This window comes from Pan troglodytes, chromosome 5 (assembly GCF_028858775.2).
Source record: "Pan troglodytes isolate AG18354 chromosome 5, NHGRI_mPanTro3-v2.0_pri, whole genome shotgun sequence".
In the NCBI taxonomy this organism is placed as follows: domain Eukaryota; kingdom Metazoa; phylum Chordata; class Mammalia; order Primates; family Hominidae; genus Pan; species Pan troglodytes.
The window spans coordinates 52,718,636-52,862,814 of NC_072403.2; the positions used below are offsets into that span (position 1 = coordinate 52,718,636).

At 41.1% G+C, this 144,179-nt stretch overlaps 1 protein-coding gene across 6 annotated transcripts; it reads right to left on the minus strand.

Annotated features, from left to right (window-relative positions):
* Positions 1–12,270: 12,270 nt before the first annotated feature.
* On the minus strand, positions 12,271–114,415 carry ADGRF5 (adhesion G protein-coupled receptor F5). Of its 6 annotated transcripts, none has more exons than XM_009451412.5 (23): positions 81,299–81,550; positions 66,244–66,369; positions 59,617–59,671; positions 47,968–48,138; positions 43,722–43,898; positions 43,186–43,292; positions 41,675–41,733; positions 41,081–41,223; positions 39,437–39,658; positions 37,821–38,024; positions 31,498–31,668; positions 28,901–29,020; positions 28,536–28,745; positions 26,582–26,794; positions 24,700–24,855; positions 22,553–22,761; positions 20,384–20,563; positions 17,808–19,202; positions 16,541–16,582; positions 16,392–16,451; positions 15,648–15,732; positions 14,389–14,452; positions 13,199–13,743 (listed from the first exon to the last, which is right to left on the minus strand). In XM_009451412.5, exons 2-22 carry the CDS (start codon positions 66,343–66,345, stop codon positions 14,391–14,393), a joined length of 4,143 nt encoding a protein of 1,380 aa, XP_009449687.1. In that variant the 5' UTR covers positions 66,346–66,369; positions 81,299–81,550; the 3' UTR covers positions 13,199–13,743; positions 14,389–14,390. The 6 variants fall into 6 exon arrangements, with proteins under 6 accessions (XP_009449685.1, XP_009449683.1, XP_003311402.1 ...); XM_009451411.5 differs by having other exon boundaries at positions 14,389–14,455; XM_009451410.5 differs by lacking the exons at positions 14,389–14,452; positions 81,299–81,550 and adding an exon at positions 114,210–114,299 and having other exon boundaries at positions 12,271–13,743.
* Between the last annotated feature and the right edge of the window lie 29,764 nt (positions 114,416–144,179).

Genomic DNA, 144,179 nt, shown 5'->3' on the forward strand with positions numbered 1-144,179 from the left:
CTACACCCAGAGTTTCTGGGTCAGTAGATCTAGGGTGGGATCTAAGAATGTGCATTCTTAAATGTGCCAGAATCTAGCAAGATATAAGAATGTGCCAGAATCTAGTAGGTTTCCAGGCCATGCTGCTACTGCTACTGACTCCCCCACAACCTCCACCTCACAGACACCTTGAGAACCACTGCTGTAGTGGATAGAAAACAGGTCTGGAAGCCAAGCATCCTGGCTGCAGGCTTGGATTGCCCATCCAGCTAGCTGGGTAAATTTTAGTAAGAAATCATTTAAGCTCTTGATCTTAGTTTACTAACTTGTAATGGAAATAATAGCTGACTATCTCCTTCCACATGACTTTACCACTTACAGAGTAGCAGAGTAATACAATGGGATAATGAATATGAACCTATCTTAGAGTTTAATATGTATGAAAATATTACTATTCAATGTTCAGACTAGATAGGAAGCTATCCTGTCACCAGCCCAGTTGTATTATCTCCAAAGACCAGATTGGAAATGGATTTCAGCTTTGTTTCTCGCTGTGCTTCACAGTCCTGCAAACGCTCCACTAACCTCAGAGTTAGGCCTAAAGAAAGCCATGCCCTTAACACTCTGCTCATTATCTGACCTCAGAAGTGAATTCTAGGCTTTGTTGCTGCTGCTGCTGCTGTTATTGTCCTTTTGTTTTATTAAAAGGAGCATGCTATGGTCTGTCACACATGGAAAGGCCCCAAGCCCAAACCAATGACAACATTTCTTAAATACATGAGTTTCTCTCTGGAGGAAGCAGAAGCTAAAATTTCAAAGATAACCTAGTATTTTCATCTAGTACTCCAAATTAAAACTGCTAGGTCAAAATAATGATAGGGAGGTACCAGAATGAGGGTAAAGCATTTTGATATTTATTTCTCTATAGATTCTCAACCAGCACCATGCCTACTATCTATGTTTATCACTTTTGATGATTAATGGAAACCTCTGTTGATTGATTAATGGTCTGGCTCACTGTAAATCTGACATGTTATTCAGCTTTTCTTTGAGCCCAAACCCTCAATAATTCCAGGAGGACTAGCAGATACTTTATTCTTTTAAGATGTTGGGATGGTGATGGCAGAGGGCATGTAGGATGGGGAGTAGGTAGAAATTAAGCATTTCATAATCTCTAGGCAGTGTGGAATTCGGGATTTAGATGAGCAACATGAAAAATGTGGGAAATCCTCCCTGAATCTGAGTGTCTGACTTCTTTAATCTTACATAGTGGGAATAAGTCATAGTGGCTTGAAAATTTGAGAATGTCTCATGCTTCCCCCACCATATCCTCGATACATCCCCATCTGTATCCTTTCCTTCTGTGAACTGACCTGAGCCAATCTGGCCATTCACAAATGTCAGGTTCTTTCAGTAATATCTGGAGCCTCTGATAATTAGAAGTGGATGGGAACTCTAACCCCCTCTCTGATGATGTTAAAATGAATCAAGATTTAAACTAAATTCTGCTACACATTCATATTTGTTAACCATTGTTGCGGGAAGTCAGGGACCTCGAACGGAGGGACCAGCTGGAGCCGCAGCAGAAGAACATAAATTGTGAATATTTCATGGACATTTATCAGTTCCCAAAATTAATACTTTTATAATTTCTTATGCCCGTCTTTACTGCAATCTCTGAACATAAATTGTGAAGATTTCATGGATGTTTATCACTTCCCTAATAATACTCTTATAATTTCTTATGTCTGTCTTTACTTTAATTTCTTAATCCCATTATCTTCATAAGCTGAGAATGTACGTCACCTCAGGACCACTATTGTACAAATAAATTGTAAAACATGTGTGTTTGAACAATAAGAAAATCAGTGCACCTTGAAAAAGAACAGAATAACAGTGATTTTCAGGGAACAAAGGAAGATAACCATAAGGTCTGACTGCCTGTGGGGTCAGGCAGAATAGAGCCATATTTTTCTTCTTGCAGAGAGCATATAAACAAACATGCAAATAGGAGAGATATTGCTGAATTCTTTTCCCAGCAAGGAATACCCTGGGGGAAGGAATGCCTTCCTGGGGGGAGGTCTATAAATGGCTGCTCTGGGAGTGTCTGTCTTATGCGGTTGAGATAAGGACTGAAATATGCCCTGGTCTCCTGCAGTACCCTCAGGCTTACTAGGATTGGGAAATTCCAGCCTGATAAATTTTGGTCAGACTGGTTCTCTGCTCTCAAACCCTGTTTTCTGTTAAGGTGTTTATCAAGACAATACGTGCACAGTGGGACATAGACCCTCATCAGTAATTCTAATTTTGCCTTTGCCTTGTGATCTTTATTGCCCTTTGAAGCATGTGATCTTTGTGACCTACTCCTTGTTCGTATACCCCCTCCCCGTTTAAAATCCCTAATAAATACTTGCTGGTTTTGCAGCTTAGGCGACATAACGGACCTACTGATATGTGATGTTACCCCCAGAGGCCCAGCTGTAAAATTCCTCTTTGTACTCTTTCTCTTTATTTCTCAGACCAGCCAACACTTAGGGAAAATAGAACCTACGTTGAAATACTGGGGTCTAGTTCCCCTGATAAACCATCAAGCCCACAAATAGCCATCCAACCTGTTTTGTAGGTGTAGGGAAGTCTCTGCTCTGTCCTTTTAAGTGCTCCACCACCAAGCCTCTTGGATTAAAGGTTCATTCTAGACACATACAGTCAAATAATCTGAAGGCCAAGATCTGTCAACTCTACCTTAGGGTTTCTGAACCTCAGCCCTGGTAATATTTTGAGCTGGGTATTCTTTTCTGTGAGGGCTGTTCTCTGCATTGTGATATGTTTAGTGGCATCCCTGGCCTCTACTTACTGGATGCTCATAGCACACTTCTCCAGTAGTGACAACCCCAAATCTCTAGGACATTGACAAATGTCCCTCTGAGGGGGCAAAATCATTACTTATTGGGAATCACTGCTCTAGTTGGATCAGCCAATGAAACCTTGTATTAAACGAGGGAAAACTAGGACCAAATAGAGTTCTAGTCTAAGGTTCTACCCCAAAAGTTAGTTCACTGGGCCTGCCAGAGTATTGTACCTCTAGCTGTCTTGATAATTGTATTTAACCAATACAAAAATTATTTTAAGCACCCTTTATACTAATAACAAACCCTCTGGTGTAGCTTGCTATAGAAATATTTAAAGTTTTGCAACAGATATTTTTCCAGTAGAGACTTTTGATAGGATCTTTCAAATACAAACTAGCTGCTATTGGAGTGTGTGTTCCTTTTCAGAATACTTTGCATACTATTTAACCTCCTCCAGGGTGTGGATTATAGTCCCCCTGCAGGCTGTATACAGTGTATTTCCTATATGGAGGCATTCACAAGCAAATTACAGATGGATCTCACACCTTCCCTTCTTGAGCTCTGCCTTTCTCATGAATTATATCATCTGTTTTATGGCTTGATTAAATTTTAGAGATTCTGAAGTCCACCTCTTGTATTTGGGTAAACTGAGGCAATTCTGGAGAGGCTAAGTGCCTTAGGCAGGTCACAGAGCCACTTAATAGCAGAATCTATTATTCTTGTTTGACTACAGAAAACCACAATAAGATTAGAGGTTTGGAAGGTGCTATAAAATATAGGCTAGTCTATATGGAACACTATGTAAAGTTGTTTTTTACTTGGTTTTCTTTATTAGGGATATCAGTTTTATGGATAATTAGTCACCTACTCAAATTTCTATATGTTTATAAATATGGTTAAAACATCTTTCTTATGTCAGTTTTAATATAAATGTGTTTTTCAAAAGTCTCTAAGCAAAGAAAAGTTTGAAAAGATTTATAGTTATCCTGTAGCTGTGAGTGTCATTTAGCAAACTCTTGATAACTCTAATGAATGGGGGATGGGAGATAATGGAGTCAGGTGCCAGTGACCTCTAATGAGTACTGATGTGAAAAAAATATGATAGGAAAGATTTGATATGGGTAGGGCAGCCCAACAGATGTGTGTGTGTGTGTATGTGTGTAAGAGTTGCAGCTAACAGTGATATCAGAGTAAAGACAAGACCCATCTCTCTTTGCCTTCCACAGTTTTACCAAGAACTAGTCCTGGAATCCCAGAATGGATTGAGACATGGGCCTCATCTGGGTCATAGCATACCTTAGGGCCTAGACAAATTTAGGACAAATTGACCCATGTGTGGCTCACCAGCTCAATGAAAATCATTAAAAACATTTAAAGATCCTATCTGGTCAAGAGAATAAAAGGAGAATAGAAAAATGGGGTCATAAGAAAGGCATGAGAAGAGAGCAGGAGGCAGAGGAGATGTTCAGATACCAGCCCCCAACAAAAATGGTCACCAACATCCATTCTTCTTTTCTCAGTAATAGAATCCCCAAACTCCAACTGGTCAAATGGCTACTCAGAGTCTAGTTTACATTCTCCTGCTTCCTTTGCAGGTAGTTGGGTGATATGGTTTGTCTCTATGTCCCCACCCAAATCTCATCTGTAATCCTCATGTGTGGAGGGAGGGAACTGGTGAGAGGTTATTGGATCATGGGGGTGGTTTCCCCCATGCTGTTCTTGTGATAGTAAGTGAGTTCTCATGAGAGCTGATGTTTTTAAAGTGTGGCAAACCTCCTTGCTCTCTCACCTTCAAGTCTTGCTACCATGTAAGACGTGCCTTGCTTCCCCTTTGCCTTCCACTGTGATTGTAAGTTTCCTGAGGCTTCCCCAGCCTTGCAGAACTGCTAGTCAATTAAACCTCTTTCCTTTATAAATTACCCAGTCTCAGGTAGTTCTTTATAGCAGTGTGAAAACAGACTGATACAGTGAGGTAGTGTGATCAAATTCAGGCCAATGGAATGGAAGCAGGAATGTTGCATGTGATCTTCTGGGAACCTTTCCTAAAGGAGTCTTGGTGCACACCTGCAGTCCCTTCCTCTATCCTAATGACTGATAACGGGACATAATGGCCAGAGTGAGAGCTGCCAAATGGGGCCACGTGGTGGCCTTGGGAAAAGCAGGTTAAAAAATAGAAAGTATCTGGATTTCTGAGAACTGCACTGAGCCAGGCTGCCACACCAGTCTTGGGCTGCTTATCTGTGTTAGAGAAATAAACTTCTACTTTAAGTCACCGTTATTTTGAACGTCTGGTACTCACAGAAAACATGATCCTAATGGATATAATTATTTCTACGGGGCCAGCATATGGCTTAGACTAAGCCAATCATGATACCCTGTACTGCCACATACACATGAACATTTGGAGAAGAAAAGGGTTGGTCTTCTTTTTAAATCTCAATCTATGGGTCTGTGGACCTCATAAATTTCTCTCCTTTGAAGATCTACCTTGGAATGAAATAAATACACTAAGAGAGGCAACAACATAAAAGGAAGAGCCAGAACTCTGAGAACACTGTTTGGGCACTTGAATCTAGCTGTACCTGAAGGTGTACCAATCTAGTATCTTTCCCATTATATGGTAAGTGCCCACTTTTGCTTAAATTAGTTTGAATGTGGTTCTGTTACCTTTAACTGAGAAAGCCTTAATTAACACCACTGTTATAGTGCATAATTGGCTAATCTGTAAAGAAAAGAAATAATGAAATTAGTTTGAAAATTAAATAAAATTATGTAATATGTACGATTACCAAAACTGATTTGAAATGCAGACATAGGGAAGTTAACCAGGCTCACAAACTTGTTATGTGAATTAGTCACCCATTCTGGCTTCCTAATGAGCATGATTTAAACTCAAACCTTGATAAAGTTATGATTTAGGATGTCACATACCTTTGACGTTACTCTCAAAAGCTCTTAACCATGAATTAAATGTGAAAATGTAAAAGGCATATGTAGTTTGATTCTGAATAGAACTGGTGTCTAAATCTGAGTTCTACCAAGATCTATCAAGAATTCTGAGTGTTGGATATTATTTAGACACATAGGAAGAAAATATGACTTCTCAGAAATGAAGTGTGATTCTGAGGCTGTGTTTAAATATATCAAGTGGAGAATTGAAACATTTGCCCTAATTTGGCTAAGTCGTGATGTGTGATGTATATATGTGTGTATGATACATATCTACTATAATTTTTATGCACACACAGTATGATGCAAAATAATAAAGGCTAACTTTATTCTGCAATAATTGCATGCCAGATATGATTTTGTAGGCTTTATAAGAATTTTATAACAACCCATGGAGCCTGTACCATTATTATCTCCTTTCACATAGTGTAAATTGAGGCAGAAAGATTTATTTTACCAAAAGTCAAACTAAGAAGTGGTGGACCTCCAATTGAAAAGCACGCAGTTTGGCTCTAGAACCAATGCTCTTAACCACCATACCACATTTACCAAACTGGCTGTCAATCAATGCTGAAGAACAGCCCAATACACCTGTCCATGCAAAATGAAGCAAAGAGTGCAAAGCATTCAAGTAGCAAATCAGCTGCTGTTTCAGTCTGCATATCATAAGGAAAATCATGACTTAGCTAAATGTATTAGGACAAATGTCCCAATTCTCCACTTGATATGTTTAAACATAGCCTCAGAATCACTCTTCATTTCTGGGAAGCCATATTTTCTTCCTACATGTCTAAATGCCATCCAACACTCTGAGAATTCTTGATAGATCCGAGACGAAAATAAAAACAACAACACTGGTGATTGAGACCTTACAAGAAGCTCACTTGAATGAAGACTCAAGCTGGGGGGTTGAGATAGCTAAGTTGAGATCTACTTTCAATAAAGCAACACAGCAGGAATTCTTTGATGTTTCATCAGAGACTTAAAAAGGAAGCAGGCACACTCTGAAGTTTGCCCAGAACATTGGTCATTATGTCCTGGGCTGCCCCAAGGTAGAATTATAAAGTGAGATGAAGCTGGGAGAAGCCTTAACTCCTCCACCCTCTCTGTCACCATTGTTCTCCCCTCTCATTTTGTGCATTTGAAACTTTTCCTGCTATGGAAGCCTACTTTTAAGCAAGTAACTGGCATCAGGTTGCATAGAGAAGCAACATAAGGAGGTGGATACATGCCCATGTTCTAGGTCAGACACTGCACTTAGATCCTGGTTCTACTGGTCCTCAGCTGTGTGACTGTGGACAAGTTATTTACCTCTCTGTGCTTAGTTTTTTCGTCTAAAAATGCAAAGAAAAAGAATATTTAGTTACTTTTGGTTTGCTGTAGAGTTTAAATGAAATTATACACATAAAAATCTTAGAACAGGACCAGGTACACAGCAAGGGCTCAAAAACTGTTGGTTAACATAGTTATATAGTTACCAGCCATTTTCATTCGAGGGTAAATTTAAGTTACTGTGTTTCACCCAGAAGTATCTTTGCATACCTTTTCTCTCCTTGAGATTAACCTGAGATTAACCTTCTTAACCTTATCTGTCCTTGAGATTTCTGTTTTTGTAAAAGGAATGTCCAACATGAGGGAGAAGGTGTGAGAGCTATTCCGAGGGGATAGGAGCAACAGGCCAAGGTGCGTGACATCCCCCCAAACTGGGAAGCTGTTTGCCTTATTACTTAAGGCCATTTCAGCTTGTCCCTCTACTCCAAGGACCAACCCTGCTGGCAGTTGGCCCTGTTGACTTCTCCTGGGTCTTCTCGGATCACACGTTAGCAATGTGTGCTCAGAGGCTAGGGTAGGAACTTGTCATCCAGCCTCAGCTGCTGGCTGGTCTGTCAGATTGCCCTGGGATAGCTGCAGATTCATCTGCAGATTCATCATGGATTGAAAATGAAAATCCAGGCCAGCAGTGGCTTTGAATGGATGAATTAGGAAAGGGAATAGGGCCACCTATGTTAATCCTTTTGCAGCTGCCTTGATAGAAAAAGTATTAGGTTCCCATGAAACATGGAAGGCACCCATTTTTCTTCCTCAAACGACCTTCCAGCAACCTATCTGGAATGGGTGAACCAGATCATTTCTGGGGCTTTCAGTTTTGTTGTTAGTGCCATAAATGAGATTCAGTCAGTGAGGGGGGACAGAGAAAGGAAGGAGCTATCCCAGCGAGTATGCCTCAGAAATGTATGCCTGCCTGCGGATGTGCAATGCACACTTGTAAACCGAACAGTCTCTGAGACAGGTCTCAATCAACTTAGAAGTTTATTTTGCCAAGGTTAAGAACACGACTGGAAGAAAGGAACACAGAATCACAGAGACAGTCTGTGGTCTGTTTTTCTGCAAAGATATTTTGAGGGCTTCAGTATTTAAAGGGGAAAAGTGGAGGCGAAGAGGGAGGGTATGGTCACAATGCATAATCCATGCATTGCAGGAGAAAAGGAGCAGGTAGAGGAATAGTCAGTGATGTATTCATCTCAGTAAATCGGCACTTTACATAAAAGGTGAACCTAGCGTAGCTATCTGTGGAGGTATCTGGCCTTTCATCTGTTAGCTATTCGCTTAGCAACAGACGGAAAAGGCTGTTTCTTGCATGACTCAGCTTCCATCTTAATTTTTTCCTTTTTGCATAGTGAATTGGGGGCCTGAAATTTCCTTTGCCTTTCACACACTGAAACTACATGACTGGGATTTCCCTCCCTCCACAGTCCTACGTTGCTTTCTGACTACCCTTTCCTCTGCAAGGATCATAATATAAAAGTGTTAGGAGGCGGGAGTGAAAGAGATTTTTTTCATTCCTGGTTTCTGTTATCCACTATGCCTTGACCTTCGCTCTGTCCATATGATCAAATTACTTCCTGAACCTAGCCCGTTGGGCGCGTCATCCGCGGGACATGACTCTGCCTCCCACCGGCTTCCTGAGGCCGGACCGCAGCGGGGACGCCTCCTCTCAGGCCCAGCAGGGGGCGCGCGAGCCTCAGGAGACGCCAGCGGTGGTTGCGGAGCTGCGGTGCTGGAGGCCAGCTGTCACTCCAACCCAGCTGGAGATTCCTGTCGGGAATGCTTGGCATAGGACAACTGTGAGGGAGCCCCTGCGGCATGGGAAAACCCTCACAGTTCCAGAAAAAAACAGAAAACGCGTGCACAGTTTTTCTCGGTTAATCAAAGTCAAATTCCTCTTCCCACAACTGCTGGGGTGCCGGCTGGCTGGCAGGATGGAAGACCCAGGATGGTACCAATCAAAATCCGAAAAAGGCAGGGCCCAGAGTCATTCCTGGGTTTTGCTGTTTAATGTCATCGGAAGTGGGCCGTGACAGCAATCTGCCCACCACTTGCCCAGTCAGGTCCTCTTGCCTTTCATGCTGAGAATAAAGCCATTTTTTCCCCCCCAGGCTTCTGGGTTTGTTGTGTTTGGGCCTCAGTAGTCACCGGCATCCTTCACTTGGCTCTGCATGAGAGAATAAAAACCCTGCAGTGGGAACAGGCTCATGTATCTCCTAACCAGGCCCCATGTGTGCAGAGGGACCTGTCATGGACACTGGTGGCCTTTCAACTTCATTTCAAAGTTTGCAGGTAAAAGGGGAAAAATGGGTGTGCATAAAATCATTTAAGAATAGACAGGACGGCTGTGTCTGAATCGTAGGACACCACGACCAAGGCCCCCACGCCCACCCCTAACACATAGAGATGATATTTGGAGATAAGGACTGGTCTGGCACAGAGCGGGCTTCGGGAGTTGGCCCATCTCCCCTCTTTTCTTCTTCTGTCCACTCCACATTCACTAACAGTGGTAAACTTGGTTTCCGTCTAGAATGTGCTAGAGGATAAATAGAGCCCTCACATCCTTTATATTCATCTATAGGACATGAGGGCTCTATTTTCAGCTGTCAATGAAAATTTCGAGTCATCCTCACACAAATGTTGGAACAGGCATCTGTTTATTTGCTAGACATTTGGTTCTGAAACTTTACTTCAAGGACCCTTGTTTAAACCTTCTATAATGTGCTGGATCTTTGCACACGGCTTAGGAGTGCAGATGAGGTGAGGGAAGCCATCAGCCCTGACAGCCAGTTGAGTTCAGCGGCGAGCTGCCGGCCTCCCCCATGCCTGGAAGATAGAAAGGATCGTTCGCTGTTTGGAGAATGGAGGGGCATTCTGGGTGACATGCAGAAGCCTGAGCAGCAGCAGCACCACATTGCAAGAAGGCAGACAATTACTACAAAGACAGCTCACGGTATCTCATTAGATATTTCCTTGTTATGGAATGGAAAGGAAGCACAGCTGCGTACTGGCATACATGATGTGATTTTAAATCCCAAGTCATAATTTTAGAAACCAACAGAACCTAATATTAAAGCTGAACTACCGTCCTCTTGAAATGATGAGACACCATTCCCGTTGCCCTTTTAAAAACACAATCAAAAGGTATGTTCCCTGTAAGTTCCACCTTCGTTTTGAACACTTGAAGAATCAGACTTTTACTGGCCTGGGTCACTGGGTTTTCTCTTTGGGATGAGGAGGACTTATTTGACTTCACCATCACATGGCACAAAATAAATGCATTCCACCTACCTGGCATTTCTAGGACCACCTATTTCTTTTTGTCTTCAAATGATTGTGACTTCCTGCTTCATTCACCTCAATAACTCACCCACACCTCCTTTCTATATTTGCTAATTGCTGTAATCTTTCTCATCTCCATGTAACTTTTTTTTTTTTTTCTGAAGCATTCCAACATGGGTCTCTTTGAAATTCTCTGTACAAACCACAAAAGGCCGTGACTTCCCACAGTCTTTCTTAATTTCTGGCCTTAGCAACCTACATCCTGAAAATCCCACAGACATTTATTTAACCATTTCCCCATGCAAACAATAAGAAATGGGGGAGGAGGATGGCAGACATCTGGCTTACTCAGGAGATGATGTGTTAGTCTGGACCTAGAATATTCCCAGAGAATATTCCTGTAATCTGTATTAACTGCTCATTTGTGAATGTTCTAACCTCACAGACTCTGACGCATTAGGACAAAGCCCTTTGCAAGAAACGGACTTAATGGAAAGCTCCTAATGCAAGAAAGTTTAGGCCCAGGGAATGGTCTTTATACACTGAGAGATGTTAGGAACACAGGGAAGCACTGGGCACCTTACAAACAAAGTAGATCGCACAACTTACTGTGCCTTCATTCTCAGAAATCTGCTACTAATAGCTTTGTAATCATTGCTGATTGAGAGATGGCAACCTCAGGGCCAAGTGAGGCTCCTGCATTCATAAAATTCTCAGCTTCATAACTGCTCTTCTACAATTTTGAATTCTACTGTTGATTTTAGGATTTTCTTGGGAAAGGGTAGTGGCCGGGCTAATGTGTATTGCAGTGGGCAGAAAACCAACAAGTGTTTCTCCAATTATTTGCTTTCATAGCTTTTCTGGAATTTGGACCCAGTGCTGTGGCTTGAAAGGGTGAAGCACATGCATGCATGTATGTGCACATGTGTGCATGTGTGCATGTGTGTATTTGTGTGTGTTGGGGATAAGGAAACATGCCCCAGTTAACGAATGGAGCAGTGGGCCAGATCCACATCCTGTGTAACTCCCACAGGCTCCTGCTATAATGAAAGTTCCCTTCACAGGGTTGAACACAGTAATTCCCCAAGGGATCCTGGCTGAAGTGGGTGGAAGTTCAGCGTTTCTTGTCCCACTGAATTTTTGAACATGACAACCACATCCTGCTCCTGATACTGTGTGCTTTCCTTGATTGGTCATGTCAAGATAGCCCTGCTAGCCTTGTGCTACAAGCCGGGTTCCATTCTTCTTGATATAACTCCAGGAACCAAATCAGTCAAAGGCCTTCTTTCTCTAATTCTAATTCAAGGGATTTCCCTCAATCCAACCTCTGTCTCCATCTTCTTAGTACCAAGCTCTGCCCAAAGTTGATCATTCCTGAAGAACATGGCATGCACTTATACCACAGCAATGATTTCCTTTAGGGACTTTCAGTAATGCACCATTCATTTGGGACTGGGATGTGACAATTCTCAGGCAAATGTGGGAGTAGATGTCTATGTCATTTGTGAATAGGTAGAAATAAAGAGTTCATTTACATTAACTGTCCCACCTCTGTCCCATACCTCTCCTTCCCCATGAAGAAAAGAGAGGCAGAAGTAGAATTTAAGTAGAATTTAAAACTAAAAATAAAAAGAAGATATTTTAAAGAGTTAAAATATTAAAAGAAAACTCCTTTGAACCTCAATAAAGAAATGGCTATTGAATCTCAGCCTCTTTTGCCCCATCTTCCTAACAACTGGACCCATTTATGTTGCCACACAGCCCACACATCCTGAGTAGCCCCACATCTCTATTTTTGTCTCATTCTCCTTTTGGGATCGGACTTTTATTTGCAATGTAGCGTTGCTGTATCAATAGTACATGGTTAACTCTAATATGGATGCAATTTTCATAAATATTTATATTTTTTAATGAAATGCACACCAAAAAAAAGCACACATGCAGATAATTCACAAACAATCAAATCCTTGGGAAAGGCTCTGCCATTTGTTCAACAAGGTCAAGTGTCATTAGGAGCACAGAACAACCGAATGTAAAATTTCTTTCCAGGAGCTTTCCAAGTGGTTGGAATAAACACAACTTAGACCATGCAAAACTCTTAATGTATATTGGTCTGGGAACTTAAAGATGGAAACAGAGAATACATAGGGAGCTATGCAACACACCAAGGGCCATTATCCACAATAATAATAACAGTGACAATGCAATAATAATATACAATGTGATAAGATTATTAAAATCTATTCTATAATGCACAGAGAAGTACCTGCTTGAAGCCATTAAATATATGACAGGGTCTGTCTTCAGTGCAATATATCAAATTTGGCAATTGAAGGGTATATAAAATGTATATTTTTTGCTTTCAAAATGTGGAACAAACTAAAATATAAGGCTTTTCTGATAAACTATAAAAATTTAATCAGCACTTGGATCTAATGACATATCTTTATAATACTTCCTCTGCAGATACATTCACTCAGTTCAAACCTTAACATACAAAGTTAGCCTCAGGAGGATCATATTTCCTTCCATTCATTTCTTATAAATATTGTTATCCACTTGAAGTCGTTCTGATGAAGGAATTTCCTCCCTATTTTTTCAGCCTTTTTTTCCTCCTCTTAGCTAAGAAGACATCAGGAAGATACTGCCCAAAATATTCATTCCCCATGACTTACTTTCAGTTTCCATTTTTGAGCCATTAAAAAAAAATTCTCAATGTTGCACTGAGTGATTATATTAGATCATTAACATGGAAATCTTACAATATGGCCCTTAATGTTGTTTGTCTTTATTTGTTCCTATTTTCATCTTTCTCTTTTTCTTCTTTTTCCCTTTCTCCCTGTTTCCCTCCCTTCTTTCCTTCCTTTCTTCCTTCCTTCCTTCTTAGAATTCACTGAAGTATTTCCTAGGTAGCCTTTTACTTACTACTTTAATCAAAGCTTATCTTTGTGCCCAATGTGTAAAAAGTGAAAATGTCTCTTCGAAATTCTATATTACAATATAGACAGAGAAGTTGGGCCTTGAGGGCTTGAGTTTCACTTAAATACTATACACATGTGGTATCACACAAGGGGGAGGGGGAGGGAACAAACAGAAACATAACAATTATTTTTAATCTGTCTTTACAAAAGAAAGCCTCTTCTCTATGAAAAAGTCTTTTTGGCATCTGCTCCCGGAAACCTGCCCCGAGAACACGTTCCCCATTGCTTTGCAAGGATCTCTTTTTAAAAGTACAGCCACTGTCCCCGGGAGGTCACGTAGGTTGGATTATCCTGTTCTTAGTTGAGCAACGAAGAAGCACTGGATGAGTTTTCCAGGGATGAGCTGGTTGCTTCTGGGGTGGAAACATTATACGTTCCTGAAAAACAGAGCAGCAACTCAGCCTTGAAGACAAGCCATCATGAACTCTGGGGTGTGAACATCTCCTAAGGGACCCAGGGGAGCAGCGGTCCAGGCGCCAGGTAAGCTCCGCCATGCCTGGAAACCAACCCATACCTGCCCTCCTCCCAAGACCCAGAAATGCCAGAGAACTAACAGAGCTGTCGTTCTCATGCATGCATGGCAGCCAACAAGCAGTCACTACTTCACGTCATACCAGCAGCCAGGTTTCTACAGAGGACAGGAAGATCTCAAGGTGGAAAGCCCTGCACATGCCATCACATGCATGGTCTGGGAACATCTGCATGAGGGAATCTCCCTGGTCCTCTTGGGCTGTGGTGACTTGGGGAAGCTCTTGGGAGGGACCTAGAGGCTCTACTGAAGGTGGAGGTTTGTAAAGAGAGAAAAGGGAAAGGAAAGAGAAAATTATAGGGGGAGAAAAAGCAGGACCAGAAAAGAAGCAGGAGTCAGGAATGTCAACAGAACTGCTGAGAATCAGCGCAGCAAGGAAGGCAGCCTCGGAGCAACTGCACAGGCTTGTGTCTGCGGGGAGGTGGGGACTGTGCACAGGGAGCGGGTGGAGAGTGTGTGTCAGTCAAGAAAAGGGTTGAAGTGCCCACCCTACCATCAGATTGCTGAACTGCCACTGCTAACAAGGTTTCCGTCATGGCCTGGGGGGATCTTAGGGGCTGCTGACAACATAAACCAAAGTTACGGTGCTTATGGGGCCCCCAAACATGCCCAGTTGGGACTTTCATAATCAGAAGTGAAGGTCCACCAGTTTCATAAGTAATTCATCAAATTGAAGCAGAAAAAAACCCAAGTCCTGTGGAGTTTTAACAGTTATAGGAATTCACAAAATTTGCTTGTATATGAAAAGCCTTCATCTGGAATGTTGATGCATTTCTCAACTCTGCATTTGTGAGATCTGTTCAGTTCCAAAAAGCTAGAAGAAATCCTGGGGCTTATTTTCCTCTGGGGAAGGGATGATGGCGTGGGGACAGGGGTTTCAATTTGCTAGAATAGCTGAGGTCTGTTGCCCCAAGTTATTAATTCCATTCATTTCATATCTCCAAGGTAGAAATTTAACTGTGAATATTTTTTTTCAGTGAGATACTGTGGCCTTTGCCAATTTAATCAATAATAGCAGGGTTGACTGAAGTATCAGCAGCACCACCACCACTACAACAATCGGCGTCATCATGAATGCTGAGTAATTACTATAATCCATGTGCCATACTAAGCACTTTATGTATATTTGCTTATTTAATTCTTACAACTCTATGAAGTCATAATTATTACCCTATTTTATAAATGAGGAAGCGAGTTCAGAGAGGTAATATTTCTAATAGAATAGCTAACTTGGGTGATCCCTTACGTAATGCATGCACAGTTCTATACACTTCTATGTGTAACACAAGCACACTTTATAGAAAGAACAAAAAAGGAAAACAAACCTACATAGTGAGATCCTGTAGTAAGATTTTCTAAATGTATTCTTTGCTGCCCCATAACCCTGAAACATGACCTATCTACTCTTATTTAACATAATTTGAGAAGAACTCTGTGTTTGACAAGGCCAGCAATTTACAATTCTCATTTTGATGGATGATATTTTGACAGATAGCTCTCCAAATCATTGTCTAGATTCTCCAAATCTTATTCTTTATGAGTTATTATAAGTTGCTTAGCAAAGGCAGCTGCCCTCTGTACCCACTTTTTGGTGATTTGTGAAAATGTAAGTTCCTCTATTTAACCTCTACCCCAAAAGAGGACATTTCAGGTAAACGCCATGAGCGGGGTGAAAGAGTAGGGGTGTTGAGGCTCCCCATTTAAGCAAATGTGTTCTGGACAAGCAGGGAGAAACTAGAGGCCACTACTCACCTGTTTTACCAAACAAATTGTTAAATCTCCTTGATATTGGAGAACTCATAGAAAACACAGGTGTGGATGAACCCAGGGATGTTGACTAGAAGAGAGAAAAAAAGGGACAATCACAAAGCAAATTTGTTGGACCAAAGCTGTTTCCATCTCTAGAAGGATTGATTTTCCACCTTCTAGTGATCACTGCCGGCATCTCTAGTCCCACTCCCAGAGGTCACATTAAAATACTGGAATCTTATCATCTGTATTAGAAAAATAACTGTCAAATACAAGTTTTATTGTTTGTTAGGCTTCTAGCATTTTCTGACACGTGAAAGGCAGTCAGATATATCCAAGGGCAATAGTTGTGTTCCAAAATGAACTACAGAAAATTCTATCCATTATTATTCTTCAACTTGTTTTCTCTAATGCCTTGAATCCCCCCAGAAGATTGCTTCTCATTGAAAGTTTGATTTCAACCTTAAGTTTATATCATATATTATTTTAAACCCTATTTAAATATGTGGAGTAGCATCTCAATGACAGCTCTATGGCTCTATTTAATAGACAGAATGACTTGAGAAGCAAAAACAATGAAATGATCTATGCCAAATACAGCTGTTGAGGGAGACAGGTTTGAGGATGCAATATATTTAGCCTAATTGATCAAAATCTCAAAGAAAAAATTTAGTACTCTGTACTTCAGAATGCTAGTGGAATACATGATGTTATAAAATGAAAAGTCTCAGCAGAGAAAAGGTTTACCTTTGAGTGCTGTGAAGACCATCTTGACAATGAAAACTTATTCAGCAAAGCTTCCTGTACCTGCATTGTTAAAAAGAAGCTATCGTAACTTCAACATGCCACAAGCACTTCAGACTTTTCTAGAAACATGAAACTTTCATTGCTCTTACCTTCAGATCCCAGAGGCATCCAAAGAGTAAAATGAATAATCCCTGAGAAAAAAAAGATTGAAAAGAAGTGCATTTTAATTATAGTCTATTGTCCAGCAAAAGAGGAAGTACTGTTAACCTGGTGTTAAATTTGTACTACTTCTTTTTCCTTCTGAGTTTATGGAATAAGTCCAGTACATGATACTGTTCAAAGAGAGGCATTTGGTCCACACCAAGGGACTCTAAATGTTATGATGTTAGGAAGATATTTTCTATTTTCCAATTTTCTTTTAGTTGAAAACTGGAGGTCCTGTTGGTTATGCTATTAATACACCTCTCGTGTCTACAATATTCCTTACATAGCTGTGATAAGAATCTGGGCTATGGGGTGGGATAACTAGTTCCTTCCAAATGAGGCATATCATGAAGGTCATTACATATGAACTACATAGCTTGGAGACACAGGCCCAGTAGCAGAAATCAAAGTTCATATGTTCTTGGCACAAGCATCCTGAAAGCAGTATCTTGAGTGTGCCTCCAGCCTCTGCCTCTTCACAAGTTTACAGTGGCCTCAATCCTTGGGCAGGTTTTTTTCTATCCTTACCACCTCTCCATTGGGTGAAACAGAATTAACCACTTCCTTCCTTGTACTTTAAAGGCTTGCTATCTATACCTCTGTTATAGTTCTTCTAACAAACTGGCCTGCACTATAGTTAGTTATGTGCTGCAGGAGAGCAAAGAAGATGTTTTTTCATTGTAGTATAATCAAGCAGATTGTCTGGCATTCACAGGACATTCATTCTCCGATTTTTGATGTTTCCAGAGAAGCTGCTATGTGGTACATAGGATTTATTTCATTCAAATGGTTATTGAGAACCTACTCTGTACCAAGGTCTCTATCAGGCATAGAGGTATAGTGATGAACAAGAAAGGGGCATCACTCACAAAATCCTCACAAAGACAGGATTTTCATTTAGGAGATAATAGACTACATCAAGATAATCTTAGACAAATGGGGATTTTCCTTTTACTAGTGTAATCAGTGTATTTAGCAGAGACTGGCAAATGACACTAAATTATAATGTAGGTGATAAAAAGCATGAGGTGCCATAGGATCAGAAGAATGTGTCCTTTCCATCTGATTGAGTTCTCATTATTACTGCTCTTTAGAGCTGAGGCTTCCTCTGGGCTGAAATCCTTCCCCATTCCTACTCTTGTTTGTGTTTCTATCATTAATTTGTCCTACAGGAATAAAATCTTCCTGAAAGCCCCGCACTGTAAAACTCACCTGGAAGACATTGAGGATGGCAAATATGATATGGAACACAAGGTTGGTCCCTGGGAACACAGTGGTGAGACCAAAACCCCAAGTGAGGCCCAAGAGTGGTGTGAGGACCCCAATGCTCTTGCTGATCTGAAACAGGCTGCTCTTCTCCTGCTTGCATGGCTTGTCTCCAATGGAAGGCCTCAGGATCTTGGTGATGACCACAATAGTGATGGTTATGTTCACCACCACAATGATCAGTGCTGGGATGGCGAAAGCCAGCAGGGCCTTGGTGTCCTCCCAGTTGAGCCAACAGACATTCTTCCTCGTATAGACTTCCCGGGGCTGGGTGGCTCCCAGCGTGATGACCGAGATGGCAAGTGGGCAGCCATAGCCAAGACAGAAGGCAATGGCTTTCTGAGTGGACCTGCTTGTTTCGTGCAGAATGAAAACCAGGCGATAGAACAGCATGAGGCCCAGTGTCAGCATCCAGAAGAAGACGCTGAGGTAGAAGAAGTGGATGAAGAAGGTGGCAGCCACACAGGCTGTCTTGCAGAGTATGTAGCGATTGTCCTGGATGGCAGCGACCACAATGAACCAGGTGTTGGCGACCAGAAGGGAGGCAGCGATATTCACTATGCAGGTGTGGCGCATATAGGAAGTCCGGTTCTTGGTCACCGATTTCCACACCACAGCTTCCACAACTAGACAGGCTGCCAAGCTCAAGATGGAAAAGCCCACCCCAACATAAGAAATAATATCCAGGAGTATTCCCAGGAGAGAACTAGGATCTGGGGAGTCAGGGGACATGAGGATGGAGAATGATGTTAGGTGGTCACAGATACAGGTGACATTGTCCCCATCACCTTCTTCGACATAGCACCCACTGCTGTCCCACCCCCCTGTGTTGTTGGCAAGCCTGAAGTTCCAGAAGACACACTTCGTTTCGCCGCCTGAAGGGCTGTTGTTCTTAAAAGTCATTGAAATCCTGAATGGCATAGTCGTATTGTGGCTGACAGTGGTTGTCATCACTAAGCTCTCTGCAAAGTTATTTTCCTGGATATCCTGGGCAAGGATGGCTTGGAGAGTTGGGAAAGCCATGGTGACAACAGACGAATCCGACTGCAAGTTTTCTAGATAGCTCTTGTCAATGACCACATTGCCCCAGAGGTCAAAGTATGGGAAAACAAACCTCTGTTGATAGGTTTTTGGGTGGCTGGACTTGATTACCATGCTGCTCATCTGCACATTAGTTTGGGAGAAGGACAAAGGAGGGCTATCTCCTGACTGTAATGCTTGGGAAAATCTTTCCACTGAATGTAGTAGCTGTGAACTCTGATTGGTCCATTGCTGTTGTAAAACCTTCCAGGTGTTCAAGACGGGCTTGCCAAGGATGACATTAACCGTAGAGAGCACGTGCTGAAAGTGAAATGGTATGGGGTCAAACTAACCAAATTCTTTCAATCATAAAAAAGAAAAAAACAACATCTTCCTAGAAACTGATTGCATAAAGGTAAGAGGAAATGAGAAAACAAAAATGAGACATCACAGGCAGTGGGGATGTATGACCTTCTTATGGCAGAGTTTAGCAAAGGATGGGTCCCCAAGACTGAAAGATGCCAGTAAGCATTTAGCAATGGTGACAGTGAGAGTCACACCCACTACACACCCTACTCTCTAAGGCCAATTCAGCAGGCTGGCAGGGATATTTACTATTTTATTTTATTTTATTTTAAATCTTAAGCCTATATTTTTAGTAGAGATGGGGTTTCACCATGTTGGCCCGGCTGGTCTTGAACTCCTGACCTCAGGTGATCCATCCACCTCGGCCTCCCAAAGTGCCTGTAATCCCAGCTACTTGGGAGGCTGAAGCAGGAGAATTGCTTGGACCTGGGAAGGGGAGATACATCTTTCCTGCTGTCCACTGCTCTCCCTGCTGCAGTCCCCTTTCTCCTGAGCACATGTCTGGTTATAGCTCTGGCTTTCCAAGACCATAGCTCCTGCTGACTGGTCCCGCCTCTAAGTCTTCAGCTCTCACTGGGCTCTGCCCTGTTTCCTCTTTTTCCTAGGGGGTGATAATGGCTTCTAAATGTTGCTGGTCTCTGAGTGCCTCATCACCCCTGGTTTATTTGTTTGTTTGTTAACCCTGTCTTTACCTCTGTAGGTATCCCTTCATTAAAGTCTCTTCATTTGAACTCTTGTAGGTGAATTCTTTATCCTCCCAGAACCTCTATGCTTCCAGAACCTATCCTCCCACGATTCCTTTAAAGTTCACATTTAGTGCTAGACCTTTGAGAATATCATCTTGTATATTCTGGAAACCTTTAATTCCTAGTTTTTCTGGAAAGCAAGTATGAATTTATTCCATTTTAATGAAGAAAATAAAGCAGAGATTCACTAATAAATATTCTTAAGGTCTCAAAATGAATACTGGAAACATTTCCTAATATTCTAAAAGCCATAGCTGGCAGAACTATCCTGAGCACTGCTCTGGAAAAGACAGAGAAGCTGCAATGGGGAGGAATTATGTTTCTTGAATACAAATTCTGAGGGGTGAAAAGGTAAGACCCAAAACTCCTGCAAAGGTTAAGCAAACTCACCGTCATCATTTCTGAATTTACTTGGGTTGGAACTGTTGAGAGCAGATCAAGGATGTTAATAATGGCTCCCAGACTCCCAGGAGAAGAGCTGATTTCATGTTCCGCTTTGTCTATGCTAATAGAAAGATCCTTCAGGTATGTAGGGAGCATCTCATCCTGAGAGGGGCTCTTGATCAAAGCCTAGTAAAACAAAAGCCAACACACAAAAAAATTTACCAGTCAATTCAGCTATCGAATCCAGCTGATCCATTCCTGGCAAAATCTCTCACATCCGTTGTTTCCTTTTTTGCTCCATTTCCATAAATATGTCCCATAAGATGATGTGCTTATCCCTTAAGCACTCCATGCATGCTCTTCAGAACAGAATATGACATAAGGCCACACACAGAAGGGGAACACACATATGTCAACCTGATAGCTAACTGGAACAAAAAAAGGGAAGCTAGATGTGATGGCTAGAGAAGTAGGTTAAAGTTGGGTGCAATGGTCACTTGGATAGTCGGCATGGAAGCACAGTTGCCACTTTTTGGTTTTCCTCATATCACTTACCCTGCCAATCATTAAAGTGACGGACCCTTCCAATTTTCCAGGGACTGTTCTGGTTTATACCTTTTCTCCTTGTGTATTTATTGAGTGCCCTCTTATATTCTCAAAATGTGTCCCGACTTGGATGATAGATTATATGGTCACCCTACCTGTATGATTACACTTCTGCTTTCTAACTCTCTCACTTAATCAAAAAGAATAGCTCAAATTCTGTCTTCTATGAAAAGCATTTGATAGATGTTCCAACCCAGGAAAGTTCCTTCCTCTGAATGCATAAGTATTGGTTTTATATAACATACTTTCATTTGTGGCATCTCCAGTAGTGTCATCTTGTGTTCTAATTTTGATATTGCTCCAATTAAATTATAAGCTCCTTAACAACATGGACCATGTGCTACATTTCTTTACATTCTTCTCATTCCTATAATTCCTAACATAGTACAAGTCATGTAACTCAGCACACAGTAAGTATCCAGTAAGTATATGCTGAATGGATAAATCAAAAGAGGCATGATAGAGCAGCATGATCCTTTTCCATTGAAAATGTATGTAGGTATCTAGAATTGGGACTTGGGCCCACATCGAGTTCAGATTACAATTTCTATCTTTCTTCATTAGGATAATTTATATCCCTCATGCCTAATTCATCAAGGTCCAGCTCAGATGCCTGTTATTTTTTTCAAGCAGATCTTCTTAATTTATCTTAGCCAAATTAATGTGTATGTAACTACCCAATTCGATTATTTTCTTTACCAGAGACAAAGATCTGATTTGGCCCATTTACCTTGACAGCACCTATAATCATGCTTTGCACATAGTAGAGATTTTAATAAATTTGGTGTGAGACAAGAGAAGAGATAGAAGTTAATTAGATGAAACACATATAAGTATTACCCTTTTTTTCAATTATTTTCCCAGTGGTGAGAGGATTTGGAATTGGTTGTCTGAGGATGTCATCATTGGCTATAACCTCACCAGTTGCATCACCAGAATTTTTTAAATGTAATTCATGGAATTTTAGGAGTCTAACAACAAATCAAGTGTGGAGGTCCCATTTTTTTACATTGACAGAAGGAAAGGAACTTCTGCCCTGTTACATAGCAGTAACCTCTATTATAGGTAAGAGAGGCAGGGTAGTTGCTTCTTCAAAAGCACAAGTTACTTCCAAGTAGTCAGAAAATTTCATACCTGTAAGAGCATCAAGCCCAGCTATTTTTTTTTAAAGAAATTGATGAAGCTTGTTTTTTTATATTGTTCCTTTTTCTGAAAGGATTATAGCAATTTTCTTGGTATCAAAATTACTCAAAGGAGAGCAATAAGAGAGAGGATAATACCGCTGCCCCCCGGAGGTATGGAACACATGGTACTGAGAAGTCAAGGTTAAGGTATCTAGTTGGTCTGAGAGCAGAACACATACTTAGTTGTCTTAGTATTTGAATTGAGGCTTTTTTTTTTTTTTTTTTTTGCATTTCTAGGGTTGCATCTCCTTTGGAAATACACAAATAAAAGTAGTTTTGGAGCAACACAAAGCAGCACCAAATCCATTTTCCTAAGTGCTGAGAAATACGATCAGCCAGACAGATCGCCCCACCAAGAGCTCAGAGTGGAAGCTTTAAGGATCACCTTAGCCATCTGGAGCAGACTGTTTATTGGGGCAGAGATGCAGTCATTTCTCTTCTCCTGCCACTGGGAGCCTACACATTTGTAAGTGATGGTCCCGCCAATGGGACTCTCAGGGCTGCTGGGAACGTTTGAGAACCGGCATAGCTTCTGGATGACTTTCCCTGGCTCTCCGACACCTATTACGGGATCCCGGCATGTGATGTTTTCCCCTGTGTTGGAAACATTGAAATAAAAGGGATAATTGCAAGGAAGAGACAATATAGTAGAAATACGGTCAGGCCAAGGTAGAATTTTGATGTTTGAATTCACATTTACCTTTACTTTCAGTCACCTTTTCAGAACTACCCAATTTCTTAATTTTGCCCTTGATTTTCCAAAGCCCCTCTCTGCTTTCCACATGAACCTGACTTCTGTAATCTGAACTTCCTTTTCCTAACAGAATTTTATACCTTCTTCTGGAGATTCCCAACTGTGACATATTAGAATCATCTGGGAAGCTTTTGAAAACACCAGTGTCTGGGCTAAGTTAATCGGAATCGTCAGAGCGGGATTTAGGCATCAGCAGGTTTTTAAGCCTCCCTGGTGATTCCAGTGTGCTGTCAAGGTTGAGAATCACTGCCATAATCCAAAGACATAATTGCTAGTAGGAACTCCAGGTACCCATGACCTGAATATTCTAATCAATATGTTTAAGCATTTGTTCCTTCTGGTTTCCCTTAGAGGTGATTCTATTTCACCTCTTCTCATGACCAGGCCAGGATGGGGAAATGACACTTGCTGTGGAATCTCTCATGTCCAGTGGACCCTGACTCTGATGAGACCCCTCCCTGAGCAACACTTTTCTTTAACATTAAGATCTTAACCACTGTATACAAATCTTAAATAAGTAATGTTCTACTAGGAAAAAGAAGCGAAACCATATTTGGTATAAAGAAAGAGGAGAAGAACAAAGATAAGTGAATAAAATGTGTTGGCTAAGATGAGTGATGGGGAAAAGAAGAGGTGACCTTTGCTGCACCCTGGAGGGGTTGTACTTGTGCATGGAAAGGTCAGGTGAAAGTGACTCTAAATTGTTTCCCGTTTTGGTGTCCAGGGGCTAGTTGCCAACATGTGAGAATGACCACAAACTATTCAGTAAACTCAAACAAGCTTGGTGATAACGATCCTTTGTCTATCACAAGTCCTGTTGCTGGGAAGATTTAAGAGGATGAGGAGTTGCTTATGGTAGAAGCCCAGGGTCATCATTTATCCTTTGCCTTAACATAAGATTCTCCCTTAAGATGACCTTGTATTAGGATGATCTATCCCTCCCTGCTGCTGAGAGGAGCTCCCCAACATGGGCTAGCATAGCAATGACTCTATAAAACATGACCTTTCACCTCAAAGATATTATGTGATGGCAAATTGACTCAGTGGTGGCAAAGGATGGGAAAGGCAGCTGCCTATTCTCGAGATTAATTGTTTTCATGTAGCCCTGTCTCAGAAAAACAGTGCAGTGTGGACACCTTTCATTTGCTAAAACCCCAAAGGACCTCAACCACGTTGATACTGTCCACTTCTAATCACCTGGTGAACTCCTTTAGCAGAGCTAAGCCACCCACAACATTTCTATTTAGCTCTTACTGTATTACATGTAATAATTTTTTTTTTGAGACGGAATCTCTCTGTTGCCCAGGCTGGAGTGCAGTGGCACGATCTTGGCTCACTGCAACCTCCTCCTCCTGGGTTCAAGCAATTCTTCCGTCTCAGCCTCCCGAGCAGCTGGGACCGCAGGTGCATGCTACCACGCCTGGCTAATTTTTTGTAGTTTTAGTAGAGACGAGGTTTCACCGTGTTAGCCAGGATGGTCTTGATCTCCTGACCTCGTGATCTGCCCACCTCGGCCTCCCAAAGTGTTGGGATTACTGGCGTGAGCCACCGCACCCAGCCAATAACATTTTTTTATCACATAGATTTCTTCCCTAGGCTTGAGGCCAGGGGACATGGCTTATTTCTTTTCTTTTAAATACCCCTATGGTGAGCCCAGGGCCTACCACAGTGAGGGTATTTAACATATGTTTATTGAATGGGGATGAATGAGGGAGTGAATAAATAAATAAGTCCCTGCCCTGACTATAACATCTTAAAGTAATTTAAAACGTTCTTACCAGGAACCAGATTCAGCTTCATAGATGGGCTCCAGACTGAATTATTAGCAGCATTGGTAAAGTGACAACACACATCAACAGTTTTTGAACACCAGGAAACTGAGCTTGCATTGAAATTGTGTTTGTAGCACACTTGTTTTTTGTTAACTTCTTTTGCTGAAGACAGAATTATTGAAAGAATTAAGTCACAACATGAGTCTCTAATGCACAAATTGTGTGAAGATAACCTAATATGAATAAACCTGTCCAAGCTTTCCCGAGGAATGTGCCACATTCATTTTTAACAGGTTTTACCTCTGTGTTTTGAAGTATGTAAGCCCACATTTGCATGTGTGCTAGTCAAAACTTCTCCTCTACCATTCATGACTCCAAGTCACACATTTTTGATATTCAGAATGCCTTTTCAGCATTCCACAAATCCTTCTCCCTATGTAAATTTCATCATGCTCTGAGTATTTATCCTATTCTGCCTTTACCATATTGGTATATAGTCACCTATTCATGAGTTTGTCTTCTCTACTAGACCATAAGCTCCTGGAGAGAAAGTACCTTGTCTTATTTATCTTTCCATCTCCTGGTGCTCAGCTCAGTATCTGGCGCATAGAAAGCACTGAATGTATGCATATTAAATACAGAATGTTGAAATGTTGCATATGTCAAAATCCGGATTGGTTATATCCCTCTGCCATGCAGCCTTCTCTAAAGACTACAGTGTTTATTGAGTCCCCACTTTTCTGAACTTCCACTGTTTTTTTAGTCTGTATTATTCTATTTGGATATTTTATATTAAATGCATTGCCTTTCATGGCATGGGCCCTTCTAGATATTAAAATATATGCCCCACTTCTTTTTTCTCCCTTTCATTGCCTACTATGGTGTCTTGCGTTGAGTAAGTCCTCCAGAATAGTTATTGAAAGAATGAATGAGCTTGTAAATCCCTCATGAAGTTGTCTGTGTTTTGAGATTTTGGGTTGTGAGATCATGCTGGTTGACCTTAATCTCTGGGAATCCCTAGGGATCTGGATTAAGGGCACCATCTACCAGAAAGACTTTGATTTTTTTTTCTTTTTTTGCTGGTTGACATAGGGTGCTACCAATGGACAACTTTAAACTTAGGTTGGCACTCCTGAACCACAAAGGAAATATAAATTCAAAGCCCAAACCTGAGTGATGGCAGGACAACTATATTTTTTGGGGGAAACCTTTTGTCCACCTAGAGATGAGGCCAAGGTCTCAACTCTGGCAGATGAATTTTGTTTTCCTACCTTAGTCTCTTACTGAATGTGCCACTTTTTGAAGGTCTTAACATTGTGTCAATGGGGTGTGAGTGCCCCATTGTGTGTTTAGGGAGCACAGTCTTTACTTTTATGCCCTCTGGAGCCTTAAAACCCAAGGTTCTGGGTTTCTGATATTGGCAAAAGCCCATAGGAAAGCTCCAGCATTAGTTAAAGCATCATTTCTATTTTATTTTCCTCTACTTTTTTGGCACTTGTTTATTTCTCATACTTTCTTACATGCTCAATTATGCATTTAAAGGGATTTTCATGGCAGTTTTGTGGCATGCAACTTTATAGCATGGAAGAAAAGATTGTCAGAATATCTAGTCTGCCATATTCCTTAGAAGGTATCTCAATACTTTCTTCAACTTCTCCCAATTAAAAAAAAAGGCTCCACCATTGCAAACTCCCAAGATTGTACCACAAACCAATGAACCACTAGCCACATAGCAAAATAGAAGGTAACAAAGACTCATGGGATTCTACTCTGTTAATTCTATCTCTGATACAGTCCTATGTCTCTTGATCCCTATTTTAAGACTAAATTTTTAGACTCCACATATGTGAAATAATATACCCTAACAATTCAGCAATCAGCATCTTACCAGCAAGAAGGGATGAGGAACCCATATGGAAAGTAACTTTGTAGTCTCCATCCTCCTCTATGCAGCACTTGATGTGATGGTAACCACTGCATGAAACAGTAGCTTCCAAAGGATCAACCATGATGTTCAGCTTTAGAGGCAGCGGGTGAACAATGACGTCTTTGGTTGCAATACTGTATGAATTCTTATATCTAAATATGCAGTGATAGGTTCCTGAGTAGAAGACAGCAAAAATGAGATGGAATGAAATAATCGCCCTTCAAAAGCATCTGCTGGGAAGGTTAAGAAGAGGCTTAATTTTCCCTCTCAAGCTTTAGTAAAGGAATACCACAACTTCCTGGACACTGGAGGAAAAAATGCTTGATTGATTCCTCTCCTGGGTTCTCCATGCACTTGAAGGACTAACCAATGACCTCGTAAATATGCACTTACTTTCAAATAAAATTAAGTGGCTTATTCAAGGCCAAACAGCCTGTTAGTGGCAAAATTGGATTTCAAACCAGGTTTTCAATTTCTACTCTAAGGCTTTTCTACCAACCCAAGGAATAAATGGGAGTTTTGGTGTGCGCAGAAGTGGGGAGTTTTTTGACAATAATTGTTAACCTGATGGAACACTGTGGTGTTATGACGCCCCCATCTCCCATCTCTAAGTGAGCAGGTCTTTGCTCATCATGGCCCCAGAGGACAAGTCATCATTTGGGCAGCTGCCATGGAGACATACAGCAAGATTACAACAGCACCTACAGTTAAGTAAGACCCTTCAATTTTCTTTACATTGCTTCCCTTTGCCCCAGCTCTGGAAATGTCAGAAGCAGCAGCTAACCAGAGGGCGAACGAGGAAAGAAAGGAAACTCCTTTTAATTCCTGCTGGGGGGAAGAGGGAATTTAAATTGAATATAAAATCACAGTGTAGTAGATTTAGATGAGAATATGACTTTTCAATAACTGATTATGGGACTGTTTAATAGATTAATGTGACTGCAAAAGCTAAAATTCTTCCTAGGTTATTGGCTTTTAGTAGGAAAGAGTAATTGGACAGAGCAGGATTGAGGTCAGCCTGGAAGAAAAATACTTCCATTTCCTGACTGTATACTACCAAGTCCAGCCCAAACAATAACTAGCTATTTCTACAATGTTGCCTAGGCCTTATATGAAAATAAAAAGAAGACATGGGACTCACGGAATCTAGACTGATTAATCTCATAGTTAATGAAAGGCTTTAGAGGGGAGTGGCTAAGAGTTGACCACTGGAGCCAGTCAATCTGAGTTTGCATCCTGGCTCTGCCACTTGCCAGATGTATAACCTTGGGTAATTTACTTAACTTTACTGAGTCTCAGTTTCCTCATCTGTAAAATGGGGCTAATAATAACAGTATCCTCTAGGTTTATTGTTTCACATGAATTAATACATTTAAATACTTTGCATAGTGCCTATCACATAGTTAAGGGCTCAATAAATATGAGCTATTATTGTAGCAGTTCTATCTACCAATTTCTCTTTGCTTTCAAAGGCTTGCATTTCCTCACAAAACAAACAATGGATAGAGGTAAACAGGAAATTAAAATGTGTTCCTTTTTTTGGAACCAAGCTTATAAAATCTTTACCTAGCTGTTCTAAAGCACAGTTGGGTCAAACACTCCCGAGTGTCTAGTGAAAGTACTTTTAGAAACAATCCTCATAACTTAATGGCAAGGGCACAGGGTCTGGAATTAGAGACAGTAGTTCCATTCCTGGCTCTACAACTTAAGTTGTTTGAGCATATTTACTTTATCTGTAAATATGGAAATAATGGCATCTTCCCTCAAAGGAATGTTGTGTTAAGTGTGAAGACATATTGAATTTAAAGTGGTTGGCATAGGCATGTCTCAAAGAAGACCCTACATAGATGGTAACTATTATTGCATGTTTCCAAGAGCCCAGGCAGCACAATACGGTGTCCGGCCTTTCACTCACCATTCCACTCCCTGGTCGAGGTCTTGACTGTCAGTACTGATTCTGCTCCATCAGGATACCTCCTCGTGGTATAAAATCTTTGGTATATTTTAATTCCAGCAGAAGTGTTCCAATAAACCTCATCATAGTTACTCACATCACTGATGCATTTTATAGAAAAGTTTTGTCCCTCAGAAACAGAAATTGGGTCTGGGGTTATTGTTAGATTGGCTGAAAAAAGGCAAACAAAACAGACAAAAGAAAACTGACAACAAGTTCAATGTGTAGTATCTCTGGGGACATTAACATATGAGTGAAACTTCAGAGAGGGACAGAAAAAAAAATGAACCATCCTGACTCTACTCATGTCAAGGTAGAATTGGTACCTTGCTGCTCCCGGGCTTTACTCGTTTCTAGGCTGTTCCTGGTGGTGCTCTGCACTGTACTCATTTCCATCACATGCCTTAGGACCTCGTGCACTTCACTTTTGTGGCTGGAATTATCTCCTGATGATCAGCAGGGTAAAAGGTTGCAAACTTAGGGGTGTCGCCTTATCCCATGCTCCCCTCCAACCTCCTCTGTAACACCTCAAGGGAGAACAAATGGCTGGGTTCCTCTAACAATCTCAATCTCTACTCTTTTAAAATACTTTTTAATAATACCACATTGTGTATTATTTTCTCTCTTTTAATATCTCCCCTCCATAAAAATGTGAGCCCTCAAGGGCAGACCTGTAGCCTCTGTGTCTTTGCATCCCCAGTACTCAGCACTGGGTCTAGTACACAGTCAATGCTTAATAAGTGAAAGAGTGAATTCTGGAACTACATTTTAAGTACAAGAATCATAGACTGTATTGCCCAAATATAAGTTGGTTTAAAAGTAATGGCTAAAAGCACAATTACTTTTGCACTAACCTAATAATTACACCTGCACTGTCAGGTAAACTGGGATGTACAGGTACCTTAATTATAACTATATAACTACAGTAATATAAGTATTTATATGTAATTAGTTTCACTACATATATACTCCTCTAAGAAGCTTCTCACAGGTTCGTGAAAAATTACTAATCAAAAATATTAATAAGACTATTACAAATATAAAATATAAATATAAAAGCTTATATGAGCCTCCCACTATTTTTGTCTAACTGTGCACTTCTCTTTGAGTATATCTTTACATGGTTGATATTTCAAAACACCATTCACTTCAGTCTTCTATAAGTGAACAGCTTCATTTTGTGAGCTCACTGATGCTGGCCTACTTACCCAGTCAGTGTGAAATCTTATTATTAATAATATTATTTTTTTTTCTTTTTAGAGACAGGGTCTCATTCTGTCACCCAGGCTGGCACAATCACGGCTCACTGCAGCCTCAATCTTCTGGGCTTAATTGATCCTCCTGCTTCGGCCTCCCAAGAAGCTGGGACTACAGGCACACACCCCCATGCCTGGCTAATTTTATTTTTATTTTTTATTGGTAGAGACAGGGCTTTGCCATGTTGCTGGGGCTAGTCTCAAACTCCTAGGCTTAAGCCATCTGCTCACCTTGGCCTCCCAAAGTGCTGGGATTACAGGCATAAGCCACCATGCCTGGCCTAAAAATCTTATTCTTAATCATAATCCAATGACATCAGGGCTTTTTACAGTTACCATTTAGAAGCTGGGATTCAAATGTTCAGACAGCCCAAAGCCACTCAAAGAAGGTGTAATATGTCCCTGCATTGCCCTCCCCATCCATAGGCATCTTGAGATGGCTCTCTAAGGCTTAGCTATTTCTGTGAGTAAAAAGAAAAAGGCTCATGGAACCATGAATTTGGTCCTCTTGATTGTCTGATGAGATTCCAAACTACCAGACTAGTGATTTTCAGCAAAGGCTTAACATGTCCCTAAGACAGGTCCCAGTTTTGTGGATAGAGGTAAAGTTATGTTAAGTAATTTGGAGAATGATTAGTTTTACCTGAAAGCATTATTTCGCTAGAAGAGCTCATGAGTATTTTGAGCAATTTGCAGTTTTCTGGAGTGAGAACAGTTTTGATTATTTGAACATAACACAACTCTTTGTGTTAAAACTAGGAATGCAAAACTGTTCTACCTGTAGATATATGATTATTATATAGCTATATATTATATATTATAGATATATATTAGATATATAGATAGATTACGCCCACATAAACATAATCTTGATCTTTGTAAAAATGCTAAGTCACAATAGAAGAAAACATGAACAACAGTTAACAAGTGTTGCTTATATCAGTCGTTTCTCTAAACTTGTTCAAAAAAGGGTCTAATGATTAATCTAAATTGTTCATTTTTGTAAGACAGGTGGAAAAACAAGTTTGAATGTCCTCTTTTTACACGTGGGGTGAAATTATAATGCTTTATGATATAGGGAGAAATGACAATTTTAAGAAGCCTAACTAAACAATTAATTGAGAGACTAACAAATCACTCGTTCCAACCATAAGATAACCAGAAAGAATCAGATTATTAAGGCTTTCTGCAGCATTGTCTCTGGAACAGGTGAAATGGGAGAGGAGGAATGAGGAAGGGTGTTGAGGAGTAGTAGGGGAGTGAGCCAGGCTGCTGGAATTCAAGAATGGGAGAATGAAGTAATGAGGGAAAAGGGGAAAATTAGGGCCATTATCCTCATTACACATTCAATGATAATAGGGATAACCTGAGTGGGAAACCCTACTTCCCACTCCACCTCCTGCGTTACTCAGAGAATGCCCCGGGGTTCCTTCCTGGGAACCACTGTGTCCTACCACAACCATCCCCAATTGTTAAAAGACTCCCTCTGAATTTAAATGGCAGAGAGAGAAATCCTTTTCTATCTCCCATTGTGTGATTTGCCCTAACCACACTCCCTGTCTGTCCATTATTTTGCTCATAGATATTTCCATAGCTCATAGATCACTGGCAGCACTTATTTAAGGCGGAACCTATTTATGGCTAAAAATTCTAGGGAGAGTCCTTACCCACAGAGATGAATGTCACTTTTATGTTTGCACTGCCTCTGGCTCCGTAGGCACTGATGAACTCACAAGTGTAGATGACTGTTGTTCCAGACGACCCGCTTGGGCACTGGGTTCCATCAGCCTTGAGGGTGTATCTGCTGCAGCTAGAATCTATGTCTGTCTCAGGGGTTCCTATAATGAGAAGCAAATTGTTGCCATCCCAGCTGGCTAACTCTTTTATTTAGTAGCAAAGAGGTCAAATCATTTTTTTTTTCATAAAAGGAGTTACTATTTAAATAGATTTCTTCTCTGAATGGAGAGGTTGGGTTTATGGTGATTAGGTCTGCAGACTCTGTATCCAGGTTGCCTGGCTTCAGATCCCAAACTCCATCACTTACTAGCAAGATATTGTTGAGACAGTCACTTAACCACCTTGTGCTTCAGTTCTCCAGATGTAAAATGAGGATTAATAATTGCAGTTACTTCCCAGGACCACCGTAATGTTAAATGAGATAATATACATAAACTCTTAGAAAAGTACCTGACTGGGGCCTGCCCCAACAAAGACTATGAGCGATGGTTTTTCGAATGTGAACAATAAAAAAAGAGAAGCAAGCTGTTTGGGTGTGATTTAACTGGAAGAACAGATGTCAGATTATTTAGATTATTATGATTATTAAAAAGGGGAAGAAGCAATACTGGGGCACCTGGTATTCATCTTATCTGAGCATTTTTCACAGCATGTTCCCTGTTTAAATCTCTATGTTTTAGTGAAAACTTCAACTTCACGCATTCTCAGTTACCAGCAGCTTCCCCTTCAAAATAGCTCCCTTTCCATACCTTTCTTTCCTTTCCCAGAAATACCATGCCCTCCATGCCATCTTTCCTCTTGCCTCGGGTTCTACAACACCCTGTGGCTGATTTTTCCTACTCTAGTCCCTTTACTCTCCCTCCTTCCACCTTGCCTGCTGCCATGCACTCCTAAGGGAATCTTCAAACACTATCAATCTTCCGAAAATGAAGGAAAAAGAATAAGCCTTTTGATTAATTCCAACGTAAATGTGTCTTTTTCAGCCGTGGCTGATCAATGATATTTGACATATTTCAATCAACATGTAACTAGCTTTTCTCCCTAGACCCCAGAAAGGTTGTTTGAAACACCAAACTGATTTCCCTCTTTATCTATCTTGACTAAATTACCTCCTAGCTCACAGACATGAGTGTCTGTGCCCATCTCTAAGGCTCACCCCGCCACTTATCTCTTGAAAATCCACTTCTTCTAATTCTTCCAGGACATCCCTTCATCCTTTGCCCTTCCTCACCCTGTGTCTTTAATCTTTCCTCCCAGATTTCCTCCCCTTCAACCCCCAGATACACTCAAGTCTCCCTTCCTGAAATGGTCTTTCCCCAGTCTGAATGCTCCCTAGCCACCACTGCATTTCTTCCTCTCTTCATACCACCATGCTTCTGTGTTTGCCACCTCCAATTTTTCACTCCCGTTTCTCATCAAGTCTTGGCAATTGGCCTTTTTCACCCTCTCCTCTACCGAAAGTGTTCCTTTAAGGCCAACAGTGACCTCCCCTTTCCCGTATCCAGTGGCCTCCCCTCATACTACTTTGACTGCAGCATCCCATTCTCCTGACCACCTTCTCTCTGATTTGGCATGCTTGAGTCCTAGATGTCTCCCGCCCCTCTTTTCTCCTCATCCCTCCTTCTGGGTCTCCCTCTCAGGCTCTTTTCCTTCATCCCCTTCTCAAAGATTGCCCCTTTCCTCATCTTTTTCTCTATTCTCTCTGCAGGCAATCTCATCTATACCTATGGCTTCTAGTATAGCCCAAATTTGGATGACTCCCATTCTATTTCTAAGAGCAACACTCTTGTTGGAAACTTTAGAAGCAAAGTCCCAAGTGTTGCTCTGACATCTTCAGTACCTTCAACTCAATTGGTCCATTTAAGAACTCATCTTTTTTCTCCCCAGATAAAACCTGTACATCTTCCAATGTGTCCTTTCTTTGCACTTGGCATTTCCCCCAAAAAAAATCTTAAATTACTTGCATGCACTCACCTTTTACCCCTAGTCAGTTGTAAGAAACTTTTAGATTACTCTTCTGAAATATCTCACTATTGTCTTATCCACTCCTACCCATGGTAACTTGCTCAGACCCCATTATCTGTTGTCTGCCCATTACACATGATTGTAGCTGAGTCTCTATTTTCAGTTATTTGCCCCTGCAATCTATTGGCTATAAGACCTTAAAACTTATTTTTCCTAGGTTCAGCTCTCACCATCTGATGTCCCTCTTTTTACCTTTAAAACCTTACCATTGCCTACAGAATACAGTAAAATCCCTCTTAGCCTGGTATATTCAATTATTCACAGTGTGATTCCAATCTGCTTCTCTTCTCTTTATCTTCTTCTATAGCTCTCTCTGAAAAATTAGATCATCTCCTGGGGCTTGAACATGCCCTGTAGCTTTGCACCTCCATGCCTCTGTTCACACCTGAAATATTCTCACTCCCTCTTCCTCCTGCTGATTCTTACTGATCCTTAAAGACCCATCTATCTCACCAAACTAATGTACAAGACAATGATCTATGCAAGAAGGAGTGTATAAACAGATGTACAGAAATAATGATAGTGTGCAGTGGGTAGGTTCCATAAGAAAGAAGTCAATATGTTATGTAGATTAAAGGAGGGATGTTTAGTTGAGAGATTAGGGAAGATTTCAGAGAAGGGGAAGATTTGCTCTAGGCCTTAACAGACATTCAGGATTTTAATAGATAGAAATGGCGGCTGTAGTTCTGGTATGTGGTTGTATGTGGGTTGTGTGTGAGTAAATCCATACTCCTTGGAAAACTTGGCATTCCATCAAGCTGCTTCAGGGGCTGGGGCTGTGTTGGGGGGCGGGGGGTGGAAGAATAATAAACTGTGTGGGCTCCAATCCCTCCACCCTTTTTCTAACCAGAGCAGCTCCACTTTGGTCTGCTTTACACATTAGATGTGCTCTCAATGAGGGGCAATTTTGCCTCCCTGGAGGACATTTGGCAAGGTTTGGAGACATTTTTGGTTGTTGTAACTGGAGATGTTACTGGCATCTTGTAGGTACAGGCTGGGGATGCTGCTACATATCCTACAATGCACAGAACAGTTCCACCCAGCAAAGAATTATCTGACCCAAAATGTCAATAGTGCTGAGTTGAGAAGACTTGCATTAGACAGCCATGCAAGATTCTGCTTGAAAAATGGATTCTACTGTTAACTCAGAAAACCACTCCTATAAGCAAAAACACAAGCAGCAGCATGCAGGTCTTGTTCAGAGAACAATAACTACTTTTGTTAGGCTGAGATTCAGAGAAAGAGTGGAGAAAAGGCTCCAAAGAGGTGGTAAACTCAGAAAACACAAGCAGGACTTCCAAATTGGCATCATTCACATCGTGTTTCCTACAACACCCCTGGGACTGTGCAACCAGGAGCCCTGCATGGGAGGTACTGAATGCAGCTAATAAGTTGGTACTTTGCTTTCTGGAGAAGAGAAGGTATGTGATTACAATTTTGTTGTTCAAAATTAGATGACATCCCAGACCTTCCTCTATAAAATGGTGGTGATGGTACCTGCTTTGCAAGACTTTGTGTGGGGAGTGGAGAAAAACCAAGATGATAAATGTAAACATTGAAAACAGAGTTGAGGCCAGGTGTAGTGGCTCACGCCTGTAATCCCAGCACTTTGGGAGGCCAAGGTGGGCAGAGGTCAGGGGTTCGAGACCAGCCTGACCAACATGGTGAAACCCCATCTCTACTAAAAATAGAAAAATTAGCAGGGTGTGGTGGCAGGCACCTATAATCCCAGCTACACGGGAGGCTGAGGCAGGAGAATCCCTTGAACCCCGGGAGCGGAGGTTGCAGTGAGTCGAGATTGCGCCACTGCACTCCAGCCTGGGTGACAAAAGCAAGACTCTATCTCAAAAAACAAACAAACAAACAAAAAACAAAACGAAACAAAAAAACCAGAGTTGAATACATTGAATCTGCCACAATAACTATTTTGTGATCGCGTTGATACCCTTAAAGAATACTCCTTCACTTTTTTCCCATGCGGGAGGAAATCTTCATTGAATTTTAGTTTCTTAAAGTTAGAAATTCTGCCATTGTTGATTATTTCCTTTCCGTCTCATCCTTTTCCAGAGTGCTTTGAATATGCAACCATTTATGAGAGCAGGTCATTCATTCAGTTCCAAATGCTTTGGGTAAATTCTTTTGCTTGATTGTGTTCTACAGACTTGGAAAAATGGTTGTTAGTAGAACTTGTGGAATTTGGAGAAGAGAGCTGCAGAGAGGAAGCAGCAAGGGCAGGAGAAAGAAGGGCAGGGTGCCAAGGCAGAGGCTAAATCCATCAGAGAAACCACCGCGCAGGTCCCCAGGCTGCCAGCCCTGAGGCAGGAAATCCATTGTTCTGCAGTCATTCATCCCGCTCTAAGCATCTGCGCCACAGACTTCCTGATTCCTTTGCCAGAAGGCCAGGTTTTTCACCTTTCGGGGTTGAAAGCTTCTAAGCCAGTACCACAGGAATTGTGCAAGGTCCTTCTTCCATCTGGCAGTTCCTTCAGGATACCTACACCTCCTCTTCCTTAGAAATCAGGGAAGTGACTCCATGTATCATGTGTCAACATTTTCAGCTGTTACCACATGCCTTTCTTCTGAGTACTTTAATGTCTAATACAAATGCTTGCAGGTGAACTGTCGTTTGGAAATTACATGTGCTTAGGAAAATTTGCCTGTAAATTGATAGTTTTTGTTGTTGTTGTTGTTGTTTGAGACAGAGTCTCACTCTGTCACCCAGGCTGTAGTGCAGTGGCATGATCTCCGCTCACTGCAATCTCGGCCTCTTGGGTTCAAGTGATTCTCCTGCCTCAGCCTCCCGAGTAGCTGGGACTACAGGTGCACACCACCACACCTAGCTAATTTTTTGTATTTTTAGTAGAGATGGGGTTTCACCGTGTTGGCCAGGCTCGTCTCCAATGCTCAACCTCAGATGATCCACCTGCCTCGGCCTCTGAAAGTGCTGGGATTACAGGCATGAGCCACCGCCCCTGTTCTGATAATTTTTTAAAAATAATTTAATCAATTTCCATAGCTAAGGCTTTGTAAAAAGAAGGTTCACCACACTAATGTATTTCATGGGTAAAGCCACATTTTACTTTAAAGACTTTTTCTTTACAGATAAGCGCATTATACTGTTGTTTCTTAAGAGAAGAGTTGGATCTTGCTCTATGCAGTTTCTAGGTAAAACACTGTTCAAACTCTGCCTGACTAGCTCATTCCAGTGCTGGCCCACCAGGCATGCATAATATAGTTTGGCCAAGACAGACACTGGTTTTGTGAAACAAGACCTTTGGTGTGTCCTAATTCATTTCCTTCTTTCTTTCTTTCTTTCTTTCTTTCTTTCTTTCTTTCTTTCTTTCTTTCTTTCTTTCTCTCTCTCTTTCCTTCTTTCTTTCTTTCTTCCTTCTCTTTCTCTTTCTTTTCTTTCTTCTTTCTTTTTTTTCATATTTGACAACCTTGGATAAGTCATATAATCTGAACCTCAATTTCCTTATTTGCAAATTGGAAGTAAAATGCTTCAAATTTGTGGTCAAGCAATTAAAAAGCAGTAACATATTTTTTAAAGGGTTAATCATAAACTGTTATACAAAACAGAGTCAGTATTGCTGTTTTAATTTATTACCATTATTATTATTCATCAATATAAACTGGAGGGTGGGGAACTTTAGGTAAGATTTCAGATTGAAAACAAAAGCTAACAGGATCAGAAATCATATGAAATGACTGAGAGACAAACAGGTCTGCAGAGAGAGAGGGATAAAGCTGGAGGCACGGAGATAGAAAATATTGAGGTATGCATAGATACAAAGGCAGAGAAGTGAGAAGGACCAGACACCAGGAGAAGAGACACAGAAAGGAGAAGCTCCAAGTCAGACCTCAATGACAAATGACCTCATCCTTAGCTCTTTGCTGAAGATGAAAGGAAGGTGAGCACAAGCTTTTCTTGTCTTTTTTTAGATCCAAAATGCCATCGACCTAAGTCATCAGGATCCTTATTTCTTGGGTCTTCTGCTGCTGGGATCTCATCTACAACCAAAGCACGACACTTGTGTGCATATATTTTTGGGGTCTTGTTCTAGAGTGGCTAAGCTGGAGCTGGCATCAAACCTAATGCCTTTTCACAGTCTGAAATCCAGAAAATAACAGCCATCTGACATTTCCCTTTCCATACGCCACATCTCCCATTTCTACTTGGCCAAGAGGCAAAAACCTATTTGCAAAAGGGCTTATCTAACATTCTCACCTGGAATATTTATTTTTCCTTCCTGCTTCCATTCTACTTTGCTCCAATTAACATTACCCTGACTGCAGCAGTTCAAAGATACAGGATTGTTGTCGCACATCACCTTCATTTCTTCATTTGCCAAAATTTGGATGGGCATAACATCTATTTTCTTCTTGCACTCATATTCAAAAATGTCTAATATCAGTTTGCAAACATATTCACCTGCATAAAATACACAAAATCATGTATTATTATAACACATGTGTATTTTCTTAGAGGAATGTACCGTCAGCTCATGGATCATGACAGTACTTCATGAAGTATCATTTTCAAAAGCATCTGAGACTTGGTCTTAAAACGCCTAAAAAACCATTCAGGAATTCAGGAAGTGCAGATATTTCTCACGCCACAAAGTGGAGTACAGAGATGTTCTAAGGAAATAGTAGAAATTTTAGGGACTTTTCTAATAAGAAAAAAAGTATAACAATAGAAGAAGTAGAAAAGAAAAATCGAAAAGCCTTGGAGAATTAGAAAAAGATGGATAATATTGCCGTAGTATTTAACCATGTTGTAAATCAAAATCAACAACTATGTGATAGGACCCATATGTCTATAGCCCACCTCATCATGCAGAGAAAAGAAGATGGCCCCATTGGCATCTGAGTTACAATGCGGCTATTACATTCCAGAATATGTCAGGTTCACCACTAGTCTTAGGGAAGAATTAAGCCTTATGCTTGCTTCTGTAGTTGCTTGGAGGGGGCAAGAGGACAGGAGAAAGCCGAAGAGAGGGATAACAGTGGAGAACCAGAAAATTTGGTGAGGGCAGGGAGAACGATGGATATGTTCACTCTCTTGATTGTAGTAATGATTTCACAGGTGTACATGTGTCAAGGCTTTTTAAATATGTACAGTTTATTATATATCAATTCCTTCCTCAACAAAGCTATTTTAAATTTTTTTTAAAATCAATTGAAAATTAAATTAATAATAAAGTAATATTATATACTAAAACAAAATAATGAAAATAATTATATTATATACTATAATAAAACAAATAATGAAAATAATGAATTTTAAAATTAATTAACAATTAATACCACGGTGATATGATTTGGCTCTGTGTCCCCTCCCAAATCTCATGTCGAATTATAATCTGCACATGTTCAGGCAGGGCCCTGGTGGTAGGTGATTTTCTCATGGGGGCAGTTTCCCCCATGCTGTTCTCATGATAGGGAGTGAGTTCTCATGAGATCTGATGGTTTAAAACCAGATGTTTGACAATTCCCCAGACCCTCTCTCCCTCTCCTGCTGCCATGCAAGACATGCCTTGCTTCCCCTTTGCCTTCTGCCATGATTGTAAGTTTCCTGAGGCCTCCCCAACCATGCAGAACTGTGAGTCAATTAAACCTTTTTTCTTCATAAATTACCCAATCTCAGGTAGTTCTTTACAGCAGTGTAAAAATGGACTAATACATATCGGATTAATTTTCAGTTTTGAAAGGTTGAACCAGGAGACTTATTTTGGAAGAGAAAAACACTATCTACCTAGCTACGTAAAACACTATTACATATTTGCTTCTTTATAAGCTCTTCATTCCATTCCTCACACAAGTTACTGAATGGAGACCTACCTGCATCACCTGGAGTGATGTTGTGGATGGTGAGCTTGGACACCGAAGTCATGTTGTTGAAAAGTGCGGTGTAAATCGAGAATCTGCTGCTGTTCTGGATTTCCAACTGCTGTTCTTCATAGCGCCAAGACACATTGGAGGACAAAACTTCCTTTTCACACACCAGACTGACTGTGTCCCCTTCAAAGATGATTTCTGGTGTGACAAAGAAATTGCTTTCATCTGGAAACCCAAACAAAAGTTAATAAGATCCCAAAGCAAATAAATGTCACTGATGCTACTCACCACACACAACCACCACAAGGCTCTTGGAGGTCTTGACAGCATCTGTGGTGCTGAACTGGCTGAGGCAATGTGTCTCCTCACTCCATTCCCATGCAGCTGGTGTCTGAGCCCTGAGGAGGTATGTCCTGCCACATGCCAGGGACAGGGTTTCCCGACTGGGGTCTTTGCCCTATGGCTCCTTAATGGCAGTAATGGAGATTTTAAAGCTATTTTCAATATTTCAAAAAGTGTGGTAGAAAATTGCACATTTTCTTATTAAAAAAAACAAACTTAAATACCAAGTTTCTGTGCTACAGACTGGAATAATATCAACTGCTTCTTATCAGTAACCAATATCTCAAGCTTATTGAAAGCTCTGACCTAAGTCTTGAAGGATTTAGAAATGTAAAAACAAATTAATTAATTATAATAAAGTCTGCTTGAGAAATAAGAATTTCCTAATACTCATGGACCTCTTTAAGAGTGGGAGCTTTATAGACAGTAAGTTTGGATTTGAATCCTGGTTCTGTCCCACCCATAACTGTGTGGCCCTGGGGAACTTGCTTAGCCTGGCCGAGCCTTAGTTCCACTGTCTGGAAAACAGGAGCAGCGAGAGAGAGTTACATTGGGAGGTGACTTGGAGAAACTGTAGCTCTTATTATTGTTTTGGCAGTAAAAATCCATGGGATCACTGCCTTATCATTTCACAAATAAAAATAAAAACACAGCCAGGCATTTTGGCTCATGCCTGTAATCCCAACACTTTGGGAGGCTAAGGTGGGAGGTTTGCTTGGGGCCAGGAGTATGAGACCAGCCTGGGCAACATAGTGAGGTCCCATCTCTACAAAAAATAATAAAAAAAAATGTTAGCTGAGTATGGAGGTGTGCACCTGTGGCCCCAGCTACCCTAGAGGCTGAAGCAGGAGGATCACTTGAGCAAGGAAAGTAGAGGCTGTAGAGAGCCATGATTACACTATTGCACTCCAGCCGGGATGACAGAGGGCTGCACTCTGAGGCCTACTGCTCTAAAACAATGGCCCTCTATTTCTTATTGGTGCATTTTGTGAATATTTAAACCTCCACTGTGATATTAGTTTTACTTTTTTTACTTAGTTTTGGATCTGTTAATTTAGAAAATACACAAACCCAGATGGCTCTGTGACCCCCTTGTAAATCCCTGTGCCCCCTTTCCACACACCCCAGGTACAGTGGCATTAGTCAGATTGGGAGGCACTGGCATAAGAGGAGGAGGTGGTACAGAACCCCCTGTGCCAGGAACTGGAGTGTCTAGCTTCCCAGAGGACATTGTAGCATAAACTAATTTCCTAGGTTTACGCATAACCATAAATAACATGACCATATCTAAACAATTTCACTTACTGATAGTAACTGCTTGAAAGGAGTTGTAGTCCATTTTGTAGGTCTGATTGAGGCTCTGTACAACTTGTTCATTGGCTTTATGTATTAACTCAAGTGAAGGTGGTGTAGTCTTGACTTCATATGTCACAACCACACTTCCAGACCTGGACAGAGACCACTCAGTTCAGTAAAACAATAACTGACCTGGAAGAGTCTAGATATTTATGGCTTATTTGCTTAGGAAACAAAATAGCACAAACTGCCTGATGCAGCATGCAAATCTATGGATCTGACTGGCCAGCAGGATCTTCCAGAAGAAAGACATCATTGCGTGGCATTATTTCATTTTTATATTTCTGAACTATTTGGACTACAAACTTATCCCTTATCTTTGCTTGCAAATTTTTTTGCACATATATAGAATGAACACAAGTCTTTTACTCTCTTTCTTTTAAACAGGTACATCTGTAAGGGGTGAGGTACTTTTTTCACCTCTACCAAACTTCTCCTGCTGAGGATTCCACATGAATAATGCCTTTCTAGGGGGTTTACCTCCTTCACTACCATATGGATCCCAGCCATAAATTAGAAATGATCAAATTAAAGTATTCTTACTTGAACCCTGTCACAGTCACGCCCTTGAAGCCTGGTAAAATTCCGTAACCCTTCCGGAACTGAAAAATAAAGCAAGATGAATGTCATATATCAAAGTCGAGAAATAGGTATATCAAAAGATCTGAAGCAGAGTAAAAACCACATATTCCTAATCACACTAGGTAAAAATATCTTCTGTCTATTTTGTTAACTGTGGGCATTAGATTTCTGAAGAAGTAATTCCTATCTATGTCAGCCTGGGTCCTCCGAGAAGTAGACTAGATGAAATGTGCAAAAAATTTACTCAGGGAAATGTCTAGGAAAGAAAACGTGGAGGGAGCAGGGAAGACAGAGAGAGCCATCAGACTCCCAAATGAAAGAGAGGGAAGGAAGGTTGGCTAAAACCATCCTAGCCTGAGCCTGGAAATGTTCAATAAAGCCTTCCAAGGAGTCCCACTGTCTGCCAGACACAGATGTGTTGTGCCCCTTCATTGGTAGGGAGCAGCGGTGATGGTCGTGGATTTCAGAAGCAGCAGCTGCAGCCCTTGCTCCATTACATGACCTGTAGTTGGAGGTTTGTGAGGGGCACCCTCATGGCTGCCATACTGCAGGATTGGTTGGTGTGCCAGGTACCTAGGTGGTTGCTATGTAACTCTCTCTTTCAAAGCATATAATTTAGTGTAGTGTGTGTGTGAGGAGGGTTCTCCTGCTGTGCAGACATATTACATGCCAGAAATGTAAATCAAACATCCAAGAGCTCTTCTGAAGCAGCACTTCATCAAGGCACTCATGGGAGATGACAATATTTGGGTTACATGCTGAGATGAGCAGGAGGGTGCTGACAGCCTAAGGCAGGGCTCAGCTGACAGCCTAAGACAGGGCTCGGCTGCCAGGAGAAGGGAAGTCATTATCTCAGCCCACCTGTAATAATCTGTGCCACATCCATTGGGAAGCTCTGTTCCAAATATGTTAACTCTAGCAAAGTGTTTAGGTTTAGATGGATCAATTCAATGTGAAGCACTCAAGACAGGGCTGACAAACAGTTAACACTGGTGGAATAGTCTCTATTTTTATGTGAATCAATTTATATCTGTCTTAGGTATGAATGCCTAGCAACCTCTGGTGTAGAGTGGTTTGAAACCCTCTGTGCTCAGCCACGGGTTGGTCTGCCCAAAAGTTGTTAGGGGTTTCATTCATGTGATATATGAAGAATAGAAATGCACCAACTCATGCTTGTAGGCTATAGGTTCTTGGGGCTTTGAATACGTTTTAGTGAATTGATGCCACCAAATCTTAACTGAACCAGTTCCACCCTGAGAAAAATTTATACTTATAGGTCAAGGTGAGTCACACTGTCCCCTAAACATGATTTGATTTGAGCACATATTAATTCACCATCTCAGATGTAAAAGAATAATAAATCCACATCTGTAAATTCTGACAGATCCAAGCCACTGTTCATTGTGAATGCCATAGACTCAGTTCAGTCCAAACAGTTTGTTAGTTAAGACGTTCTTGGGGCCAAAACCTACCGCTGTTTCCAAGTCGGTCTTGTAGGACCTATAGAGGGCAGAGGAAGTGTTCATGAGGTCTTCTTGAAAGCCTACATTTAGTCTGACTCTCATGTTCAGGGTAACATCTGTTGAAAAACACAGGGCAATATTTAAAAATATGTTAGTGTCCGAGTATATACAAACCAGAAACATTTGTAAGCTGTTTTTGTTTGTTTGTTTGAGACGGAGTCTCCCTCTGTCTCCCAGGCTGGAGTGCAACGGCACGATCTCAGCTCACTGCAACCTCTGCTTCCCAGGTTCAAGTGATGCTCCTGCCTCACCCTCCCGAGTAGCTGGGACTACAGGCATGCGCCACCACATCCAGCTAATTTTTGCATTTTTAGTAGAGGTAGGGTTTCACCATGTTGGCCAGGATGCTGTCAAAGTCCTGACCTCAGGTGATCCATCCACATCTGACTATCAAAGTGCTGGGATTACAGGCATGAGCCACCATGCCCACTCATAAACTGTTGTTGAATAGCCACTCAACGAGCATTTAATGAGCAGTTACTTACCTTCCTGAAGCAGGCAAAAAGGTCCATTGGGAGGCAGTTCTTTAAGGCAACTGCAATGGTGCCCTGGGAGGAAGACGCCACGCTCTTGACAAATGAGATTGTGAAGACACCTTTCCCGAGGCCACCCATAGCCTGTCTCGCAGGAGCACCAGATTTCATTTCCAGCAGGTCTGCAGACTATCATTAACCAGAACAGCAAGGAGAGAGGTGGAGAAGGTGGTCACCACATTTGTATTTATAGCCTGCAGGTATTCATTCTTGAAGAAAATCCTAATCTGACTTTATATTACCTTTCTGAGAAGTTCAATAGCACTGCATAAAATTGATGTTTGCATGTATGCATCACCATGCTATTAGCCATGACAATCTGAAAGATGACTGCTGTGACGGTTGAGTGATGAATGGCTAAGTCATCTTTTAGATAGTCATGCCTAATAGCTAATAGCCACCAGATGTCCATGATGATAAGTATAAGGTAGCTAGCCTCCAAGATGACCTTTGCCCATCCCTACCACTAGGTATTCAAACCCTTTTGTACTACCTTCTTATATTGTACTAGGATTGGTCTATGTAATCAACAGAATATGACAGAGGTGACGGTATGGCACTTCTGAGATTAGGTTATTAAAAACACTATAGTTTTCCTCTTGGTTGCTCTCTCTTTCTCCCCTCACTCTGGGAGAAGTTGACTGCCATGGCATGAAGACACATCATGGAGAGGTCCACATGGCAAGGAACTGAGGTCTACAGCCAATAGCTAGTGAGAAACTGGAGGCTGCCAACAACCACATGAGTGAGCTTAGAAATAAATTTTACTGGCCAGGCACAGTGGCTCACTCCTATAATCCCAGCACTTGGGAGGCCAAGGCAGTTGGATCACTTGAGCCCAGGAGTTTGAGACCAGCCTGGGCAACATAGCAAAACCCTATCCTACAAACAATACAAAAACATTAGCTGGGCATGGTGGTGTGTCCCAGCTACTCAGGAGGCTGAGGTGGGAGGATTGCTTGAGCCTGGGAGGAAGAGGTTGCAGTGAGTTGAGATTGCAACCACTACACTCCAGCCTGGGCAACAAAGTGAGACCCTGTCTCAAAAAAAAAAAAAAAGAAAAGAAAAAGAAAAAGAAAGAAAGAAAAGAAAGAAAGGAAGAAAGAAAAAACAGAATTTTTTTTCATATGCCAGTTATGCTTTCATATGATGACAGCACTGGTTGATAGATTATTTATAAACTTACAAGAGACCCTGAGCCAGAACCACCCAGCTAAGCTGCTCTAAGATTTCTGACCCTCAAAAACTGAGTCTATCTTCTAATAAGAGAACTAAACTTTTTTTTTTCCATTACCATAAAAACCCTACTTAGGACACAAAGACAAAAAGAAAAAAGTGTCCTTTTACATCCCGCACTCGCAGAGAAAAACAAGAGGCCTTGTCTTGATGGAAGCCCCAGTGAGGAAGAATAAGCATTCTCAAATTAAAGTGAGACCCTCTGGCCTGGGCCTGGTTCATCTCTGGGCCTATGTACCACATAAAAAGAAGGGTCAACCTTGGCATTGCAGTGAGTGACTTTCACGGCTTTAGTGCATTTTCATCTCCCAGAGTGAGCAAAAAGGACCAATGCTTCCTTTCTACTTGTTAAATGCTGCAGGATGTATGTTAGAGCATACCTCTATTTGTAGACTATTGTAGATACAGTTTATAAGGCAAATAAGTTTATACGTGTATAGAAGTTTATTTTTATATAACTGTTAGTACCAACACTCATCAATACTTCCACCTTCTACATCTTAATACTTAACAAATATAAATACAATGATTTAAAAAACTCTCAGATAATAAATGTTTGTTATTTTATGATGCAAGGTTTTAGACTCTGTTGTGCACCAATAGATAACAAATGTAGAGTGCAAGTAAATTTGTGTCTTTTACATATCAAGTCAGGTGTGAACAGCCTACATGAACTCTGCTCTCATTGGAGACAGTAAGAAATGTTCTGAAATCAGAGTGCTTTGAATCAATTTCCAAAGCTAGACCAAAGTCACATCTTTGGGAGCTGTTTGTTCTGCAGATGGGTAGCCAGGCAAAGTCCCACAGAGTGACTATCCAAAGGGAAGTTATCAAATAGTTGTTTCTGAAATAGGAGGGACAACACATTCGAGTTAATTCCTTGGGCACTGATGCAGCCTGTGTCCCAGCAGTGGGTGGCAGTGGGGCAGGAGAATTAGAAATAGAAGAAACTGGAGCTACTAACAAAGAAGCTGAGTGCCCGCTAGAGGTAATTTGAGGATAGCCAACAGGATTCCACTTGTTGAAATCTCTCTTACTGACATGAAATTCCAGTGCTAAAGCAATTTTGTTATTGTCATCTGTTTTGTAAGGGAGCATTATGGGAGGAGTAGTTGAAGAACTTTTGAGTCCCACATAAAATGCAAACATGCCTTAGGAGAATGGAAAAAGTTACCACTTGCAGACCACCTGACATATCCCAGGTATTGTTCGGTGCTTTACTCACATTGTCTGGTTTTAAATATCCTCAGTTTTATTTGCCATTACTAAAAAAGGATCATAAGGTAGGCTGTTGGAAGAATGAGGCGAGGGAAGGATGGAAAAAGGAAGATGGTGAAAGTTTGGATGCTTAGACATTAGTGCCATGGTCAGTAGGCCTAACCTTCATTGCCTACCCATCCCATTCACTTCCTCTTTTAGGCCAACTCCTCTTAGCTGTTCCCTGCTGGTCCTGAGGTCCATGAGCCTGAGGCTTTCTCTGCTACATTGAAGTATCCACTTTTGTCAAACCTGTTTCATAGTTCACTATCAGAAAAGATTCACCCCCTCTATGTGTGAATGACCAGTCTTTCTGGAAGGATAAATTAAACTTTCCAAGGTCAATTGCATTTTAATTGAGAAGCTTGTTAACCCAAGTTTTTAAGATGGTGAAGCCTCTTGAAGTCATCCCATCTCTAGTAGAAAAAAATCAGAGAGAGTTTGTTAGTATGTTTATATTGAATATATGTAAGATAAACTCACAACTAAAGCTCAAGTGTCTATAATCACAAATTGTTCAACAAAAAACTATTTTTGATACTTGGTCTGTTTTGTTTACTGGATTCACTTACTAGCACCTACAGAGATACCAAAAGGTTTCTGTTAAAAAATTTGGGAAGCAAAATTGACTAAAATCTATCCAATAATTTATTCTAAAGGCAAAAGATCTGTGCCGGGTGGGAACATAGAAGGGTGTTTCCTATGTATTTTCCAAAGTACCCTAGTTCGGTGAGATGTTCTCTGGATAAACAGTGGGAAACACAGCAGAAGTTCACTGCTCCTGAAGGACTCATAATGCACATTGGCATCCAACTGGAAAACCACTAACTCAAGGAAATTAGTGCTAATGGTAGAAATCAGTGGGAAATGGCATCCAAAAGGAGTGATAAGGGAGCTATGACTTCGAGTAACATATATTAAGAATCAAAAATTAAAATGCATGTACCGACATTGGGATGGACTATTTGAAATATGCGAGTTCAAGAAGAATTTCAAAAACAAGAATTTTTTCTTGCCTTCATTTTAGAATAATAAAACCCAACATCTATTAGTGCTTTCCAATTTAAAAAACAATTCCCTGTTATCAGATAACTGGAAGCCTTATCTCACAACTTCTACTGTATACCAAGTCTTGGGTGATGGTCTCTGGAGACATAGGGAAGTTAGCATGACCTTGGAAAAGAGTTTGCAACCAGAAAGTCCAATCTATGGCCTAAGAGGTTCTACTTAATGCCTTGCTTCTGATGCAGGCATGTACCTGTTTCCTATTTCCTGACCTATAATGCCAAAGAGAAGGGTATCTGGTACTTACTAATATCTTGAACCAGTCCTTGTTATGTCTATTGATATACCAAGGGAGGAGGACACAGGGAAGAGGACCCAGTAGTTTATCTGCCCAAGGGAAGAGGACCCAGTAGTTTATTATGAAGGACCTGGCCATATCTTGGGATCACTTTATGACAAGCATCATAGAAACCACCAAGCAAACCTTTGGTCACCATTTAAAATAAGAAACCTCTGGCTGCAGAGTTTACTGATAGAGGCTTCATTCAGGAAGGCTGTGAAGTCACAGAATCACACATCCGTCTCGGTAAGTCATTTCACTTGCCTACTAAGTAAAAGATTGCTCTGATAGTCAGGAGCTCAGACAGTCTGTCTCAAGACATCCAATCATTTATTCTGAAGCAATGGGTCTCTTACTCACCTGTTGTCACATTTATGCTCAAAATGTCGGTAATTTGGTCAGTGTTATTCCCATGAATTGGAAAACTGAGGCTGTTCAAGTAGGCTTTGATAGGATCCAGGAAGGATGCATTTTCAAAACTGATCTCAATATTAACAGTGTATTCTTCAGCTGTAGGACTTTTTGTGGCAACTGCAATGAAAGCACATGAAGGCTGAGAGAACTTACCATGGGAGATGGAGTAAGATCATGATGGATATTTCAGCAGTTAAAGGTAATGACAGGTACATGTGAATGGTTGGTCTATCAACCCTTAGGAATTTCTAATGAAATCTTTAGAGAAAAAGAAGGTTTATTTACTTACCACCTTGGTGTCCAAGGCCAAGCACTGCTGTGTGAAGTATGGAACGTAATGAGGCAAGAGCGGAAGCAGAGAGAATAGCAGGGAGGGTCTGGGAACTGTTCGGGCAAAATATGTCACAGTCAGGACTCAAAGGAGTGAGTCAGTGTTTCATCTGCAGTATGCATCAGTCGATAGATGCACACTCTAAGGGCTGAACCATGCATGGCTTGAAGACATCTGGGAAAAGTCACCCAGTTAATTCTCTTTGCCCTTAGCCTATGGAAAGAGCATATATTCTTTGCTCTTCCTCTGTATCTCCAGTGTTCAGAACTGGACACTGCTTTTGTTGAGGTGCTCAACAAAAGTTTGGCAAATTGGAAAGTAAAATAAAAGAGATTTTCAGCTCTTCATTGTTTTTCCAAATTGTCTCTGGGTGGTTACCTGGCTTGCATTCAAGATGGATCTGTTCCCCAACACACAGCTACATCAGGCAGGCTAATATATATGTGTATGTGTGTGTATGTGTATACATATATATATATATAAAAAAAATAGAGAGAGTATATATAGTATACACAGTCTATATATAGAATTATATATATAGACTACTATATATACTATGTAGTATATATAGTACAGTATATATAGTATAGTAATATAGTATATATAGTCTATATACAGTAGTCTATATAGAGTAGTCCATATACAGTCTATGTATAGAGACTACATAGTCTTTATATAGTATATATACTACATAAAGTATAAAGACTATAGTCTTTATATAGTATATATCCTAAAGTCTATATATAGCATGCTATATATGGTATGCTATATATAGTCTAAGTTTATATATAGAGAGACTATATATAGTCTACTCTATGTTTATATAGAGACTATATATATATATGTGTGTGTGTATATATATATATATATATATATATATATAGTCTGGCCTGCCTGAGGTAGGTGTGTGTTGAGGAACAAATCCACCTTGACTATAGTAGTCTATATTGACTACTATATATACATATATAGACTATATTTAGACTGTCTAGTCTAGTCTATATATATAGTCTGTACAAACATTATATATTATATATAAACACTATATATAATATATATGTGTGTGTGTGTATATATATATACATAGTTTTCTATACCACATCATATCTGGGCCACTAGTTTTAAGCTTCCCAAGAGCAGGAACTGTTTCTTTCATGTTTCTTTCACTTCTCTTAGCCTTACTTACTCCATCTGGCAAAGAGCTCACCACATTATAAATAAATGACCAATCAATTCTTGTTAAACCTGAAACTCTCTGTCACTGACCAGATCTTTGACCTAATCTTGGCTAGAATATATAACTGAAGCCATGGCCACAGTTAATACTTAATAAAGAATCTTCAAGGAATAAGAAAGTTTTACACAGATAAATTGAGAATATTTTTCTTTTTTCTGGACAGGACCTCTCTCTGTCGCCCAGGCTGGAGTGTAGTGGCACGACCTTGGCTCACTGTGACCTCCACCTCCTGGGCCCAAGTGATTCTCTGGCTTCAGCCTCCCGAGGAGCTGGGACCACAAGCTCATACCATCATGGCCAGCTAATTTCTGTACTTTTTGTACAGATGGGGTTTCGCCATGTTGCCCAGGCTTGTTTTGAAGTCTTGGGCTCAAGCGATCTGCCTGCCTCGGCCTCCCAAAGTGCTGAGATTATAGTCATGAGCTGCTGTGCCCAGTCATTGAAAATATTTTATCTTGTCAGTTAAATAAGGAAAAAAGTAGGGCGGGCGCCATGGCTCACGCCTGTAATCCCAGCACTTTGGGAGGCCGAGGTGGGCAGATCACCTGAGGTCAGGAGTTCGAGACCAGCCTGGCCAACATGGTGAAACCCCGTCTCTACTAAAAGTACAAAAATTAGCTGGGCATGGTGGCATGTGCCTGTAATCCCAGCTACTCAGGAGGCTGAGGCAGAAGAATCACTTGAACCCAGGAGGCAGAGGTTGCAGTGAGCTAATATCGCGCCACTGCACTCCAGCCTGGGTGGCGAGAGACACTCTATCTCAAAAAAAAGAAAAAAATAAGGAAAAAATTAGTGAATACTTATAAAATGATTACTTTAAAATTTACATTCTATCTGAAAAGATGAAGTTTATTGTACCATAAAATTAAAATTCTATGTTAAAAGGGCAAAAAATTTTCCCATAATATTGCAAGATTTAAATATTCCAAGGACTCTTGGTGTGAAATACTAAAATAGAGTAAGTTTATCCTGGGAAACTCTAATTGTTGAATGTTTGTTTCAGAAAGCTGTAACATTTGTTCATTTAGCTTGGAAAACTGTTTGTCTTAGGTCTTTGGATTTACCCATCAACCTTGTTGAGAATTATTTCATCCTGGCATCATTCAGCTTCCGCAATTAACTCAGCCTATAAAAAAGGTCCGTCGCAGATTTTCCTAAAATTAAGAATGAATATTAAGGTATACTTCTTCTTTATAAAAATGTACTTGACAAATAGAATAAAGTGACTTTTATAAGAATGCGGAAACTCAGCCTGTGATGATAGTATGGCATTGCCTAAAATTTCCTGTTGACTTTCTGATTCTCAAATGGTCCTGTGATGAAAACAAGCTTCCTGGAAGAATGGTTAATCTTACTTTATGTGATTCTAACTATGGACACATTATGTTGTCCACTGGGAATATTTACGAGAAGAAAGGCTGCATAATATTTACAAGTTCTGCCTTAGTGCACATTCTTTTTCCTGAAAAGTAATGCAGCAACGTTTATATCCTCCAGAGGGTTCACTACCTCCAGCATCCTCTTTGCCATGCCAGTCTACTATCCTCCCATAAATATAAACAGGATTTCCTGGATGGTAGCTGCCTTTTGGATGGGTGAGGTCAGTAACAAATTCATATCATATCCACTTCATTACTGGCTTTGTTGCATCCCAGGATCTGATCCCACAAAATATCAATGCCTGCCTGAGGGTCATGTCTGGCCCTGTGCTCTTTTCAGTCACAGCTGAAGAACAAGTGTGTGCCTAGAAAGCACATGGTGATTCACGGATGTTATCACTCCCCATTGAAACCAAGGCAGTTCTGCTCAGATTTTACAAGGAGCCGAGCCAAAGCATCAAGAACTAAGAGGAAAGGCTCTTGTGACCTTAGCAAGTTTCAGTCTATAGCATTCCTGCAGCTGTTAATGTGAGCACCCAGCCTCTAAGGACCTCTTTCCTTTACCTTTTATGTTCTCCAACAGCGTCTAAAAAGAGTTTCAGAATCACCCTCAGCCTGAGCGTCACCTCTGTAGAAACTGATATGGATGGGGAACCTCGAATAGAGAAGGAAATGCCTTCTCCTTGAAAATACTCAATTATTTGAAACAGGCTCAAAAACACCACTGTAATTTAGCAGGCTGTTGGCTTACTCTTGGAAATCATCTACTCCAGTGATCCCCAAACTTAACTGAGGATTATATACACCTAGGGAATACACAAATACACACACACACACACACACACGCACAGAGAGAGAGAGAAAGAGATTTTGGAGCTCAGCCCATGTGAACCAAAGTAAATGGGACCACTTTGTAAACTTTAAAGTACTATTAAAAATATGAGTTATTATTGTTAAATGTGTCTTTAGAACTTGATATACAATTCCTAAAGTAAATTCTAAAATAAAATCAAGTTCAAAGGCAAAATGATTAATAATAAATCAAAGAATTATGTAAGCCTTTGTTTAATTTTATTCAACATAATAAATGTCTTAAAAATTCACATTCAGGGCCAGGCACGGTGGCTCACGCTTGTAATCCCAGCACTTTGGGAGGCTGAGGCGGGTGGATCACAAGGTCAGGAGTTCGAGACCTACCTGGCCAACACAGTGAAATGCCATCTCTACTAAAAATACAAAAATTAGCTGGGTGTGATGGCAGGCACCTGTAATCCCAGCTACTTGGGAGGCTGAGGCAGGAGAATCACACGAACCCTGGAGGTGGAGGTTGCAGTGAGCCGAGATTGCGCCACTGCACTCCAGCCTGGGAGACAGAGATAGACCCCATCTCAGAAAAAGAAAAGAAAAAGTTCACATTCAGGAAAAATGCATTGTGACCCATTGTCATTGACACTCATGTATTTTGATATTAAGCATTGCTCCGCTCATCTGTTTGTTCCTTGATTTAATGATTTACCTGTAATTTTACTATTTATTGAATGCCTGTTTTCTAGGCACTGCACTAGGAGCTGGAGACACAGGGTGAATAAAAGGAGCAAAGCCCTGTCTTTGAGGATCTTTCATCATTATACTGGAGGCAAAAGATAAGTTTACATTTTAATTTAATAAAGGAAGGCAAGAGTGATGGGGACAACAGGGATTTTTTTTTTTTTTTTTGGTAGAATGGTTACAAAAGACCTTTCTCAAGCAGTAAACTTTGAGCAGAGACTCAGATGAAGTAAGGGATGAACCAGGAAGCTCTCTGGATAATGTCACTCTAGGAAGAGTAAACAGGTGTTAAAACCCTGAGATAGCAACCCTCTTGGCTTGCTTGAGGAATAGCAAGAAGATGCCCTCAATCCCCCAGTACGCACTTGAAATTGGGTCATTTCTTCTCGTCTGAAGCCTGGAACAGTATCAAGGTCCTATAGGCAAACAGAACATAGAGGCTGTGGCTGAGCCTTTTTCCCCTGTAATGCACCAAGGTGACAGGATCAGCACCTAAGGAGCAGCTTAGATGCTCAGCGATCAGCGTGACCCACATAGCGGTGGGGTCAGAGGCTCTCTCACCTCACTCCTTCAGAAGGCCCAGAGTTTAGGCTTAGAAATGCCAAACCCACCTGTCCTGCTCAACCTGAGGACTTCAGAGCCTGTAAAGTAACATTCCTTGTCCTTCTCCAGACTACCAGGGACCAGGAGGCATGAGGACAGTTCCTCAACTTCTGTGTGTGTGTTTTGGATGCACTCTCATCCTCTTCTGCTCCTCAGGATGTCTGAATCCTGATAGTTTAATGTGTTTTCTTTGCCCCTGGCATTGTTTATCTGGATTTTTCTGGCTCGCTGATGCCCTATGTGGAAGGTAGCCAATTCCAGGTGTCATCAGTGTCACAGACAGAGGCCTATCAGCAGGCCCAGGAGGCACAAGACAACCAGGATTTCCCCTCTCCTTTCCCATAAATCACTGCCAGCCACACAGCACTTATCTTACAGGGACATTTCTGGAAAGTTGGCCACAAACTGCAACCAAGATATTTAGGTCTTAATCACAGCTGTTTAAGCAAACAATTCTACTTTTGCCTGGAAACACTAATGGGAACTATGGTTTGTCAGAGCCAGAGCTTAAGTAGATGGGTAAATTAACTTCTTGCCTGCTAACTTCACCCAGGAGAAAAGAGATTGGTTGGTTTGGCTTCCTCTTGACTAAAGGGGCCAATGCAATTTTACCGTTGATGGTTTGGCTCTCCTGTTTCTCCCTGTCGGTCTTAGCAAGTAAATATCAAAAGATACCTACCATTTGGCTTGTTTCTTGACATATTCTAGAAGGTGGCAATTTGGCAGCATTGTCTGTCTACTACTGTGTGATTGCTCTGCAGATGCAGTGAAGGGATCTCATTCTCTCTTCAGGTTTCAGAAAGATTTGTTCACAAAGAAGAAAATCGTCAGAACCCAAGGCTATGGGCTACCTGGCAGGTGTAGATGGAGGAGAAAGTGGGCAGCACTGTGTCATCAAACACCAGACTGTGAAGTCTAGGGAAGAGAATTCATTCCACTAGCTAGCCATATACCCAAATCATCAAAGTTAGCCCCATCTTACCTAGTAAGATGAAGGCAGATATACCAGTCTTCCTTACGCTACAAAGCTGTTCCAAGAGCCATGAAATGAGACTTCATGAGCCAACCAGGAACACATGTTGAAAACTATAACTCATAGCTATAAGCATGGACTTTGGAGCCAGAGAGAATGGGGGAGGAATGTCTTCTGACCTGGGCAGCTCATTTAACTCTGTGAGCCATACTTTGCTTATCTGTAAATGAAAGGTAGTATTTTCTCTGCAGGATTATTGTTAAAGAGCTGGAATCCTACATGAAAACCCCTAACAAAGTGTCTGGCATATAGTTGCCAGTAAAATAGTAATTCTGATTATCATAAATATAATGATTATATTTTATGCAGATGTGTGCTGATAGGTCAAGAAATGCTAACATTAAGGGCCTGGTGTGGAGGCTCACGCCTGTAATACCAGCACTTTAGGAAGCCAAGGCGGGCAGATCACGAGGTCAGGAGATGGAGACCATCCTGGCCAACATAGTGAAATCTGTTTCTACTAAAAATACAAAAAATTAGCTGGGTGTGGTGGCATGCACCTGTAATTCCAGCTACTTGGGAGGCTGAGGCAGGAGAATTGCTTGAACCTGGGAGGCGGAGGTTGCAGTGAGCCGAGATCGCACCACTGCACTCCAGCCTGAGTGACACAGTGAGACTCTGTCTCAAAAAAAAGAAACGCTAACATTATTCCTATCAGGCTTCACCTTTGGTATAGTTAAACAAACAAACAAAAAAGAAAAACATTAATCAGAAAAATTTTAAAAAAGCAAAACACTCCCAACATTAAATGTCAAGCTTAAAACCAACTCCACACACCAGCCTGAAAGCACCAGGTCTTCTATCTCACTCCACCACCATCGCTGCCGGCTCAGAGCACTCAGGGCTACATGTCATCATCAGAAAGGCTGCAATCATGAAAACCCAAAAGTCTGTTCCTCAACCTGGGAAGTGCACGGCATTTCCTGGACCCAGATCTAAAAGGGCCAGCACACCCAGGTTGCTAGGCCTGCAGAAAGGGCAGGATTTCCGTGCTAGCAGCCAGAGACCCAGTCTGGGAGGAACCTTACTCTGACTAAATAGATGTGAAAATGTGAGCGCATCCAGTGCAGGGTTTGGACATCCTGAATGCCCCTCTCTTGCTGTTTTGCCTCTCATCAGTTATTCCTTTAAAGCCGGAGAATAATCAATTGGGGCTCTTCAGCACCAGGCTCCAAGACACACCCCTTCTGTCAGAAAGCTGGAGTGGAGAACTTGGCCAGTTGATATTTGCGTTACTTCTAACCAATAAGAAACATCCACTTTCATTCCCCTATGAAGAGTCCCCATAAGACTAAATTTGGAGTTTGTCTGCAAACCTCCAAACAAGCTTCTCCTTCCAACTCTGGTCTCTACCTGTGACCTCCCAAAGCACCATCTCCTAGGTTTGTGCACTCCTGAAGAGTCACAGGGATTATTGCTGTCCTTCATCCCCAAGTCACATCTGTCCAAGACCTTTTGCTGTGTTTTTCAAAATGTCTTTGGCGAGAATTTCCTCTGCTTCTTTCCTATCTTACTACATGGCAGAGTCGCATGTCTAGACTGCCGAGCCTCCTGGCTGGTCTCCCAGGCACTAATTTCTTCGTGTAATTTATTTAGCCATAACCATGGGGATACTTTTCACTTAAGTGAGTTCATCAGTCACCTCTCTGTGGCAGCCGCTCAGCTGATCCAGAATCCACTTCCTGATGGAATCGTGACATGACTCGGGATCTTTCCCCCATTCTTATTTCTCTCTGCTCCCTTACAGCCACTCATTGTCCTAACAGGCAGCTCCATGCTTTTTCTCGCCTCTAGGTTTCATGCAGGCTTCTTTTTCCTGAGAGAATTTTGAAAGAGTTTTCCTAAAATGCTAACTCCTATATCACAGCATCTGTGCCCCTGCCTTCAAGTGGTACAGAATACCTTCTCTGGACTGGAGGTAGATCAGGCCCTTTCAAACGCAACACTATTTTATAAATAAATCGATTTTCTTTGTTTAAATTTCTTTAAAAAACTATTAAAAGAAAAATAAACACCAGATAATCCAATTAACATTTTAAAAGTAATATTAACATAACCTTATTTAATCTTCCTAACAACCCTATAAGGTAATATGTGTGAGATATATGTGTGTGTGTGTGTGTGTGTAAATGTGACATACATATGTGATACATATATATGTGATACATATATATATATGTAATATAATACAGTCAGCCCTCTGTATCTGTGGGGTTCTGCATCCATGGATTCAACCAATCTCAGATGGAAAATATTTTTAAAAATTTTGTCTATACCGAACATGTACAGCCTTTTTTTCATGTCACTATGACTTAAAAAGTACAGTACAACAACTATTTACATAGCATTTACATTGTACTCGGTATTATAAATAATCTAGAGATAATCTAAAACATATTCAAGGATGTACATAGGTTATATGCAAATTGACACAATTTAATATCAGGGACTTCAGCATATGCACATTTTGGTATCTGAGGGGTTCCTGGAACCAATCCCCCATGGATACCAAGGGAAGGACAACAGTATACACACACACACACACACACACACTCATATACATGTATACACATATACACAGACATATGCATGCATATATATATATACACACACACACACACACACACACATATAAATTCAAGGGGCCAGTTAGGTTATGTAACTGACCAGTCACATGGGTAGAAATTCATGGTGTGCTGAGAATAAATGTAAGTATTGATCCTATCTTTAAAGATGATTCTATTCCAAATGCTAAAGATTTTGTCCAGTGACTCAAAAAAAAAAAACTCCTGACCTAATTGTTTTTCTCGTAGAACCTTTGTATCCTTCTGGCATCCAGGCTTCAGAAAGGGAGAGGTGTGTGTATGTAAAAGGGAATAGCAATCTGAAAATCAGAGCCCAGTTCTAACACCTCACTTAACTAACACACCAACCAAGCAGAACACAGACACCTCCATGTGGCATCCTGCTGAAGGTAACATTTTCTGTTGCTTCCTTTCATCATTTTCCTGGAGAGTCATGTTCTTTTTTTTCTCTTTGAGATAGAGTCTCGCTCTGTCGCCCAGGCTGGAGTGCAGTGGTGCGATCTCAGCTCACTGCAACCTCCGCCTCCCGGGTTCAAGTGATTCTCCTGCCTCAGCCTCCTGAGTAGCTGGGAATACTACTATTTTTAGTAGAGACGGAGTTTCACCAGTTTTGTCAGACTGGTCTCGAACTCCTGACCTCGTGATCTGCCCACCTTGGCCTCCCAAAGTGCTGGGATTACAGGCGTGAGCCACCACGCTGAGTCATGTTCTTAATTGCAACTTACATTCTGGAAATCTGGGGCCTAGTACCTAGGTTTATCTATGGCCATTTCTTACTTCAGCAATTTTGTAAAAGTACCAAGGCCAATCCATCTTCTGCAGATGATGGGTTGATTCATTAACACTTCCCAAATGACTCTAGAGGCCCAAGAACACAGAGGACCATGTATAATAAATGGAAAACATCTTTTCATGTTGATTTAACATTGTCATGATTGTTTTTAATGAAAGCACACCTGGAAAAACTTTGGAATGTCAAATCCTTAGATGTAGAAATGGTTTCCTCCCCAAGGGCTACCCCCTCACGTTGTCACCACGGGTCATAAACAGCCTGGCTCAGAAGTGCAGGAAGACATTCCTTTTACAGCTGTAGTCACCCACTGCTCCTGAGGAAGCCAGCAGCCTGAGCCTTAGAAGAATTTGGCAGAAACCTGGAGCTGGAACTCACTGGCCAGTAGTTTGATTTTAAAAAGCCAAAGTCTTTCAAAATACCAAATGAGCACATCTCTGTCTTTGTTCCTGTCATAGAGTGCAGAAAAGTTTAAAGGGTTGTCGGGATGGGGTAGAGGTAATGATACCTGTTTTAGAGCACAGAACGTATAGACTGTGCCATAGGCCACTTGGGGGAAGGAGGGAGAAAGGGAGCATGGGATCCCACAGGGCTAAGAAAACGAAGGCTGAAACGGAAAAGAAAAGAAAGGGAAGAGAAAGGGAGAGAGGGAAAACCAACAGTGGTATGATCTTCCAATTAATATTTTAAGAGCTTAATAGAATGTGGTCAAATTCTCATTTCGAGCGCTGGACAACAGTTGAGTTTGGCCACTGCACCGTGAAAGGCTTGAACAGATGCCTCCACTCTGATCTTAGGGTAAGCCTGCCCTCTTTGGCAGCCTACTGTCTCTTTTAGACTCACTAGATCAAGTCACACATGGCTGAAAAAATGATTCCATCCTAATGTGATAGGGTAAAAAATTTTTCCTTCTAGATAGTTGGTACAGCCACTCAGCCAGCAGACGTTTTCCGATAGGAATTCAGAAAGGTGCTGTAATGTGAACGTGCAAGTGCTTCATCTATTCGCTCACTGGTTGAGAAAGAAACTGAGTTTGATGCCAGGCTACAGAGATGAGGAGAACGCAAGTGAGCTCTCCTCTACTGGGGGTGGTAAAGAGGAAGTAAAATAATTACAGTGCTTTGGGACAAATGTTGTGAATGGAAATGTATCAAGGGGAACGGGAACCCAGGAAAAGCAGTCTCTGATGATCTGGGGAATGGATGGAGGGCCTAACAGGGCAAGAGTTCATAAGACTTGAGGCTTCAGTGGGGGTCTCCCAGATAAACAAAGGGGGATGATGGGCAGGGTGTTGATGACGTGAAAGGGAACAGAAGGAGATCAGGTGGGAAAGGCACGGAAGGCCTGGTGAGTCACGAGCAGAGGATTGGCTTTTAGTTCCAAGGCCAAGGGAGCCCATGAAGAGTTCTATGGGGGCAAATGACAGGATCCGATTTGTGCTTTTGAAGGGCTTCTATGCTGGGTGTGGGAGCACCAGGTCCTGGGAATACCCAGCCTGCGGCCCTGACCTGACACCTGCGCAGGGTCCACTCAGGATGGGATTTGAGGGTCGGTGTTTCAGAATTTGCAGCTCTTCACCTACCCCTAACCCTCCAAAGGGCTGAGTCTTGTATTTTCCAGATCACTGCTTTAGAACTGAGTGGGAAAATTGGAGTGGGAAACAGAGGAGGAGGACTTGAGCCTCGTGGTTAGATTGCTTCACAGGATAAAGTCCTAAGTAAAAGAAGTTTTTTTTTTTTTTTTTTTTTTAAAGCAAAAAGAAAGGCTTCTGGATGGTAGGCAGAGAAGTAGGCCATTTGGTGGTGCGGGAGGGCAGCTGAGGAGGGAGCCACAGAAAAATCCTAGGAATGTGAGGAGCAGTGATGGCAATGGGGAGGGAAGGAGGGTTCTTACGTGTTGTTATGATCCAGTTACTGTCATTTGGTAGAGAATGGAGTTTCCTAGTAATTATTTTTGGAAATCACACTGCACTATATGACCCTGATGTGATTGGAGGCTGAATTATGTAGACTACAATGTTTTAAAAAGTTGCAACACATATCATTTGAGTCAACTTATAAAAGGGATTGCCAAGCAAGAGTTTGCATACCGGCTCGTTTTTGCCTCAGTGCCTCTTCACCAGCTGGTTCATGTTCATGAAGACTCTGAAAAGAACATTTGAGAAAGTTGTCAATTAACGTTAGAGAAGTCTTTTCACTGTGGCTCCCCGCTTAGATACCCCTAAATGTTGGAGCTGAGCTTAAGGCTGCAGACTTTGGGTTAGCACCATGTGTCCCGTGGATGCTGGGCACATAGCAATGAAATGGTTTGGAAGACAAAGTGGAGCTGTTACTGTAGTGTGACCTAGGAATTCATTTTTTTTCAGACCAGTCTCTAGACCAGGAACAGAAGAAATCATCATATCTGACTTTCTCAGAGTTCCTGCAGTTTGAATCCTGTCAAAAAACATAAATTATTATAATGTTCTAAACTTGTACTCTCTGCCTGACTTGAACTGAGTCATCCCAGTGACCTTCGAGACAAGTCTCACGACCTCCTTCTCAACACTCACCCTGTCCTAACCCCAATCTTCCTGCTGTATTAGGGCTCTTTAACCATTGTGTGTGCTTAGAAATTATTTTTTCTACATCTGATCCTTTTTCTCCTGGATGGTTCTATTGCTGGTTTCTGTAGTAGGAACTAAGAAAGCCTGCTCTAGAGTCAGACTGCCTGGGTACAAGACTGTGCCACTTACTCTGTGGCTTTGTGACCTTGGGGAAGTTACTTATCCTTGCTGAGCTTCAGGGTTTTTTTCCTGTAAAATGAGAATAATAACAATATCAACTTCATAGGTTTGTTATGAGAACTAAGCAAACTACAGTATGGCATATAGTAAGTTCTTAATACATTTTAGCTATTATTATACAGTGTGGTGACTAAAAGTAAGGACTCTGCAGACATTGAGTTCAAATCCTAGCTCCATCATAAAATGTCTGTATGACCTTGGGCAAATCACTTAATCTTTCTGTGCCTCAGTTCTTACCTATAGAATGGGGATGAATATAGCTTATCTCAGAACATTGATGCGAGGACAAAATGATTAATAAATGTAAGGCCGTGAAAGTAATTTTGGTTACATGGTAAATGCTATTCAGGGAGGGGGCATCAAGATGCTCTGGGGGCATCACGCTGCACCTGCCACCTGGTGCATTTCTGTGAAGTTCATCTCCTTCATCCTATAGCTTTTTTGTTAAAGAATAGGCATTGATCAGTTTCACTCATGGGATCACCACCAGCTCTGCAGCTGGTAACAGAACCTACCCCATACCTTGACCTGACAAGGATTTCCTAGCTGATCCCTGCCTGCCTACAGGTTTTCCTGTGATGTATTTTCCATTCCAAACTCCTTTCACACTCAATAGAAAAGCCCCATCTCTTTGAAGTCTCCCAGATAACCCCTGCCCACAGAGATCTGTGCTTTACCCGGAACTCCACGCATCCATGACTGCCACCTGGGGCAGAGCTCATTCTGCCGTCAGGGTTGTCTACCACTATTTTCTAGTTATCTCACATCATCACAATGACAAACATAATACTTCCTAAGATGTATTTAACACCCTGTGCCAAGACAAGGGTAGATGCTGTTATTATCCACATTTCACTAATAAGAAAGCACAGGCACAGAGAGGTCCAGTAACTTGCCCAGGATCACACAGACTTTAAAGGCAGAGCAGGATTCAAACCCAGCCAGCTCCAGAGTCTGCACTTGTCCACGCAGGCACTGCATCATCTTATCAGCAGAGTCCTGGGAAACTGGCTTTGTCTCAGGGAGCGGGTCTCTCTTTACCCAGAGCCGTTTCTCTCGGTGTCTGTATAACCTCTTCCTATTCCCTCCTCCTTTCCAGTGAACAGTTCCCTTGGCTGGTCTCCCTCCTCTTACTAAGTTACATTTTTAGGAAAAGATCAGATGTCCGCAATTTACCACTCCATGTAAAGTTTACCTGTTCCCCTCGCTGATGCCCTTAGGAGGTACTGGTTGAGGAATGTATTAAAGTCAGTAGGAAATGGGGAGCGACTGTGTACTTGATAGTTCATAAATGTTCTTGAAGAAATAAATAGGGGAATGATGGATGATGATTGGAATTTCAAAAGCCCAGTTGCTGCTTTATTTGCAGTGAAGTTATTTTAGATGTACTTGAATATGCAGGAACTGAAGGTGCAAAGTCAATGTATAGGACTGGTTCCAGCCCAGCTTCCCTTGGAGAATGCTTTGGCTTTCTGCCCAGGCAAAAGGAAGGTTCTTCGTGCTTTCCTGCCTCCATCCTCTCTGGGGCCTGGTGGGGAGGAGGGAGTGGCCACTGGGAGCTTTCTCTGTCCACACTTCAAGGCAACAGTTAGGGGACTCAGACAACACAGGAGAACTTGACCTCCAATGGTCACCTTTGGGCAGTTATCCCAGGTCGAGTTTTCATTCTCTCTGCTTTCCAGTAGGACTAAAGCATTGAGGTCTTGCCTCTTGTCTTGTCAGTTACATGTTAAAATCAAGATATATTTCAATTATCTAATGCAGCATATTTCAACTCTTTGTAAGAATCAGGATCATTGGTCTCCCCTGCCCCCAGTGTGATTCAGTAGGTCTGGGGTGAGGTGCAGAAAACTGCCTTTTCAAGCAGTGCATCCATTGACATGAGGCCATATTTTGGAAACACTACTTTCTGAAGATTTCCGGAATCTTTATGGTGATCATCTGGAACTTTCAGGCCACATCTTTGCAAGTGCCGCTTCCACAGCTCTGTCACCTACAGCCTCTTCGTTGTCCAGTGGGAGCAGCCTACTTCCTATTGTAAGCCCTACAATCATTGGATATAATGGAGGAAAAAGCACATTGATGGCAATGAAGCCTCTGAGGAGTTGGGATGGAGATGGGTAAATGCTCTTGGCCATCCCCAGATTCAAGGAGTTACAAAGATCTGGCTGCCAAGTCACGGGACCTGATTTGAATAGAGCAAATGGTCACACTAAGAAGTGAATCCCACAGTTTCAGATTTTTAGGAGATGTCATTCACTCCCTCGAATCCTCTGTTTCTTACATTATGAAAAATAATAAGTGCTGAGGCATGTCAGGTGCTCAGTGCAGTCTCTGGTAGTGGTGAGTGCCGTGTATCCTGCCGGCATGGGGCTCACTGGGGACCAGCCTTACCATCCTGAGTCCTCATGTTATCGCAGTTTGGGGAACTGTGGGACTCCAGCACTTGCCTTTCCTCTTACACTTTGGGTGCTGGGTAGATCTCACAAGGGAGCATAGGTTTGCCAGGGCTCCCAGTGCTCGGCAGTGTATTTACTTCAGACAAGAAAACAGAGCTCCCAATTGGACCTCCCCTGCCTGCTCCATCTGTGTAGAGGTCCCCAGGGGACTGTCTGAGCCACAGTGGACAGAGCTGTCCAGAGGGAATTTCCTGAAGGCAAAGCTTCAGCCAGAAAAGACAAGGTCACCAATTCCAGGAAGTGCCCCACCTGTCGGACATGATGACTTCACAAATAATTGTAGTGGTGGTGGGGCAGGGTGGCCTGGAGTGGGGGTGGGTAGTCAGTCAGGAATGAGAGGTGGCTTTTTATTCATGAAGAAGAAAATTCCCAGGGAACAGGATGGCAAACGAGAAGGTAAGCAAAGGTTCCTGCTTTCCCAAATCTTAACCCTACTCACCCGAGCCCTGCCACACATGCCTCTTCTTCTTGACCTGAAACTTCCAACTTAACATCTTTGCTTCTGTGTTTGAAAACTGTCTGAGCAAGAATCCTCTAGCAATGTCTCCTCACATAAGCATATTCAGAGGGATTTATTTGTATCAAAAGTAATTGCAAAAGCTGCAATTACTTTTGCACCAACCTAATACTAGAATATTAAAAATAGCTACAAATTCATAAGCACTTGGGCTCTGTGCTAGTCACTGTGCTGTGGGTTGCATGTAGAACATTGAAGCCTCACAACAAACAGATGAAGGAGATATGATTTATTCTCATGTAGAGGAAACAGACTCGGGGAAACGAAGAAAGTTGACAGTTTCCAAAGCTAATGAGAGTCAGAGCTGGGCTTCCACTCAGACCTGACATCAAAGTTGAGCATATATAGCCTGTAACTCTAAGATGGTCACTGGAGCAGGATCCAGGGCAGCATGTCTGAAAACCAGCATCCTGGGACCCACCCAGGCATCCTGAGCTAAAATCTGCATTTGAAGAAGGTCTCTGGGCAGATCCATGCTCACATGAAAGCTTGAGAAGCACTGAGCTACATCATCACCCTTTAAAAGCCCTTCACCCCACATGTGTATATTCACGTTCATAGGCACATTATTCACAATGGCCAAGAGGTGGAAACAACTCATGTCCGTGGATGGATGAGTGGACAAACGAAACATAGACATATGTACAATAGGATATTATTCGGCCTTAAAAAGAGGGGAAGTGCTGACACAGGCTACAACATAGATAAACCTTGAGGACAATATGCCAAGTGAAATAAGTCAGCCACAAAAAGACAAATACTATATGATTCCACCTACATGAGGTATCTAGAATCACCAAATTAATAGACAGAAATTAGAATGGTAGTAACCAGCAGCTGTCAGTAGAGAAGGAAATGAGGAGTTATTGACAAATGGGTATAGAGTTTGAGTTTTGCAAAATGAAAAAATTATGAAAATTTATTGTACAATAATGTGAATATACTTAATACTAATAAACTGTATGCCTAAACATGGTTTCAAGATGTAAAATTTTATGTTAGGCATATTTTTTCACAATTTCAAATACCAAGCCCATCACCAGATGTTGCATACATGTGTCATTTAAGATGGCAGAAGGTCAGTCATGGAAACTGGGTGGCAGCTTAGGGCAGTATAAACTGATCAGGCAGGCTCAAGTGCACTTTTCCAATGGGAGTCTTCAGCCTTTGGGTTGCATGAAGACATTATACCTTGAAGGGTAGATCTACCAAAGAAAAGTGGGGTCCTTTGAGGTGAGTTGTAGGAGCTTCCAAGGAGATGGATTTCACATTCCACCAAGATCCCTAGGAGGTCAGCTTATCCCCTGACCAGCCTTCACCACCAGGCAGATGAAGGGGCTTTGCCAGGGCCATCACTAGGAGGGCAGATGTGACATAGAGAGAAGGCATTGCTGCAGCCAGGAGCACTAAGAAATGCTGGAACAGAGGCAAAGCTAACCCCATTGCTGAGATCACCTCAGGCCCTGGCTTTTACCCCACCTGCCTTGGATAGCCAGAGCTCTGCACTGACTATGTGAATTCACAAGAAGCTTAAATGTTTCCCTTCTCTATTTAAATGGGAAGGCTATTGTGTATGAGTGTACAGGTTGTACCCTGCACACTGGGGTTTGGAAGAGGAGACACACCATATATATTCCCCAAGTCATGAAAGAAATAAAGAAAAGACAAAGATAACCTAGGTCAAACAATGAAAGAACCAAAAATGGAAAGAGGAAGAAAGTACATGAAGTCGTGAAACAAAATCCTGAAGGTAAGATCAAGCATTTTGAAAATGATATCAAATGGGAATAAATTATACAAATTTACTTGCTCAAGTTTGATTTAAAAGAAAAAAAATCAAACGCACATTGTTTACAAGAGAATCATAAAACAAAGTGGTATATAAAGGCTTGAAAAAATAAAGGACAAAAATCTGGCAAACACACAAACAAAAGCAGAAATGACAATTGGAATGGTAGACAAATAATTAAAACATACAAAGTAGGACAAAGAAGGGCATTTTATAATGCTAAAAACATACCAATGAATCTCTAACAACAATGACTGACAAAAAAATAGAACTGAAATATGTAAAACAAAAAAGTGGAAAGTATTACTACAATAAGAGAAACAATAACAGCAAACAGTTACATAACATTTATTATGTGCCAGACACTGTTCTAGAGCATCTTATAGATATGAACTAATTTAATTTTCATAACAATAAAAGGAAATCAGTACTACTATTAGCATCATTGTACAGATGAAGAAATTGAGACAGAGAGAATTACATCAGTCTTCAAAGATTCCCAACCAGTAACATGCCCTGTCTCTGGTGCAGGGAGAAGCTAAGTAAGGAATAACCTGAAAATTCCCATAAGGAATAAGGGGGTACTTATGCCTCCCTTTACTTAAGCTAAACTCTCATTGACTTTCCAAAGACAAAACCACCTGAATAATCTGTCAGCAAAGGTCTTCTATGATGTCTATGGTCCCTTCAGCTATATCAGTCTGTGATTGTCACACACACACAGATTAATGTCTTTTGGAATGTGTTCTAGCCTGATGTCCCAGTTAAAACAAATCCTTTGAGAACATACATTCTGCTCAATCCTTCAAATCCGCTTTGTTGTTATTGTTGTCAGTTTAACAGAGTGGAAGACTTAGGCCTAGTGGTTGTAATTTAGTGAAGGAAGGAACCCTGGGAGGTCTCTCTTGAAGCTACATTGATGTTCCCTTGACACCACCACTTATTTCAGAATAGAGCATGTGGTAGCCCAGCAAATACACTGACCTGGGTTTACATTCACCCCTTCTCCTCATTTGCAACATTTTTTCTTATGTTGCAATTATGGGAAGAATGTTTTTTCTCCCCCTAAAGTTTTTTCTCCCTAAACTTTTTGTAAGAACCATTGTCAGTCAGGAAATCAGAAAAATGTGACAAGAAAAATTATAGCAGATATGGATATAACTCACCAAAGGATGAATAGTAGACTCGTAATTCCAGTTCAGTGCAGCTTTGGAAGAATAAATCACAATAAACATGAGGCACAAAGTGGTTCTCCTTGGGGATTTCATGTCTTCAAGTTTGAGTTGGTTGGCCTGAAATGGAAATATGATGGTTTAGATATACAGCAATTTATTTCTTAAACAAGGAAAAAGAACTCGCAAGCCCTGTCTTGAAGGTCATCCTACACAAGAACTTTTCAAAAGAGACATAAAAGGAAGGAGGAGCATGAAGGAATCAACTTAGCATTCTCTGCCCAGACCTTTGGGTGAAGAAATGGTCACAGTAGGGGAATGCAGGTTGATAGGCTGAGAATGGTGCCTGTAAATAGGACAAAGGTAGCAGATGTTTGAGTAAGAAATACTTACACATAATTTATGAACAAAAAGACTCAGAGAACACTATTCATTTTCGCTACATGCAATATACTTTGGTATTTTCAATTCTATCATAGAGTATCTTTCCACATTTTTAATTTAATTCTGGTAGCATCCCATTAAATGGACATCATGACCCATATTAATGGACTATGACCCATTAGTATGAAAACTGCTGGACTTGGTTATAAAAAATGTAAGTTGTACCTTACAGTATTATTTCATATTATAGTGCATAATATAGAATATTAGTATCATTATATATCCCATCTTATTCATTGAGTTCTTTTTATTTTATTTATTTATTTTTTTTATTTTTTGAGACAGGGTTTCACTCTATTGCCCAGGCTGGTCTTGAATTCCTGGCCTCAAGCAATCCTCCTGCCTCAGCCTCCCAAAGTGCCAGGATTACAGACGTAAGTCATCATGCCTGGCCTTATGTGTTGATTTTTTAAAATTCCTTTTATAATGCTGATGATGAAAATAGCTTTTTGGTGATGAGATGAATCATTTTTGACATTTTTTCACTTAAAAAGTAGGGTGTCACATGGAATAACCTCCACCCTAGAAGGTCTAGGGACCAAGACAATCTACTTTGTGCACACTCCTCTCCTTGTAGCTTTTCTATGCCCATGTGTTGTTGTGAAAAGAATGCTAGACTGAGAGACACAAGATATGGGTTAGGATCCAGGATTACTAGAAAGTAACTGTGTCCTGTGTAAGTAATTTGTCTTCTCTGAGTCCAAGTTTTCCCATCTGTAAAACCGGGATAATTGTACCTCCCCTAATTCTCTCACAGAGTTTTCTGAGACTCGAATGAGATTAAAAGGCATGAAGAACTCCAGAAATGCAGGCTGCAATAATTATTACTCTGATCGTCAATAGAATCCAGAATGCAACCATCCAGAAGGGCAGGCTTTGGCTGCAGTGTTGCAGGGAGCGCCAGGTAAGCATGGCCAGGATAACACACTGATGATAGGCAAGATTTACACGCCAGGGAAAATTGTATTTCAATTGCCAGCTGACAACTGCCACCTTTTCCTCTTCCTCAGTGGAAAACTGGAAAACTGATCCAATTTGCAAATTTGGCAATCAAACACATTTTTTAAATTCTGCAACTCAATGGTTTGGGGGAAATGCTTTGCAATTTAGGTTATAGTAGTTGTTTAAGACCAGATGCATCTGCTATGGGGAAATCATAGCAATGTACTGCTTAATTTTCTATTGGAAGTTTTATCTTCCTTTTTGAAAGACAGTGTGTCTTTGTGGGTATTGAACAGGCTAATACAGAATGAGTCAGGTATTTAGGAGGCAAAGTAGTCTTTTCAGGCCCCAACCTCAGTTGGTTCCCTACTGAGGCAGTTAATCAAGGAGACGAGACTTAGTAACTGAATAGTTAATGAGCCTCCCTTCGAATCTGATAACCAAGGAAGGACTCACATACTAGAAGGACTAGAGCTGGCTCCATATCTTTCTACGATTTCCCAATGTTGGTAGTGCATCCTTTTTTTGGTCAGTTAGCAAGAATTACAATGTTTCCAAATAGTCATGTCTGGCCCTTTTGTACAGGCCATTGGCCAATACTGTCCCCATCCATCTTCCCCCACCCCTGCCTCTGCTGAGACTATTTTTAATAAATTAACATTCTTATCTATGTTGACTTATTTGTTGACAACAAGATTGCAAGCCAAAAGAAATGGAGATGTAGGAAGGATGCTACCACGGGGAGGCGGGTGTTCTCTGGATGCAGAAGATGATATACAGTCATCAGTTACACACAAATGTCAGGGATTCTTCACTCAAAAGAAAGGAGAAAGCCACCACTTTGAAAGAAAGGAAATAGTCAACATATTTGACAACCAGTATGGAATGGACCTGACCAATGGGAACAGTGACACGAGCTGAAATTCACTTCAGCTTTTGGGGTTGCTGCCACACTTGGGTAGAGACCTAAAGACCAACTTTTCTTTAACCTGCATCATTAATCGTATAAACCTTCCAGCTCACAGGTATCCATACCTGTGAGGAAGCAAGCAAAAACTGTTTAACTTGGCCAATGTGGGGAAAAGTCTATATTCATCCAGTTAAAAATATGGAGCAGCATCCCATATTCAAGGCAGTTTGTCTTCAGTAGGGCCCCTTTAATGCCAAATTCCCTAAAAGTTCATATTTCTTCTAAAATTCCTGGAGTAAACGGCAGACAAAGACTGAGAGACAAAGAGAGAAACAGAGGCAGAGAAAGAAAGAACATTATCAGATGTCATTCCCGATCTCCTTCTCTTTTTAAATTAAAATCCAGGACACTCTCTACTAAAACTCACCAAAGCTGGGAAATATGCCCTAGCCCTCAGTATTAGCCTTGTGGCTCTGAGCAACTTCCTGGTCTCCTCTGACTCTATTTTCCTGTCTGTGAAGTTAGAAGACAGGGAGAGGAAAATAAAGCACAGCCTGACATCATATGCCAGGAATAAGTCATCAAGATTCTCAGCAACACTGCATCTGGAGGATGAATGATCTGGGTTCCCTGAAGCCACCATTAATGGCATTCTCTTGCAGAGTGATTATGCACCAGGAAGCTTCACTGTGGAACTGGCCTGTTCTTACAACCCTTAGAAACAACCAGTGCTGGCTGGGTGTGGTAACGCATGCCTGCAATCCCAGCATTTTCAGAGGGCAAGGAGAAAGGATCACTTGAAGCCAGGAGTTCAAGACCAGCCTGAGCAACAAACTGAGACTCTGTATTATACCAAAACAAACAAAAACAAAAAAGTTTTTTTTTGTAAATAGCCAGGTGCACTGGCATGCACCCATAATCCTAGCTACTCAGGGGGCTGAGGTGGGGAGATGGCTTGAGTCCATGAGCCCTGGAGTTCGAGGCTGCAGTGAGCTATGATTTCACCATTCTAGTCCAACCTCTAACAGAGCAAGACCCTATCTCTCAATAAAATAAAATAAAATAAAATAAAATAAAATAAAATAAAATAAAATATAGAGAAACAATCAGTGCTTAAGATCAACTCTTCTCTTAGAAATCCTTCATCAGCCCTGAGATCAGAAAACCAGGCCTAGAAAGAGCTGAGTGTCTCAGAGCTCAGAGGTGGCTAGGAGCTGAGTTAGTCAGAACTCCAAGAGATCTACCAATGATTCTCAAAATTTTAGCCAATGATATCCTCTGACAGTTGGAGCAACCATGTGTGATAGGATTGTGGGTAATAATTGCTGGTGGTTATTAATTGGCTATTAATTATAATTGGTGGGTAATAATTGCTGGTGACAATGACTGTAGGATAGGATTGTGGGTAATAATTGCCAGTGGTTATTAATTGGTTATTAATTATAATTGGTGGGTAATAATTGCTAGTGAAAATGACTGTAGGAGTCCTGTCTTACTGCGTGCTCACTATATTCTAGGTCTGCTGCTGAGCTCTCTGCAAGGGTTACGCCCTCTAACCCTCTCAAGGAGCCTCTGATACTACTAAATTACCCCCATTTTTCAGACATGGAAAAGGAAGCTTAGAAGGACGATTAATTCACTGAGGCCACACAGCTGATAGACGGTAGTGGCAAAATTATAAACAAAGCTGTCTATTCTCCTGAGAACAAGGTGCCATTTGAGCTAAGAGATTTTCTTTGTGGGAAATCAACCAACCAACCAATCAAACAAACAAACAAATTATAAGTTATAGACAGCTGACCAGGCAACTGGAAAAAAACTTCTAGCCTCATTTTGCCACTAATTAGCTGTGTGATGTGGGGCAAGTCACTTTATCTCTCTGAGCCTGTTTTCTTATCAGTAAATCCAGGGATTTGACTGCACTCAATAATTTCAAAATTGGGATGCAGGAGTTGGTCTCTTGAAGTCCTGTTACTATTTTAAGAGTCTAAAATTCTTCACAGTTATTTCAACTCAAATGCAGGCTCACTCTAGTTAACTTCTGAGAATAATCATAACTATCTTGCATTTATCCCACCACTTCTGACTTACTACACAGTCTAGGCCTTCTCTGCCCCTCATGTACACCATGGCAATGGCTTCCCTTCTTTACTTCTCTGCTCCCTCTCTACAGAGATGCAAGATGGATTTTCCTGAAGTACTCTTCACACAACATTCCCTGTTCAATTTTTCCCTGCTTTCAGAATAAAGGAAATCACTTTCACTGATCCTCAAGGCTCTCCATAACCTGGACTTTATTTAGAAGAGTCAGCATATGTAATAAGCATCTATAATATTTTCACTACCAAAGTCAGCTGCTTTTTCATAAGTTAAAATAGTGCAAGAGATTTTCCAGTGCTCACGCAAAAGTAAAAATGCCAAGTCAAACTTTGAGAATTAATTTTGGGGAGGGACAGGAGTAATTACTGTCAAACAATTTTTCTGTGTTTGGCGAAACCAAAATAACCCTATCATTTATTTGGTTTATTAATCTCCATCTTTTCCTGTCCCCTAACCCCACACAATCACTGCATATTCAGATTCTACCCATCCTTCAATGCCCAGGCAAAGGGCTCCCTCGCAGATGAAGGTTTCCTGATCTGTCCAGTTATAAATAGTCTCTACTTCCCCTGAACACCTACACACACTTAGTCTAGGCCCTTAGCCTTCCTGCTTGTATTATATTTATTGTTATAACTATTGCACGAAGTAAATCTATTTATTCCCTTATCTATTCATTTGTGTATTCCTTTACTGGAAAAACATTTATTAAGTCCTGTTACATGTTAAGAGTTCTACTGAGTGAAGGGGAAGTAGCAGTAAACAAGACAACGGTCCCTGTCTCCATGAAGCTTAAAGTCTAATGAAGTAGATGAACATTATTAAAGAATAAATTACTCAATTCATTGTTTAACTGTGACTGTGAAAGTGCTACCGAGAACAGTAATCATAATATTAATATTTGTTGAGGACTTACTATATACCAGGCACTAAACTCAGCACCGACAATATTAAATCACTGAATCTTTACAATTCTAATGGGGTGGTTCTAGTATGATATCTAATTAAAGGGTACAGATCTGGTATGATATAAAATTAACTGAGCCACTGAGTGGTTAAATAACTTGCCTGAGATAACACAGCTAGTAAGTGACAGAGCCAGGATTTGAACCTAGAAAGTCTAACTCAAGAGCCCATCCCTTTAACCTTTGTGCAGAATTGTTTACAAAAGGCTATACCAGAAGGACCTGACCTAGTCTTAGGGATTTGTGGCAGATATTCCAGGGGAAGTATTTATTTGAGCTGAAACCTAAAGCATAAGTTGGAGTTAGCTAAAAACAACAGGGGAGTTTGGAAGAAGGGGAGGAAGATGGTTCTAGGTGGAAAAAAAAGATCATGTGAAAAGGCCCTGAGGTGAAGAAAGAGCATGACACATTTGAGGAGCTGCAAGCAGGCCAGAGTGGCTGGAACATGAAAAGAGAGCAGGTGAAGGGTACGAGGCAGAGGGGGTGAGGTGAGCAGAGGCCAGGATGGGGAGGACTTGTCATTGCAACAACAGGATTAGGTAAGATTGATTAGGGAGGCAATACAGAGTAGAGAAGGAGGCCTAGAAACAAGTCCTACAGAATTCCAACAATCAAAGGTCCAGTTAAGAAACATGACAAAGCCAAGATGATTGGAAATTGTGAAGTCCTAATTAGGGAAAAAGAATCAGGCTGGCAGGAACAGGGGACAGCAAAAATAAAAAGCAGATAAGCTATAAGTCTGCCTTTCTTCATGGTCCAGAACACATAGCCCTCCTGTGCAAATAACTCACAATCTTCCTGTGCCCAAGTTATGACCAGACCCTTCACTGATTAAAAAAAATGCAAGTTAGCTCACTGCAACCTTGGCATTATCAGTACTGCACAAAGCCCTCTTCAGCACACAATAGAAGCAACATTCTATAAAATCCCCAGCAAGACTGTGTCTTGTTACAGTCAGCCCCTTTTTGCTGGCCTGTCCATTGCATCCTTGCAACATATTTTCATACTTTTTCTAATAAATTTGCCTTTCTTTACCTACGACTGTCTTGATAAATTCTTCTTAGTACTCCCATCACCAGCTCTAAATAGTGGCTAATCGCCTGAGACAGGAATGAAACCAGAGAGGCAGGAACAGGAGGGAAACAAGGCTAGTGGAATCAAGGAAACTGGGGAAAGTCAAGTTTTAAGAAGAAGGGAGCTGGGCCAGGTGTCTCACGCCTTTAATCCCAGCACTTTGGAAGGCCAAGGGGGGCGGATCACCAGATGTCTGGAGTATGACACCAGCCTTGCCTAACATAGTGAAACCCTGTCTCTACTAAAAATACAAAAATCAGCCGGGCATTGTGGTGGACACCTGTAATCTCAGCTACTCGGGAGGCTGAGGCAGGAGAATTGCTTCAACCCAGGAGGTGGAGATTGCAGTGAACCAAGATCACGCCATTGCACTCCAGCCTGGGCAACAAAAACAAAACTCCATCTCAAAAAAAAAAAAAAGAAGAAGAAGAAGGGGGTGGTCAACTATGTCCAGTGGTGCCAAGAAGTCCATTAAGGAGGAGACTGATATTGCTCATTGGACTTGGAGACATGGTATGCTCTCAGCAAAGGAAATCCCATTGGAATGGTTGGATAGAAACTGTATTGGGAAGAGTTATAGAGTGTTTGGGGAGTGAGGACTTGGAGATGGTGAGTACATGAAACTCACGAAATTTGTTAGTAAATTGCAGTAGAAGGTGAAGGTTCTTCCCACATGTAAGCTGCTTAGCTTTCACGTCCACGCAGTAGGTGATGTTATACGCATAGCTTTCTCTTTAAGAAAGGAACTAATTGTATTAGTACAATATCAAGGGAAATCATACCTCTTACTAAACCTTGGCCTGCATCTGGCTAACTAGACACACTATTGTAACCTTTGAAAAAAGCCAACGGCATATACCCTAATGTCTCCCAAACCTTGTGTTCTGGGATACAGACTACGATCAGGCAGCCCTTTTGCAAACATATACTTATCAAAATAGAGACTAAATGAGCCTGAAAATAGATGAGCACATACAAGCATTCTACTACTAAAGAATAGAGTTACTTTTAATGGTGGATGATAGATGGCAATGCCAACTTTCAGGAGGACTATCATTGCAAATTTTACTGTGATTATTACTCTGCTCATCTCCATGAGATACAGAGTTGCAATAAGGATAGAATGCCATCAGCAACCTACTCCCTGAACTGTAGAAGTACAGATTAAAAAACCCTTAAGTGTAACTTTAAGAGCCTGCCTTCATAAATCTGTATTTTCAGCTGCAGAGGTGGCAAGACTTATCTTTGCTGACCTTATTTGATTAGATGATTCATCTCCTGCACAAGCAAAAATATAAGCTAAATATTTATTTAACACAAACATGGGACACAATAACAATTAAAGAACTGCCTTGAAGACATTTTTTTTCCTATTTAATTTTCCATTGCCTTGAAATCAGGCCCTGCAGCAGCATTGTGTCAGGGCAGTTCAGTACTATCAGATTATAGGGGAACATTTGTTTGTACACAATGGGATCAAGTTTTCCAAAACACACTGCACATGTGGGCGGCGTTGATAACCTTTTATCCCTCTTTTCTTGTTGTTAAGTCACTGTGGGTCTTAGGCTTTAAGCAAAAGATTGCCATCTATGTGAAAACATTGAGTTCCTAACTGCTCTTATCTAGTCCGTCTTGCATTAATTCACCATGTGGAGGGGTTTCCCTAAGCCATGGCAAAACAATGCCCAGGGGTGCATTCCAATTGCAGACGGAGGGAAGCCCTGTGGAATGGGTCAGGTTTTTGTTTGTTTGTTTTTATTTTTTTTGTTTGTTTTTTTTGAGACGGAATCTCACTGAGACACCCTGGCTGGAGTGCAATGGCATGATCTTGGCTCACTGCAACCTCTGACTCTGGGGTTCAAGCGATTCTCCTGCCTCAGCCTCCCGAGTAGCTGAGACTACAGGAACATGCCACCATGCCCGGCTGATTTTTGTATTTTTAGTAGAGATGGGGTTTCACCATATTGGCCAGGCTGGTCTCGAACTCCTGACCTCAAGTGATCCGCCCATCTCGGCCTCCCAAAGTGCTGGGATTACAGGCGTGAGCCACTGCACGCGGCCCAGTTTGTTCTATACTCAAATGTTATGTGAGAAAACTTGGCGAAGCTCATTTTACATTAGGTTGTTCTCAAGCTTCACAGTTCTGTGGTTCTACCATGTGTTACGTAAGCTCCAAAATAATACTTGACTATTTTAATAATAATAATAATAATAATGGACCAATCAGAACAATCTCTGTCCACTGTGCAGGAGCAGGGCCTGGGGGTCTCCTGCTGGACTAGACCTTAGCAGTGTCATTGCTAGATTGTAGGGAAGTCTGTGTAGGATCCCAGGAAAGGGACTGGATGACTAAAGCAGAGGTGGGGAGGCACTCCAGGAGCTGGAGGAAGCAGTTATTTGCAATGTGGCTTAAAATATTCCAACATTACAGTAATTGGCAGGGCCACCTTAGCCTTCTGCACTTCCTCCCTTTATGGCCCCCATCCATTCCATCTCTCTGAGAAATGGCTTTGCTGTCCTTAGCCAGTGACTTCTCTTCTAAATCTTCATTTCCTTCTTCAGGGATTTTGTTAGATTTTAACCATATAATGTGTGTGCTATTCAGAATGAAAAAAAAAAGTATTACTTTATCCCCCCACCCCCAACCCCAAGAAATACAGTACCCTGAAAAGTCCTTGGTAGTTCAAGATTTCCTTACTCTGGACAGTTTGACTTTAGTCCTCACCTCATTATGAAAAGTATTCCGTAGAGGCAAACCCACAACATTTGCCCCAGTCCTCACTCTCCCTGGCTTGCGGTAGGTACCTGCTCCATTTGTGCATGGCCTTCTCCTCTGCAGCGCTCCCTTTCCCTTTCCTGGTTCTCAAGGCTCCAGAGCTTATGCCTTTTCTCCTTCTATGCTCCCATCCTCATCATCCTGCAGCTGCCTCATTGTGCGCCCTGCCAAATACCTCTCCTGGGTCTACAGCTCTTCTCTCTTGACACCTTCTTATAGTAAGCTCATCCACTTCCATAGTTTTAATTATCAGTTTATGTGAGAATTCCCAGAACTGTATTTCCAGCCTCTGACCTTTATGGCATATTGCCTCTTTTCTTGTCCCCAAAGATATCTCTTTCCTCTGCATGCCTATTTCCTCTCTTTGCTAGATATTAGGCATGGCTTTTCAACTATACTCTTTCCACTTGAGTGTAAATTCAGATCATCGAAAACTGAACTTGTCTCCTGTCCCACTGCTCTCTCCTAACCCATCCCTTCCCAGATTTGCCAACTGCTGGCTTCATTCTCCAGTTTCCTAGGCTCACAGCTTCACAGGTGTCCTTGGACACAAGAAGTGGTGCAGGAGCAGAAGCAGCAATTCGACCGGGTACTAAGTCCTGTTACCTGCTGCTGATGTGCTCAGAGCCCCTCATCGGTTTGGATATTGTCATCTCACCACACTTGTTTGGACATTGGGCCACTACATTGGTTGGGACATTATCATCTTACATCTAAATGGTCGCAATAATCTCCTGAATGGGCCCCTCCCTCCTTTCTTCCCTGACCAATAATCCAACACAACAGCAGGGAATTTATTTGCCCAGAACACTATTCTTCCTAAATTGTGGCTGGATCATATTTAAATACTTTAAATGTTTGCAAATGCCCAGAGAATATTTAAGCTAATTCACCAGGCAAGCATGATCACCACGACCTAATGTAAAATGAGCTCTGTCAATTTTTCTCCCATAACACTTGAGTATAGAGCAAACTGACCCACTCCCAGCTTTTATTGTATCTTCTTTTGTCATAAATATTAAGAGACAATATTAGTGGAATGCATTGCTACCTTGCAGCTTCTTCTCACGCTATTCTTGGCGACTGAAATGCTCTATTTCTCCTTCCTGAGCTTTACTCATTATTTCAGGTCTTGCTTATTCATTTGGTAACAACAATTACTATAATTTATCAAGCACTTGCTGTGTGCCAGACACTTGCCATATGGCAAGCATTAGGTTAAGCACTACACATGCACTAGACTCATTTAATCTTTATAATCCTGTTTATGAGAAGTATCATCATCTTCATTTTACAGATGAAGAAACTGAGCCTTGGCTAAACAAACACACTTGGCAAGTGGCCAAGTTTGTCTCCAAAGTCTGAACTCTGACCTTTATGGCATATTGTCTCTTATCTTGTCTTCCCCAGAGATATATCTTTCCACTGCATGAACTGCATTTCTCTCCTCAGCTACTCATCTGGTCCTGCCATGTGGATCACTTTTCAGCACTGTGTGTTTTTAAGGCATAGCACGGTAATTAGGCATATGTACTCTGAAGTCAGACTGCCTGAGATGGAATCTTAACGTGCCTCTATTTGCTAGCTTTTTGTCTCAAGTGATTTACTTAACTTTTCTGGATCCCCCATCTATAAAATGGGGATTATGATTTTATTTGAGGCATAGGATTATTGGAACAACTAAATGGGTTAAAAATCATCTTTATAAAACACTGAGTATGGTGCCTGGCACATAGCAAGTACTCGATAAATATTGTTTGTTATTTCTCCTAATGCTATCCCTCCCCTAACCCTCACCCGCCCCCCACAGGCCCCTGTGTGTGATGCTCCCCTCCCTGTGTCCATGTGTTCTCATTGTTCAACTCCCACTTATGAGTGAGAACATGCAGTGTTTGGTTTTCTCTTAGAAATACCTAATGTAAATGACGAATTGATGGGCACAGCAAACAAACATGGCACATGTATACCTATGTAACAAACCTGCACCTTGTGCACATGTACCCCAGAACTTCAAGTATAATAATTAAAACAAATTCAATCAAAAAAATTGTTTGTTATTAAAATTCTCAATGCCTGTAACTTGCTTTCCACTAAGAGTCTGAGCTGATTAAGAAGAAAGGTTCTTTGCCTTTGCAATTCCACAGCACTTAGCAAGTCACTCCAGAGTAGGTGATTCTACTAGGCTGTAATTTTAAAGATTTCATGTTGGCGATTATCTTTTAGGAAGCAGGGAATATTCCAGTTATTTTAACCATCATGACCAGAGTCACACCATGTGATCCGAAATGTTGAGCTGGTAAGTAACTTGTGAATCATGGTGTGCCCTTAGCTAATATGTATATTTAACTCAACCATCCTTATTAGAGCACCTACTCTGTGCAGAAACTTGTAGGTCCTGGGGAAACTGAGATAAATACTGAAAAGGCCCTGTAGTCCTCTCTATCAAGGAGACAAACATTGCACTGACGAGCGATACTAACTTGAACTATATCAAGAAATGTCAGTGGGGAAAAGGCTGTAGGGAAACATGTTATAATTAAAAAACAGCCATGACTTATTATCTATTCATATTTAGTTCAACCCAGAAAGTGGCAGCTCATGCAAAGGATAATCAGTATTTCTTTTTTTCCCCTTTCTCTTGGGATTGGGACACAACATGGCAAAGTGACCTTGAATAAAAAGTATGATCTGATAGTCATCTGGCATTAGAAGAGCACATCCTGTTTATCTAGAACATTTAATCTGCCTTTGTAAAATCTGCAAGTCTCAGGGAGCCAACATATCTACAGTGAAGTCAGTGGGGTTGTTCCAATTAAAACTGGAAAGTCAATGCCATTGTTGGAGGTGTCGGAAATCTCCTCTTCATTCTGACGTGCAGATGTGTCTGTTCCTCCGAAAGACAGCAGCAGCCAGAATTCTAATGATCTGCACTGCTGCTCACACTTTTGGTCCTAATTTCTTGGCTTCATAAACAGCCATTGCTTCTGCTTCTCAGTTTAGCCACTGTATCTCACACAGCCAAGACTCAGTGAATCTCAACCCCAGCTGCATTATAGAATCACTTTGGAGATTAAAAACAACAAACAAACAAAAAATCTAACCATGACCTGGCCCCATCCTCAGAGATTGTGATTCAGTTTCTCTGGCAAAGTGTCTAGACATTGTTTTCTCTTTGTTAAGTTCCTAGGGTGACGCCGATGGACAGCAGGTGATAGAACTTGCTAATATCTGGACAAAGCAATAGTTTAGTCCAACTTTAGATTCCCAGCAAAACATCTACCATGTGGCTACAAAGCTGACAGAATCCAGCCAATCACATCAATTCTCTATTCCACATGACTTTTATCCTCATAGTACTGACATAAAAAAAATGGGGCTGCAAAGACAGTAACCTGAGTTTCTTCTCATCTCAGTCCTCCAAAAAAATTCATTGTGCCATTGAGGCAAATAAATTAACCTCTGAATTTCTTGTTTTTGTATTCCATTAGATGAGAATAAGTTACCCGCTTTACCTGTGACATGGTGAAAGAAGAGGCATAAAAGTCTTTTGATAACTAAAAAGTTGCATATAAATACAAGAGATTGAATGCATAATATTTAGGAGGAGACAGATTAGCCTCATTAACGTGAGGAGGTGGGACCCCATGGGATATTTTTAACTGCTCCAAAATGCCCCCAAGTACCCCATAGCGCAGTAAGTGAGGTTACTATATCATAGTAAATAAACCCACGCTCAGTAAGTGAGGCAGTGTTAGTCTACAGGGCCTCAGTGGAGGTCTTTCATGTGGCTAACACTGTGCACTTGGAAGAAATGATTCATCGGAGTAGCGAGAGATCTGGAGAAGGGACAAAGGCAGGCAAATTTTACAGAATGTCCAAAATCAGCAAGGCCTAGTGGCTCTATAGTTTGGGGTGGAGAAACCCTGTAAAGAACAAGAAAATATGAAATAGCTATTGAAAGTGTTCGTATTATTCTTGGGTTTGATACTGCTTATTTATACCTTTTTCCCAAAGGCTCTCTCCATAAGCTGTATCAACTTGTTCATAGTGATGTTTTCCTTATTTGCTTGTCTCTTAACATTGTTGGTGGGGAGGGGAAGGCCACCTTTTTACAGAAGACTAAAAGAGATGGAAAATGAACCGAACTGTTAAATGCATTTATTATCCACTGAATAAAAGGGCAATCTCTCCTGTCTTCACTCTACGTTCTCTGGGCTACTTTATCTATCAATCTAGCTATTATCTATCTAGTTAATTTCCTGTTATTTTATCTTCTCCCCTTTCATTTCTAGAATAAGAAACCTCTGATGCCCTTCAAGGGAAAAGCCCAAACCACTAATTGGCAAATCTAGAATTTAATCCTTAGGAGGTTGTTACTAATATTATTAATTGTCAAAGCCAAAACCAACACAAAATAGTAATGGTAAAAATGAGTAAAACTCTTTATACTTTTCTAAGAGTTAAAAGAGCTATTCATGTTTCCCATGTAGCATTTTATCTTTCACTGAGAGGAAGGAGTTTAGGATAAATCACATGAACTTGACAATGAGAATTTATTGTACTCCTGTGCCCCGGCTTGTCCTATAGAGCTCAGAACAGAAAATAAAGCCTTTAACTGGTAACACAGAAAACAAGCGATAGAATAATATTTGGGGCGGGGGGAAGAGAGTGTATATTGGGGGTGCAATTGAAAACTGTTAACAGAAAGCTGACTGCGGTGGCTGACACCTGTAATTCCAGCATTTTGGGAGGCCGAGGCAGGTGGATCACCTGAGGTCAGGAGTTGGAGACCAACCTGGCTAACATGGTGAAACCCCATCTCTACTAAAAATACAAAAATTAGCAGGGTGTGGTGGCGGGTGCCTGTAATCCCAGCTGCTTGGGCGGTTGAGGCAGGAGGATCGTTTGAACCCGGGAGGCAGAGGTTGTAGTGAACCAAGATCGTGCCACTGCACTCCAACCTGGGCGACAGAGCAAGACTCCATCTCAAAAAAAATAAAAATAAAAATAAAATCTATTTAGAGATATTCTTTTATGATAAGAATATAGTCGAGTATTATCTGTGTAATTCAAAAATAACCTACATTGAAAAACCAACTACATTAGCCCTTTATGAAAGAAAAAATGCTGTAGTGAAGTGGCATGACCTGGCTTTCTGAAATATGAGAAAACATGGTTTAAGCAAACCGCACATCATAGAATTGCTCCTTTCAAAACAAGTCGGCCTGGCCCTGAAGCCCCAGCACTTTTACTGACCTCCTTCCTAACGCTGACTACAAACTCCTTTCCCCTCAGTCCTGGGTGGGAGGCTGCAGCCTACATTTTACATTTCTAAGGTCATCCCTTGTCCTTTGGAAGGACTCTCCCGGAGCTGAGCGAATAGCCAGGGCTCCTCCTGCTACTGGGATGCAGCCTCTTCCTTCCTCAGCCTGACCACAGCAATGGCCGACTGGCCCTGAAATGCTCTTGGCAAGAGCAGCAGCTCAGTAGCTCATGAATGCACTGGTTTTTATAGTATTTTCTGGTTTAAGGACGAGAGAACTTGTTTGAAAAAAAAAAAAAAGTCTGTTATTAAGAAAATCCTAAAGGATCCCAGCTAGTTGCTTGATACGCCATCTCCTTTAATATAGTCTCATTAACTGGACCAACAGTATGCACAGTGCTCTTGACTGGACATACTTAACTTTCCCAACATACATATCACACCTACGCAAAAGAAAAGCAGGCAAAGAGGATCGTAAGTGGAAGATGTCTTAAGAAAAGTGACTTAGGAGCCCCTGAGGTCTTGCTACAAAGGGAGACAGACTGACAGACCGTAGTAGGAGAAATGTCTGTTACCTGTCCAGCACTGTGGTCCCCCGGCTGGCTCCCGCTCTGATCAGATGCCTAAAAGCTTCCCAGTTTCCACTATGGAGCCATTTGTCCTGGGCCTCCTGGGCAGGGGCTCTCACGCCCAGTGGAGGGAGAACCAAGCAAGACTCATTTCGCGTTTTCAGGCAGGACTGGCAGCACCGCTCCCACGCTCAGCCTCCCCCAGCTATGATCCTCCCAGTCTCACAGAGTCATCCCTGAGAGCCGCGCTGCTGTTTTAAAAACAAAAAGTGATTTCCTGGTCCTCTTCCCCGGATGGCGTGTGCGATTTCCCTCACGCCCATGGGAAGTCCTTCAGATCCTTCTTATCTGGAAACCTCTCCACCAAGTGGACAGACTTGTTTGGCCAATGCCCCTAGTTCTCACTTTCCTTTCTCCAAAGAAAAAAATCAGAAAAGCAAAACCAGAGCAAACCAAACATAGGTTAGAGCTAATGAGAAGTACAGGATGCCTGGTTTCAACTTTTAAAAGATGACCACTAAATTAGATTGTAATTTCAGAGAGGAAGGAAAATTAAGACTATCGATGAATTCTTTGTCTTTAGCAGTGCCAAGAAAGCAGAGAAAAAAAGAATCCGCAGAAGAGAAGAGACCTAGAGAAGTTGCTTAGTCCTCCCCCGCGGGAGGGCTGTACCTCAAAAATGCCATATTGGAGGGATGTCCAGTTCTCCTAGGTTTCCAGGGAAACTCTGTGAGTATTTGTGTATCAAACTATAAATTTAGTGGTACTTAAAATACCGCTCGATAGCATGGATATTTAAAGATAAGGAGATATATGGTAAAGGCCTGGTTGGCAGGCTGCATCCAGGTTGCTGGGTTTATAGATGAATTATAGTCAGCTCATTTTTGAACTGGAAGTGACCTCACTGATCCTCATTTTACAAAAGAGGAAACTGAGGCCCAAGGAGAACGCTTCCCAAGGTCAGAACACGGATGGGGAATGCTGTTTGACTCTCTACTCTGGAGCTCTGCCCACAGAAAGTTTGATGAATGAGGCCTGGCTTGGAATCGGCATTGGAAATAAGTGCTTCGGGTGAGTCCCATGCAGGTAGTCCCAAGAGTATCTTCAGGGAATTCCTCATAGTGTCAAATAAAGGACTCTGGAGTCAGACTGTAGGAACTGATGCTTTAGTCCCACCAATTATATGTGGCCGGGTACACATTACTTGACCCTATTGAGATTCAGTGTTGTTTTGTTTTTAGACTGAGTCTCGCTCTGTCTCCCAGGCTAGAGTCCAGTGGCGCGATCTTGGCTCACTGCAACCTCTGCCTCCTGGGTTCAAGCGATTCTCCTGCCTCAGCTTTCCCAGTAGCTGGGACTGTAGGTGTCTACCAGCACATCTGGCTAATTTTTGTATTTTTAATAGAGACAGGGTCTCTCCATGTTGGCCAGGCTGGTCTCAAACTCCTGACCTCAGGTAATCCCCAGCCTCGGCCTCCCAAAGTGCTGGGATTACAGGCGTGAGCAACTGCTCCTGGCCCTGAGATTCAGTTTTATTGTGTGTGAAAGTGGGATAATAATAGTACTGAGTTTATAGACTCTGCTGAAACTGAAGAGGAAGAGTTTAGTAACTGTTTGTTGTTCTCTGGAACCCTGGGCTCCAATGCCTCCAAGTTCATCCTCTCTCCCCTCCAGCTGCCTTCCCTTCTTGTCATGCTATCAGCCTGTAGCAAGTCAGCAACCACCAGCAGGACTTAGGCTTGAGACCAGAGTATTTGGGCAAGAAGAGGATGAACTCCAAAATGTTATTATTCCACTTCTAGATACTGATTCTCAACTGTAGTCTACACGTTAGATTGGATACACCCTAACTTAAAAAGAGCCTGCTGAGGGATGCAGTTCCTGGGCAAATGCTGCCTTTTTTCCTGCTCGTATTTTGGTTGTTGGGTGCAGCAGGCTGTCTAACATGGAATGGGTGTTGTCAAAGTGGCTGTCCCTTTCCTTCCCTGAGGAGCAATTCTTCTCGCCCACAGTTCCCTGCTTGTTGTTAGGAACACTATGTGCTTGCTGCACACACATTACAATGAAAACAAAAGCAAATAAAAAATGCAACCACCATATGGCCTCAGCGGCAACCCAGAATGAACTGTGGATGGAGCGACCCTGCCCTGTCGTAGCTACGGCTGGAATTGACTGTCACAGCAGCCGTTTTCTTGAATTCTAAAACGTTGGTGTTGGTGGCTGAACCCAAATTTCTTGAACCCAACTGCAAACGTAGAGAGAATAATTTACCAGTCATGTTATCACTTTGTTAATATGAAGTGTCTCTCATGGCTATAAGGTACAGTCTCATTAGAGACAAAGCTCCTACTTTCTCAGGAAGAAATTTCAGCACCAAATAAATACATATTTTCCAGCATGTTCCCAGCTGTTTCACTTCTGCCCTTCTTTCACTCTGCCCTTCTCCTTTCTTCACACAGGTAACGTTTAGTCTCTTTTTAAGTTCCAGGTGTTATTTCTTCCAAGGACCCTCCTATTTCTCCCAGCCTGAGCCAAGTATTTCTTCTCCCTGATCCCACACTGCCAGATGCATGTCTTTTTGAAGTTACCACACTGCATTCAAACAATCCATCTAATGCATTGACTGTAAGCACCTTGAAGGCAAGCACTAGTCTCATTTATGTTATGCCCAGCTCATATTACAGTGCTGGTATATAATGGGTTATCAATAAAAGCAAGCAAAATTAAACTCTGCATTTCATTTTCCATTGCTGGTTCTTCCTCTTAACATAAGAGTGTCTCATAGCTCAGTCTTTGAAACCCTTCTCTGTTGACAATCATTTCCCAGGTGATTCTACTAGTTTTGGCTTAAATCTTTGTGCTGATGACTTCCAAATGTCTATCTCTATCATAGACCTCTCACCTGAATTCCTGACCCACATATTCAACTGCCTACTTGATATCTCCTTTCAGTTGTTCAATAGGCCCTCAAACAGAACATGTCCCAAACTAAACTCCTGATCATCCCTCCCAAACTAGCTATACCATCAGTCTCTCCCATATTAGCAAAGGGCATCTCCATCCTTCCAGTTACCCAGATCAAAACCCTAAGAGTCATCCTTGAGTCCTACCTTGCACACTTTACATTTAATTTGTCATCAAATCTTGTTAGCTCTATTTTCAAAATATATGCATAGTCTGGCACTTCTTCCCCTTCTGCTGCTATCATTCTCATCCAAGCCATCACTATCTCTTGACTGGATAATCACCAGTGTCTTATCTGTCTCTGTGCATCTCCTCTTGCCACTTATAGTCTGTTCTGAAGACTGCAGTTAAAATGGTCCTTATAAAATACAAGTTATATAAAGTCCACATGTGCTCAACTCATCTCCCGTAGTCAGAGCACAAGTCTTTTCAACAGCCAGTGAGACCTTCATGATCTGCACCACCTTCTCTCCCCATCATTCATGTTGCTCCAGGCACACTGGCCTCCTTGCAAACCAGGCAGTCTTGCATTTCAGGGTCTTCATACTTGCTGTTCTCTCTGCCTGCCAGGGATGCTCTTTGCACAGATTTCCTCAAGACTCACTCCATCACCTCATTCTCACTATTGCCCTAACATTGCTTTCTTAGTGAGGCCTTCATTGACAGCCATATCTTACATTTCATCACTCCACATCCCCCCTACTTGCTTTAGTTTTCCATATCATCTCTGGTACACTATAATACACTTTTAAATTTTGCTGGAGTCTCCACCTTGCATCCCTGGACTAGAAGGTAAGCTCCCAAGTCGAGTGCAGTGGCTCATGCCTGTAATCCCAGCACTTTGGGAGGCCAAGACAGGTGGATTACTTGAGGTCAGGAGTTCGAAACCAGCCTGGCCAACATGGCGAAACCCTGTTTCTACTAAAAAATACAAAAATTAGCAGGGCGTGTTGGCAGGTGCCTGTAATCCCAGCTACTCAGGAGGCTGAGGAAGGAGAATTGCTTGAACCCGAGAGGCAGAGGTTGCAGTGAGCCAAGATTGCGCCATTGCATTCCAGCCTGAGTGACAACAGCAAAACTCTGTTGCCTGCTTAACTGACTCATTGCAGAGGAATATTTGAAAGTGTAACACACAAGCAAAATTATTAACGCCACAGCCCTGGCCAGCATAGCTAAAGTACATAATAGTTCAACTTGTGAAATTCTCCTACCTTCATATCTTGGCAGGGTAAGCCCTGCCTTTTTTTATTTTCTTTTATTTTTTAAGCCATAACCAGATGTTGGTAACCCTTTTGACCCAAGGTCAGCTCTCTTTTGGTATTTCTATATTGAAGCCAAGAAAATTCTCCTTTGGCACTGATCTGTCCTTATACAAGGAAGGAACTGGCAAATAATCGGGCAGTTTCATAGTATACAAATGGTCTTATTCTTATCTTGGGTGTGTATATTTTGGCAGAGCCTCCACTAATGGAATTGGTCATATCTGTGCTTAGCTGCAGCCACTCAGATTTTGTTTGCACTTACTGCTACTGCACCCATTCCACCAATAGACAGTGTTATTACACCTTCTTTGTGTATGCTTCTCTCAGACATTGATGTTGTTTTGCCCTGGAAGATTGCAAAGCTTCCATTTTTTGAGCCAACTGGACACAGTTGACAGCTCCCTTCCAGCACTTGTTATGACTCCAGTGATGCCCCAGCTTCTGCCAGAAATCCAAGTCACCCTCCAAGTAGGACCCTTTTCTGGATTCTACTCTTAGCACTACCCCCTCTGCCATCTCCTAGAAGAGGGAGAGACAGCATCTCGGGTGAGGGGGGGCAGTGCAGATTTGAGCTATGGTTCGTTGAGCTGTCATCCACACTTCTTTCTTGACCCTTATTGATCTATTCTCGGGGAGCGCTGACCACCAATGGCCTGTGAGCCATCCACAGCCTTCACATTCCACTTTCAGTTCTTAGAGATGACATGCTGTCTATGTAGCAGGAAGTCATTTCTGATGCCCATGGTATGAAATACGTCACCCACATGCCTCAGCTGTGATGCACATAATTTCAGAATCATCGACTTGTCATTGACTCTTCCTCCCTCAGTCCCCTCCAACCCAGTCCCATGGAGAAGAGCAGGTATTTGAGGACATGGCATTCCTTCTTGTCTTGGCCTAGGAGGGAATCTATTTAGAAGGATGCTACACTTTTCCTCTCAATGTACACTGTCATTTTGTCCATGAACACTGGGCAGTCACTCCTATTTTAACCTCTACTTCTTTACGTACATCCTGGGTGCGGGCACTCTCCACTGGCGGATACCATATACTGCAGTAACAGCGAGGCTGATCTGCAAACATCAGGCAGAATCCTGGTTTGGGACTGCAAAGCCCTGTCCTCACAATACCATCTCCCATCCGAATTCCATCATTCTATGCTATTTTCAGTGCTTCAACATTTCCTTTGGCTCCCAAAAAAGTTTCCCTCATTTTTACCTCTGATTGTAGAGATAATTTCCTCAGAATTTATCAAGGCGATTAGTGAACAGTCATAATGCCAAAACCACTAGACAAATATGTACTGAAGAGTCATCCGTGCCAGGAGAAAATCAGAATCAAAAAATATTAGAGCAAAGGGCGGCGGAGGTGGGTGGAGGGGGGTTGGCAGAGCTAGTGATCATTTGTTCCAACTATCTAGTATTAAAGTTGAAAGGCTTAACCAAGGTCACAAGCAGCATTAGTGTCAGAGCCAGACTTAGAATTTAGATCTTGTGTCTCTGCATCCCGTGCTGTTACCTTATGCTCTGGTGATCCCCCCGCCCCCACCAACACATGCATTCCCATCCCCAATTTTCTGGTAGGAGAAATAATGGTAGAATAAGGACACATAGAGGTAAACTCCTGTTACACCTCTGTACTGACGAGAACAATAAAAACTCTGTCAACATTTATCCTCTCTATTTATTAAATCCAGATAACACATCTGACGCAAGCCAGCAACAGAATTTCCTTGTTAACATCATTATCACAGAAGTAGACCAGCACCAGTTAGGCAGTCTCTTTTCCATCCACAACCCCCAAGTCCCACCCACTTACCTAGGTACCAGCTTTCATAGAGTACTCAGAACAGCATCATAATAGGTGATAAAGGCCTGAAACCTCCTTCTCAGACAACACCCATAAACAAAGCTTTGCCATCAACAAGTCAACAAGCAAGCTTTATTGCAGAAGTTTCTGCACGTTGTACTTCCCCAGGCTAGAATTAAGCTCACATCATGCCAAATAGCTGTATTGCCCTCTTGAGACAGAAGCATAGGCTATGCTCTGGCTAAAATGCTTCAATTTGATTCTTACCTGACTCTAACCATGGAAATACTGAAAAGTGGGGTGACAACCACAGGAACATTTGAGGGGACAGAATAACTGACCCAAGTCAGATTGGGTTCCAGACGAAGCATAACCCAAATGCCTGCTGTGAATCCTGGTCTATCAAAATTCTAGATAAAATTGCTTTTCTCCAGCTTGTGGAAGTTCAGAGCCCACCTCAGGGTGCCTGGGAATTCCTAAGGATGTTTATATTCTCCTGGCCTGGTCAACCCATAGAACTGCCACATTCCTAGTATGTTGTGTCTGTGTGGCTCTAGGTTGGTACAAAAGAAAAACAGCCCCTTTTTTGAATTTCACCACACACCCAGTAAATGTGAACCTAAAGTTTGGGAGTAAAGGAGTGACTAAAGTCATATTTACAACCAGAAAAATAACCAAGTTGTGACTGGAAGGGTGGATGTTACTATTTTATTGGGATATTCTGACCACATCTTCACTGAGTGCTCCATAGACTCCCACCTTCTCTAGTGCCAGCTTCCCACCATCTTGCTGACCTCTCTTCCCTTCTTCCCTGTAATCTCCACTCTTCTCTCATTGGCTCCTCTATCTATGGGGATAACAAATATATTCCACCCCTCACTTTATGCATGAGGCCCTCTACTCTCTTAGAGGTCTGAGTCTCAATTGCTTTCTAGATGCCTATCACACTATTTTTCTAAAGACGGTTTCTTCCCAAGGAGGACTAAAATGCTCACCATCACTGGCCATCAGAGAAATGCAAATCAAAACCACAATGAGATACCATCTCACACCAGTTAGAATGGCAATCATTAAAAAGTCAGGAAACAACAGGTGCTGGAGAGCATGTGGAGAAATAGGAACACTTTTACACTGTTGCTGGGACTGTAAACTAGTTCAACCATTGTGGAAGTCAGTGTGGCGATTCCTCAGGGATCTAGAACTAGAAATACCATTTGACCCAGCCATCCCATTACTGGGTATATACCCAAAGGACTATAAATCTTGCTGCTATAAAGACACATGCACACGTATGTTTATTGCGGCACTATTCACAATAGCAGACTTGGAACCAACCCAAATGTCCAATGATAGACTGGATTAAGAAAATGTGGCACATATACACCATGGAATACTATGCAGCCATAAAAAAGGATGAGTTCATGTCCTTTGTAGGGACATGGATGAACCTGGAAACCATCATTCTCAGCAAACTATCACAAGGACAAAAAACCAAACACCGCATGTTCTCACTCATAGGTGGGAATTGAACAATGAGAACACATGGACACAGGAAGGGGAACATCACACACCGGGGACTGTTGTGGGGTCGGGGGAGAGTGGAGGGATAGCATCAGGAGATATACCTAATGCTAAATTACGAGTTAATGGGTGTAGCACACCAACATGGCACATGTATACATACATAACAAACCTGCACGTTGTGCACATGTACCCTAAAACTTAAAGTATAATAATAATAAAATAAAAATAAAAATAAAAAAAAGAAAGTAAAAAGATGAAAAAAAAAAGATACCCCTTTCTCTTACCCCTATATTGGGACAATTTCACAGGTACAGGTGGGGTAGTTATCCATATACCTAATGTCTAAGATGAAGTAGTGATTTCTGAGCAGAGAAAGTGGCAATATGAAACTTGTGTTAAACTTGTTTAACGATGTTTGGCTTTTCCTTATGATGTCTGGCTCATGACTTAGAGCAAGAAATGGCATTCTAAATAAATTAGCTCAATGTTTCCAGGGCCTATATTCTTATTATTATTTTTATTTTTTTATTATTATTTATTATTGTTATTTTTTGAGATAGTGTTTCACTCTTGTTGCCCAGGCTGGACGCAGCAGCACGATCTTGGGTCAGTGCAACCTCCACTTCCCGGGATCAAGCAATTCTCCTGTCTCAGCCTACCGAGTAGCTGGGATTACAGGCACTCACCACCATGCCCAGCTAATTTTTGTATTTTTAGTGGAGATGGGGTTTCACTATGTTGACCAGGCTGGTCTCGAACTCCTGACCTCAGGTGATCCACCTGCCTCGGCCTCCCAAAGTGCTAGGATTACAGGCGTGAGCCACTGCGCCCGGCCTCCAGGGCCTATATTCTTTCATGGAAGAATGTTAAGTGGTTCTTTTTAACATATTAGAATACAGTTTTTAATTAAAAGTGTAGCGAATGGCACCACAGTATGAAAAATAAGATGCCAGGTGACATCAGAAGTATAAACTGTCACTTCTGTAGCAGGATTTGGGAAGCAATGGGAAAACCTGTTTATCTGTACCTCATTCCTAAAATTACACTTTTGGAGACAAATTGCTTTAAGTGAAGAAACTGCCCCTACTCTGACTCAGGTATCTTTGAAATGTTTACATATTGTTCATTTCCATTTCCAGTGAGTTCCATATTAGTGTGAATTAATTTAAACCAGCAGTTAAAGATTTAACACGGATGACAGTAGAGATAACAGGAGGACAATGAGGGTAGAAAGAAGTGGGAAATGGTGTGGGGATGGTATTTCCGAGAGCAGTTATTTATGGGCTGGCATGCAGCTTGCATGTAAAAATCATTCTGCCAATTATCAGTGGAATTGCTGTAGCCACATAAACTGGCAATCCTATTATTTATGTTAGTTTTCTCACTCCTTGAAATGGCCATTTCACACCTTCTCTTCTCTCCTCAGTCTTAGCAGTATCCTTGCCTCATATTTCACTGGAAAACAGTCAATTAAATGAAACATTTGGCTGGGTGCGGCAGCTCACGCCTGTAATCCCAACAGTTTGGGAGGCTGAGGCAGGGGGATCCCTTGAGCCCAGGAGTTTGAAACCAGCCTGGGCAACATGGGAGGACCCCATCTCTACAAAACAATACAAAAATTAGCCAGACATGGTGGCGCACACCTGTAGTCCCAGCTACCAGGGAGGCTGAGGTGGGAGGATCACTTAAGCCTGGGAAGTCAAGGCTGCAGTGAGCTGTGATCACACCACTGCACCCCAGGCTGGGCAACAGAGGGAGACGCTGTTTGAAAAAAATAATAAACATTCATCTTCCTACATAAAAACTTTTAATCTTCTTGCACCGCACTACCCATTGTGGTCTTCTTTCCAGTTCAAGAGGATGATAGGCCTGCCCCTTCTTCCACTGGGCTCTGGGTGCTGTCCCCTCTTACTTCCTCAGCAACATCAGCACACAAACATAGAGTATCTCTTTGACATTATGTCTTTCTCTTTCCCCTCATTTACTGAAATATTTTTCTGTTGCCCTTCACAGCTCTTCACTAAAAAGCCAAATACCTAGATCTCATCTCCACCTCTTTAACCTTCTTCTCCAGCCTCAAAGTCAGTCAAATCAATCTTCCCTCCCTACTTCTGCATCACAGCAGCTCTCAGGGAGCTCCCTCAGTCTCCAGGTTGCCATAACCAATGGTCAATTAGCTGCTCTCATCTCCCTTGACCCTGCAGCACCATTTGACATAGTTGGCCACTTCTTCCTTCTTATAAACCACAAGACATATTCTTGTGTCTTCTATGACACTCTCCTCCTGCCCTGGCAGTCCCTCCTCTCGGTCTCCTTAAGTTGGTGTGCCTAAGGCTTGGCCCAAGGGCCCACTGTCCTTGTTCACCTGTGCTTTCTCCCAGGGTGACCTCATCTGGTGTCACACTTGAAAGAACCTTCATGAATGAAGGCAAAATAAAAATATTTTTGGGCATATGAAGACTGAGGGTTTGCATCTCACTGACTGTCACTAAAAGAATGACTAACATCTGTAATCCCAGCTACTCGGGAGGCTGAGGCAGGAGAATCGCTTGAACCTGGGAGGCAGAGATTGCAGTGAGCCGAGATCTTGCCATTGCGCTCCAGCCTGGGTGACAAAGTAAGACTCCATCTCAAAAAATAAAAATAAAACAAAAAGACTAAAACAGAATCAATTTAATTTTTGCCATAAACCTCTTTGTACATTTGGTGAAGGCTATGCAACCCTTCTTAGAATAATGTTTGTAAATGCACAAAACAGAATATATAAGATAACAAATGAAAATAATTATATTGAAATACAGTTAAAACATAATGTGATTTAGTAGGTATATTTTTTACCATGCAAGTTTCTGGATCCCTCTGAATTTTATTCATGTGCAGTACATGAACCTATTTAAGAAAGAACAAATTGAACACTCAAGAATTGATCATTTAAAAAATATTTTTTGACCATTAGTTTTAAAAATTATTAGTTAGCAGTGACTAATGTGGAGGTGAGGTTATAAAAGAAAAGACAAACTAAAGCGCTAGGTAACTGTTAAAAGGAACATAGTAGGTGTTCAATTAGTACTTTAAAAATAAGTAATTAAATCAAGGACAGATTTTACCTCTTATCTCTTTTTCAGTTGGTAGGATATATACTGTTAGTGGAATCCAGTATACCCCAAAGAAAAGTCACAGCATGGTTGTGGTTGCTAGTATATCCACACAAGGGTTTTCTGTGCACATTAATGCCCCCTGAAGCCCTTTGTTTGTTAATAGGGGTACAGAGCTCCCCCATGCCACAACCTTAACCATAGTGAAAGTAATTTCTGAGGAAGAGCTAGAAATTCCCAGTACAAAACAGATGCTCAATAATTTATAAGACCTACAATAGAAGGGTGACATCGCTAGATCAGTATCACCTTCTGGTCAACCAGATGAATCATCTGTGTGGTGAAAATTACCACCCTCAAGTATGCATCCCACCTCCCTACAGAGTCACTGCTCCTGGGCTCCTGCTTAATGCCTAATAATCGTGTCCCTATACTAAGACTCCTCTCAATTCCTTTGAGGGATGACGTATTCTTTTTAAAATGCCCTTTCAAGAATACATAATATGTCATGCACAATGACAATGTTTGCTCGAGAAAGAAATCTGAAAAAAGACTGGCCGACGCCAGTGTCTATGAAAAACAACAATGGCTCTGAAACTCAGAGCCAAGAAAGGGGCCAAAAATAAGATCACTGAGGAGAAGCACAAAGTTGGAGGCAGCAGTGATGGGAATGGAAAACGAAGCATATATGAAAATTAATCAAACTTTCTGAAGTTCAACTCCTTGGGGAGAAGGAAGAATGTGCCTCTTTAAAGCGTAGAGACGTGGAATGCTGCAAAACCACAGAGCTCGTGAGTGAGCTTAGGGGAACTAAATATTAACTTGATAGTTAGCAAGGTCTTGGTACCCAAAAGCACCACTTTTATGTTACCTGTAGTGAATCGTTTTTAAAGAAAATACAAGGATAAATAATTTCCATGTCCTACACATATCGCTCAGTAAAGTAACTCCTGTTCAAAACAACTTGCTTGTTTTAATACTGGAGAAAAGCACTAGCTGTTCACTTCAAGTGGCTTGCCCCTAAATCCGCTGAATTCTCTGTCTCCCCAGGTCCAAGTCGTGGATATGTCATTGGTTTGTTACCCTCTTTATTCACTGGTCTGCTCTGTCTCATACCACAATGGCAAACCCGGAGAGATGGATGGACCTAGTTGGCCTGGTGATCAGGTTGCTACTACTGAAGGTGAGTTGCTCTGCTTTCTAGCCTGAGCTTTCTATTTTAGGAATTTAAAGGGTAAGAGATTGAAGACAAAGGTGTTCACAGTGGCTGCTACTGCAATTCAAAATGGTCTAGCATTGTACAGATTGTCATCGGGCCTCGGGGAAATTGCTCAGCCCTCCACAGCTCCCATGGCCTATCTCAGCACAATGAGGGGGTCCACATTTCCAAGTTCAAGACCTTTCATAACTACGTCACCTTCTATTTATCAGAGTCTGCCTCTCAGGACCACTAAACTATTTTTGGATCTGAAGCACAGTATACAAAACATAGCTACATATCAACAATTACACGATTATTCCAGACCCATCGCCCTTGGTTTTGCCTCATCTGACCTGGAATATTAAGGGAGGGAAAACCACATCTATTTTTAGTTTCTTCCGGAATTCCTCAAATTGTTCACTTTTCCATTTTGTTGAAAGCCATTAAGATCTAGACTTTGTGTTTTACCCAGCAGTGTGTGCACATACTTATGGCACATCTTTGTCTGGGACTCTTCATTTGAACCTTCTGGGCTCTCACTAAATATGGGCAATCTTATGAGTGACCTCTTGCCCCTGAGTCACCCAAATCCACTAATGTCTCTCTCTCTCGCTCTCAAAAACAAACATACACACACATGCATGCACACTCCTATGCCACATACACACTCACACTTCTATACATAAAATTAGAGAGCAGCCAGCACACATAATTCTGGACCATGGAGATATCTAGCAGAGTTGACACTTGGACCAGATCTTTTATTAACTTTCCCCTCCATTATTTTCAGCAATAATCCTTATTTGCTTGACTAATTCTTTTGATTTAAAGCAATTGACTGAAAAAAAAAACATTTTACTTTATGCTACTACTAAAATTCAGTGAAATGGTTAAGTGTGAACTAAAATTTGTATGTGCCAAATAATAATAGTATGCCTTGAAGTTTGCACTCTTCACTGTTTTAAATTTTAAACAAAAATAAAAACTCTATAAGGTCCCATATAATGACAGAATTGAAGCTACTTATGTTCAGTTTCTTTACAAACACCATGCTAACATTGTGTGTTTTTAATCTACTGTTCAAATGCAGGGATGTGTCATTCTGCAGAGGCTGGAGAGACTTCAGGCAAACTCAACAGTCCCAAACCCTTAGAAACTTACTCTTGGAACAAACATATGTAGCTGAGTTCCTCTGTGTCAGGAGCTGCTATATAAATGAGAGTTTTCTGAATTACCTTCTCTGTAGAACACTATTTATTAAAAGGTAATAAATAAAAGTACATTAATTAGCAGCTTATATTACTGAAACTCACCAGTAATAGTAGCACTTGTTTAGAACTTAGACCTTCAATAGATTTTTTAGGAAAAATACTTAATCACTGATGTTGTTTGGGATCACCACCATATGGTTATAGTTCTTTTTTTTTTTTTTTTTTTTTGAGACGGAGTCTTGCTCTGTTGCCCAGGCTGGAATGCAGTAGTGTGATCTTGGCTCACTGCAACCTCCGCCTCCCGGGTTCAAGCCATTCTCCTGCCTCAGCCTCCTGAGTAGCTGGGACTACAGGCGCGTGCCACAAGGCCCGGCTAATTTTTTGTATCTTTAGTAGAGACAGGGTTTCACTGTGTTAGCCAGGATGGTCTTGATCTCCTGACCTCGTGATCCACCCGCCTCGGCCTCCCAAAGTGCTGAGATTACAGACGTGAGCCACTGAGCCCAGCCAATAATCCTTAAAAATGATTTAGTCAGTTTTATTGTTGATTTCAAATTCTCTACGAACAATGCACCACCTTATTGCCTGCACTTGAGGGAAACCCCCACCACTCCACCCTGGTGTCACGGATTCCAGAGTGTCTCTTGTGGGCTCTTCATGCAAGCACAGGAGACCTTCATTCAGAGGTTCCCCATTTTCTCTTCATTAGCCTAATTTATCTCAGAGCAGTACTTTTAGGGGTACAGACCCAAGGAGGGTAGAGGAAGAATTTGCCACTATCAAATAAAAGTGGAGAGAGAGCTCATATTAAAGGAAGGCCACGTGAATCCGATTCACTAAGGCATTTCCCAGCTTCTCAAGGGGAAGCTAATGTTGCCTTTCTCCTTTTCCCCAAGTCCCTCTCCTGCTCCTGAATTCAACTCCATCTGGAAACATCTCCCTGACCCAGAGGAAGGAAGGGCTGCACAGATGTCTGTCAGTGCAGTTCCAAGCCCCCAGGGCCACCTGAAAAAAACAAGTGTGTTGTGTAATGCTGACCTGGAGTGAGAAGGAAAACAAGCTTTGACTCCACTTGACCCTGAAGGAAGGAAGCAGGAAGCCTTGTAGGGGGACGGGGTGAAGGCGTCCTCCGGAATGAGGTGTCCTATTACCGCCTGACCCTCTCCCTAATCAGGAATGCGGAATGAATGGCTCCAGCCCAGAAAGCAGAGCAACTGCAGCAGTTTCCACACCTATCTCAAAATTAGAAAACTTGCCTTGCACAGGAAACAATCCTTATGGCTCCTACTGTTTACACCACCCTAGGCACAGTGTGTCGGGTCCTGCTCAATCTTCACAACACTGCATTCTCTCCTCACCCCCATTTTACAGATGAGGAAAATCAGTCTCAGAGAGGTTGAGTTGGTCAGGATGGAACCCAGAGCTGCCCCATGCCCAAGGCCTTCCTCCCTGGGATGGGGGCTGGCTGGGGCTTGAACACTCCCATGCCTCTATCACCGGTAGATTCTAGAGCATTAAACTTCAGACTTTGTGGTTTCGCTGTTGGTCATATGGTGCTGAGGTCCTTACTGTATCTTCTGTCTTTTCTTCCAGATCTGCCTGCCAAACCTGCCTTCCTCAAAATATCCCTTCATGTGAAAGCATTATGAGAAAGGGTAAATCTAATTGTATACTATAATAGTGGCAGTAGGTGAGTTTACATCACACACGCTAGGAAACTGCTTTAATCTTTCGACATCTCTCTCTTTCCAAATCATGCACGCATTCATTCCATCATCAAACATTTATTGAAAATCTACACACCAGACACTGTTCTAGGCCCTGGGGATAAGAAGTAATGAAAACAACTGTCCCCTAGGAGTCTGCACTCTAGTTGGGGGAGGTGCTGGCTAGCCTCTGTTTACCCTCCAGGTCCATCTTTGCCCTTTTCTGTGCTCCAGGAGGCTAGCCCCGCACTCTACTGTGCCTTGTCCTCTGGGAGGGTGATGGAAGGTAGGGAGAGTGGGAGATCCCAGCGGGAGGTTGTAGTATGGAAGCACTGGAGAGCTAGGCATTTTCTCCCCGCCAACTCCTTCCAGGCTGCAGTTTTGGCAGTGGTTGTGTTCCTCCCCTCTAGCCACAGATCCTGGGGGATCCCCCTCTCCCATAGCCGCAGATCTTGGCAGGTTCCTCTGACACCTCTCTTACCTCCCCACCCTTCTTGACCCTTTTTGCTTAATGAGAGGCAACCCATGGCTGCTCAATGCTGTCGGTTCTGTGTTGACTTAACTGTTCTTACCTCTTCTGTTACCCTTTGAGAATGTCACTTCTTTTCTGCCAGGACCTTGACTGATACAGAAATACAGAAAATAAACAAACAAATGAGTTATATGTCTGATGAGCAAAAATGCTATGAAGAACATGAAGCAAGGTACAGGAAATAAGGAGTGTGTGTGTGTGTGTGTGTGTGTGTGTGTGTGTGTGTGTTGATGGGGTGGCATCAAGCCCCTCTTTCTCCCATGTCACTGAAATTCCCCTTATGACGCTTACCTCATGTTTTCCCAGCCCCTCACTGCCTCAGATTTCATGCCATTGGGTTTTCTACTAAATCTTTTATTTTCTTATCTTAGTAAGCAGAGCAGTTCAGGTCAATTGTGGCTCCTACCTTAAAATGTGTACCTCAGTCCTCCCAACCATTCGTCACCATTCTAGTTGCAAGGCAACACAGTGGTCCCTGATTATCTGAGGGGGATACATTCCAAGACCCCCAGTGGATGCCTGAAATCATCAATAGTACTAAACCCCATATATACCATTTTTTATATGCATGCATACCTATGATAAAGTTTAATTTATAAATTAGGTACAGTTAAGAGATTAACAACAATAACTCACAATAAAATAGAGCAATTATATAATATACCAGCATCACTAATCTTGTGCTTTGGGGCGATTATTAAGTCAGATAAAAGTCACTTGAACACAGGTGCTGCAATACATATCTTGACAGTCGATTTGATAACTGAGAAAGCTACTAAGTGACTAATGGTCAGAAATAAACTGGACAAAGCGATGATTCACATTTCAGGTAAGGCAGCATGAACAGCATGAGATTTCATCATGCTGCTCAGAATAGCATGTAATTTAAAACTTATAAATTTTTTTCTGGAATTTTCCATTTAATATTTATCGACCCCACTTGACCATGAGTGGCTGAAACCACAGAAAGCAAGACTGCTAATAAGTTGGGGGGTAGGGTCTACTGATTAAGAGTTATCAATACCAGAAATGTTTCCTATTACATGTAACTTATGAATAAACATGACTTACAGTTTAATTTTAGTGTTTGGGAAAAATGTACATTCTTTAATTCTGGAAAGCCTGCAGAATGAATTCCAGTGTTCACTCTGAAAAGTCTTTGCTAGAAGAATAACATTCCGGATGCCTTCTACAGCAGTATCCTCCCTTTCCCTTCCTTTCTGCTGGCCTCAGACACCATCACCTGCTATCTCATAAGAAGCAAATCAGAGCTGAGTGTGGTGTCTTCCTCCCACACTCTTCTAACCCTTGATAAACACCTTTGACTGGCAAATAGCACTTGTCTATTTCTGTATTTTTTGGCTCTTTCAGTCATCTTGGAAGCCAATGAGAATGAGAAACTTGGGGGCTGCTGTGAAAAAGGCAACAGATTCTGATAGGTGAGGCCACTGGAAGTGACTGGTCCTCTGAGCCAGTGATAAAATCTTGGAGTTCACCCCCTAATCCCACCAGATGAAGGAGCATCTTGGTGGATGGGGTTCAGCACCTTAGTGATCACTGCACTAGGTTGCAGAGATTCACATGGGTAAGGTGCTTAATCAACCCTTTGGGTGTCCCCTGACCAAGACTTCTGGGTTCCCCCTGTGAGTTCCCCCGCCTAGAGTCTCAAGGTACAGGCCTAAGGTCTTCATCATTAACAAACTCTCCAGGTAACTCTTGTGCAAACCAAATTCTGAAAACCACAAATCTAAAGATGACCACACATGTTCTACCACAGAGTCCTTCACAAAGCCTCTCCCCAAAACTAGCCTTATTTTTCATTCTACTTTTCTGATTTTTTTTTTTTTTTGATGGAGTCTCACTCTGTCACCAGGCTGGAGTGCAGTGGGCCAATCTTGGCTCACTGCAACCTCTGCCTCCTGAGTTCAAGTGATTCTCCTGCCTCAGCCTCCCAAGTAGCTGGGACTACAGGTGAGTGCCACCACACTCAGCTAATTTTTGTATTTTTAGTAGAGATGTGGTTTCACCATGTTGGCCAGGATGGCCTCGATCTCTTGACCTCGTGATCCCCCCAGCCTGGGCCTCCCAAGTTGCTGGGATTACAGGCGTGAGCCACCACGCCCAGACTTTTCTGATTACATAAAATCAAAAATCCCAGGGATTCATTGCTTGCTCCTTTAACTAGTGGTTCTCTTCTACCTGTGGGGCAGGAATCTTGCTTTAACATGGTTCGTTGAGTGGCCAGTTTCAGGGTATCTGGATTGGGGGCAGGCAGGGCTGAAGCTTAAGGTGGGCTCAAGGTGGGCTCAAGGTGTGGAGGGGCACAGGAAACAGGAGGGCACTGGTTTGAGAAGAGTGTAGAGACTTGTGAAGACACACAGTAAATAAGTAGGTAAACAAATTAGTATATGTGACTTCAACTAAAATCTGTGTGTGAAAATTAAACAAATGAGGAGAAAGAGTAACTTAATTAAAATGTATTGTCTCTTGGGCCCAATAAAAGTAATTTTCTGTTTATTTCCCTTTTATACAATCACTGTTAATTTCAATTATTTTTAGTAACTTCCTTTTGAACTCATTGTTTCAAAATTCAAAAGTGACTTTCACTAAAGGTTGAATTTTGTTTGTGAGGACATGGAATGGGGAGCTTCAACTGATTAATTTTACTGGTATACTAAAGGTGAAAATTTACATAGTGCTGAAAAATCTTCAAACATGTATTTAGCCCATTTTTTCTGTATATAATAGAGATTGTAAATGGAATTGAATCCACTTTCGATGAATGAGGATTTCCAGCTACTTCCAGATATTCTCAATGGCATTTACATTTTAATACTATAGATAGAGGAGTTTAGACTACTAGAATGATTATAAAATGCTCACAGGAACTTATTTCCTTGTGATTTTCAATTACAGTTGACCCTTGAATAACAGGAGTTTGAATTTCAAGGGCCCAGTTTTATGTGGATTTTTTTTCAATACATACAGTTGGTATTTGTAGTTCTGTATCTGAAACCAAACACCGATTGAAAAATATGGTTTTCCTTGGATGCTAAACCAACGATACTATTGATTGACTTTTACTTTTCCTATATGTGAGATTCTGCAGGACTTACTTTGAGACTGAGTGTGCACGGATTTTGGTATAACCTGGGGTGAAGAGGTGCAACTCTTGATTCATCACTCATGTTAAAGATTAATTGAGCCACTTGCTATTATATTTTTCACATTGATCTTTTACTTCTAAATATTTGTTTTGAGAAATTTAGTTTGTGACCACGACATTAAAGAAGATAGTTGCTTTTTGTTGGATTCTGGTAAGCAAAGGGGACAAGAAGCACATAGGGCCTCTTCTTCCCTATCCATCCTTCCAATTCTCCTTCTTTTGAGGGCATTTTGGATTTCCCAGCCTCCTCCTGCCTTATCTACAATGGAGGAAATAACAGCCCTCAGGATATATTTCAGCCTTAGCCAGTTGGCCACACTCAGAGACACAGATCTCATATTTCCACCTGCATAACCCATCCTGTAAAGACTCAGATTCAGACCATTCTAAAATGCAGAGAAGTGTGCTAAAAAGCCACAGCTCTGAAGCCCTCTAAAGAGGCAAACGCTTGACTCAAGTGTTTGCTTTGGGCAACAAGTGACTTCCTGCTTTGCAAAGAGAAATTTCAAAGGGTTGATTTTTAAAATTCCAAAGATCCCTAAAAGTCCTTATATTTTGACCCCTTACAGACAAAAATGAACCAGAATATCAGGAATATTTGGGTTGGATTTTCTTAAAATACAGAAATAACTAAAAGTTAAAGGAGCACTTACAGCAAAGAAGATAAGAGATTTAGTAATTCTTTCTCCCAAGAATTTTCAAATTTTAGTGCAACCTAAGAATCACTCAAATAGTTCTGGCTAAGTTCTTGGCTTCACACTCAGAGTCTGCTCAGTAGACAGAGAAGTGATTCAAAAATGTGGGCCCCCAACATTCTGGGAACTTGTAGAAAATGCAAATTCTAGGCCTACTCAGTGGCTCACATCTTTAATCTTAGCACTTTGGAAGATCGAGGTGGGAGGAGCCCATAAAGCCAGGAGTTTCAGACCAGCCTATGCAACACAGCAAGACCCTGTCTCTACAAACAATAAAAAGCCAGGCATAGTGGCAAGCACCTGTAATACTAGCTCCTTGTGGGGCTAAGGTGGGAGGATCATTTGAGCCCACTAATTTGAGGCTGCAGTGAGCTATGATTTTGACACTGCACTCCAACCTGGGTGACAGAGAGAAACCTTGTCAAGAAAGAAAGACAGAAAGAGAGAAAGAAAAAGAGAGAGAAAGAGAGAAAAGGTGGAGGGAGGGAAAGAAAGAAACAAAAGAAAAGAAAAGAAAAGAAAAGAAGAGAAAAGAAAAAGAAAAGAAAAGAAAGGCAGGCAGGCAAATTCTAGAGCCCACCCCAGACTTCCAGAATCTAATACTCTGGAAGTGAGGCCCAGTAACCAGTGTTTTAACAAGCTGTCAAGCTGTCCAGGTGATTCTGATGTGCACAAATGTTTAATAACCACTGAGATAGAGCATGGTTTTGTTTTTTTTTTTTTTTACCATTGTGGTTCTCACTTTGAGAAACTATTGATGGTCCCCAGGCCTGTGTCAGCTGTATCAGAACCTCTGCATACATTTAGAGAAACACTGGCAGATAGATGGGCTGCCAGGTTCATCTGTGGGCCATCTCTTCTCTCCCCACACATAATTATCTTCAGCCGAGATGCTTCATTGTCAGGGCTTCTGCCTAAAGAGCCAGCTTTGCCTCTTCCTACTCCTTCCTTTTTTCTCTTCAGCTTTATCGAGGTACAACTGACAAATAAAAAGTATATTTATGGTGTGCTACATGCTTTTTTGCTATATGTATACATTGTGAAGTGATGACCACAGTCAAGCTAATTACTCCTTTTTTGTCATTTTACTTTACCTTTCTGAACATCCTTAGCACCCTGCAACCACTGTGCTCTCCAGTCTGCCAACTCTCACAGTCCTTCAAGGCCCAGGTCAAGGTCATTCCCTGTAAGAAGCCTCCCTTTGACTCCCTCTAGTAGTGTGTACACCTCCCATCACCTCCTCCCCCTGTCAAAGCACCTGCTGAACTGCATTACAATGCTCTATTTATGGGCTCCTCCACTGTCCTGTGATACTGCCACCTCACACCCCACCCCAGGGTAGGACCTCATTTATCTACTGTTTTGTGTCTAGCACTTAGCGCAGTATCTGGCACAGAGTAGTCAGGTGCTTAATCCATGTTTGTTATGAATGAATCCCTAATGCAGCACACTATTAGAGATGCTTAAGAGGGTAAAAGCATGGGCTATGGCACGAGGCTCTTGGGTTGAAGTCCTAGTTCTACCACTTCTAGCTACTTAAATTTGGGTAAGTTACTTAATCTGTCTGATGCTCAGTTTTCTTATGTGTAAAACAGAGATGGTGCAATTTTCTTATATTAAAGGAAGTATTCCAAATTAAGTATTTAGAGCAGAACTTGTGAGTATTAAGTCTTCCATGCTAGGAAGAAAATGGACCAGAAGATCCTAAGACTAAGATGCTTCTGTCATGAGAAGCCTGCACATAAGACACTTTTTATTCATAGTCTGTCTATTTCTCTTTCATCCTCTTTCTTTCTCTAAATATGCCTATTTTATCTCTAGACTGCTAATATTTCTTTCTTCCTTTTTCTCTTTCTTTGACATACTACTTTACAAGTCCACAGCTGAGATCCCACATGCATAACCATGAGAGATGTGTGCATGTGTCTGCATGTGTGCATGCTTGCACTCATGCATGCGTGTGGATTTGGTTTGGTGGTTTGAGTTATTGGGTTTAAAAATGGAACTAGTGCATATCAGTAAATAGGCTATAGGCATTGACCAATTCCTCAATTATAAGTCTTGTTTTTGAAGGATAATCCACTACAATAAATAAAGTTTGCATGTCCCTGAAAATTGACACAGGAAATTGTTGACTAAAGGTGGGTCTCAAGTCAAAAGAGGAAAAAAAACCTGGATTTAGAAATTTACATCAGATATGAAACTTACACATACAAAAAAAAAGCATAATTGCCTGCTAAAGTAAGTAAGGAGAACTTATAGACCATCTCTGAGAAAATGGATGATTTTTGCAGAAAGTTGCTAAGTTTTGTCAAGAGCAGCTGAGGTTCGATCTTCAGTCACACATCATGTTGTGTTGGCAGTTTGGTTACAGATTTTTATTTTTTAAATCTTATCCTTTTCCCAATATATGTATTCATATTCACAAATAGGATATTCATTCACTGGACAAATGTTTCTGGGCACCTACTTTGTGCAGAATACTATCTTAATGCTGGGAAACTTATGGATGATTTCTTTCTTACAGCAAGTTTATTGTTGGTGATGATGATGATACTATTGCTATTTTTAATTGCTATCTCTTGTTGAGGACCACCTCCATCACAGGGTCTCTGCTGAGTGTTTTTTAACAAGCTTTTTAAATGGACAATGTCATTTAATTTTCACAACACACCGTGAACTAGTTAGCTACTCCCATTTTAGAGAAGGAGGCTCAGAAAGGTTAAACAACTTGCCAAACCTGGTTTAAAATCTACATAGACTGAAAGTCTAGCAAATTGAAAAATTTGAGGCAGACTATGAATCCCAAACCCAGTTCTTGTCACTATACCATATTATGCTTCAAGATAGGCTGCTGAAACATAAATGAAAGGTTAAACATACGATGGTTCAAAGGATGGTACAAAGTGATATAGAATTCTCTTCCAAACTGTAGTCCAGACCAAGGGTACAATTCAGCGGGAAGAATGTTCCTGCAAACATGAGCCTGGACTGCAAAATCATTAACCTACCCAGAGAAATACAGGGAGGGACCCTTCTGCCACCGGTGTAAACACTTTTCTAAACAAAGCTGGTAGATATTTTCTAAACATTGTTTTTTATGCCTAACTAAATGTGCATCATACTTTGGAAGTACTTCTAAGGCAGTGGTCTCCATCCTCTTTGGCACCAGGGACTGGTTTCATGGAAGACAAGTTTTCTGGAACACCAGTAGAAGTGGGAGAAGCAGGGGCATGGTTTCAGGATAAAACCGTTCAGATCATCAGCCATTAGATTCTCATAAGGAGCATGCAACCTAGATCCTTCGCCTGCACAGTTCACAATAGGGTTCAAGCTCCGGTGAGAATCGAATGCCACCACTGATTCAAGAAGAGGTGGAGCTCAGGCAATAACACTGGCTCTCCCATGGCTCATGTCCTGCTGTGTCACCTGGTTCCTAACAGGCCACTGACTGGCACTAGTCCATGGCCCACAAGGTGGGGACTCCTGTTCTAAGGTGCTGGTTGAAAAATGCAGATTTTGCAGCATTGCTCCCTGTCCTGCTCCTACCCCAGTCTTCCTACACACACAGGTTTCAATTTAATAGGTTCAGGTAGAGCCCAGAGATATGCATTTTGATCAGCATCCAGCCAGTTTATCTACTGCTCATCTCTAGACCACACTTGCACAAACTGTGCTTTGCATCTCCATGTAAATATAAATATGTCATATAAAATATGTCATTACGGTTCTCTTATACTAATATATTATACATCTATTGTTACAAAAACCCAAAATAGAGATTTTTAAAAGGATGAGATCTTTCAAAATAAAGAGCAGGGCACATACTTTATCTTCATAGTCCAACAGAGGGTGTAGCATACCATCTGCCACCCAGAGTTGAGTGAACCTCTGGCCTTGTACCCTAAGATGCATCCCTGTCTTATGAACTTCTGGGAGACAGGAGGTTGGGTGGAATCTGTACTGGCTCAGTTCTTAGGCTCATTCTCTGTGGCCACCATTGTTCCCCTTCAGACAGGTCAGTAAATCAATCTCCATGGCTTTGAAAGAAGGGTAGACAAGTTCTGCAGGTGAGCTGTGGAAAATTTATGCAACACCAGCATCGGCAGTGAAGTGACAATCTTGAAAAATATTAGTTATGCTATACCATGGCAACCCCACCTCAGGTGCATGAATATGCAGTGTCACTCATGACACATTTGGAAATTCTCCCTGAGTGATGATTTAAATAAAATGTGAAGTCCAAGTGTCATTCATTTCTGCTTTTAAACAGGACTTTAAAACTCATATAGGAAGAGGTAAGAATTGTGATTTTGATTTTAAGAAAAAGGTAAAAGTTTGTTAGTAACCTATATGCGAGTGCTTTAAAGTTTCAAAAATTATATTAAAATTAAAATGTATGAACACATCCATCCTGAAAGAGAACAAGATGTTATTTTACTTAAAGAAGAGATAAATCACTTAAGTGACACTTTTGCATTCCTAACTCTACATGAAATACTGATTAAAAACCTAATGTGCCAGGTACTGTGCTAGGGGCGAGGAGTAAAAAGATGAATAAGACGGCATCCCTATGTCCTAGGAAAGAAGTGCATGTGAACAATTACTGAGATTTCAAACACAAAAGGCACTGTAAAACAAGCTTGGGACAGTGCTGCAAAGCACTTAGCAGGGAGATCAGTTCTGCACAGGGATGGGGTGACCTGTGAAAAGGAAGTAATTTGGTGACATTTAAAATGGGCTTAGGAGGATCGTTTACTTGACAAATGTATTAGTCTGTTATCACGCTGCTAATAAAGACATAGCTGAGACTGGAGAATTTAAAAAGGAAAGAGGTTTAATGGACTCACATTTCCACATGGCTGGGGAGGCCTCACAATCATGGTGTAAGGTGAGAAGGAGAAAAGTCATGTCTTACATGGTGGCAGGAAAGGGAGCTTGTTCAGGGGAACTCCCATTTATTAAACCATCAGATCTCATGAGACGTATTCACCACCATGAGAACGGTATGAGGGAAGCCACCCTCATGATTCAAATATCTCTACCTGGTCCCACCCTTGACATGTGGGGATTATTACAGCTCAAGGTGAGATTTGGGTGGGGACACAGCCAAATTATATCAACAGAGAAGGCAGGAAAGAGAAATCCAGGCAGAGGAATGAACCACAGTAGGGAGACAGAATGAATGGAGAAGAGGTGGCTGGCCCAGGTTATAGCCATTGGGAAGCTGAGGAAATGGCAGAGGGAAAGGAACCTGTAAAAAACAACTGAGAAGTTGCAGCCAGAGAAGAAGGAGGGAGGCCAGGAGCATTGGTGTCCTGGAAGGCAGGGACAAGACTAGAGGAAGTGGAGAACAGTGTGAAATCCTGCTGACAGTAAATGAGTTGGATTTGAGGATACAGAGGTCAAAGAGAATCTTGGCAAAAGCATTTGCTGAGGTACACTGGGGTAGCGTAGACAGAACACAATGTGAATGGTTGGTGATGATGTGAAGACATGAATCGCCATAATCCTTTCAAGAATTTTGTGGTGAGGGGAAATGAAGATGGAAGTGCAGCTGAGGAAAAATATGGGTTAGGAAGAGCTTCTGCTCCTATTGTTTTAAGATGAGAAGGATCTAAGCATAATTAAATGCTAACAGGAAAGGGCCAATAAGAGGTGAGCCTAGTGAAGCTATGGGAATAAAGGGCAGGAGCACGGGAGAGCTGAGCTCTGGATGCAGGGAAGGGTCCCTCTTCCCTTGGGACAAAACAGGAGGGCAAAAGAGATGGGTATTGAGGCTGATCCTGGCACAGATTTGGTGGTGAGAAGGCCAATGGCGTTATTTCCTCCAAGAAGGCACAGCCGTTTCCTGAGAGCAGGCTGTGTGTGCAAGTGTGTACATGTGTATGTGCATGGTGCACACACTGGGCTTCGCTGGTGCTTGGAGATTTAAGGACGGTGAAGACACCATAAAGATGTCTCTGGGGATAATTGAAGAGTTCCAGGCTGAGTGAGGGCCCATGTCCCTCTTCTAATCTTTACTGGCCTTAGACCATACAAATATGTGGCTTCTTTGCACTCTCATTTGCAACATGTTGAGTTTGTGTGTTTGTATATATGTATAAATATATGGTCTTGAATTTTCCTGCAGGCAGAATCTCTGGTTTCTCTTAGTACCTAGTAGAGTTCAGACACATAGAATATATTCAATAAATAATTCCTAGTTGATTGAAATACCTTTCAACTCATTATACCCCAGCTTTAGCCAATAAGTAGACTCCAAAGGTGAAAAGCAACTATAATTCTGAGATAGCCCTTCCCTAGGGACAGGGAACTGCAATTGAGTCATCATTTTTAGCATATGGGAATACATATTACGATAAAGAAAGAAGTATTCTCTGGTCTGACCAATGATGGCTGCATGTCATAACACTGAATGAAAACCTTTTAAAATGCAATACGTTTTGTGCTTTACCTATTTCCTCTCCATTAACACACAAACATATGCACACTCATGCACACAAATGCACACATATGTGCACATCTGCGGGTGCACACCACTACCAAAACCCAAACATCTTTTTGCTCCTTAGATGGCTGGCAGCGTGAATTTTCTGTAATGTAAACGAAGAAGTGGTGGGCAGGATAAAGGGTTAAGTAAGGATCTCTAGTAATGCTTCAACTTGTTCTTTGAGGAGTAACAAAGACAGGAAGCACAGGCTTTGTGGAAGGAAATTCCCAGGCCCCACTTCGGACGTTCGCAACCTGCCCTGTGAACCTCTGAGGGGTGTCTGATAATAAACATTTGCAAACAAAACAATCCATGAAGGCATTTTTACTAACATTCTCACATTCTCACCAAAGGGCTACAGCACATTTTCCTGAATCTGCAGACCTTGGAGGGGGGACCTGGACATCCACCTGCCAGCAGAGGCCAACAACCCAGTCCCTGCTCAGGCTGGTGTTTGTACGTGCAGGTCCCCCTTGCTCCTTGGGCCTTTGATTGGGCAGGGGTGGTGATGGGGCTGTGGAATGCAGATCACAGACTCAACACCGGACAGGATGTGTGTGGACTGCTGTGTGCAGACCTGAGACCCACCTCTTCATCTTTCACGGAGACCCCTAGACATAGCCCTGAGCATTGCAACTTTGAGTAATAATGCAGTGACCTTCCCCAGGAGTAGAAGGAACTTGACAAAGGCATGAAAAGCTTTGCTTGTAAAGTGTGCCAATTAAGTAACAAATTGGCCTTCTTTTCCTGTAGTAGCAAAACAAACAAATAAAACCCCTGGAGACTTGACAGTAAATATTTGTGCACAAGTTTCTTGTAAGAAGCTCAAAACATGTTAGGATCAAGATGCAAAAACTTAAGCAAAAGTCTAGTTTGGGTGAGATTATTTGTAATATTATACCTTATTTATCCCCAAACTAATAGGATGTGAGATCTGTTATGCCCATTTCATCAATGAATAAATGAAGGATCAGAAACTGGCCTAGAATAATAGTAAAGTTCTGGGTGATTCAGGTATCTGATACTTGCTCTAGTGTGTGTGTGTGTGTGTGTGTGTGTGTGTGTGTGTTTATTGTGGCTGTGTGTACACAGATTTATGGCTTTTTAAAAACAAAATATTCTTAAAATCACTTTATTAATTGCAATTCAAGCCAAGATCCTCAAACAGCATCGCTGTCTCAGGTCTAGACCAGAATTCACTTCACAGTACGGGTGAGATTTAGATCCTTGACTACAAAAAGAAAGCTGACCCTTTACTTTTGAATTGCTGTCACTGGTCTCTGGAATATTTTTGGATGACTATTCATTTGCATCTGTCCAGAGTTGGCGGGCAATCTCCCTCTTGACCTCAGCCCTCAAGACCACATTGATCCAACCGAGGTGATGACAGGTTCCAGATTTTACTCTAGGCGGGGTTAACATGAGCCTCTACTCAGGCCTCCTTCTGTCCTTTGTGCTACAACAATGGGCGGAAACACAGCCTTGTTAGAGGAAATTCCCAGGGCCATGCTTTGGACATGAGACAGTGGCTTTGCTATGCTGGGTAGGCTGATGCACATCTAAAAATAAATACCCTGGTCTGCAAGGGTTTCTATGATTTTGTCATGTACAGTTGATTACATTTCAAAGGATTTTTTTAAATTAGTGTTTTTAAGAAAGCTAACTTAGGTAAGCCTTGAGAATAAAATATATCATGGCTTTGTTTCAGTCTGAAAACATATAGCATTTGCTTATAACTGTTTCTGTTGAAAGGACTGCTGCTTTTTTCCCCGAGGATCTCAAAGTGAGATTGAAGAAAGCAAAGGCATGCTGAGATGCTGCCCAAGCATGGTCAGAAACATGCGAGGGTCCAGAACTGCAAGTTCTTTGAGTCCACAAAGGATAAAGTATTAACAGAAAGCTCTGGGGCTGCCTGGAGTGGTTGCTGATGTGTATAGGGTCTACCTAAGCCTAAGTCTTACTTCTTAAAAAGTTTCCAGATCCTTACTTCACAAAGAGACTGCTCTTGAGGTGGTTCATGTAGCAGAAAAGGAAAGATGGGGAGAAGGCAGTGGCCAGTGAACTTGACTCACAGCAGGCAGACGGTTCCAGCCAGCTTTCGTCTCTCTCCAAAAGTCAAATATTCCATTCATAGTCCTTGCAACTTAGAAGATGGTAGAATCAGTTTCTTTTTCACATTTTAAAGTTAGACCTCGGAATGGCTAGGAACCCATATCCATGTAGTCATATTTCCATTTTAGCTGGAGGAGAAATCAGGGCCAAAGCTCTGAGTCTTGCTGTTATTTGCCTGACTCTACTTGAGCTGAAAATGTACAGAAATGTGGCAGTTTTCCATCAAATAGGAATGTGTTTGCAGCACAAGAAGTAACCCATAATTTAGTTAAAGAGTAACCCAAGAAGAGTGGTTTACAGTGAACTTTTCCCTCCTCATTGTTCTTGTTTCTTTTTTGCTCTTTCCTGGAAGTCCAGCCTACTCCATTGTTACTAAGACCCTATTTTAAACTTACTGCAGCAGATAGGTAGGGCTAGCTGGTGAAAAGTCAGCTATCCTCACTCTAGCCTGATGATTTTTTTTGCAGACCTTCATTTGGTGGCTTGGATCACCGCACTGACATCACGAGACTCTTGATAGCTTTGAGCGGGAAGGGACCTTTGAGGTCATCACCCGGACTCCACCCATTATGGGCATCCCTTTGGGAACACCCTGGCCACTAGTCCATCTTCCAGGGTGCTGGAACATTGCCCGGGACAAAGCGTTCACCACACCACAAGGCAGCTCACTCATTTTTAGATGATTCTGATGGTGGGTAAATCCTTCCACACATTGAGCTGAAATCTGTTGCGCTATAATTTCCACCCATTGATCTTCTGTTGGCCTTCCCTTTTCCCACACAGAGCAACCTTTAAATATTTAAAAGCAGCCCTCATGTACTCAAGATGTACTTCTTACTTTAATTGTCCCCTGAATGCTCCTTCAACTGTTTGGTGAATGACAGTTTTCTCATTTTCACCATCTTGGCCAACCTCCTCTTTTAAGACCTGGTGTTTTTTGTTTTTTGTTTGTTTTGTTTTGTTTTGAGACAGAGTCTTGCCCTGTCGCCAGGCTGGAGTGCAGTGGCACAATCTCAGCTCACTGCAACCTCCGCCTCCCGGGTTCAAGCAATTCTCCTGCCTCAGCCTCTTGAGTAGCTGGGACTACAGGCAAGCACCACCACATCCAGCTAACTTTTGTATTTTTAGTAGAGACGGGGTTTCACCGTGTTAGCCAGGAAGGTCTTGATCTCTTGACTTCGTGATCCGCTCACCTCAGCCTCCCAAAGTGCTGGGATTACAGGCCTGAGCCACTGCGCCGGGCCGACTTGGTGTTTTTTTAAAGGAACCTATTTGGCACTTTAGATAATTAATCTTCTTACAACTTTGTGCACTAAGTATTAGTTCATATTTTCAGAAACAAAGACTTGGCAAGATACAATTACTTGTTCAAGACAGGAGATTAAAAACCAGGTCTGCCTCTTTCTAGCCCACAACATGCCTCTCATTAAAAAAGAAATATTGAGCCAGATATAGTCCAGGCTGATCTCATATATAGCCTGAGATCTGTGGCAGGCCACTGGAAACCTCTCATGCAGGTTAATATCCCTTTTGTTATTACGACGAGTGTTTATTGACAGAGATTAAGGTGAACTTGAGTGGGTAAGAAATTACCAGCAGAAAACATTCAGTTGCTGAAAGGCAGCTGTAGACAAGGTGGGCATGGTGGAAGCCTGGAGGCAGAAAGGCATAGGAGCAACAGGAAGCAAGAAGGGATTCTAGAGGTGCAGGAGGCATCTCATTTGGAAGCTCTGGACAATGGAGGGAGAAGAGAAGAAGGCTGGAAGACAGAAATAGCTGTCCCTTGAGAGTGCCTCGGCAGTTTACTTCAGCCTAAACCTGTTGGTTGTGTCTGTTTGCTTTCTCCCAAGTGTCCATGTGTTCTATGGGAGGGCAAAGCATGGGAGAAAATGATACTATGCCCTTCTCCACCATTTGATTCTAGGTGAAATATGGCTAAGACACAAATCTTTGGGTGGAAAAAGGAGAATACCACATGTAGTCTGAAAGGGAATCCTTTTAGCTGTGCTGCAGTGAGGGATGATGTCAGGAACTGGCTATATGTCTACGTGCTTCTAGGTTTTTCCTGCACCACTTGGTAGAGCTACTTCCTCCTCTTTTCCTGGCTGCTTTCCTAAAGCAGGGACTGCTTAATGGAGGCCTTTCCTCCCTCCTCATCTAACCTGCTTCAAAGCAGCTCTGCACCCAGCAATGAATGCCTCATGGATTTCTCTGAGTTGCAGGGCACTGCTCTCCAGGAGTCACAGGCAAACTGTGCTGTTGGGGAATTACCAAAGCACAATGTTAATGTCAATAGCTGAACATGTGGGCATAGTAATAAAATGGCTCTCTTAAGATCTCTTCGAGCTGGCTTGTCTCAGAGAAATACAGAGCACCGCCTTCCAAATTGCCATGAAGCATGAGAGAATGTGAGTGCAGAGGCTCTGTGGATATGGTCTTCTCTTTGCACTCTGAAATCAGGGATTCTCTTCCCTGTAGCTCTCTGTCTTTTTCACCACTTGAAAAACTCAAGGTTCAGAGAAAAGTTGTGGACCCACCCAAGGGTCACATGGCAAGATAGTTGCAGGTACAGGACAAAATCTGGGGCTCCAAAGCACAGTTCAGCTGTCTTTCTATTGAACCACACTGACTTCAAGCTTTAAGCTCTCAAGGCCTTTACTTGGATGTGCCAGCATTTGTTAGGGATCAAGCTTATTTCAGTTTTCCTTAATACTTCCATGAAAGAGAGGTAGCATAGAGGATGACAAAAAGTAAGTCTCCAGATGAGAGCTGCATGGAGGCAGGACTCACATCTATATTGTTTGCCATCATATCCCTAGCACATAGCACACTGCCTGCCCTGTGAAAGGGACTCAGTGAGTCCTTGACTTCGAGCGGCAGAGAATGAGGGGCACTGATAGGGAAACAACTAATGAAAGAGGCTGTCACATAGATGTAAAGAAGTAGATTCTAAAAGGCATGGCACATGGAAAGTACTCAAAATATTTGGTGAGTAAATGAATCCAGCAACATTTCAGAAAGAAGAGTGTGGGAAAATGCTATAGGGATTAAAAATATCCTTGGAAGATTCAAACTATAGATCTCGATCTGATAATTAATCAGGGTTTTTCAGACAATGTACACATTCATTTGCTCATTCATTCATTCATTTAACAAAATTGATTGAGCAGAAGCTATGTGCCCAAAACTGTGCCAAATGCTATGGGTTTAGACATAGAAGACCAATAACTCTTCAAGAGTCAAAATAAATATAGCAACGATCACTTAATGTGCTTAGGGATATGTCAAAACATTCCACCAAGTACCAGAAAAATCGCAGACCTGAGAACCGCTTAGTAGAAGATGGATGGAGGGGAATGAAGGTGTACAAACCAGGCCTTAATGGGCAATTGGGTGGGGAAGATGAATAGAGGTATTCCAGGCAGGGAGGACAGCACACACAGAAATAGGCAGGCATTAGAGCATTCACATATTAGGGAAATGCAAGGTACTTAGTTTAGTTGCAAAGTCAGATACTGAGAGGGTGAGGCTGGCAGGATGATAAGGAGCCGACTTTTGATTTTTCTACCCTCTTTAAGTGAATGCTTCTCAAACTTTAATGTGCATATGCATCACCCAGGGATTAAAATGCAGATTCAGTAAATCTGGGGAGGGAATAAAGAATTTGTTCCCAAGTGATCACTCCCGACTGATGCCTGATGCAGCTAGTCCTTGGACTACACTTTAGGTAGCAAGGCTGTAAGCAACAGAGTGCAATAGAAATATTTCACTGAGGTCAGGCACCATGGCTCCCGCCTATAATCCCAGCACTTTGGGAGGCCAAAGTGGGCAGATCACCTGAGGTCAGGAGTTCGAGACCAGCCTGGGCAACATGGTGAAACCCCTTCTCTACTAAAAATACAAAACATAGCTGGGCGTGGTGGTGCGTGCCTGTAGTCCCAGCTACTCGGGAGGCTGAGGCACAAGGATCACTTGAACCCAAGAGGCAGAGGTTGTGCTGAGATTGCGCCACTGTACTCCAGGCTGGGCGACAGAGTGAGACACAGTCTCAGAAAAAAATTTTTTTTATATATATAGATATATGTATATATATATATCTCACTGAGAGTGGCATTATTAGAATTGCATATTCCCAAGACCCCTGTAGCAAGGTATAGAAGATAGAATGGAGGGAGACCGTATTGAGGTAAAATACATAAGTGGTAAGAAATTATGAGCGTCGGAACTAAATAAGCTAGAAAAGAATAGTAAATGTTCAATAAATAGGTATGAATTGTTTGATATTCCATGAAGTCTGTATAAATTATTTCTCTTAGAGTAAAGGCTGGTTGTGAAGACAAAATGAAACAATAAAAACATAAGATGACAAAAAAATCCAGAGAAATTTATAGTGGTACTTAAATAAGACCTTGCTCCTCTCTGAGTCTCAGTGACCTATCATCTTGAGCCTCAATGGTGACCAACAAGAGCACCCAGCTAAGGAGTGAGCACCATCCCTGCAGACAACCACCACCACAGCCTCCGAGCCATCCCTGGATATTCGTTGTCACTACTTGTATTGAATTTCAGGAAACCTCGGGAATAACAACTGTTTAACCACAAATTCTAGAAAATAATGCGGAAGTCCACCAGATCCCTGAACAAAGTACTCTTTTTTTTTTTTCTTATAGCACATAGGCACTCTAAATTAGGAACACCCATTCCTATTTCTGTTAGCAAATTCTCTGTCAAATCTACCATTTCTTTAACTGAAAACCTCAGAAAGGAATAATAAAGAAATCATGGTAGAGGTCTATACTATTAAAAAGAAAAGGCAGTTAGTAAAAATTACCCCTTATGCAGAAGCCAAAAAAAAAAAAAAAAACTACTTCTAATGAGATTTGCACTCCAAAGAAAATAAGAATCGCCACCATGATCTATATACTGGCTGGCATTCTTTATCCAAAGATATACAGATTTGAAAAATCCATATGTCATATCCCCTCTCACTATTTGCCCCTCACAGTCTTGTAAATCAGTAAATCTCCACAAGACACACAGGTTGAGAGCGTGAAGCCAGCTAGTAAAGCCACGTGGAAATGCACATCTATTCCAGAGCAGCTGGATTCACATTTAACATGACATATCAAAACGATGCAGGTACCTACCTTTCTCTTCTGGAGTTTTCAGGCTCCTAAAATTTAACACCTTACTGCTGATCTGCCCAAAAACCTCTCAGGTGAGGTGAACCTCGAGGGCATCCCATTCAATCACACAGTCAGAGGAGGGTGGGGTTTCACAAGACCAGACTTCAAATGCTGGGGCTCTTGCGGGTTCCCAGGCTGTCGGGAGCAGAGGTGAACTGCCTTCTGTTCTCTGCTGCAGGAAGAAGCCGGGAGACACTGACTGACTGGAGGTGGGGGCGGGGGCTTGGGGGAGGGAAATAATATGGGGACTGTAATAAATAAGAGATCCTCTCCACATGATTTCCTATATTTGGTGCCTGATGCCTCTCTCCAGGCTCCCTAGAGGAAACAAGAAACTTGTCCTCTGGCCACTGGAAAGAAGAGAATAAACATGCTGAGAACTGTGAAAAGAAGCAGCAGGACCCCAGGCAAGGAGCTGATGGGCCAGCCAACTTTACCTTTTACCAAGTGCTTTCTTCCTGAAGTTCCTCTAAGTGTTTAACTCTGTAAAAGTCAAGAATGTCCTCATCTTCTTCCACTGAGCTGGAGCATATTCTGGCCCCAGTCCAGATGTCATGTTATAGAGCAGCTGATGACAGGCAGGTTAGAACAGGCCCTGGAAGAATCCATTCCCAGCCTCAGGCAGGACCCCCTAAGCTCTGTCTTTGGAAAGTCTGATCTTTCTTAATCTTGGACTGACTCCAAAGCCCTCAGGCCATTTTGCCTTAGAGTTTAAAGAATTATCAGGAGGCCACCATCCATGGAGCGAAGTAGGACCCTCTACATTATTTATGGGGTTTCATGTAAAACGAAAATGTGATGCCACTCATTTGAAAATTAAGAATTTCAAGATGGTGACAACAGAACATTAAAGCAAGTGTGGGGACTCTCTAGAGCACAGGGCTCTATGCAACTGTACCAGGCCGTAGACTCACCAAGCCAGTCCTGGCTGTAGAAAGAAGGTGGGAACTCTGGGCCATGTGGATTTTCACAAGCTGAGTTGTTTAGAGGCCTGGACTACCTCCATTGTGTTCAGCAGGGTGACAGTCAGTCCTCCAACAGCAGCACACTTGGAAGCTGCTGCAAGGCGGCAGAGGGGGAGGAGGGTGGATGCTGGGTTGTGGGTGTGAGCAGGCAAAGACCACAAACACATCACCGAGTAAAAATCACACAGTGGTCTCCTTGCCCATATTTTCCCTCACTTCCTATCCATTCTCCTCTCAGCAACCAGGGTAATGTCTCTCAAATGCCATCTTCATGGTGGGATTCCCATGCTTAAAATCTTTCAGGAGCTTAAGGATATAGGCCAAACCCTTAAATGCACAATGGCCAATCTCTTCTACTTTCCCTCAAAGCCCACTTTCACCTATGCTCTCCGCATGCCCTTTCTCATTCCCTCCTTCCCCACCTCTCTCCACTCAATGAAGTATGTCCTCCCCTCCAAGATCCAATTCCTTGAATCTCACATCCTTCAGAATGCATTTTCCAATTTCTGGGCCCCTTTGGTGTTCTTCCAAGCAAACCATGCTTGTCTCTCTCATAACACTAAAGCAAGGAAGCCTGCCTACTTGTCTCTCTGTCTCCTGCTGGGCTGTCCCTCTGTGAGGTCAAGGACTGTGTCTGCTTCACCATTATATCCCTAGCATCCAGGACCCAGCAGTGTCTGGTTTGTGTGGGTTTAATGTTAGGAGGAGGAGCGTCATCAACTACAGTTATTGCCGGGTGCGATGGTGCGCACTTGTACAAGTCCCAGCTACTCCGGTGGCTGAGGCAGGAGGATTGTTGGATCCCAGGAGTTTGAGACCAGCCTGGTATCAAAATAAAATCAAATTAATTTTTGATTAATTTAAAAATAAAATCAAATTATTTTTGATTGATTTACAAAATAAAATCAAATTAATTACAGTTATTACATGTTAGGGAAAGGAGAATATACGACTTAGAGGAAAACACAAGACTGTTGTTATAGTTTTACAAAGTGGAGCAACTTCACGGGTGATAGTGCGGAGCTGTTGCTGAATATTATGAAAATGCTGCAGTTTGTCATATGCTGTGTATTGCTGCCTCACAGAGATTATTATAAGCAGGTAAACAACCTCTATTCAAAAAGTGAAGTCTTAGATAATGCCCACAAGAAGGAGGACTAAAGTTAGCAAGGGTGAATGAAATGGGAGTCTGTTGGAGGTGAGGGGAGAGAGAGGGAGAAAGAAGGGGAGGTGGAAAGGAAAGAGGAAAAGAGGAGGGAGGGATATGCGAGGAAGGATAAAGACAGGAGAAGTGGGAAGAAGCACATGAATGGAACAAAGCTTAGAAAACAGTGAGGTGGTGGGGAGGGGAGGAAAACCCCTGTGAAGTCAGCATTTATCTGGAAGCAGTGCATCACAGGCAGGCTCTGTGCACCCTGCCTGACTCCCCTGCACTTTCTCAGGCTCCCTGATGAATCAAGCCTGTTTTTCTAGAAGTCAAAAGGCAAAAGGGGGTCTAGGGACATGCCACTACTGCTCTTAAAACACAACAGTTAGCTTCTGCATTTTGTTTGGACTTTGAAACATTATTAAACCACATAGTCATTTTTTATTTCATGATTTTGAATACTTCCATGACAATATTACATCTGGAATTTCTAAGCATATATTCTGGTTACTTTTCATGGTTCCCCTGAATCAAGAGGTCACTTTGTGTGTTGATGAGGACTGTATATGGGTGAGAAGCCCCAGGTGAGGCTGGATGATTGGAGTACAAGCTGCAGTAACAAGACCCATACTCTATCATCTGTAAAGGTAATCAAAACATAGGTGATTCTCAATATCTGGTTTTGTGCATTTAATTGTCATTTAATATATGCATCTATCTAGAACAAAGCAAAGATATTTATTAAGCCAATCATTTGAACTTACTTTATGAAGTCTCAATTTGGTTCCTAATTAATGGATATTACTTCCATTGGAAATGGAAGTGTCAGAAAAAATAGTGAAAGGCTTTAAAATAGGAAAAGATGACTGGGTGTCCTGTCAACAGAGTGTTGAGAGTTTTCTAGCAAACAACGTACAGCTGGAGAGCTGAATCTATAGGGGTCTCTACATTTGATCATCTTTGACTGGATGTTTAATAATTCTGAAGGACATAGAAACTAATAGTAATACAAATGATTTTTGACCATAGAAATGCACATGAGTTTTGTCCAGTAGATATATAATTGCCTTCCACCCTATAGAAATGGTTATTTCAAACATTAAATTTTTGTGCACGTTAGGATATTAGCCAGTTTTTGTAGCTCTTAGCAAACTCAGTTCAGCATTCCTGATTGTCTCTATATAAATATATCTGCTCTTGGGATTTCCCTTTGAACAAGTTCTAACGTTTTACCACTCCCTTCATTAATTAATGAGTTAAATAAAATCTCTTTCACATGTCATTTTATATTGGAGTCAGGATTTCACCTTTTGAAAATGGTCTTTTAACAGAAGGCAGGTGATAGTGCTTACAGCAAGTTGTATCAGGAATTTTCAATGGCAAAACTGTTTTCTTAAATATTTGGCCTAGTTTTATACGTTCCTTGAGTATGTAAAATAAAAACAGGGAATAAACTAAGTGTGTTGATTATGAAAGTGAATGACAAAGTGATATCAGCTGAACAATTAGGTGCGCACAGAGTTTCAGTTAGGGCAGGAGTACAGGCAAAGCCCAAAGCAGAACTATGTAAAACAATAACTGGACACGGGTTTACTAAATATGGTGAAAGTGGCCTAGGTTTGGACTCACTAAAACCAGTACCTTGGGGGAAAGAAAACCTTGATAAGCAAAGGGCTTACATTTCAGGTGTTCAGTATTTTTTAAGACAGTGTTTTTAGGAATTCTTGCCACATAGGCAACTATTCAGAAATGTCCTACTATCAATCAGCTATAGCAAACCGTTCAACATAGGGGACAGTGACATTTTGAAAGGAAGAAATCAGAAAACATAAATATATTTGTGTGGTTTGGTTTCTCTTTAATTTTTATATTTGCTGTATTTTTAGTGTGTGTGACTTACAATCTATATTTTTAAATATCAAAGATATAAAATAATTTATCTTTAAGGATCGGTCTGGCCAATCAGTTTGGTTTGACTCACTAAAGCTCTTAGTACCAGATCAGCAGCCAAACATAAGGCCTTTTTGTTTTGTTTTGTTTAATTTTTATTTTCAAAATGAATTTGCCATTAATTCTGTAATTTGGAGCATGGGAAATGACTTATCTAACAGCTCAGTGTGGAAGTTTGGAAGTTTGGAAGTTCCTGAGAACAGTGATTCTTGATTTTGGAGTAATCATGAGAACTATAAATGATCAATGGCAAATAATAGAACAAATGTGATCTACTAGGTGCTTAAAGATCACTTCCCACAAACATGTGGCTCTTTCTGCAAGAACCATGAGTAGACTTGTGAAGGGAGACTCCATCACAGACTGACACACAAGCTTTGTCTTCACCTGCATTAGAGGTGAGGCTCTCCTTTCATTGTCAGTTTTTCTCTGCCAACTACTAATATCGCATTTGTCATTGAAGATGGAGCTGTAAGAGGGGACTATTAAGGAGCTCTATAACTTTCATTATTTCACATAAAAATAAAAAGGAAGTATGGACACTATAATATTAAACCCGTCAAAGAAGGAATAAACATGTAAAACATCAGTAGCATTGTTCTTGGGAAAAAAGGAATGTTGGCCTAAAGAAGGGCAACTGACAGCTATCATATATTTCCCTTAAAACTAAAGGTGTTAGGGAAAGAGAGAGAGAGAGAGGGAGAGAGGGAGGAAGAGGGACAGAGGATGGAGAAAGGAAGGAAGGGAGGAATGAAGGAAGGAAGGAAAAGAAGGAAAGAGAAAGAAGGGAAAGAAAGAGAGAAAGAAGGGAAAGAAAGAAAGAAAGGGAGAGAAAGAGAGAGAGAAGGGGAGGGAAGGAGGGAGGGAAGAAAGGAGGAAAGAAAGAGGGAGGGAGGAAGGGGAGAGAGAGAAAAGAAAGTGAAGGAGGGAGGGAGGGAGAGTGGGAAGGAAGGAAGGAAAGAAGGAAGGAAGGAAGTAGAGGAGGGAGGGAGGGAAGATGAGGGAGGGAGGGAAGATGAGGGAGGGAGGGAGGGAAGCAGGGAAGGAGGGAGAAAGGGAAGGAAGAGAGGAAGGGAGGGAGGGAGGGGACATACATACATACATAGATTAAACCAAGTGTTTTAGGGAACTAGGGATTCTCAAATCCTGCTTAGTGTTTTGGGAAGAATTAGAAACTCTCACACACTGCTTGGTGAGTATAATTCAGTAAACCACTTTGGAGAGCAGTTTCACAGTGTCCAGGATAGTTCAAATTTCTAGTCACATCATATATTCTAGAAAATTCTTGCCTATATATACAAGGAGAAACACAAGAGTGTTCAACTGCAACACTCTTCAAAATAATTATAATACAAAAATATATATATGCATCATAGAAACATTAATAGAAAAATTTTGATATTATTACAGAAATAATAAATTAGGTCTGTATGTATCAAGATGGATGGGGAAAAATACATGTAAAAGTTTTTTAAAAAGCCAGAGGGAAAAAGATCAGTTGTAGAAAAAATACATATACAATGCTATATATTGAAAAGCTACACAATACAGTCTAGGAGGAAGAAGGCATGAAATAGGACTAAGCAGGGAATAAAGAGGTTTTTCTTTGTATTCTATGTATGAAATAAAAAAGAAAAAAAGTCAAAATACCAATGTTTAATTCTGCATGGTGTGTAATACAGATGCTTGTTTTTCTCTGTAGGTTGTCTTTTAAAGAAAGAGAAAGAAGTCACTAAACTATTATTTCGAAAAACAGACTCATTTTGAGTCATAGAGTAGACACGTTCTTTTTCACTCTTTACTTACAACTGAGGTAGAAAAAAGTTTCTAGAAAAAGAAGCCTAGGAACAATCATAATTATGTTCAGTCCTTGATGAAATGGCAGTACTGTCCTTAGCTCCATCTCAGATTCACTCACTCTTTCCACGTGAAATGAAACCTCGTGTCCTTAGAGTTAAGGACAAGCATCCTGCTTGTTAGGGAAGCTGATTACTGCGTTTACTGACAGCTTGGGCTTGTCTACTCCATACACCCTTTACTATTCAACACAACGTGATTTGCTGAAGTAGAACAAAAGTCATTGGCATTGGAGAGCTCAAGGAAGTGAGAAACATCTTAAAAGGGAGGATGTTCGCGAGAGAATGTGCGAAACCTCAATAACTACACCTAAACATTTCCCAAAGACGACTCGCTTTAAAAATCTCTGTATCTTTGGAAGTTTGAACTGGATATGATTATATTTAGTTGATGTAAAAAGGAATTTGTCTTTAACAACTAGACTTAGGCATTCTGCATCAGAGTATAAACCCTGTTTGTTTTGTTTGGGTCGTTGGTTTGGTTCGTGGAGTTCAGCAACAAACCAACGTGGATTGGGAATACAACAAAACACTTTTTTTTTTTCTTTTTGTTATAGGGGTAGAGGAGGAAGCTGTGGCTTTGTGAAAAAATGTCCTAAATTTCTCTAACCTCTGGCTTTCATATTAGGCAAGGGATGGCCCTGGTCTCAGCTTCACACTAAACTTTGCCATTTGGTGACTCAGATGGAGAAGTCAAACAAGCAGAGGCCATGTCTTTTTAAAGATGTGACAGTGGGAAATCACCTCACCACCCAAGAGACATTACAGTAATAATGTCAAAGCCCCTGGTCATGCAGGTCTCCCTGGGTCTCTGCACCCTGAATTGCTTCCTCTTGAGACATTTCTGTGCCCCACCAGCTTGCACAATGCAGAATGAGTTCAAGGCTTCCTTCCCTGTTGGAGCCTCTATCTTCAGATTCCCTTCCATCTTCTTGGGTGTCCCTCTGGTCACCGTGCCTGCCCCAAGAGGCACAAATTATTTCCATTCCTTGTCAGCCCTCCATTCCTTTCATTCTTATCCACCATTCTTGCTCTTCCACTGTTCCCTGAATACTGGCACCTGCCTCACACTTTTACCCCTCACTCTGCAATTGATGTCTGTCATTTCTGCATCTTCCCTTTTAAGATGTTTCTCACTTCCTTGCGCTCCCCAATGCCAATGACTTTTGTTCTACTTTAGCAAATAACCATGTGTTGTGATTGCTGCGTCCCAGAATGTCAACATCTGGGACTGCTGTAATTTCAAAATAGATGATGAAGTTTGAATTTGTGGGGGCGATGGGGAGGGGATATATTTTGTTACCATCTTTCCTCACTTCTACAGGACCTCTGCCTTTATTGAAAGCCCCAGTTCTTCTGTACCTCCTTCGTAGCCTTCCCACTACTGCAAGCTACCCTTACGTTCCTGCGAAACCCAGATGCCATGGATAGCTATTTAAATACACTCTTTGCCAACTTTTTATTATATCTTTCTTTCTTGACATTCTGCCGTGCTACTGGCAAACTCCAGTGCTGGGGCCCCTAGCAATCCATCTGCCCTGTTCTCTCTGTGACCAGCGGAGAAATACACAAAATATTACTGAAGAGCAAGCCACATCCGGGTTCTCACAGCTGCTTCACAAAGATTTCCAGGGCTCAGTAACCTAGCTCTTGAGATTTGACCCCCTCATTACTCCTCAATTCCTTTGCCTGAAAATATGTTTATATCTCTAATTCCAAAATCTTCACCAACAAACCTTACATAATATTTCCTACTCTTCGATCACCATCCTAACTTTTCCCTTTCAGTTTGCCTCCAAACTTCTCAAAAAACTGATTGGTAATCACCCAGACTCTTCCTCCTCTCTTCAAAGCTCTACTAAACTTCTCTCTCCCTAAGCCACTCTCTTTAAATGACTTCGGGCTAACAAAAGCTTCTCTAAGTTCTCATTTATCTCATCCCAAAACTTTTATGTGTCAGTCAATTTTTTCTTGAAATTCTTCTCTCATTTTCTTTGCACCTGCCCCACCTAAAATCTCTCCCCTCTACCTGTCTTCTCCCTCCTCATCTGGATATTCTTCTTCATTCCTCTTTAAATAACAGCATTTCCCAAAGTACTTGATACCTGTTGTCCTGTTTTCAGTACCCACCATTCTTCTAGTTAGCAGGTTCAAATCTAAAGTGTGATAACCAGCTTTACTTTCTCCTTTATTTTCCCAGCCCCACATCCTTTCCCCAGGCCGAAGCTAGTCTCCAGGACCTGCTGATCCTCACTCTGGCAGATCTCTTCCATATGTGACTGTATTTACATATCCACTATCACCACTCCATGCCTACATTTATCTCTTCTTGCCTAAACCACTAAGAAATTATCCTTCATCTGTCCTACTCCTGAACTCCATTCTCCCAGTCATATAACCAGGTTAATTTACTGGTTTATTACTAGGTTAATTTCCTTAAAGGACTGCTATTATTTTTATACTCTCTCCTCAAAAATCCTTCCATGATACCTGTGGTGCACTCACACTCTGCCTATTGAATGCCTATTGTCATTCAAAGCTGTCCCAGTCTAAGCCTAGTTTAAGTTTCCAATGCAACTTCCTCTGATCTTCTGTATTTAGCCTTGGCTGCAGATCCAAATGAATCTCCTTCTCTCTCTCCAACAAGCCTTGTCCTTTCCTCTTCTGCAAGGAGCTAGAGTCATTCATCAGAGTCTCAAACAAGTCCACATGCCCAGCATGAAGTCTGTCTCCTCCACAAACCCTTCTGTCATAAATGATGCCCGAAGTAATCTCTCCCATCATTAATACCCTAGAGCACATATTGTCTATGTCACTTTAGTAGCCCTTCTCAGCCTTATGTGTTATCTATTTATGACTTGATAATCCAGCTACTCAAATAATAATAAAAATAATAATATCAAAAACACATTGAGTACTTACTATATGCCCAGCCCTTGACATGGACTAACTTATTTAATTCTCTCCCAAAAAACAACCCTATGGATGCTTATAGCATTTCCTTTAATATAGAAAAAAAAGAATGGCTGGATCTCCCTTCCCATGTATTGCGGGAAATCCACAAAAGCCCAACCCTCCCACGCTCCATTCCTATGGGATTCTTAGATAAGGGTGTGTGGGGGAGAGTTGCATTCTTCTGAGCTATTCTTGCTGAAGGCTGCACTGGAAATGGCCCTGAATGATTCACCACCTAGCCATCACTCTTGGTCTCTGCAGTTGAACCCCACGTCCTCCATTTCCCCAAAGCCCTATTAATACTGGCTATTAAGTAGAACAGACTTTTATCGAAGATCTGAGAAGGATAGTTACATTACAGAGCTGAAAACCACTTAAATTGTTCCCAGGTCATTATTGTCCTAAAGTCCCTCTCCCACCACTCCACAGGGAATTTTTCCGGTCAATGTTCTCCTCCAGTCTCCATCTACATCATATTGCCTAGCCTCCTCTTCCTTTTTAGAAGCTCCTGGCACTGCCCTCCTTCTTCCTCTCTTCTGGGTCCTATACTTTCACTGCTATGTAAGTTGTTAATTTCTCTCACTTCATGATGCAGAGTAATTCAGCTCTTTTCTTGTTTTGCTCCCACAGTCCAAATGCCCAGGAGGTTTCAGCTTTCACCTCCAAATGACCCAATTAGGATATCTTCTAAAACAAGCATCCATCTTTATGCTATTGCCTTAGAAGGCTGCAATACTTTTATCAATTTAAATGGCAACATTTTATTTTTCTTCCTGAGCTTTTGTATATCTTATCTTCCTGGCATCTAGTGTCTTATCTTTCATACCATTTTTTAAGCATGTTGACTGTGTCTTAACCAAATTTGTATGCTTCTTTGTGCCACATACTTGTTGGGTAACTAAATTAATAAGAAAGAGGATGATAGGAGGCATGAAGACAGTGAGCATTTAGAATGGACAAAGAGAAGGGAACACCAATTTCTATCAATGACTGGAAAAACCTGGAAGGTGTCTTTTTGCAGATGACCCAAACCTGGGAGATAGAAAAGTACACAGAAGTCATATTCCACAAGGTCTTTAAATTTCTGTACTTTTTCCAGAATGCGCTGTCTCTTTACTTGGGTCTAAATGACTAAATATATTCTGCAAATACTGAACACGTTAGGGAACAATGTGAGGTATTCTCCCCTGACTCTTCTTTTCTGGAATGAGAAGTACAGACGGAATAAGCTGCCTTCACAGTCTGTCTGGGCTGAACCTCATGCCAGGGCGTGGGTAGCACTTGGATGGAAACCACTTCCCCTGGCTTATCATTGTTGAATGATCCTGGAGCTGTTTCGGTTCCTTCCCAGGGGATGGCTTCCATTCTGTCTGCCTCAATAAACTGTCATTTCTTCTCACAGAAACAGTAATTTTCCCAGCTATTAATTCTTCACACCCACTGGAATTTACAAAAACATACCCTTTATTGCTGTCTGAGAATCACGAGGACTCTTTATCTAAGATGTCTTGTTCCTAACCATTCCCAGCACCTGAGAGAGAAAACCTGCCAACAGCACCAAGAATTTGGCAAGTCTCTTCCATACTTGGTCCCAGGTTTTATGCCAGCACTAGGGGCAAATGAGACACATTCTGAACCCAAGCATCTCACGGTCCAAGCAATTTCCCAATTTCATAACTCTTTAAATTTAGAAACACTTTAACTCCAGAGTGTTGACCTCTTTGAGATTCTGAATACAACTTTAAGGTCATTTGGAAAGAATTACTGCCTGCTGTTAGCTCAACAGCCCTCCCCATATTTTCATATCTGATAGAAATTAGGATAAGCCAATTTAGAAGTCACCGAAAATTCAAATCCAAAGCACAGTTGTTTATTTGGGAATGCATTTTTAAGAAAAACAAAATTTCTAAAATAATAGCAACAATAATAATTGCTATCCTTTATTGGGTATATATCCTGTACAAGGTACCATGCTGGGTTGAATGATTTTATTTCACTAAATTCTGATAACAATTCTGAAAGGTGGATGCGAGGATTTCCTATCTTTGATAGGAAACTAAAATTCAGAGAGAGAATGTAACTTGCTTATGGTCACTTGGCTATGCTTTAAGAATATATAGAGTGACTTTTTGGCACTCCTAGTAAGTGTTGAATGAATAAATGAAGAAATGAATGACTAAATATATAAATCAGTGATTTCCTGAAACAATCTATATGGCCTATTTAATTGTCTATGTGCAAAAAAACACACACATAAAAATTATAATCTTAGTCATAAAATTATACAGAAAATCAACAAATTTGAATTTAAAAGAGATTTTTACATTGAGATCTGATGTTTGAGAGGCACCAGTCTAAGTGGAGGAAGGAGATTAACATTTTTGGGAGACAATTTTAGTCACTTTGAATTTGGCCCTAATTTCACTCAAACACTTTTGGCTTTACTTTTCCTTGATACTAGCGTATCTCCTCACTACTTTCATTGTCACCACATGGCAAGTTTCCTTTGGGCTGTCAAAAGGAACAAAATGAAATATCTCTAATAATAGGTGGCAGAAGTGCAAGAGCAATCATTCTCCACATTTTCTATCTTATGATCCTTCAGTTATCATTAGAGACTCTGGATCAAATCCTAATACAAACGAAAGTTCCAACCCTCCTCCTTCCATCCCCCAGCCCTTCACACCCACTAAGGAGATCGATATGTTCCTAGATACCGATTAATATTGATCTTCATTGATCTTACATTTTAAAGATATACAAAGTAAATATTATTGTAGCCAGTAAACATCATTGGTATGGCTCAAAAAATAATAAATCTATGTGTCATAGTATGGAAAAGTGTATAATTTGTTATTAAAACACAAGAGAATTTTCCTAATGATATTTAAGGTGTATGTGGAGTTTGAGGAAATATTAATTTAGCAATGTTACTCAATATCCTTACCTAACTTAGACTGTTTCTGTAATTCCTTCACTCTACTGTTCTCAGGGAGTCCATGAAGAGCTAAGACACGGAAGCTGGAGGCACAGAACTGGTTGGGAAAAAGCGCAGATTCATGACCTGATTTAAAAAATAGGAATCACGAGGGCATAGATATGAGAAAGCAGGTCCAAGGCCATCAAGCGTTCAAAAACTGAATGACTGAGGAGGACAGAGATAGGTGAGTGGTCAAAGGCCTGGCAAAGACCCAGGAACTAAGGGAGCAGCTGGGCAAGGAAATGAGACCAGCAGGCACCCGGCACCTACCACGCAGAGAGGAATGGGTGAGAAAGAAGTCCCTAAGAAGTACCTAATCTACAAGTGTAGGATGAGAGATAAAAGAAATAGAAGTGTGTGGATGGACAAGAAGTCATTAGCTTATGAGCTGATATATGGAGGCCAGAAAAGAGCTTAAGGTATGCTGATTTTCAATGCAATGGTCAATATCCTACCAGTGGGCGGGGGGCGGGGGGGTGCGAGGAAGAACAGATACTTAAAGGAGATGGTAAGGAAAGAAAAAAGGAAGATATTTGAGGTCAAATTTCAGGGAGACATCTTAGAGGGAGAAGTTTCTTGGCTCCAGGCCTGCCCCAGAAACATACCGGGGAAAGTACACATGGAGAGACACATACCCTATGTCTTAATATCTAACAATTATAAATTAAGCTAACTGTGTCAGTCAGAGTTCCACCAGAGAAACAGAACCAGTAGAAGATATACATTAATAGATTTATTTCAAAGAATTGGCATATGTAGTTGTGGGGCCTGGCTAGGCTGCTTGGTTTGAATGTTTGTGCGCCCTCCAAAATTCATGTTGAAACTAAATCCCAAATGGAAGAGTGTTAAGAGATGGAGGCTTTAGGACACAGTTAGGTAGGGCCCTCTTGGATGGGTTTAGTGCCTTATAAAATGGCTAGAGGGAACTAGCCAGGCCCTTTTGCCCTTGCACCTTTTCCACCATCTGAAGATAGAGCGTGTAAGGCACCATCAGATGAGACCCTCACCAGACAGTGAATCTGCCTGCACTTTGATCTTAGACATCTCAGCCTCTGGAATGGCAAGAAATAAATTTCTATTATTTATAAATTACTCAGTCTCAGGTATTCTGCTATAGCAGCACAAATGAACTGAGACCCTAGGCAAGTTTAAAATCTAATAGCAGGCAGTCAGGAAGGGCAGGCTGAATTCCTGGGCACAACCTGACCCTGCAGTCCAAGGCAAATTCTTCTTCCTCAGAAAACCTCAGTTCTGCTCTAAAGAACTTTCAGCTGATAGAATCAGGCCCAGTCATATTATCTATGTAATCATCTTTACTTAATCAACTGAATATAGAGTAAATGACAGCTACAAGTTACTTTCAAAGCAAACCCTAAATTAGGTTTTGATTGAATAACTGCGGACTATAGACAAGCCAATTTCACTTATAAAACTGACCATTGTATTAATAAACTGTTAAAATATGTTACAACTACCTACCTTGACAAATATACCATCATGACAACAATATCAAAAGGTATGTGTTAAGCAGTGGTTAACTAAATGACTTATAAATTGGCAAAATATCAAAGATGGCTTACAGTGATTATTAATTGACCATTTCTGCTTGTTCTCTTAATGAACCAGGGAAGTTTGGATGATTAGTAAACTGAAGACAGACATAATTTATAAACTATACATTCATTTGTAAAATTTATTTTTCTTGCTTGAATTTTAACAAAATTACTAATGATGCTATTATAATCAAGATCTTGTTCTGTTGATAGAATGCCAATTTAAAAAGCCTTTCTTGTGTCATTACAGAATTATAATTATAATTATAGAATTATAATGACACAAGAAATTATAACAATTATAGAATCGTCAGTAAATGCTCTAAAACAATATTTAAACTCAGAAATAGCCATAAATGTTACATATCTTGTGTAAATATTATAATAGAATCAGTTGTGATAAATTAGCATTATCATGAAAAATACCGTGATTTTACAATATAATTGTTATCACATATCGTGATTTTAACTATCTCTTAAAGCAAAGTTTAGATGCATGGTAATATTTTTAAAATGTCTTTCAAGTTTTTTGAAGCTGGAATAGTATAAAGAAAACTGAAAATAGCACTATATTGCAGCATTTGTTCAAATTTCTCTTCAATAGACAGCATACGTTGATCTACAATGACCAGAAAACAATCCTTACCAAAATTTCTTTCAGGATTATTTGTGTGTGGACCTCCTTTTTATCCAGGTACATATTTTTTTTTCTTGTTCTAATTGACTTATATTTTATTGGAATGTTATTTCATTGCACATATCACATGCACTTTCTTTTGATTTAGAAAAATGTTTTAAAAATTAAAAACATTTGTAACCTTTTTATAAGTAAAATGGCACAACTCAGATTTTTATTTTTGTAAGATTTTGTCAAAAAAAATGCATTCCAAATAACAAAAAAACATGAGCCACTCATGTTCAAAATTAATTTGATTTTCTGTTGAAGATCATAATTTCCTGTTTATTTGAAGCTCCTCTATTGTTTCACTTAACTCTTCAATATATCTGATATCTTGCCTAAATTAAATCTAATTGCCTTAACAGCATTCAGTCAGCATTGCCATGATGTGTCAAAGGATGATCGGGTGGCCAAAATTGATATTAGTTTCTTTAGTTTTTCATCTTTAGGCAGATAAAGACAATATCATACATAAGGCTTGGAAGTGTTCCACAGAATACCGTAGTTATAAAGAAGTTAAGCATTTGTCTCCTGGTAACAAATTCAAACTATGTTGAGTCATCTGGCTTGTTAGTTTTTTCTTCAACAACCACCTGAGCACAATTGTTAACAAACTTTCAGATCAATGCCTAAAATTGAAAGTTGTTTCTTCATCTTTTCATAAAAGTGAAAATTCTTACTTTTTACAACAGATGTAAAAACTAATGAAACATTTGGAATTTTTAACTTCCTTGTTTCTTCATCTAGTAGTTTTGAATACTTTGCATGATAAAAGTTGGTGTATAATGTGTCTTTTATCACTGGTAGAATCTAGTTGACCTTTACAATTTTTATGTATTAAATATTCTTATTTTATTACTCATTATTAACAATTTCTTTTAAAATTCTTCATTCTAGATAGTGATCATTTATTTCACTTTCTTTTTATCTGTCTTATGTGTTTGGCCATTTTAACATCAAATTTCAAAAGCATTTCTACTTAACCTAGAAATTTTCCATTGTTTTCTGTAAATATCGTTCTGCTGTTGCCACAGAAAACATCATTATGCTTGGGTACATACTACACACAGTAATATTCTTTTGAAAAAAATCTCACCTAATGCCCAATGTTCTATTTCAGTGTTTAAATACTATTGACTGTTTTTCATTTATTTAGCTTTTTTTCAGTTCTAATAAAAATCACTATTTGCTTTTTTTTTTAAATGCATCTTGTATGCTCTTCTTATTGACAGTCTAAGAGTTTCCATTCACAGGTATCTTCACTGGCCAACACTGATCCTGAAAATAGATTTTAAAATATATACCAGTAGTAACAAAACATCTTGTCTTTCATTTAAAATATAAAAACCAATTTATTAGTTGAAGTTTTATTTGCTTTGTTAAAACATCCAGACTGGGCATGATGGCTCACACCTATAATCCCAGCATTTTGGGGGACTGAGGTGGGAGGATCACTTTAGGTCAGGAGTTCGAGACCAGCCTGGTCAACATTGTGAAACCTCGTCTCTACTAAAAATACAAAAATTAGCCAGGTGTGGTGGCGAGCACCTGTAATCCCAGCTACTTGGGAGAATGAGGCAGGAGAGTCCCTTGAATGCAAGAGGCAAGAGGTTACAGTGAGCCAAGATAGTGCCACTGCACTCCAGCTTGGGTGACAGAGCAAGACTCAATCTCCAAGGGAAAAAAAAAAAAAAAAAACCCAGAAACTTCCGTGCAGAGATCCTGCAAATTAAAATTTTTTAATGGGCATCTTTAATTTGATGTCTTGAGATCGAGTCTGATATTTATATTTGTAAATAAATGTATTCAGAAGACAAAAGCAATTTTATCATATTATTCGAATTATCAAGAAGCACTAAGGCAAAATTTATGAGGCAAAAGTTATAAGCCTTTGCAGTGGTGGATCTATTTATTTACAAAAAACAAAAGTTCTATTTCTAAAATATATTGCCCAAGATGCTGGAATTTTAGCCTATTCCAAACGTGTTAATGAAGCCACCTTCTTTGTTCAACCCTTCCACTAATAGCATAGCCATTCCCCTAGTCTCCTGGGCGAGAGATGCAGTGCAGTCTTTGACTCATTCTTCTCTTTTTCCTCGTGATGGGGTGCCAGTTATCACGTCCTGACAATCTGACCTCAGCAATGCCTCTCCTAATCTGATCTCCAATTTTCAGTTTCTAACATGTCTCTAGTTTGGGCCATCAATACTTCACAGCTATACTTTTAAATGGGCTTCTAAATTAAATGGACTTCTCTCTTCTTTCAAGTCAAAACACTCACTGGTACCACATTTATTCTCCAAAATCTCAGCTTGATTTTCATTCCTGCATACCCTATGCACCCTCCAAAGTCAAGCTCAGTCGTTTCCTTTTCTGTGAAGCTTTACCTGATCCTCCCAACCAATTAATATCTCCCTGTTTGAGTCTCCTACTCTTCTCTGGAAAAATGTTCTTGTTTTGTTGTTGTCTCATTATTTCTTTTATTTCCTTTACTAGACTGTGAGCTTCTTGAAGTTAAAGTCTTGGTCTCTCTATTCTTTGTCTTTCCTGTATCCTTAATATGACACTATGTTCAGAGACAGTAACACTACACATTTGCTTAATTTAAGTAAAGAGCGATTTATGGAAGCCTCCTTTTCTAAATAAATCAATTTTAATGTTTATTCAGACTGAATTTTTCACTAAAATTTGTATTTCATCTCAAATATCACAAAATTTATGACTCTGATAGAACTTGCCCTGAGGCATTAAAGGCATTCTCTTAAGAGTTCCCCATTGTATGAGTAACAATTCAAATTCCAGTTCAGTGGGCACACTCTTTCTCGTCTAATGCATTAGGGCGGCTCTACAGGTTACGAAGCATCGGAAAACAAAAAAATGACTTTAAGTTGTCTTTCCTTCAGCATTACAAAAAAGAAAAGAAGCTGAAATAAAATATTACTAATTCACCCTGAAAGGCTCCTCAGTTCTCCAAATTTAGGGGCATTTGCAATATAACAGTAATATTTTTTAATTCAATCTAATTTAAGAGCCCCCAAAGAATTTTCATATGCATATGTTGCTCAGAGTATCCATGAGTCAATTGAGTCAGATATTAAGCTAATTTTCAGGGGGGAAAATAGATTAATAAATAGAAAAATGATAATTCTATTCATCTACCCATTGAGCCAGCATGTTTTGATTGCCTGCACTCTGGGTACTATTCCTTGAATTAACCTGTAGAACACACTCAAAATTTTCCAAAGATTTCCTCTGTTATCACAAAAGATAGGATTCCAGACTAGAAAGGCCCCTTAGATACTATCTAGCCTTGGAGTAATAAATGGTTACATCTTAAGCACACCAAGTCTACTCAATTGGTAGCAGCTGCCTATAGCATTTAATTATGGCCTGTAATTCCAAGTCAAGCCTAAATGGGAAAGAAATCAGTGGTGGTGGATTAGCTATGTCTGCCACGGATGTGGGATTGGAAGAGACAGCAAGTGTGCAGTATAGGCTTTATCTGGTTCAACTCTCTTGTTTTATAAGTGAGGAAACTGGATACCAGAAAATGGAAATAACTAATTTTAACAGACATCGCTCACTAAGGACAGAAACTGGACTAGAATCCAAAATTTTGGATGTATAGAGAACTTCTATTTCTACTTCATGATGCTCGTATTCATATACACAGTTATGCCTGATGACATTGACAATTAGAATCTCCAGTTTGGGGAGAAAATGACTTCTAAAGAACACAGACTGGGGTCACAATTTAAATGCTGATTCAGACCTGTCAATTTTCATGAGAGTGAAAACACCTGTAGGAAGAGGAATGACTACTGCTTTGCAGGGGTGGGAGGTTGTGAAATACATTTGTTTTCAAAACTTCTGTTTGAAAACTCTCAACTGGCACCACCATCAAATAGGAGAACTCTCTTTAAGCACGTTTGTTCCCGTTTGTTTAAAAGAGAATATTCTAAAATATTAGGCTATGCAGCCTGCTTGCTTCTGTGCTGAGGAAAATTCTGTGCTCTAGAAGAAGAAAGAAAATCACAAAGCTTGAGCCTGGGAAAAGTGGAAGTAATCTTTCTCCCTATAGCTAATCTCCTTGTAGAGCTGTAAATATGACATGTTGTTAATGGAGGAAAATTAATTCACTCTTCAGAAATATCACTTGTATTTTAACATGGTCGATTTTTTCTACAATGTTTTTATTGGCCCCCCAAAGTACAGATATCTCCAGATAAGTTGTGGATCAAATAAGGAAACTGAGAAGTCCCTACCTCAAGAAAGCAAACGTTTTGAAATTTACCAGGCCAATTAATACCGAAGGCAAATGATACATGTATTTCAACACTTTGTTCCTATTCCTCTGAAACAGTAAGGCAAATATTTACCCAGCTCATCAGGAAATATAACTGTGACCAACACAAACTTGATTTTTTGCCTACATATTAGTCTCAGAAAGGTAAGTTATAAAAGAGTAGATTAATAGGTACATTGAGAACTTGGTAAACATTTGGAATAGAAAGCTATTTTCTTATATGAAGCTATTTTCTCTTAGTTTGAGGGAAGGGAGCTTTCAAAGAATATGGTATATAATTTTAAATATTAAGTAAAAAGATTAAATGTCTACAGTCAGTTATTATCTTGTGTGATTTATGCCCGACTCCACCACATGAAGTTCTGACATAATACAAAATATTTGCAGAAACAACAGTATAACACACCTGTAAAGGGCAATAGAACAAAGGAGGAGTGTTATAACCTTGAACTGTTCTTTAGTCCTTGACCACCTTGGGAACTTCCAGTCATCACCTTGCTTTGAGAGCCTTTGGCTTAAACTATACTGGACTTCCTACTTTCATCTCCAAGGTCCTTCTCTGAACTGGTGGTTGAAGTGAGAATAAACAGGAGGGGGCCCATGTGAGAAATATTTAGGAGGTAAAAGGAATGTGTTAGGAGATGGTCAGGAGACAGTGTGGTGAGAGGAAGTGATTGAAGATGATGCCCAAGATGGTGGACGGACTGAGGACATCAATGATGGAGACATCTCCTGAGACAAGGAAAATAAGAGGAAGATCCTGCTTGTTGTTTAACACCAGGAAAGAATCACAGATGCCTGCACTCACTAACTAAGGCATCCTCCGGAGGTGTGAATGGAAGACATTAGCACAGAACCTGGAGGTAAGCAGAGATCCTCAGCTGTCCCCATCAGACTTTGGAAGGCTCCCTGCACCTCACACTTCACGCACACACACTTGTTGTGCCCTCAGCTTGCCAGATGGGTAACCACAACACATTTAACTATTAAAGGTAAACTGATTCAGTTATACACCATCAGCACAGGAATAAAGAGAACAAAAATATTTTCAAAAGCTCAGGGGATTCTGCTGCCACCCAATGTAATCAACATTGGCTTCCTAGTAAGTCAGAAATGGGCAAGACCATCTCTAGATCTGAGCAGGGCAGCCTGCCCACTCCTGGCCCCTTCCTGCACCATAAGAGGCCTCATGCATAGGGGTATGGACACCTAGGTCAGCATGTCTAAAATCTACCCAAACACCTGGAAACAACCACACCATGGTCATCCCTTAGGGTTAAGGGTACACACAACAACGGTACAGTCCATTCCAGAATAAAAAGCCTACATAGGCCCAAAAAACTAGATTGGGATCTTTGCCAGGGAGTTTCAGGGTCCTGGATTGCTGGGGTAAGGTATAGAGAGTGTGAGAAATTGGCCCTAGGAGGAGGGGTGTGGCTGGAAGGTGACTTCTCTGCACTGCCTCATTCTGACACAGAACTCCAAGGAATCTGAAAATTTCCCATTTAAATATGGCCATTCAGGCCAATATAAAAGTCTATTAGTCAAAAAAGAACTCTTAAATATCTTTTAACAGTTTGTTCACTTGATTTATAGCTTCAGAGTTTATAGATGTGTTATGTGGCCCTTATTTGTATTCTTGTCCCAATTTCCACAAATATTAGGAGTAAGGTCTGGAGAAGAGAGACTTGACTCAGCTATTTCATCTGATGGGTTCAGTTCCCATGTTCCTCTTGCACTAAGGGTGACTTGACACCGAGTGTGTTTCTAGGATTAAAAGATAAACATCACTCATGTCACATAGGCCTTAAATGCAAGTCAGCTACTTCATCTGATACCAACTAGGACAGCCATCATTTCCAACCTTGAGAAAACACTGGCCCTCACGGGCTTATTGAGTGACAGTGTGTCATGTCAGTCTCCAATCTGACCTGTAAATATGGGCATTTACACAGCTATCTATGTATTATTATGGGATTAGTCAAGGGTAATCTTGACTGTATTTTATTTTTTGCTCTATTTACACGTACATGCAGATCCAAATGATTATCAGGCTTTATGGCAAAGGTGTGCATCATTGAAGTGGAAAGGGAAAAAACATAAGTGGGATAATTTGGGCATGATTTCAAATAGGAGAAAAATAAAAGATGCGGAATAATTTAGACATTTTACTCATCTGCTTGTTCAAAGACAATGGGATGGCAACAGACTCTTGAGAATGAGGAAGACATCCAATATCAACCCTCTCATTTATCTAATTCTAAATAGATTGATTAGAGCAGAGAGGGGAATACTTCAAGGATAGGGTGAATAATTCTATTTATAAAAAAAGGAGAAAAACAATAAAAGGTTGACTTCCAAAATCCCATTATAAGGATTGGATCTTCTGCTGTTTATAAAAAGTCCAAGTAAACCTTGGCACCCACCTTAAGCCCACCAATACAGCTCCGATGCCTTGAATTGAAGGCATCAACTGAAGGCCAGGCCACTTTTTGCTAAAACTGGTTTATTTTGATGCCTCGAAGCAAGTGTCCTGGAAACAAACTGTTGGCGAGAAAGACAGTGGTTAATGAATCGGCAAGGGCTAATTTTCAAGGCCTGGGAAAAGCAAAATTGCTTTAAGAAAGATAACACGGCCGATAATTGAGTTCATCCAAGGGAGGTTTGAAAAGATAGGGCAGGACACACTCAAAGAGAACTAAGTCTTCACTTTAGAGCTGGCTGCCTGCTGTTGAAAACATAAGGATTGTCCAGGGCAGTCCTAACTTGACTATTGTTAATATTTATATTTATTATTTACTTTTTTAGTAGATTGAGAGACATATTTAGCTTTTGTGGAACATATTAGGTTTCCTGCAGCCTAGAATAGTGTAATTTTGGACATAAGTGAAAAAATCATGCTCCATGTGTACTTTTAACAATAATTATTACAGTTATGATGGTTATAATATATTGTGTACCAGACACTGTGATACACATTTCATGTAGACTGCCTTATTTTATTTAATGCTCATAAATACTTTTCAATATGGGTGTGAATATGTACATTTTAACTGGGGCTTGGAGAAGTTAAATACTTGCCCAAAGCCACACAGTTAGTAAGTGATGAAGCTGGTATTTGAATGGTGCTGTCATACTCATGCAGACTCAGAACCACAGGTTACGCTGCTTTCTTGTACAATGCAGTTTTATTCTGCATCCAGCTCTCATATACCTATCATTTCTTAATCCTTTGAATTATAATCAAAAACAACAATCAGTATATCAAAGCGATACCTGCACCCCCATGTTAATTGCAGCAGTATTCACAATGGCCAAGATATGGAACCAAAGTAAGTGCCCATCAATTGATGAATGGAAAAAGAAAATGTGGTATATATATATAGAAAGGAATGCTATTTGTATTTGACCATTAAAAAAAAAGAATGAAATCCTATCATTGGCAGCAGCACGTATGGCACTGGAGGACATTATGTTAAGTGAAATCCTATCATTTGCAGTGTGGCACTGGAGGACTAAAAGGCCCCAAACAAGGCTGGGTGTGGTGGCTCACACCTGTAATCCCAGTACTTTGGGAGGCTGAGGCAGATGGTTCTCTTGAGTCCAGGAATTTAAGACCAGCCTGAGCAACATGGCGAAACCCCATCTCTACAAAAAATATATGAAAATTAGCCGAGTGTGGTGACATGCACTTGTGGTCCCAGCTACTTGAGGGGCTGAGGTAGGCCCAGGGAGATCAAGGTTGCAGTGAGCCAAGACCACACCACTGAACTCCAGCCTGGGCAACAGAGAGGAACCCTATCTCAGGGAAAAAAAAAAGAAAAAAAAAAAAAGAACGGGAAGAGAAGGCAGACCTAGATAACCACAGAATGAAAATTACTTAGATATTAAGAGACAGTACAGAGAAGAGGCTAAAAAAAAAGTCCTTAGTAGATTTTGAAGTAAGTGTTAATGGACATAAAGAAAACTGTTTTGGTAAGATGCTATGTATTTCCATTTATTATATTCTTCAGAGTTACATAAACTTTGAAACGCTTATGATCAGTTTAGCCAATGTTGACAGCTTCTCAGTTGCCCTTGTCAGTTGCTCTTCCAGGAGCCTCTGGAGGATCCATCACTCAGTAGGAGGCAGCACCTGATGCATAATTTATAGGACACAATGCAAAATGAAAATGTGGGCCCTTTGTTAAAAAATTATTCAGAATTTCAAGACAGTGACAGTAGAGCATTAAGCTTGGCCATTCTGAATGTGAGAGCCTCTGTGACTCACAGGTCACACATCCATGAAGCTGTCCTTGATAGGGGCACTCAGAAAGAAGTGTGTCCTGGGCTGCAATGGCAGTGACCAACGTCCTATTGGAAAGCCACACATCTGTTTCTCATCTCTTTCTAGGCCCACTGAGCACCTTCTCTCAAAACACAATAATTTCCATCAGTCTTTCCAAAAATTATTTAGAAAAGAACCCTTGGAAAGCTCACAATATCTGAACACTTCACACTTTCAGACGGTATATAGTTCCTCTAATCCTAGGCCTAGAATTTGGGTAATTGCTTCCATCTATGCATTCATCCATTTATTCTTTGGCATAACAGCTAGCTGGAGCTAGCTGGAAGTCTCCACTAAAAGTGTTAAGATACTTTCATGACAAGGTTTTAGAACCATTTTCTTACCATTATTTTTCAGAAGAAAAAATTTTACATAAGAACTTTAAAATGTTTGAGGCCGTAGTAAGTATTCTTATATTAAGAAGCCTCTGAGGCCAGGCACAGTGGCTCACGCTTGTAATCCCAGCACTTTGGGAGGCCGAGGAGGGCGGATCACGAGGTCAGGAGATCGAGACCATCCTGCCTAACAGGGTGAAACCCCGTCTCTACTAAAAAAAAAAAAATACAAAAAATTTAGCCAGACATGGTGGCGGGTGCCTGTAGTCCCAGCTATTCGGGATGCTGAGGCAGGAGAATGGCATGAACCTGGGAGGCAGAGCTTGTGGTGAACCGAGATCGTGCCACTGCATACCAACCTGGGCGACAGAGTAAGACTCCGTCTCAAAAAAAAAAAAAAAAGCTTCTGAGTCTAGACTCGGCCCATATGACACATCATCTGTTTGCTACCTATTTCTTCTAGAAGCTCTGGCATTATTAACTTTTAAACACAGCCTTTTATAGGAGATCTAGCTCCCTCAGATCCTTTGTGGAATGGGGATCAGTGACAACTAGCCTCTTAGAAGGCCTGAGAGCCTCAATATCTCCTGTCTTGCAGACTGCTAAGCATCCTGGATGATTTAACTGTCAAATGGGATTACTTTCTTAGTCCTCTTGAGTACTTGATTGCCCAAACTTTTATTTTGTTCGGCCCAGAAATCATATGCTTTCCCACCTCTGTGCATTTGCCTGTTCTTGTCAGCCCACCTGGAAGGCTATTTCCTCACTCCCCCTAAGGCTACACATCTGAATTCTTCACATCCTTCAAGCTTGATGACCAGGACTTTTAACCCATTAATCCCACTTTTATGAATCTAATGAAAGAAAATGATCAAGAAAACACATACACACACACACACACACACACAGAGACACACATACATTATATTACTCTATGATTTACATTACAAAATCGAAGCAATTTATCTTGATCTCTTAATCTTAAGAGTCACACTTTAACTCACTTAATTTTTCTAATGCATATTACAAGTCATGTATACTTAATGTAATCTTTTTCTTCATTCTAAATTTTTAAACCCGTTTCACTTAAAAGTCAGTGATGACTTAGAATAAAGGAAATATCACTAATGCCCCTACAAAGTGAGGAAGTTTGGTCCACAAAACCACCCCCATTTTTGATGACAATTACAGAGTGGCAGGATTCTCAAGACCACTCTCAGTTTCAATAAATCACATAACTCATTGAAAGCTGTTATACTAATGGAAAGAATAGAGGATAAAATCATCTAAGGTAAGATGCACACAGGGCAGAATACAAGAACAGTCCCAGCATAGAACTTCCATTGGTGCTCACCCAGTAGAATGAAGAGTGTGACTCCTCTGGCAATGATGCATGACAATACGCACAGATTATTGTCAACCAGAGAAGGCTACTTGATTCTTGGGAATCTGGGTTTTTTATTGAGTTTTGATCATGTAGACACAATTGATTGTCTATGAGGCTGACCTTTAGTCTTCAGCCCCTCCAGAGACTGAACTGATAACTTTTGTCTCCAGCCCCTCTGGGGGTAGAAAGGATACCACGTGGTCCACAGCCCCTCCATAAATCACACTGTTGGACTGTTCATCGTGGCTCAAAACCCCAGGAAAACAAAGATAATTTTGTCAGGGAGGACATTCCAAGGGCCTAGAAATCATCTCCCAGTAGCCAAGGGCAATGACCAGATCTCTCTTTGGGTAAGATTAATTATTTACTGTTTAGCCTCCAAGTGAGGGATTGGTTAAATTAAATATAGTACCATAATATTATGGGATAACACGCTGCTCATTAAAATTGTGTTTTGAAATGTACTTATGACATGGGGAAATTTGTAGAGCATAGTCTTGTGTATATTTAATTTGAATTGTTTGTGTATGTGTATGTGTGTTGTCTTTAAGCTAACCAATAATATATTTACATTCTTCTGCTTCAGTGATTTTTTTCAATTGCCCACATTTAGTTTCCAAGTAATACGTGTGTGTGTGTTTTTTTCTTTTCCCCATTCAGGTTCTGTATCTTTTTTTCTACAGAATAACAGAGACTTTTCCTTTCTTCCTATTACGTTTAGTCCCACTAAATATTGCCAGGCTTTGGCAACATGTAAAGTCAAAGAACAGGGAAGTCTTCTTTAGAAAGTCCTCCTTGGAAAGTCGGTTGTAGAGAAAAGACAGTTTCTCAGCAAGAATTCTCTCTGTTTCTCTGCCTATTAAATTTATTCATTCATTCCTTCATTTATTGAACAAATCTTACAGTATTTATGCTAAGACTGGGGCTGGCTATACAGATGAGTAGAGCCATAGGGTCTTCCACTTAATGGGCTTGGAACCTGGTAACAGAAAGAAACATGTAAAGGATAAGCTACTATATATGACAAAAGTGTCCTTTTCCTCCATAGAAACCCAAAGTGGTCCAGCATATTCCAATCTGGAAACTGAGAAATTCAATAAGGCCACTCTAGCTGAAGCCATAGAGGGTGGAGGCATTTGTAGTACATCTTCCTTCCTCTGTAGGTTCTGTACCATCCATCCTACAGACAGATCTTAGAATGTGGTGTTAGGATGGAGGCTTAGACATCTGCTACCTTATGGATCCAGAATTCTGATCATTTTTCTTTTCTTCTCTTTATTTTGGAATTTGACTCTTTGCTTTCCTCTTAATCCTCAAACTCAAAAGACACACCACATTTCTATTCAAGACATTAAAATGGCAGACCAGGTGTCAAAATGAATTGACCTAAATGATTCCAAGTTTTTGACACTTTAATGATTTCACAGTAATTTACCTGGCACCATTTCTGATTTTACCAATTGTTGTAGAGCAAAACAAACAAAGAAAACAATAACAAAATATGAATCATCAGTTTATTTTTCATAAAAATAAATTATTAATTGAATAAAAGTGTGTTATTCATATTGTTTAATAACAAGTACACACACATGCATACAAAGTGAAAAGTACCATGATAACTCAGAACAATGACTGTAGAAGTGTAGAAACAAAACACCATATTCTACGTAGAGAAATAAGATGTCACTCCTGCCTCTTCTCATGCACAGAATCTGTCTCAACCCCCAATGTTAGTTGATCCTAGGACCCCTAAGATTGTCTTTGGCTCCATTTCTAATGATAGCCTCATGCCATGTATCTAAATCAGCTGTTTCTGACTCAATGTTAGATATCTTCTTAAGTCAGTATTGTTATTACCAACTTAAAAAATAAGCTCCACCTTTTCTGCTCTATTCAAAGCCCAGGGGTGTGGGAGAAATCTGCCTGACTACAAGCCAGACAGGGAACACACAAGAACACACACACATGCACATGTTCACAAACCAAACAACCACCAGAAAGAAAATGCATCTCATTTTGGCCTGTCCAGAGGGCTTGGTAAACAATGGAGAGGATTGAGTGGAAAAAATACCAAAAAACCTACTTGAAAGCCCTCATTTATGTGTTTAAAAAATAACAGGGAGATGTGAGTGGCTCTCAATTATGGTGTGTTGAGGTGGATATACAGTCATGTTAAATGAATGAGCCTTACTTTCCTCTTTTCCTCTGGCTATATTTTCCCTATTACATCCAGAGCTACTTTTTTCTTAAACCAGATTTATAAATGAATAATATTGAAGGCAAATTTGTTTTGACCAAGGTGATGCCTGTGTTTCAGGTTGCATGAAGAGGGAAAATCTGTGAACAACTTATTCATTGGGTCTAGTTCATGGGTTAGTTTGTTAGTGCTGAGAAAAACACAGGTCCATCTTCCAGTGGGTTCTTCTTTGCATTTTGAACATCTGGATGACTTAACTGAATCTTAGCTTTTATCCAATCACCTAACTTTCCTGTAGACAATTTTAGCATAATATAAAAGTTCTCTAAAATAGGTTAAGGTTGACCTTTTCTCTTATAAACAAATATAATACACATCATACACACAGTTGTAAATGCAAACACACACATACACACACACACACACACAGAAGCAATTTCTGGTAACGGAAATCAAGAATTACAACATGGAGTTATTTTTTATTTCAAATTTCTTGAATTGTTTCTCGGCCTCTCTCTGCTCATTCAGGAAAACATGAGTCCCTCAGGAGCATATATTGTGTTTCCAACTTCCTTTCTATCCCCCATGGCACCATACCATTTTGAGCATAATAGGAGCTCAGAATATGTTAAATGACTATGTATATGAATGACTCAGAACACAACTCAATGACTGAAAGCTTTTTAATTAGAAAATTTCAGAAAAGATAACTATTGGTTGCTGGGCTTCATTCCTGGGTGATGAAATAATCTTTACAACAGACCCTCGTGACATGAGTTTACCTGTGTAACAAAACTTCCCATGTAACCCTGAACCTAAAATAAAAGATTAACTTAAAAAAAATTCAGATGCAGGCAATTCATATTAGAGTCTTGTGTCAATGAGTTAACTGCCATCAAGAATAAAGTAGTCTTCTATTGCAAGGAGTGCGTAATCTAGCTAGTGAAACAAGATTAATAGAGGTGAAAAACAGCAGAAGATACAAAAATGATGCAGTAAGCACCCCACTGTAACATCTTGATGACTATCTGAGTACTCCAAAATTCAGAGGAGAGGGATGTTGATGGAAGCAGGAGCAGACAGGGCTGTCTTCATGCAGGATACCGGGTGCCGCTGGAACCTGGAAGGGCAGTGAGGTTTGCAAAGGTGAAAGACAGACTGGGTAGTTTTGCTAGGTGAGTGAAATAACATGGTGAGTGATAACTTTTCCTTTTGGGACTAGAGCATAAAAAGCAGATGAGTATCAACTTATTTGTTCTTGGAGCCTGTGTACCCCAAGTCAATAAAAAATAACACCTTGCAAGATAGCTGAGATTAGAAGAAAGCAAGGAGACTGGCCAGACAAGCTTAAGGCCTGTGATGGGTTTGCGACCACATGGGAATAATATATAGTGGGTGATAGACACCCAGGTTCCCTAAAGCAGGAACCTGGTCGGCCTTGTTCATTTTGTTCACCACTGTATCTCCAATGCCTAGAACAGTGCCTGGCCCTTGGTAGGCACCTAAATGATTTTTGTGAAATATAAGAATGAATCTGGAAATATTGTTTTTAAGACTGAGTTTGAGGCCCAGCTTATACACACTGAAGCAGAACCATTTCAGAGACCAACAGAGTGAGTGCTGTGTTTGTTTTCCTGGATGGGCTGGCCTCCAGTGGTGTTTGCTGAAAATACAAGCCCATTTCCCCATTAGAGTAAAGGTGAAAAAACTCAAGGAATGCTCTCTTCCCTTCAGAAGTGTGTGAAGGTAAATGTCTTTTTGTAAGCTAGTCTGCTCCCTGCCCAAGCCTAGAAGCATGAAATTTGATTGCTCATTCCAAAGTATGCATGACTACCAATGTTAATAAGGCTCATAAAAGTGCTTAGCCCTTTACAAACAAACCCATTATTTATTCTGCCTGTCTCATCTGTGCACTCTGATAATTGAGTATGTGTGGTAGAGCTTGTTGTGAAAAATGGCTTCAAATCTAGTCAAATCCCCTGATTTAGTTTCAACTAAATGCAGAGAATGGATCTGTCCCAAGATTAATAGATTATATTTGAAAGGAGGAGATACCCAACTAAGAAAATAAGGACTTGAGATGTAATTTCACAGGATAAAAATAAAAAGATCATGTTTTGTTTCTTATCCTAGAACTAAGGGATGCTTTGTAGTATTGATCACATTCTACCTTGGTTAATGTTTTCTATCAAGCTGTTAGTTTCATGCTACCAAGAAATGTCAGTGCTCAGCCACTAAAACACTGGACATGAAATTCATGGTTATATGTAAACTGTGATATTTCCATTTTTTTCCTGAAAATGGCACTTTTCTCTCGTGCTTTTCACCTTTTCCACCTTGAGGCTTTACTTTTGACAAACAGAAGAAATTAAAGAGATTCTTCCCAATACACACATCTTTTTCCTGTGTGATCTCATAAGCCTTCAGGGAAAGATGGATGTCAGTGTCTTACAGATGGCAATCCTTAGTGTCTGCACTTTGTTTCCCTTCTAGGGATATAAAACCTTTGTAACCTCCCCACAGTGTACTCACAGTGGCAGCAGGAATAGAAATGAAATCTGTTCCTCTTTATGTTGTTTCCTCCTCCAGTTGCCCTCAGCCTTTCCAACATTCAACAAAGGGTTTTTGTTGTTGTTTTTGTTGTTGCTGTTTTTGCTGTTGTTACGGAGTCTTGCTCTGTCGCCCAGGCTGGAGTGCAGTGGCATGATCTCGGCTCACTGCAAACTCCGCCTCCCAGGTTCAAGTGATTCTCCTGTTTCATTCTCTCAAGGAGCTGAGATTACAGGTGAGCGCCACCATGTCCGGCTAATTTTTGTATTTTTAGTAGAGACGGGGTTTCGCCATTTTGGCCAGGCTGGTCTCGAACTCCCGACCTCAGGTGATCCGCCTGCCTTGGCCTCCCAAAGTGCTGGCGTGAGCCACCACGCCCCACCCAACAAAGGGTTTTTTGTTTCTTTTTGTCTGTTGGAAAGGTCTCCCTGACCCCATCTCTCCCAGAGATGAGCTTAGAGTGAAAGTGAAGAATTTCCTGGGGGCTTCTCAAGTGACCCACCCTTTGTATATTTCCACTGCAGAGAGAAGGAACACATTTCTGCAGCCAGGTGCGGTGGCTCACGCCTGTAATCCCAGCACTTTGGGAGGCCGAGGCGGGCGGATCACGAGGTCAAGAGATCGAGACCATTCTGGCTAACGCGGTGAAACCCCGTCTCTACTAAAAATACAAAAAAAATTAGCGGCGCGTAGTGGCAGGAGCCTGTAGTCCCAGCTACTCGGGAGGCTGAGGCAGGAGAATGG

Excerpts from the sequence above, each read along its gene's own strand:
- ADGRF5 (XM_009451410.5), bottom strand. The coding sequence starts at position 66,345 with ATGAAATCCCCAAGGAGAACCACTTTGTGCCTCATGTTTATTGTGATT. Across the intron at positions 43,293-43,721 it reads TTTTTGCCTGCTTCAGGAAG|ATGTTACCCTGAACATGAGA; the intron begins GTAAGTAACTGC and ends GTTTTTCAACAG. Across the intron at positions 22,762-24,699 it reads GAAGCTGAATCTGGTTCCTG|GGGAAAACATCACATGCCGG; the intron begins GTAAGAACGTTT and ends TTTCCAACACAG.